This window comes from Anarhichas minor, unplaced genomic scaffold (assembly GCF_050575085.1).
Source record: "Anarhichas minor isolate MPS153535 unplaced genomic scaffold, ASM5057508v1 ptg000014l, whole genome shotgun sequence".
NCBI classification, from domain to species: domain Eukaryota; kingdom Metazoa; phylum Chordata; class Actinopteri; order Perciformes; family Anarhichadidae; genus Anarhichas; species Anarhichas minor.
Genome location: NW_027466460.1, coordinates 12,727,203 through 12,864,417, shown reverse-complemented (window position 1 = coordinate 12,864,417; position 137,215 = coordinate 12,727,203). Strand labels below are relative to the sequence as shown.

At 41.5% G+C, this 137,215-nt stretch overlaps 1 protein-coding gene and 1 long non-coding RNA gene across 3 annotated transcripts; both read left to right on the top strand.

The window, feature by feature from the left end:
* The first annotated feature begins 8,166 nt into the window (after positions 1-8,166).
* LOC142949731 (uncharacterized) lies at positions 8,167-11,772 on the top strand. Of its 2 annotated transcripts, XR_012954071.1 has the most exons (6): positions 8,167-8,827; positions 9,760-9,809; positions 10,060-10,325; positions 10,422-10,583; positions 10,667-10,753; positions 11,759-11,772. It is a non-coding gene; the product is annotated as an uncharacterized LOC142949731 (long non-coding RNA). The 2 variants fall into 2 exon arrangements; XR_012954070.1 differs by lacking the exon at positions 8,167-8,827 and having other exon boundaries at positions 9,303-9,809.
* Positions 11,773-25,080: 13,308 nt separating this feature from the next.
* Positions 25,081-115,863, top strand: grin2ab (glutamate receptor, ionotropic, N-methyl D-aspartate 2A, b). The gene is made up of 20 exons (XM_076091942.1): positions 25,081-25,098; positions 25,929-26,135; positions 48,072-48,296; positions 48,404-48,562; positions 90,002-90,168; positions 90,316-90,450; positions 90,549-90,648; positions 91,753-91,958; positions 95,764-95,878; positions 96,007-96,209; positions 101,660-101,828; positions 103,203-103,356; positions 104,836-104,961; positions 106,939-107,168; positions 107,812-107,972; positions 110,256-110,443; positions 111,572-111,810; positions 113,435-113,612; positions 113,963-114,755; positions 114,858-115,863. Exons 1-20 carry the CDS (start codon positions 25,081-25,083, stop codon positions 115,861-115,863), a joined length of 4,779 nt encoding a protein of 1,592 aa, XP_075948057.1.
* Positions 115,864-137,215: the final 21,352 nt, after the last annotated feature.

Below are 137,215 nucleotides of genomic sequence, written 5' to 3'. Positions count from 1 at the left end.
ATAGAATTTGTAGAGAAGAGACAACACAGAGAAACTGGGATATATGCCCAGGAGAGGAAAGCAGACTTATGACAGAAGTGGACTTGATGAGGCTCATCAAAAGCATTCAGGTCCTGAGGGGAGCAGTAGACCATCTTTGTCACTTTACACACACACACACACGCACACACACACACATGAAGCAATCTGCTGCTATCTAGTGGACCAGCATTACACCTGCAGCATCTCCAATAGTTTGCAGTTAGTTGGTTCAGGTAAGTTTACAGGCCTGCAGCGAGTGTAAGGCTTGCACAACACAAAGCAATTACCTAAGCTTTGTGCATTGTTTTTCCATGATTTAATATAGTCTTATAATGAGTGAAAATTAGATACATTAGGTAGTCTAACTCCAGGATAACCATTTATCTTGCAGAAGAGAAGTAGATAAACCAAAGTGTGCAGGCAAAAGGAGCAAGGGGGGAGGGAGTTGGAGTGAGTGTAGTGAAAAACCTACCTCTCCTCCGGAACACCCTCACTGGAGCTCCGTAGTCGCGTTTCCCCATCATCTTAAATGTAAAAAGGGAAGAAAATAAAAAAGGGAAGAAATAAAAAATCTTCAAATGACTGAAATTGCAACAAGTCCCGTTTATATTTTAACCACACACACGGTTCCTCCTTTACCTCTGCTGCTCCTCTGACGCGGCTCCCGGCTCAGAGCAGCAGGGGTCGGTCGGTAGAGAGGAAAAGTGTGCCACCGGGAACGGAGGATGAATATTTAACGACCGCTATTCTTCGGTGACCGGCCGGGGGCTTGAGTTCCACACACTCCGGTGAGAACTGATGAGCACCGCGGGTGGGCCGTGTCGGGCATAGACGGTGATGCACACTGGTGTTCAGTTAAGTAATCAAGGTGGGTGAATGTAAAACACTAATGTTAGTATAGCATTAGTTAGCCTTGACTTGAAAAGAGATGGCGTTTCCTCCAATACTGTTGTCCGGAGGTTTGGCGTTAGTTAGTGTATAACAAGGGTTGTGGACTTTTAACATGTCCTCTCGTGCGCACTGAACACGATGGGGGAAGTGTGCCATGACGGCTCACGGGATGAACGGCTCATTACGGTTGAAGGTGCGAGCTACAACAAGAACATGTAGTCAACGTCTCCACATGAACACTTCTTCTGTTGCCCGCCAGATGGACCCGCCAGCCAACAAACAAACAGCAGAGAGCCATAAACTGCTGCATCTCAGTCACTCCATAACCTAAACGACCTTGCCGTCTCCCCCACATGACCGGCTGGCTGCCGGTATCAAAACAGGTTTTGGCTTTGATATTGAACCAACTGTGGAGAGACACGATGCAAGACCTCGCTGTTTTTTTTGCGGTGTTTTTATTTTTTTAAACAAGCCTTTGGCAACGTTTGCGCTATTTTTAGCGCTGTGCCTGAAACAGTGATTTACATTGACTTCAACCAATAGACATATTTGCAATGTTTATGGTGAACACACTTAATATACTGTTGACATTCTGCAGCTGGCAGCCAAAGTCTTGGTCAGTGCAGGCAGCTCTCCAACCTGCCAGCTTGTTTTCTAACCAAAACCAGGTCACTGCTTCTTTCATTTTTATGTCCACTGACAGCATCATAATCAATTATGCTACTTAAACAGCTGCTTCAAAATACAGCTACCAATGTGCAATCAAATAACCCAAGCTCTCTCTTACCATATTCGACTGAATTAGTGTTTCCCAGTCTGGTGGTCAAGAATCCCTGAAGGGGTTGTGAGAAGATAAACAGGATAAGAAAGCAGAAAAAACAACATGTTTATGCTCAGAAACTCAGGACTCTCCTTTACATGGTTTTTACTTATTCACTCTGAAAAATATTTAAATGAAATAATCTTTCTTTATTGGTTGAAGTAGTGACAAGGGGCAGCACTTAGACATGATTTAATTTTAAAGGGGTGACAAGCCAAAAATGGGGAACCACTGCAGGATGAGATCAATGACAGCTGAGGCCATCATTCTTCTTCTTTCTCCGTGGTTCTGTAATTATTGTACCGAGCTACAGGGTAGAAGCCAAGCTCTCTGGAAGCAAGCCTTACCTGAATTATTTGGATTTGTTTGACGGCAGTGTTGCGAACAGGAGTTGCTGATAGAAATTGTGTGCCCCCCCCCCCCCCCCCCCCCCCCCCTGACAACAGCTTGCTTTGGGCACTGAAACATTACATATCTGTGATGCTTGGCATGTTCCATGGCCCCTTGTCCAGCTCTAGGCCCTGTGAATCATTCAAGGAAAGCAATGGCTTTATCCTGAAAGGAACAAGCTACTTTTTTTGTTGGAATAACAAAACAAAGCCTCGTCTCAGGAAGGTGGTGATGTTTCCTCAAGAAAAATGTTGCAATAGGTGTCGAGCTAGACCTGCATTGTTATTTGAGTAAAGAAATATTTGAGAAACTAAATGTTGGTGATATAATTGGAATGAAGAGTTGAAATGTAAAACGCATTTAGCTTGTAAAAAAAGTAGCTCAGGCTTACTGCTGCCGAGTTTGGAATGGATGCGAGCTTTCCCACTACCAGGCACCGTTGGCCGGATGGCAGGCAACAGATCGGTGAGCAGAGCACCAACATTATTTTTTCCTCCTGAAGGAGTCTGGAGCTGAAACAGCTGCTCCGAGACACCCGGTCTCTGCAGCAGGTCAGAGGGAAAGCTCCCTCTGGGACAGAGAGACCTGCTCATGTGTGTCTTTGTCTGTGTGTTGAAGAAGCGAGAGAGAGACAATGCAAAAGGCTTAGATAGATAGATAGATAGATAGATAGATAGATAGATAGATAGTGTTGCAAAGACAGAAAAGCAGCAGGGTACATCCATCCACATCCACTTAACAGGCTCCACCTGGATGGGCCAGATAGTGGAGGATAGCGTGGCTGCTGGACTAGCGAGAGCCCCGCTGTGTGTCCATCAGTTTAAAAAATATCCCTGCTGCTGAAGTGTCCTTGAGACACATTTTCAACCCCTTCCAGTTCAGAGACACACCTGACTGCTGTTGCACTCCAAACTACAGTGATGCATTTCTGTCAGTCACAAAAAAATGTATTTTTGTGCATCTGTCTTTTACCCACAGTCCAACCGAACCCCTCAGCAATGGTGCATGGACCCAACCTGCAGATTCTGCAGTCACCACATCCCCTCTCACACCCACGAGAGTCCAAGATGGATATAGTAAGGGCGTGTATGTGATTGTTTGTTTGTTTGCCAGTGTGTGAGGGGGATAGACGGTATGGGTTAGTTGACAATGACAAATAGCCTTAAATATGATAAGAAGCTGCATCTGTGGATCAGATGGAATGTCTAAGGAATATATAGCAGCAGATCGTATTTACTTGCATAGAAATGTTTTAGGAGCCTTGCAGGACAAAAATGTAAAATATTTGTATCAGAGAATGTCGCACAAAGCTTCAAACTGCTGTAATGAGCAACGCAGGACATTAATCCAAACATGAACAAGAGACAGCAAAACCTACGTTTATCACATGCACGACGAAAGGAAAAAATTAAACATTATCGCCATGTGTGGACCCATGGAAAACTATATTTTTTACTCTTCAATACTAGTTTTGTGTCATACACACGAACTATACATTTAGTAAATAACATACATGTCATGAACATACAGTACAATACACACAGAGTGCTACACTACCATATATAAAACAGTAAGCGTGAAGTATAGTCACCTTTCATATACAAAACTACAATAAAATTTGCGGTGGTAATTGTATGGATAGGTAATCACCAAATGCAGCAGGTTTTCAGTTTAGAAAATGACAAGCTACAATGTACAACCAGCTGATACAAAATACATTTCTTTGAAATCTATGCAAACTTTATAGGGCTTTAATGTCACACGAGGGAAGTCATTTTGTCTTCACATTGAGCATCAGTAACCTACAGTATATTCAGAGAGTACAGCAGGTGTAGGGGATGTTCAGTAGCTTATTAATGTTATTCTATGATATTTGATTGATTGATTATCATTTACAGATAAAATGCAAGTAACGTGAAGGGACAATATTTGTATTCTCTGCAGTTTTCAGAAGCTTCTATTTGTACAACATCTGTTGTATTTCATTAAATCCACCAGGCTGTGAAATCATTTCTTTAAATGACTGTTAAACATAATGATACAGCTTCAAGAATGTAACATCTCTGTTCCTCAAGGGTGTTTTGAAAACACAACAGTCGGAGTAGCTCGCTTAGTGCTGCTTTAGATCTACTCCACTCTCGAGTATATGAGAGCAAAGGGGCAACGGAGATGGAATTATCATGTTGTTTTCTGCACAGCAGGTGATTATTTGATCATTAGCAACCACTTGTTTCTGAGATCATGCTTTAATGTTGGGATGGTGCTGTGGAACAGAGATAACACCTGTCTTGGCACTCAATTACAGAAATAGAATTTCTATGAAAGCTGATGCATCTCGTAAGCCTATTAGATGAAGCCAAATTACAATTTAAGATCATTTTGTAAATAGAGGAAAGTGGGTAGGCCACTCATAGTTGATATTTTCCTATTTAGACACAAAGACGAGAAACGCAGCAGGGGGCACACCTGTGGCCTCAGACTTGCCAGACCTGCTTTTTGTGACTAATTGTGCTGCAATTTGAGACATTTATTCACATTATACATGACATGTGGAGGATATACAGCTGCAATTCATCACATTGCTTTCTCTCCCTCGCTGCATACTGATGCTGTGCGAGCTCGCAATTTCTCTAAATTTATATTCAGAACGGTGGACTTAAACAGACCTGCAGTAACCCCGACACTCCGCCATTCACACTGTGGAAACATTGAAACAAAGCACTCCCGTATGGTCTACAAAGATATTGCATTTTCTATCAAATAGATTTAAACAGAATGCGTTAAATAAACTTAGCATTTTAATGGGTGATGAATTTTGATGTGAAATTTAACATTTCGTTGAGTTTGGATTATTTTGTATTTAACAGCCTGCAGTAAAACAAGAAGGATATAATACTCTCCTCCAGTGCTCTTTATAAGCTCCTGCTTCACTGTGTAGAAGCTGCAAATACAAGACGTAGGTAGCCCAAACAATTGTGTTTGGAAAAATACCTCAAACAAACTGAACCCTTCACCCGAATTGATTTTGTGGTGTATATTTACTTAAATAATTTATCAGCCAAAAGATTTGGTTGTCCATAGGCAGTCAACTAAAGGTTAAATAAAGATTGTAAACCAATCCCCAGGAGGAAGTGTAGGACATGACTGAGGAAACAGCTGACTGGGTCACTTTGCTTACTCTCACCACAACCTGAAGCCAGTAAAGCAGTAAATGGGCAGATGGATGGATGAAAATCGCTATAACAGTACATTAGACTAAACTGGACTACATTACTCCTGCCGTTGTTGGCATGGTTTCCGTGCTCTCTGCCCCTACGTTTTGGAGCCTCAAAATTCAGGCTATCGCTGTAACTATTCTGGAGTGAGACCCAGAAGCAAGATCAGCAAGGTGGGAGTGGTAGTACAAAAGCAGGCTTTACTAGTCAGATAGAAAGATATAGGTCAGCAACAGGTAGGCAGTCAGCGGAGGCAAACAAGACCAGAAGGGATCAGGCAGGCAGCCAAAAGTCCAAAAAACTTGCTGGGTTCAAGTCACTACAATAGGCAGAAGGTAGATACAGGAAAGCAAGGCTGCAGCAGACAATCGAATAGAATTACTGCATGGGCCGGTAGTGTATATGGGGGGCTGATGGGGTAATGAGATTCAGGTTATCTGACAGGTTGAGATCAGGTGACTGGAAAAGGTGGGGGCAGCAGAATATTCTTAGACTAAACCAGAATACTCTCGCTATTGTTGGCATGGGTGTCAGCCCTATGTTCCCTCAGAACCTATCATTCAACCTTATGTTTCCTCAGCACCTAGGATTTTTTCCCCATCCAAAATAGGCTCTATGTTCCCTCAGTTCCTTTAGCACCTATGATTGTTTTCCCCATCCGAATTGGGCCCGATGTTACCTCAGCACCTATGATTCTTTCCCCATCCAAATTAGAGCCTATGTTTCCTAAGCCCTATGCTCTATCATCCTTGGCCAATGTAAAATCTGTCTATAACTGTTTGAGACAGGGGCCAACAGACAGGGGCCAAAACCTGACCTCATTGGCGATGGAGGTACTAATCTGATCATAGGGCTGAGGGAACATAGATAAACTCCCGCTGCCCCTAAGCATCCTACTTTTGGAGCCTCGAAATTTAGGTTATCACTTTAACAAATCTGGATTAAGACCCAGAGGCAAGATCAGCAGGTAGGAGTAGTTCTGCAAAAAGCAGGCTTTACTATAGTCAAAATGCAGGATATTTAGGTCAGCAACGGGTAGGCAGTCAGGGGAGGCAAACAAGACCAGAAGGGACTAGGCTGGCAGCCAATTGTCCAAAGCTGTGTACAGAGTCACTTGCAGACAAGCAGGTAGGTAAGGAAACAAGGCTGCAATAGCCAATCTGGAAAATTACTAGAAATACTGTATGTAGTGTCGCAGTCTGTGTGTAGTCTGGGGATGATGAGGTAATGAGAGACGAGAATGCAGACAGGTGGAGGACCAGGTGACTGGAAAAGGCTGGAACACACTGAGGGCGACAGGGTGGAAGAGGAATCATGGCAGTGTCTAAAATAATAGCAGAGGATGGATGAAAATCAATACACTGTACATTCCTGGACTAAACCACATTACTCTCGCTATTATGGGCAAATTTTGCAGCCTTAGAATTTAGGTACCAGTGTTTCAATTCTGGAGTGAGACCCAGAAGCAGAATCTGTAGGTAGGAGGAGTAAAAGAAAAGAAGATTTTAGCAGTCAAAAGGCAGGATACAGGTCGGAAACAGGAAGGGAGTCAGCGGAGGCAAACAGAACCAAGGGACCAGGCAGGCAGCCAAAAGTCCAAAAAACAGACTCTAAAGTCTCATGGTCCACACAAAAATTGGGATTCGTTTTGGTGTAAACTGAAGAAATATAGCTCAGTGAATGTGATGTTTGTCCACAAGACAGTAGATTTATCGGATTATGAATTTGATGACAGCATGCATAGTTTCTTTTCATGTCACATCAGGAAAAGCACAGGTGTCGCTAATGAAATGAACGATGGCTGAATTCCATTGAGCTGCTCCAGTTTCAGGGTCCTGGTATTGTGCATGTAATGACTTAATCAGACACTTGAACAGAACTTACCCATTGTTAATGTTACGAGTAACACCTGTGTTTTTACAACTGCTACTTTTGTCAAAATGTCTGTTGTGAAAAAGGATTATCGATAAAGTGAATTATTAATCGGATGGAGTAGCTCACCGGTTGCAGGCTATTAAATACATTGTTTTTATTGTCTTTCTGAAATGGCCCTTTTCCTCTGTTTATTACAGACTGACTTTGATTCCTCAGTTGGCTGTTGTATCATATTCATTAGTCATATATACTTTTCTATTTACAGCAACTAAACAATAGTTTGAAGGGGAGAAGCATGGACCTATGGTGCACTCTACACCCCCCACATCCCACACTCTCTCTCTCTCTTTCACTCTCTCTGTCTCTCTCGTCTTTATGGGAAGACTCAACGCTGGCCTTTAGGTCCCAGTTGGCCACTCCTGATGGTCAGTGCACCTACGCCTCTGAGTGTTGTTGCCGGAGGCAGAAATGTACAGGCAACAGCAATCAGGATGCAGAGAAGAGGGAGCCACCACATGTATTTCTTCATCATATTTTACATGTAGCGCACTGCATTTGGCACATGATTGATTAGCACTAACATTTTGCGAAAGGAGTTTAGACTTTCACACATTTTTCTGTCTCTTCCCCTCCCCTCTGTGGGAAGAGTAAATTATTACAGTAGGTGTGTGTAGCCAGGAGCAGCTGCAGAAAGTCAGGGATAAAGTCAAGACACAGCTGGAGTGAGTACACCTCATTTAGGCGTGACACATTCACTTGTTCATGCACTCACAAACACACAGTTCTGCACATGTTGCTGTTTCGTGTGTGAATTCAACCAGACTAATGACTTATTGCTATGTATATTTTGTGTGTGTATACACTGTAAAAAAGGATTTGAACAATAAGTCATGTTAACTTCTTTCTGTCATTTACTTCAACTTATCATGATGATTTATACAATTTGAACTCGATTGTATAGGTTTTCGGTACTCCAACTCAGGTATTTAAGCCAGTTCAATGAAATGTAAATTTCAAGAAGTTAAATGAACTGAATACTGTGAGTTATAAGTATGGCTATGTCTAACAGTCAAAAACAAGTGCCAATAACTGCAGTTCCTCAAACGGCCACTTGAGGCTTTAAAAGCGATTCAATTTCCATAGGACCCCATGTTAAATTGTCTAACTTCTAAGCAGAAATACAAATGCATACAGCTTGCTACAAAAAAACGTATCTTCTTGGTCTCTTCAGTTAATTTGCCCCTTCATGAACTGTACAGAGGTGACTTGTATATAACTAATACATTTCAATTATATTGAGGCTGAAAGTTATGCATAATCGAGAGCGTGGCCGCTTTGAGTGACAGGTGGGTGCCGCAGCAGGTCGCAAGCTGTCTGTCTGCTCAGCTGCGTCACCAACCTATGTAAATACCAGACGGCGAACTAACCTAAGCCACGCGGCGGACCAATACGTTTTGGCAGCCGGATCACGAACGTGACCTGAACCTGACCACGCAGTACGTCGGTTCAGCGAACCAAGCGGCGGATGAATATGGTTAGCCAGCGAGACGATGAACGTCAACCAACCGACCATTGACAAGCGGCGCACGGCTCGGAAGGACAAAGGCGAAGTGAGGTGAGTGGATGCGTCAGCAATATCAGTCAACCCAATTCGTAAATGTATAGAAAGTATCTGCTGTCATGTTATTATATTGTCTGTAAATGCATAACGCTTAAAGTGTAATGCAGTTGGTCCAATATGGCAAACAGTCTAGCGTATAAGTTCGTTTTTAATGGTCACATTTGAGCCGTGTAAATCCTCATAACCGGTCTAATTGGACCCGAACACGATATAATGTTAATGAACAATAGTGTACGAATCCTATCAAGAATGTTTCAGAGGGCATTTAGAAAAAAGTAATTTAAATAAGCTAATGTTTTTGGGCAGCTTCTCAATGTAACTTAGCCGACGTTTAGCAACATGGCGGTCTCCAGACAGTAGGCTACGGTAAGCTTATGGACTATTTGTTGTCTGGCTAAAATGTCAGTAGCTAAGTTAGTACATTTGAAACCTAATTAAATTGAATATTTTAATCAGCTTAAATTTCTGCTGGCTGGCTTCTTAAACTGCTTTTGGCTAAACACGGCCACTCGAAAACGGGAACTAGCTAAGTAACTCGGCGCACATGGTGTAGCTTAACCTACATGGTTGTGAAGATAATTAGCTCGCTAGCTAGTTAGCTAGTAGCGTACTTTAGCGAGCTATCTGTGTTCGCGCCACTCTAGCTTTTTTAAAAATCTCCCCCACCACAGGGCTTTCCACCACGGGTCAAGTTATTTTAATGTCATTCCTGCTCATGAATTCCCTCAGTTTCTTATGATTTTGTTAATTTAAAAAACTCACCATAGGTTATGGAAACTACCTCGGATCCTAAGATCATAAATTGATTAGAAGCTCATTGTTCTGTGGCTATTGTGTGCATTTTACTCTCTTAAATGAAGTTTGCAGTTCATATGACTAAAGGTTTTGCTATATCATGTTATATTGATTGATTTTCTGTGTTTCAGGTGCCGATGGTTCATTCATTGAGTTTGGTTGCTGTTGATGAAGTGGAGTTGTAAGTTCTGCAGTTTTGCCTCATACAATGAAAAAACAATTGTGAGTCATGACAAAGACAATCATGGACGTGGAAGACGGGGTTTCAGCTGTATATACCCAAACTGTCTAACATATCTCTAATCCCATGTGGAATTTACGCAGCATATAAAGGAGCACAAGAAAGTAACCAGTCCAGTTGCTAAAATTCGCTGTGAACTTTGTAATTTTTCAGCACCAAGCAAGATAAAACAATTTCCTTCATTTAAAAGGACATTTGCAAAGGGGAAACGTGTTAAGAAGTCAAAGAAAGGTGAGGTCAACTACTGTCCAGATCCACCAGAAGGACAGAGTTCTGAAAACATGGAGGAAAAGCGAAAGATGTTGGAGGTGGAAATGCTTAACAAAGACCCTGATCACCAGCTGGTGGAACACCTGATGACAGCTACGTTCCCAGCGCCGAAAAGAGATTATTGGAGATCAGCCACTCGTCGCAGAGGTCCTTTCCAGATGGCCAGCTCTGTTCCTTGAGAGACAGGTAGGCAGTCACACTGCTTGTCATACTGTGTAAACTGCGTGTCCTATTCAGAAATGTTGTTTGACTAGTATTTACTATCTGTTTGCGTCTCCTCAGATAAGGGCAGAATTCAAGAGAGTCGTCACCACAGACCTTCTCGAGTGTTTTCTTGACGGACTTGATGGCCTGGTCCCAAGACTGCTGGAGGTCTACAAAGCTGCAACCATGTCTGGAAAGAAGCAGGCACTCAAAGACATTTTGAACTGTCTTGAGAAAGATGTAAGGGGTTGCTGATTATTTGTAAATTGATGCTATGTGTGCTACAACATTGTCATCTCACTGCATATTTCTCGGTCTTGTAGGACACAAATGAAAGGAGGACTGCTGCTTTGCTTGGCCTGCCACATTACATATCCGAAGATCCATCAGACGTCATCAGGATGTGTGACGTAAGACATTATGTATTTCCTTAATGCAAAACTGTGGTTACGTGTATAGATTTTAACATAATTGTGTTGTCAGATATTATGTAGGCCCTCTGATGCATTGAGGAATCTGAATTTTCTTTTCTTTTTTAAATGACCTCAACGGCAAAGTCGGCATCGTTGTGTAGTCATGTGAAGATGGAATAACATGTCCTATAGGTTGTATGATGACAGTAAGAAGTTTGTTGCCTCTCTACTAGAGCAGGAAAGTCACCCTCAATTTGAGCACAGGCTGTTCATAGATAAATAGAAAGGAGTTTGCGAACATCCGAAGAACAATTTTAGTGACATGAATTAGCCTTGAAGACAGTGGTGGAAGAAATACTCTGTTACAAGTGTAAGTCCTGCATTCAAAATAATGCAGGACCTGCATAGAAAGATAAGACTGTCGAATGCGTTGATGTGGCTAGTCAATATGGGCCCAAAGTTAAGTGGTTTTTTTTAGCTCTCTTCACGCCGAAACCCCATTCAAGTGAATGGAGAAATTTTGCTCAGTTTTTCGGGAAAACCGCTGGGTGATTCTCTCTAAAAAATACTTAGCACACGACTCCCGATCAGGCCGCACGTTTTGATGTATTTTTTGCGCAGGTGTTGGCAACGCTGTGTGAGGAGAAGCGCGCCAAACTTAATGGATAAAGATTATTATTATGATAAAGCTCTATGGATTATATACTGTGCTTTGGCACAGGCAGTTTTACTGCCTTTGCGCTACAAAGCCACACTGAATAAGAATCTGTAAAGTGACTGGTAACTAAATATATGGAGTGAAAAGTACAATATTTACCTCTAAGATTTAGTGGAGTAGAAGTAGAAAGTAACATAAAATAATCAAGTACAGTATAAGTACCTCAAAATTATACTTAAGTGGAGTACTTGAGTAAATGCACTTAATTACTTTCCCTCACTGCTTGTAGAGCATATGTACTTAAAGATGTAAAAGGTCAAACACTATTATTTCTGCTTTTCAAGGCTCATGGTGAGACTCTGGATGCAGCCATGAAGGGGATGCAAGTTGGCCTTCTGATAGGCTACGAAGGTCCGGAACGGGATGCAGTTCCAGGCGAGGTCTTCAACGTCGCAGTTGTGGTCGAGGAGACAATTGTGCTCCATAACATGAAAGATGTGCCATGCAGCTTTGCCATGCTTATGGGCATTATATACTCTGTGAATCTTGAGTATCCACAAGCCATGAAGTATTCCTTCGAATTTCTCCAGCGAGTGGTGATGAAGATCAAACCAGAACAAGCCTCTGCAAGAGTACATGGATTGAGAAACAAACTCCTGAGGTACAAATTGTAAAAGACAGAAAAGGACTCAAGATTTGCTAAATCCTGTCAGTTGGTCCTGTTAAAATTGTGCTCATTGTTCTTTTTCTTTTTTTTCATACAGTTACACATTCAGTGCAGTCTCTCACTAGAACGCACACCCACTCTTTTATTCCAGAAATTGGAATATAATATGTATGTATATGTGTATATGTATATGTGTTTTCTTTAATATATAATAACCTGAAAATATGAATGTTGTGTTTTTGATACATTAGAATGAGCACGGAGTCTGCTATGTTTCTGAAGTAGCCCAGAATGGACAGTGTTTGGTTTGTGTTGTTACGTTACCTGAAGGCCGCTGTAGTTCTCAACCATGCTTGGAAAGGGACGAGTGAGTGGAGGGTTATTCAGTTCATTCCTCGTCAGTAGATACCACTAAATCCTACAACTTGGACACTCATTTGTTTACGGTTGGTCTTGGAGATTTGTATGTTAATGTTTAAATATACAGTGACTTTAAGGTTATTCTCTGCTGAGGTGGAACTTTTTGTGAATATTCTGTTTAACTACAGTATGGAAGTTGTTGGCGATCTGCATGTTTTAATGTAAACTATTTTAATGCAAGAAAATAAATTAGATTTTTGCCTCAAGACATGGTGTTTTCTTATAACTAGTCATTTGAAACGACTCATACTTTTAGGTCATTTTAACTAGGAAAGTAATGTCAAGACTTCCTTCTAACTAAAATATGTGAGTTGAAATCACTAGTTGGGACAAGTGAACAGAATGCATGATAATAAGTTATATATCTTTTTCACTCATTTTGCTAAGTTGAAACCACTTATTTGGTCAAGTGAACAGAATGCATGATGATAAGTTGTATATCTTTTTCACTCATTTTGCTAAGTTGAATAAACTCATACTATACATTCATGTGAACTTACAAAGAGCAATCCAAAGCTAAAGTAAACTCAAAGTGATGAGTTGAAACAAATTGTAAATCCAATTTGACTTGACTTGAAAGTTTAAGGCAGCAATTGTACTTACGTTTTTAAGTTGAACCACATGGATTTTTTTTACAGTGTATCAGCATGTGTGTTTACCAGCAGTGAGAGCAGGACTCCAGCGACAGCATTTCGCTGTTAAAGATCTAACATCCGCTCTGCCTTTATATAACTTTGACTGTTTTATATGACCTTCTTTACTGTGATATTCTGAAATCCAGTTGTAAACAAGCATGAAGCTCATAGGAAAACATAATAAGAGACGGATCAAACCTTGATTTTTCATCTGAACTATCAGATCTTTTTGAGGAAAGAAACAAAGCCTCGGACGAGAGCTCCAGGGATCCATCTCATTGGCTCAATTTTAGACAATTTGGGACTAATTGCACATACTCTGTGAGGACGGCAAAATTTGATTGTCAGTCGCAACCGATTCTTTGTGTGTGTCATGATGGAATATGTACCAACTGTAGAGGGAACCCCCACAGAAGCTGTTTTGAGTACTTTACAAGATGTTGCCAATCTTTCAAAATCTGTGAACAGATTTTTTTTCACAACTGCAAGATGCAGTCACAGAACTTTACAGGTGTGTAGTTTAGATCAACGTGAAGGCCGATTCTGGGTGTGGTCCGAGCAAGGGTGCCGGAAGTACGGGGGTAGGAAGTGGGGAAGGAGCCATTTTTATGCCCCCTGGCCCAATTTGGCATCACTGCTTGTGTGATACCATCGCCAGATGCTCTAGTTTTTTTTTAATCTAGATTTAATTTCTAGCTGTTGTTTTATTAACTAAAAAAAACTCAGGCACTGTCTGTCTACCCACTCATGTTACATTTGAAGAATGTTTAGTATCTGAGCAACATGAGGTTTATTTGGCCTTTGATGAGCATTTTGTTGCTGTTTGATGTTGAGAATTTGATAAAAGACATATTCCCTTCTTGCTGATGTTGACGATTACTCCATGTGCCACATTTCTCAGTTTACCTTCCAGCTTTTCTGGCCGAGTGTTGTTTTCGAGGCATAGTATTCCATTGATTCCAGGAAATCCACTGGAGAGGGTGAACTGGACCCCTTTCCTTTCTCAGGCTAGCCGCTCCATTTATTGTAGAATAAATAGCATAAACATTTCTGCTTTAACAGTAATAGTTCCCAGTGCCTGGATGATGTCTCATGATACTTCAGGTGGAGATAAAAGTGCCCTCAAAAACTTTTTTGTTCAGTGAAAATACTGGAATCTCTGGCAAATATCTAACTCAGATCATTCCTTATTATCTCTGCACCAATCTGGATTTATAACTAAGCACAGGACTATTTCAGCAAATTCTTTCGTTACAAATATTGTAGTTTCTTTTATGGATAATGAAGAAAACATTATTATGCAAACAAATTTAGAACTGCCACTGTAGACCACGATTACGCACAAATGATGAAGGCCCGGCCGGCTGTCTTAATGTAAACACACACCGTTTCACTAAATGCATCTCATATTAAAACAGCAGTTATATATTATAACGCATTTTAAACATGTTAGTTCACTAATGCATTGGCAAAAGGTATTAAATAACTATGAAATTGACACCTTTTCATCCTCATCAATTATTGCCACAATTAAAATATATTATATATTTTGAAGCTCCTATTAAAGTGTTTGAATATAGCTTTCAATGTCTGTCATCATACTTTATGAGGCCATCACACCATTTGATGTCATTGTGGTTACACAAATGTAATTCATGGTGCTGTTAGATTGCTGCTAGACAGCAGCAGTTAATACATTAAATTAAATGAGGCTTTAAACTATGCCGTAAAGCCCTAATACAATTATGAAATAAATCACCTTTGGGTGAAAGCCCTTGCTGAATATCATCACTTAACCTCATTTGTTGGACTTATGGATGTTTGTCCGATAATTGCAAGTCTCTCATCTCGGGCTGACGAATCAGTTGGTCCTCGTCCTCCTCCTCCACCTGTTTCCTTATTTTTCTTCTGGTCTGTTATTATTTTTTTCACATGACCTTTAGTAATCAAACCATTTCTTTTTTTTAAACCTGAGCCACAGTCCGTATCTCAGGGGACACAATATTCACCACCTTGCAGTCCAAGCCTCTTTTGTTTTTACATCATTGTCACTCCCATGGAAACACTTGGGCAAAGTGTGCCTTTTTCTGCCTTCCACCTCGTACACTATTGTCGCATTTCTTCTGTAGTTTTTTTCTTCTTTTCTTTAAGGGCTATGCTTCTCTCTTTTTACAACAACTTCACCACTCTCTCCATGATAAACCTCAAACATAATTCCAAAGTAAGTATATTTCTACGCACATATAAAAGCCCCTTTTCATAGACCTGTCAAAAGCATTTGATACAGTTGATCATTTTTTACTTCTGTTAGCTTAGATGGAAATGCTTGTAACTGGTTTCAGAAGTATTTGTATGAAAGACAGTGTAGGAAGTCAGGGAGTGTCCAGTCTGGGTTCTTGCAACAAAAGGTGTTCCGCAGTGGTCAATTTGGGGTCCTGTTCTTTTACCATTTATAATAATGATATAATCTTTCTTCATTGAGTGACTGTCAAGGCCATCTTTATGCTGATTACACAATTGTGTATTGCATTGCTGACTGTACAACTCTCCTTTAATGCTCTACATACAAGATGCACTTATTAGACTTCATTCATACTTAACAGAAACATAACAAAATGCATGCTGTTTCCCAGAGCCAGAGATCACACAGCTTGGTCCCACTCCCAGACAAATAACGACGCTGGAGCAGTGGGCCTCGGCGTCTTGATACCGACGCACAAGGCTCCCTTTAGAGTCTGTGTAAAACTCACCGGGTTTTCAGTTAACTCTGATGTAAACCCATCTGCGTCATTGTAGTCTCAGCGCAACGGAGGTAGTATTAAGAGCGAGAAAATCAGCTCCGACTGACACGTGGAGCTTTTGTCACTGAGTCAGATGAGGTTTCGTTCGAAACCGTGAACGTTTTTCTAACCATTAACAAGTTGTGTTGCCTAGACCTAATCGCGACAAGATACCATTTAAAAGGACTTCTGTCCAAGCAGACAAATATGAGTAGGGATGAGATCACGTTAGATTACAACAATCAGCATAAAACCGCTGTGAGTGGATCTAATATTGAGAGAGTCATGAAGTATAAATATCTTGGCATCTGGCTTGATGAGAAATTTACATTTAATTTCCATATTGCTAATCTTGTGATTGCAAACTGGGGCAGAAAATTGGCTTCTTATCAGTGCTTGAAGTAGAAAAAAATAAATGCCAGGACTGCCTTTATCCACATGTTGGCTTGTGTATTGGCCGGTAGCAGCAATCATTCTGAAGACACTAGGAGATAATGGGTTTGTGGGGTCCTCCAGCAAGAAAATGTGAAGCTTTTTGACTTCAAATTAGTCAGCCCGGGTTCGATTCCCTGGCTGCCTTCTCCCCGTGTCAGCATGGGTTCCCTTCGGATTCTCCTGCTTCCTCCCACCGTCCAAAGACATGCAGCTTAGGTTAACTGATGATTCTAAATTGCCCGTAGGTGTGGATGTGAGCGTGTCTGTCTCTTTATGTACCATGCCCCTCCGAACCTGGAAAGGATAAGCGGTTACTGATAATGGATGGATGACATTAAAATATGCTATTTTTTACCATTGCTTTTACTATAGATTTCACCCAAACAAAACTTGCTATAGTTAAATCATTATTTTAGTATTTACACTGCATTCAGTTGCTTCAATCTCAATTAACTGCTCACAGGTGAGTAAACTATTGAGTGTCTATTATATAAGGATTAGTGAATGAGTGAACAAGGATGCGATTGAAGTCACAGCACTTCAGTATATTTCACAACTCCACAACAAACAATTGCACACACATTTTTTCATACAAACAGTATCTTTAGTTTTCATTCTCAACTGTTATCCATCATAACCAGTGAACTCGCTACACTTTTTGTCAGTATTTCATAAGATGTTGGAGCGAGAATGACACTAACAATGTGACGGTCTATAATAGCCTGTTTGTGCTGTTCTCCCGAGTGTGGTGTAACGAGGATAATATTGGCAGTGGGCATCGGAGTACAAAGTGTCACAGAAGATTACACAGCAGGTGGCAAAGACGCTGCTTTTCATTAAAGACAAATAGTCCCTGTGTAACCATGTTTATGTGGCCTTTCACTGATCACATTGACCGGACCATATGGGCGAAGAAAATGCTACAGTGTCCCCTTACACTGTGTGTTTTTCTGTCAGTCTGTGTGTAACACTGCATGATGCAGCCACCCAACTCTCTCCATCGGTGGTCCTTGAGGAGATGCAGCAGATGGACAATATCCTTGCAGAGCTGGAGTTTGCCAGTCAGGAGACAAATGTCCCAAAAACCAGACTGCATGAGATTATAAAATGACCAAACATAGCCTCAGGCTATGCACACAAACAGATGCACACCAACACATTCATGAGGGCCCATTTGAGAGAATCAATCATTTAATTCATTCACTAAGAAATTAGTTGACAGATCAATGATAATTCATTAAGATAATAATGAGCAAGTCAATAGATAAAATAATCTAACAAAATATATGACTATTATTGTTAATATATAATCAAGAACAAATGGTGGCCAATTTTTTAATGAACCAAATTATAGACTTATTTTTTTATAAATATATCGTCACTGACTTGATGAATACACACTTCAATTGATAGTTTGGCATGTGTAACAAATATACATTTCTACATTATGTTTATTACATTTTAATTTCTTTTCTTTTTGCTTTTATTATCATTTTTATCAGTGTTGCTTATTATTTCTGTATAATGTTTTAGAATGAATATAATCATGTAACAGTTAACTTGAATATGCCACAGAAGCATATGGTGAAGGACAACATCGCTTCATACTTTATACACAACTGTAGATCATTTCTCTGAGCCTTCACATCACAATCTCCACTCACCCCAACCCCCCACAACCTATGGGCGAGAAAATAATAATAAACATAAAATACAGATGTGTATCTTCCCAACATCTACAGATTGATCCACACACAGACTTATCTGTATTCATGTATGCATGCGGACATACATGCATCAGCACACCCAGTTATCTACACATGGAAACATATTTCTATCATAGATTTTGTGTCTCCAGAAAAAAAACACATACTTCACAGTATTTATTATTTTATTATGTTATCTATTTTTGTGTAAACTTAACAGTTTATTGTTTTGATTGTCAAATCATTGATTCCTTATTAGCATATTTCTTAACTGATAAATTAAGGGAAATTAGTTGATTTTTAAATGCATGTTGATTAGTCAATTAATCGCTTAATCAACTTATGTGTACTGTGGCACACAATGACAGTATTTCAGAGTTAACTGAATGTACAATCCGTCCCTGTATCTTTGCCTCAAGTTCATAGTCTACTTCATTCTCCATTCTTTCTTTTTATTCTTTCAATATTTGCTCCCTTTAATATTTTACACAAGAGGCTCGTCCCTCTGGTTCTTTTCTTACCCACAGAGGAGCCAATAACGGATCATTGTGCTCTTTATTAACCCAATATGCTGATGCCAGCATCTAAAACCACAGCCTTCCCTAACCCACCACCAGGATACAGACTCAATCAGCAGTTGGCCGATTGCCAAGTTGGGACATTGCGCTATTGTCTGATTATTGGATTCACCCCCATAATCGGGCATTATCCCCCAGATAAAGTCTATTCCAGTCTAATCTATGTTTAATCAACAGCACTAAATGTTTAAGCTACTCCACTGATTGAAATCATTACATGTACTTTTTTTTTTTCAGTTTTCGATTAGTTCATGTTAATGGAAAACAAGGGAAATAAGTGTACTTGTGGCTTTTAGTAGCTCAAGGGGGGACCTAAAAATGCATCATTGGAGTGTCATAATCAGGTTCACATTTTCAATCCCACTTCCATTGAGCATCTCTCTAGTGTTGATCCTGTGCGCTCTGTCGACAAACAGCCTCATCGACACTGAAAAACAGACAGCCCAGCTCCCAGTTTTTACAGCCTGAGCAGCTAATATGTTCTGACAATCCTTTAAATGTTCCAGTAAATCTTGTAGTTAGAGGTCATACTGTGAGATCTCATCTGAAAATAAGCAATGCGTCAATCTCAGTCAGGTTTTTGTTTATTGCCAATAAGTTATTTAATGCAGCCTCCGGCTATGCTGATAATAGAAAGGCCAGGAAGAGTTACAGCCTCAAGATGAGCTATTTTAGATTGTTCTGTGGACTGGGCCAATTAGTTTGATTTGGCTACAGCCGCCAACACTGAAAAGGACTATTGCACCAACTCCGTAGCCACAGAGCCCAAAGTACCCAAAGTATCCAACGTACTGTAACCTCTGAGCACCCCAATAATTGAACACCCTGAATGTAGAAATGGGATTTCCTGTAGCACTGTGGACTTCCAAGCTGTCAAATTGGGTACCAGTGTGCCTTGGTGCTTTAAGTGCAAATTAACAGACAAAGTCTAAATGTGTGCTTCCCCACATCAACTGGATGACATGATTTTTGCATATTTTTTGTGTGTGTGTTGCAGGTTGCTACTCAAGGTGGGTCATATCGAGGAGTCGGTGTCTGCTTCTCTGTGTGCAATCCCCAGGCCTGAAAGTCTGTGACCTCCATATGACTGTTGTGGTACCCAAGTTAAGACTTCATGAAACCTGCAGGTAAGTTCTTTAGTCAATGGAATAGTTTGACCATTTGGATACGATGCTTACCCAATCTTGTGCCGAGGGTTAGACGAGAGGGTTGATACCATTTCCAGTCTTGCATCGAAAATCTTACTAAAGTAAAATTAGAAAAGTATTATCATCAAATTATACTTAAAGTACCAAAAAAAAAAAGTGCTCATACACAGCAACAAGTAACTTTTACACTTGGGTTTTTGTATGGCTTCAGCAGTGCTGGGAGGCTTCTTTTTAGCTGTTTCCACTTTTTCAGTCTTTGCTCTCAGCAAACAGGCCGCTGGCTGTAGCTTCAAAAAGCAAACAAGCGTATGTCTCGAACTTTCGAATAATTCCTTGTCTTTACATGCATGCTATTCTCATTTATTATATGATAACCACCTCAAGCTGAACCCTTTGTAAAGATAGACATGTTGCATGCATACATTTGGAATGTCAAGTAAGTCCAGTTCTTGTAATATATATTTTAAAGTTACTGAAAATATGAATTATTCAAATCTCTAAGCCTGTCTGTGCAGATGACCTAAAAGTCTTACATTATAAAAAAATTCAGAACCTTGTAGCCAAAAAAATTAAGAGATTTTCCCATTTATGCATATTTAGTTCCTCTATTTCAACCAAAAATAATTATGGTTTTTGTTTTTAAAATGAGGACGGATTATTTTCACAAAGAGAGGTCTCACTAAAGATTCAAAACTTTCAAAATCCTTTCCTGCAATTAATTATTAAAATATTGACTGACCTTTTCAAGCTAAGGATAATTGCTGGTGTGGCCAAGTGAATAAGACACAGCAGTGCATCACTCTGTACAAATTGATTTGGCGGCTGCACTCGTGAACTTTTCACTGTGATCAGCACTGTGACAGGAAGTAATCCACTATCAATTTTTAAAAGAAGCCAATACATTTGAATGGGGTGATGATATCGTTAAGGTAGACACGTAGACCCTCGAGAGTCGGTCTAAAGCTTGCCTGAGATCGAAGCACTACATACTGCCCCTATCTGGCTGTGGGAAGCATGTGCCGTCTGTAGGAGAGCTCATTCCAGGTCACCCACTCTCTGTGGGCGAGAGTGAGAGAAGGTGGAGAGTGCAATAGAGGGAGGGAGACAAAGTAAAAAGACAGACTAGATAGAAGGAACATCTATAACTCGGTAAATGCCAGCTATCACACCGTTCTGTTTCAGATAGAGAGCCTTGAATACATTTCTGTTTATTTTGTTGCCATTTATTGACGGAGTGATTCATTTCCTGAGTCTATATAAAGCCATGTACTGTAGCTACAATGCAACGTCTTCGCTGTGGCAGTGCCTCAGTCGGAGGGAAAAAAAACAACCCAAGAGTCAAGATCATTGTATAAAAGACATAAATCTATCTTGTGGGTTTATCATCAGCCCACTTACTTTCTTCACCGACCAGCTTACTTCCAGTTGCATAGAAACATTACAGTGAATCATTCTTGTGGATTTCTATTGTGTTTGCCTGTCAATCAAATTAACGGATGATTGTCAGAGAAGCCCAAGTGTGTGCTGGTATGAAGATGCCAGTGCATTTTTTTAAACTGGGCCGGTCCGTGTTGCTGCCAGAACTGCTGTGGGGCAGCCGACCATGTGAGCGTGACCGGGTAATCAGGATTAGGGACTTTGAGTAAGTGCCTCAAAATGTAACAAAAAAGCATAAAACCCACAATGCTATTCTTAAAAACACGTACAAATTGATAGTAATAATACAACCATAAAAAAGTGTGCCATCAGGCCTTGTTGTCATGGAAACAATGTGCCTCTTTACGAAGAAAAGTCGACAGTTACAGGCTTTTGTGGACTGTGCTTCAGTTAGCTATGCAGCTAATTAGCAGCGTGTGCTTTGTTGCATCAGCAGTGAGCCGGCTGCAGCAGGGCTGCGTGTGCCGTAGGTGTTTGATCGGCGGGGCCGCTTGCACATCAGCCTGTGGAACGAGCCGGCCGGCATCCCGGAGCAGTATAAGCGTGGCCAGGTGTTTATGAATGGGGACCTGCGTATAGTCCGGGAGAACTCGTAAAAAAAAAAAAAAACACCATATGTATCTGGGTTGCGCCTCTGCCAAAACAAAAGTGGTGACACTCTGAAAAAGTCAGTTACCATGGATACAAAAATTGCCCACATCATTTTTTGTCGGAGGCCTTGTGTAATAGTTTTCTCTTCCCTTCTATTTATTTATTTATTCATTAATTTGTTTATTTATTTATCAGTTTGTTTGGGAGCCTGCCTGCTGGTTTCATAGTTGGAGCTGCTTTAATTGGACTTCTTTTTCTTTCCTCTGATTCATTCGAAATATTAGAGTACTGTATGGGCTTTCACTATCAGCCAAACAACATTAGTGGAATGAGCTTTTGTCTTCAGTAATTATACAGAGTAATAACAAAATATTTAGCACATTGTTGAGGCTCCACACTTTGATAATGGGTCTAATTTGCCTTTCAAATACTTCATATTCACACACCTTGTGAATTTCAAACACTCAGCAGAAATGAAGAGATACAGTTATATGGCTCACTGGGCTGTTCGGATGCGGGGAGCCAGATTTGAACCTGAGTGTGTCCGGCATCGTCTCTGCGACATGCCTGGGTAACTTCTGTTCAATGTGTCGTTGGCCCATGAAAGATGCATGACGGCCGAGCCAAGCGATTAATAACAGGGACACATGTTGAGATAATTTCCAACACACACAACTGTCTACAAACAGAGCAGAGCTGACTCACTATTGTCCAAGTGTTGTGCTGGTGTGCAGCGGATGACAATGTGTACTAAAGGAGAGAGAGAGAGATCCTCAAGTCTATGCACCACCAGAATCAGGAAAAGGGTCATGTCCCGGAAATTACTATAGGGAGGTCTGCAGGCATGCATAACATTGAATGAGATTATATTTAATAGGACGGACTGCTTTTAAAAGCTTATTTATGGTGGCCTGGAGGAATGTATGATTTTATTTCCTTGGAAACAGCTAAATGTTTAAATATAGAATAAGACTAGCCATACTCTATCAGAACTAATTGTTGGATGAAAATTGAACTCTTAATGGCATTGCGCAACATTTTCTACAGTTCCCAGGGGGGTGTCCTGCATGGGTCCGGCCTGTCCCAGCAAGACGCCTCTAATTGGTGAATAGCAGGAGGAGGCGGTCGTGGATGGGATGGTATGAAAGAAAGGCAGTGCTCTTACATTTGGAACCCCAGGAATTTTTCCTCACAAGAAAAGTAGACCACCATCCACTCCTTGTGTGGTCTGTCTCCCTCTCTTTTATGTCCACGTTACGTAACTGTCTGTTTCTTTTATTCCAAGCCTTGGAGGCTCGGGCTCTGACGGAGGAGGATAGAGGACCTCAACAGGTGGAGATTTTTATTCTAGGGATAGAGGAGGAGGAGGAGGAAGAGGAGGGAAGTGAAGTGTTCCTTAATAATATGCCCTCCGGTGTGCTTATACGCTGCACTGTGTTTGGCCTCAAAGTGTAACTCAGCTTATTACAGTCAGCCCTGGTAGATCCCCGGCCTGCTTACATGACCCCATGCACCATCTGTCTGCAATGGGACTTCATGGGAACACTCAGAGGGAGATGCAGAGAGAGGAATGGAGGGAGATGGGGGGGAGGGCGGTTGTCAGCGCTCCCAGAGGACCCCCCTGTGCTGCAGTTTTGATCTGCTAATTATGTTTAATTGAGGCTGTGTAATTCGGCGTTGGCTCTATTTTCCCTTATCTTACCCGTAGCCTTTTACAAACCCTGGCGCTGATGAGGGGACATGACACATCATCAGCAATAAACGTTTTTGGTGCAGTAATTGTGAAGGAAGCGGTATTTTAAATTCGGGGACAGGGACCACTAGATTGAGTTAGAACACTTTAGCAGATATTGAAATGTGTTATCTGTGCGCAGTGGATGCTCCGAGGAGCGGAGGCGCTACGATGTGACTTGCTTGACGCCGAGACAATCGTCACAGCATTACACGCACACACACACACACACACACACACACACAGACACGAACGCACACAGGCGGAGAAAGAGACGCTGCACAAACGCGCGCACGCGGTTTCTTTTGGCTATAAGCGGCACCAGGTAAGGCCATAAACGACGACTGGTGTGCGCCTTACCTTTCTTGCGACTTCATTTTTGGGAGAAGGGACGACAGGAAAAGCGACGCGCAGAGAGAGAAAAACCCTGAGAGAGACAGACAATGAAGAGACATATCAGTTTTAACGAACAGTGAAGTTGGAGTCGCTTTTTTTTTTGAAGGGGCTAGACATGGCGAAATGTCCCAAGCGCGTGCCTTCTTAACTCGCCATATATCTTTTTGATATTTTATAATGGGAAGATGAAGTCACCCAAGTCGCCCCCCACCCCCACCCTCCCCCTCTCTCTCACCTTCGCCACACCATCATTCTCTCATCCAGGCCCGTTGCCCATATGTTTAATTAACTAGGCTGATGTGTAAGTACCTTCAGCCAGCGAGGCGTGGGCGGGCGGGCTGCGGGGTAAAGAGACTGCCGGAGAATATTTCCTTATTTCACTCCGCCCGGGCGCTCGGTGGGCTGCCGGAGCGTCACCTCTGTTGTGCGGCGTAGAACGCTACAAAAATAACTCGACCCGTTTGAACTTGTTCCGAATTGTTTAGGGTGTTGTTTGCTTTGGAGTGCGGTGCTCGTTCGGAGAGCGCGTGAGGGAGAAGCAGGGTGAGAAAGGGGGAGAGAGAGAGACATTGTACGAGTGTGGATATATTATATATATATAAATATATATATGTGTGTGTGTGTGTGTGCGTTTTGATGTTATTTGTGACGGAATTCCCCCTTCAGTCTTCAAGAAATCCGAGAGCGGCGCGAGGAGGAGGAGGACAGGAGAGGAGGAGGAGGAGGCGCGCGGACCTGTCCACGAGCCCTCACTGCGGAACGCGCGGGGCTGCCGCTGGAGATTCCAAACCAACGGTTAATTTGGATTCTAGAGTCTGACTGATCACCGAACGTCAAAGGCTTCTATTCTTTTCCCCTCTCCCAGCCCGTCTCCGCCGTTGAATGGACGGTGTTTGACACCTTAACCGAGAGGAATACTACCCATCTACCGGGGGTGAAGTGCTTTTGGAGGGGGAGGTCTTCACGGGCAGACAGGTGGATTTATCCGTGTGGCGGTGTGTTTTTTGGGGGGGCACTGGATGGAGGAGAAATTGATGGATTAATTTGACGGAGGAGAGTCGTATGTGATTCCCACTCCTGCCGAGGGCACCCGAATGGAGTAACAGGCTGCAATGTCATCTCCACCTGGCCGCCTGGAGAGATGTGTCACGGGAATGGGGTGAGTTCGCTTAATTAGTATGTTTTTGGGGGGTTAGGCTTAGAACGAACACTCTCCCCTCTCGGGGAGGCGACGCGGATATTGAGCGGCAATTGTCGGCGTTTCAGTGGGTTTATATATCTGCCGCACACTCACTCTCCTCTCAAAGTGGAGCAGAGGCTGGCTTGTGTCCCTCTCACCGCGCTTTCGTTCGTCCGAGTTTCTGACACACAACCTGCTGCATGCCCTACATAGACGAGCCCGGCACCGGAGAGAGGCGCGTGAGGGGAATATTCGCCAAGGAGCCACAGGCTGTTTTTAACGCTCTCTCTCACCCCCCCTCTCTCTCTCTGACACACACGCACGCACGCGCTCACACACACACACACGCGCTCACACACACACACACACACACACACACACACACACACACACACACACACACACACACATATATATATATAGAGAGAGAGTATTTTGTCTTTCTCACCGTACACCAACCTACCTTTGAATTTAACTTGTTTTCGTCACGCAAGCTTTCCATCCAATAAGCCCGTGTCTCAGCATGCCCAAAAAAGATGCTCACACACGCGCGTGCACACGTGCCCATAAACGCACAAACACACACAGGCACTTGGTCTGAGCTGTTTTTTGATCCAAACTCTTAAAATGTTTATGAGTCTCGATGAATATTATGGCATTGGGTAATACTATTAATCACTCTTATATAGGCACCGCCAGCCTGTGGGCGCGCGTCATTTTGTAAATCAAGAATCAAAATTCAACAAGTCTGCGCTTTTGAGGGATGCAATGCAACAAGCAATAGCGTGTTCTGTTTGCTTGTTTTTCAGCTCAAGTTTGAACACTTTTCCTCTGGTTTCACTGACGCTGTGAGAAGGAACCAAAATGCCAGTAAACGGACAGGTCACGGTGGCTGCCTGCACAGGCCCTCACACCCCGGCAGTAAAACTCAACATTCATCGCACGGACTCCGAAGAAGAAGGCGCAAAACCTCCGCGACCGCAAACCTGCAGCAGCGACGCTTTGTGACACCGAAGGTAAGCACCGCGGCCGGTAACGGCGATCGAGGGGGGAGAGGAGAGAAACACACTCCGACAGCGCCGCTGTGCGACGCTAAGCGGCGCTGTTGCATCACATTATCCCCGGCTACTGATGAGAGGCTGTGTAATGAATTCATATCTCAAATTACAGTTTTCAGGCTTTGAATGCAGTCACGTTGTAGAAACACATTTTCTTCCGTTTTCCTCCCGCTTCTCGTGCCAAGTCTGACACACGAAGTGTCTTTTCCTTTCTCAGGGACATGGAAGCATCGCACGCACGCGCGCGCGCACACACACACACACACACACACACACACACACACACACACACACACACACACACACACACACACAGACAGATGTTACATGGGAGTAACTATAAGAGTCTGACATATCAAAGTATAGGAGTCTGACATGACAGAATATAAGGCCCTAATTCCCATAAATCTCCATTAGCCTCATCATTACTGGCTGGCAAAGGAATGACTCTCAATTTTTATGCTAAATAGTGTGTGCGTGTGTGTAAATGTATCATGATCATTGAGGGCAAATTATCATTCACGCCATGCTAGACTCATTGTGCTGTTGTGGAGGACCGGGGGAGAGAGGCTGTGGATGTGCTCCACACAGCAGTAGCCTATTTTCTTGAATAGTGGGATGACACAAAAGGAGATCAACTCTGTAGGGCATAAACGCAGTAGAGTCGGAGCAGTGAATGTCGCGAGTTGTTGCTGTCTTCATTGCTGTCATATAAAAAAAAAAAAAACCTTGTGCAAAGCTGCAATGAATTCTGGGTGTGATGTCATAACACCTTTAAAACCCTGAACAATATTTTATAGTACAGGCCTGCTTTTCTATTCACTTTCTTTCTGTTGTCCTCCCTCCAGAGAGTGTTTCCTGCTCAGTTGAGCATCGTATTTTCATCTCTCGCACGCTGCTATTAACCAACTACTGAAACAAAGCCAAACAGGAGAAGCATGAACATGAAAATTTTCGCAGTGATGCGATGCATACCACATTCTGAGTCCCATTCTGGCTCCAGCATTACATAGTGTTGGAATTATGTCGAGATGCATCTCACTGAGCTGTTCGCTGAACCGTCCCCACTGTTGGCAAAACAGGTATTATAGTTCAGGACTCATTGTCTTGAAGGAGCTTGTCAGTGTAGTCGGAAACGGAACTGTGTTGCTCCGCAGTTATCTAATCCCTCACATTAAATGTACTGTTCTCAACATGTTATTGTATTGTCTTTAACAAGATGGCCCTCTCGAGAGTATTTCGAGCTGGTGATATTCACATAGACGTTAAGTTCTTGTGCCCTGCTACAATTTTCTTTCTTAAACCCCCCCCCCCCCCCCCCCATTCACAGGGGCTTCTTGCAGATAAAAGGCTGCAATAGGTGAGCAATCACACTGCTCTGTGTCATCCTGTTCTCAGTGTTTGGGTTTTTAATTGTGTGCAGGACATTTTTAGAGCTAGAGCCCAAAATTAGCCCAAAATCTACATATGCCTGCAAGTGGGGAAAGGTTCAGAGAGCATTTATGCAGAAATCTTTCTTTTCATGGAAGCTACATAGAGTTTTAACCTCTGTTGAACCGTTAGTTGTACTGAAATAGTCCAAATGCAATTCTTATTGTGCATTTATTGTGACACAGTCTCAAAGAATAGCTTATCAACAATATAGCTTTGTTTGACTGTAACACACATTGACTGGGAATATGGCTCTGGTATCTTCCACACTATTTTGTTGTTCTAGATATGTTGTTTTTCATAGCTCAGTCGAAACTAGAGTAAATATTAGAATAAAACCAACTGCAAATCCTCATATCCTCTCCCTTTTTTCTCCTCCTTTTTCTATAAACAGAGAGGATTTTAGGTAGGAGTACACACACACAAGATTGCAACCTAGAGCTTATAAAGAATAATTATAAAGGAGATGCTTAAAAAAGAGAAAAGCCAAAGAACCTGTGGGTGGAATATGCCCCTTCCTGCCCTGCATTGTAGCTGCATTTGTCCTGAAGGATGTATTGACACATCCAGCGCTAAGAACTGCAGCAAGTAATCTCTTTATCTGCAAAGTATTTTTGGTTGGATCTCACTATCCACAGACGTTGACAAACTGGTGATGTGGTTCTGCCTAGAACATAAACAGCCAAACCCTGTGCGACCACCAAGCCTCCGGCGTGGCCTTTAGCTTCAGCTGTCATCTGCTGAGTGAGTGCTTTCTTTAAAGTCAATTAAACCGGCCACGGTGCCCGTACTGCGTTGCGCCAGATTGTCTTGTCCCAAAAACATCACCACCGCCACCACCAAAATTTGGTTCCATTTGACATTCAGTTAAACTGATTTGACCCATTTTCTTGTCCACTGTTTGAAGAATGTAAAAAGGGATGCCCTGCGCTCACAGTTTCTGTCATGTGTACGTACAATCACGGGTTAAATTGCGCTCACATGAGGCTTTAGAGGACGATAATGAGCGTTTCCCTTTTACTGTTCCGAGCAAATAACAGTGAAAAGGGCGGAGTGACGTATGATAATGAGTCATTTGACCCCCGCTGATCTTCTGTATATTGATGTGTGATGTGTGTGAAAGTGCAGTTTTAGACACAAGTTAATAACCCAAAAGCCTCTTAAGAGTGTGCTCTGTTTAATCATTTAATCAAAACACAGTTGGTGTTCTCATTTAATGAGTTAGTGAGCCATAGTGGTATTAAGTAGGGTCTGACTAATACAGGTTTTTGAACGGATATTTTTAGAATTAAGTAGGGCAGTTGTGTTGCGATGATGCTCTATTTCTGTAAATTTGATCATTTCATGCCCCAAAAAACAAGTATTCAGTATTTTACATCATTTGAATATTGACAGTTCTTTGGTTTCAACGTTATGATCGATAAGTAGTTGTTCTTTAATTTAAACCAGATGTTGCTTATTAACAAATCACAACTAAGATCAAACACAACAAATCCCCAAAACTGGAACTGCACGCCGTTTACCGTTCGACTGAGCGACGGACACTAACACCGCCTGGGCTAGCAGGCTGACATTCAAGGGGCTTATGTCTAAATGTTTACAGCTGCTACACACCTGAATCTGTGTATCTTTAATGTTTTTATAAGTGTTCCCTTCAGTCTTAGATTCCAGATAAGACTTATCCGGTTCCAGCCGAACTTTACTGATAAGATTTAAGTAATCGCATTTAAACAGATCTGAACATTGGGGGGGGGGGGGGGGGGGGGGTTTCAAACCTGAGAAATAATAATTGTCGTTTCTCAGGCTATAGGATTTTGGAAATCAAATCCTACTTTTGATCAATCTTAACACTCGTATCTGTGTTTTTCATGACGCAAAGGCAGATAGTTTTGATGCTGAAAGTCAGGATAATCTTGATCCTGAGAGGTGGTTTTAAGGGTGGATTTAGAGGCATGACAAGCAGAATAGAGCTGTAACCAAGAAATCTCGAGTATGAATTAAAAGCAGCATTTCATGTTTATATTTTAAACAACAAATCGGTCAAAGCCGTCTCATATCCCAAATGCCTCCGTTGCAGGCGGATGGACCAGCGATGAAAATGGCTTTTTGAACTTTTATTCTTTATACGAGTGTTTGAATTAATGTTGTTATAAGGTTAGCATTGATGTTAGCCATTCAGTGACACTTGAACGTTGCCTTTAAGATGTTATTCAGTGGGCAGAAGACTCAAATAGAAACGGTCTTTTCTCTTTGTTCACACAGAATGTATTTGCTATTATTGATGACACTATTTGTTTAAGAGATAAAGGTTAACATGATGTTAAGTAATCTGTGGCCTTTATTGAGCTGTATTGGCAGTGATTCAGACCTTCAACAAAGTCTATAGGTCTTTGGCTCAGCTCGCCTCGCAGCGACTTATGCCGGTGATTTGGGGAAAGATCCAACAGAAATATCTGTGAATAGGTCAAAAATGTTGTAACATTTCTGCTTAGTCATTTCCCCTATTGCTTACACCATCTCAAACAGTGTAATACACAGGCGTGAAACACCTGTTCTCCTTACTTATAACAACTCAAATTGATTGATTAATGTTAGTGATCGGAGGATAAAGTATTCTTATACATTTGTTTGCCATTTGACAGCAGCTTAGCAAGCTGTAAACATTAATAGTGTTGATTTAGAGATGTGCCCACACAGTTGCCACCTAATAAATGTACGTCCAATATTGACTCTCCTTTTAGCTCTGTTTTGGTCTCCACCAAATTTTGAGTGAAACATTTGACTGTTTAGCAGCTAAATGCTCTGCTGTGTTTATCAGCTAGTCTCCAACTGCCGCCTGGCGCTGTGCACAGGCAGCACATACTGGGTTTAAACGAAGCCTTTTCACTTAAAACAGCTGCTTTGTGAAGCTGGAAATGAGGTTGATGAGAGTGCTGAGACTCAACCCAAACTAGACGCTGAAACACTCCACAGAGCTGAGAGGAACGGCAGAGTTGGATAATTCTCTGTGCTTTGATCACTGCCAGCAACACTTTTAATATTACATATACAGTAGTGATTTGATCCTTTACTAATGTCAAAATCTTGATTAGTGATGCTTTAAAAGGTCTATGTTCCTTTTTACGTAAATAAGAACATCATTATTGACAGTCAGTGGTCATTGTTAAAAAAGATGCACACAGATGTGCTCTCCTTTGATGTCAGTATTCATCTTTCAGTCGGAAGCTTAAGGCTTTCAAGATGGGGGATGTTTCATTTTGGATTGTAACCCCCCCACTGGGTCTATTTGAATAGTGTGCTTTTGAATGAGCTTGATTATTATCAAACACAATATGTGGCTCTGAAAGTGAGAACGTTCCCGGCTTCCTAGGAGGCTTAGTTGTTACCTTAAATGATGGCTTTTACACTTTGTCTGTCTGAGGGTTTTTCCAAGCTCCAAAAGAGGCTTAGGAGTAGCCTCGATGCAGCCAGTCTGGCCCTGTCATTCTGGCCAACTTAACACCCAAAACCCATATTCCAATTTTATGCTTTTTACGGATACCAGATTTGGGCTCAAACTGATATAAAACTGCCCTAGTTAAGACGCCCTTTAGCATTTTAAATCCAATTTGATTCAGTTTTCCACGGTTACGAGGAACAGATCAGTCGCATAAATGTATCAGTACTATTTTACCGCTTTATCTGTCTCCAGCAGGGATCATCGTGAGGGGTCTCGCTGATTTAAGGAAAGATGGTTTCCACTCAATTTTATGTTTTACATATGTTAAGGCACAATGAGCTCAATGTGTTACTAAGATGATTACTACATTTGTTTTTTACAATGAATCAGACATTATTATGCCAGAGGAGATAACACATGTAGGGTAGGACTTTCTTCAAAGAATGGTAGTATGGAGCTACACAATAATATAACTATGTAGCACCATCATTCTGTTTCTACAAGAGGCTATAGAAAGAATAGTTATTGTAATTCTCTTGATAAGCCAGCAGCTATACTTCAAAAAAGAAAGTCTGGCAATTGTGTGCTCAGCGCTAACTGTGCCAGTGATGTTAAGTCCATAAGGAATTTGATCATTCATTAAATGGCTTTATTATTTTCCTCATATTATGTTTCTTGTGAAAACAGAAGTTTCTCTAATACACAAAGAATTGAAACACAAAGAGTGGTAATAAACAGTGATTAAAACGTTTGATTCAAGAGTTACTGGCCAGAAACAATTGTTTAGTTTGTCATCACATAACATTGTTTAATAGACAGTTCAGTAAAGTAACTGTCGTTGAAACGGAGCGTGTGTTTTCAAATACAGTTTGTTATGAAACATTGATTTTAATTTGACACCATAAAACCCTCTATTTGCTGCAGTCAAACAAAAGTGACTTTTCATTTTTTTTTAAAAGAAAGAAAAACTTTGTTCTGGCTGCTGCATGTGCCATTAGACACTTCCTCTGGCTGAGCCGGCTGACTTCCTGTTGGCTCCTTCGCGCACATGAATGGGATCAAGTGATTCTATGGTATGGCTCTGATAGTCTTCTATAATGACTATAATGACAAATAGTCATTATAGGATGTTTGTAATGCTAGAAAAAAATGCATTCACCATTTAACTGCTGCTTGTTTCCTAATGAATGTATACTGGAAAATTATTTTAAGGCCACTGTGTGCATCTTGTTAAGTGTCATGTTCAATTCTCTGATCATGCAAATGGAGAAATTAATGCAAATTAAGTATGTGGAGCGTGCAGACTTGTCAACAAACATTCCTACATGCTGATCCCTTTGTAAACCCTTTGGTAACTGGCTAATAAGTCAGCTACACACCCTACCTAACTATGTTAAAGTGTACCCTTTCTTTGCTGGCCTGTTCAGCCAAGTGTTAAGACAATACATGTGTTCATGCTAGTAGACACTGTGGTTAGCAAGCTAAGGTGTGCTGCCATACGTCTGTGGCTCTTTTAAGTCGGTGTCATAGTCTGTTGCCAGGCTGTCACTCGCAATCACTGTCATGCCACTGATAGGAGAGCGATGCTGCCGGTTAATGCAAATGTGTTTTGATCGGGTAAATGCAAATATGTTCCCCACCTACATAGATAAATATCCAAGGGCGAACCTATAGGCAGATAAACGTGGGCATGTTCATGAGAAAATCATAAAATATAGATTCCCCATTTTTGGGAAGAGTTATTTGAGACTGAGACACCCATGCTTTTATGTCTTCTCACTTAGACTCGTGTAATTCAGGTCCGTCTCTCGTCTCCAATTTGGACAAACACAGCACCTAGGAGACTTCCTAGAGCACTGACTCTACTTTTATTGATTCTGCTGTTGATTTCTTTTGTGCGTTTATGTGTTATTTATCCGTTTGTGAAGCACAGTGTCTTGTGTGATTTGAAAAGTGCTATACAAACATTCTGTAAGATATTCATTTATATATTAAAGCATACTCTGCTTTATGGTCTATTTGACTCTAAATGGGACCATAATTTACAAGATGAACATCATGCTGTATTGAAGAAGACTTGAAACTAGCGATTGAGACCATAAACTCATGTTTACAATGTTTACTGAGGTAATAAATCAAGTGAGAAGTAGAGTCATTTTCTCATAGACTTCCATACAATCAGAGTTATTCGTGCCCTGGTGGCCGTTAGAAAGAATGCAAGTTGAAGGCACTTCAGCATTGGCTTCACGCTTCAGAAGCAGAGGTTGCTGCCTGAGCACAGGCCTTGATTAAGTAGCACAGTGGTGCTTGAGTAGATTTTTATACTCATACCCCTCCACACCAATTTTTTCGAGGATGTGCCGCTTACCTTGGAGAAACAAACTGATTTGATAAATATGTTAACAAAAAAACAGAAACCTGCAATATGTTTAGTTTGTTTTCCTGATGTAAAACACAATATCTGCATACCAATAAATACCCATAAAGTATAACACGATAATCCATTATTGTGAAGTATTACAAACGGGAAAACAACAAAATTACTCTATGCAATCAATTCTGTGCTTTATATATTAAAAACAAATGAACAGCAAAGCAGCTGAGATATATCATGCCATAAATGTATCACCAAATCAAATGATATGGTTATCTGCCTAGAAATCTTTAACATGTGGTAATTTAGACCAGATCTCGACATCAATAGGACCTCGTTCACTCTGTGATTTAGTGTGTCGGCGTCTAGTCACTTCACATTCTTTTTTTCCAACATGATCTTGTTCAGAGCTCTGCCAGGCAGCAAGAAGCAGAGGCCAAAACCATTCCCAAAGCATTCGCAAATCATCCAAAAATATATTACTCCAGGTATAATGCTCCATTCCACACGGGCGACAGGTGCTGTCTCGGCCAGACGGGGCATCTGGTGATGCGGGGGCATTTGAAGCCTCTGTCTCCTCCTGCCAAGTGCAGCTTTTAACAGCAATAAGCAGCACATCAAAAAAAAAACGTTAACCAGACACTGGTGCCCATAGATGTATGATCAAAGATAGATAACATGGTAGAGGCTTTTGAAAAGTTGCCATCAAACGTATGCCTTTACCATGACCGACATTGAATCTGTAAAATAGCTGGCTTCACCTGTGTGTTAAAGTCATGTTTTGGGTGGTTTTGCATTGAAAGATACAGTAGGTTTCCTTTACACGAAACGTCCCTTTTATTTAAACATGGCAGGACCGTTGTGGGAAAAGCCACAATGTTTGTGTCACTTAGAAATAATGATTGAGTGTTCTCAGGTCTCTCACAGGCTTCATCAGCGATGGATTTAAAACATGTTTTGCTGTTTAAGTCTTAATTAATGAGCATTGTGAGCAGAGGGGACGCTCGCCCCCACTTCTCAGTAGTAAATCCCCTAATATGTTTTCACATCAGTTTCACAATGTGTTAGATACAGAATTCTGCTGCGAGGGAGAAAGGTCTGATAATTATTCTGACTGTGCGCCTTTTTTTTAACATTTTACAAGGGCCCCCTTTTAATTATAACACCGATTAAGCATATACTAATTATACTCTCATGCCATTGGAACCATTTGTGTTTTAAAACTTTTCAACCTGTTTCATAGTGATAAACAGAACACACATTTCAGTTTCAATCATGTGAATACAACTTATATATTTTCAAACAGAGGGTCATTTGATTCAAATTGCATTTGAAATCAACTTGACAGCATTTATGCTGTTCAAAAAATTGATATTAAAAGCTTTCAGAAAATGAACAGTAGCAAGACTGGCATAATCATAATAAATTCAAAAATGTGACTGAACCAATCTAAAGCTGTGTTTGAAATTAAACAAAAATGAAATCATTGCTGTGTGTCACAATCATATCAGAGTGTGTGGAGGAGTAATTGGCACGAATGGTCCCCATCTGTAGACTTTTTCATGATGCAGTACAATTTTATGATTAACAGCAAACTATTTAGCGGACCCCCTGACAGACTGCCACGGCCTCCTGGTGGTCCCCAGACCCCACTTTGAGAATCACTGCTCTAGATAAAATACATTTGCCCACTGTCTACTGAGATGTCGCCCTATTGTGGGCAGCAATGAGCAGAATATTGCTATATTGGATTTTTAGTTTAAGTAGTTGTTATCAATTTGTATTACAATAAACTGTATCAATACCATGATGTAAAATTAGATAAACATAGCAAATAATTGTATTTATTGGCAAAGAAGGTGCAAACACATCTTTTTATAGACTGATCTGACATTAAAAAATATCCAGTTTAAAATTGTGTCATTCATAATATTTAGTTTATTTTTTTGTGCATAGGAGATGAAAACTAAGTGAGAGAAACTAAGAGCATGACGCGTATTTAACCTTCTGCTGCTGTCGGCTTTGTTAATAGGTTCAATTTAGTAAGATTGCTGTCGTGACTTTTACAGAAAAGAGATTCTGGCGCTTTTTCAAACACAAGACCGACATGTAAAACTGGCAGCACATTGACGAGATAATGTGCATATCTGAGTGGCTTGAGCAGAAAAACATGAAAGGGAAAAGAACATGCTATACGTGGGCAATGTTCCTTCATAAGAAGAATACATTTTGGAATACAATTCTGAATACAAGCCAAGTTGGTCCCACATCTTCCAAATATCAGATAAGAACAGGACCAGCTCAAATGTCCATTATTACTTCACACAGTTGCTGTTTGTCATTCTACATGCATCTGGCTCAAAAAAATGTCATATCAGTACTTTTATTTCCTCAATTTATTACAGCAATATGTAGTCTTTAGAAGACATTTGATGGATTAATAAATGTCTTCACTTTCATCAATAATAGATCGCTGGAGAGAGCGGTGCACTTGTCATGCATTCAAATGAGTACAAACTCAGTTTTTGGTTAAAAATTAAAAGATTAAAAGGAGAATTTATTCCGTCATTACATGCGGTCGTCTAACAAGGCTCACCAATGATCGTCTACAACCGTCATGTGTCATTTTAATGTTTCAGGTCTTTTGAATAATTGAGAGCTCGAACAATCACATCGTATATTTATAAGGATGTCCCAGTCTGAGCTCATCTCACTGTGCTGTGTTCTTGTACCCCTGGTGTTTGTACTGTTTTTGGGTCAGCTACACTTAAAACATACAGTTTTACATTAATACAAGTTTGTCACTTTATCAAACAAATCCTCCTGACTTGTGCAAATAATTCTCTGACTTGCTATCTGGTTGATTATATCCATGCACCTAACAATTAAAGCTCTTTAACTGGGAGCTTTGTTAGGTTAAATCATTATTATACATTCACACCTCCTTCACATCCTAAATAGATTTAAGTGCAATTATAGTGTAAAATCTAATGGCGCTTATCAAACTACCTCACAATATGGCCGCTCTCCATCTTTCCAAGGTCAGATGTGTCCTGCCAGGATGACTATACACGTCCTCACCTTGGCACGGCTTCATAATAACTTTATTTTCATGCCCTGTCTTCCCATTTCTTGGGCCAACCTCACCTTTTGCCTTTTAGTTTCCTCCGCAGGGGTTGTGTCTTTCTCTTGCTTCACATCCTGCTGCATTAGAAACATAAATAATACCCTCAAAATCAGCACAGACACAGCAGCGAAAGATATTCAGACAAACACAGTTACACAAACACACAGTGCAGTCCCCTGATGAATGAGGGAGTTTGTCCTTTCTGTTTGGCATTGTCCTTGTTTATTCATATTTATTACCAATGAAATATGAATGACAGAACTCTGGTGGACATTTCTTCCCCTGGTTCCACACGTACCACAAGCATGCAAAAAAAAAAAAATGATTTGGCCAGAAGTGTGTCCTCCAAACATATATACACACATTTTTCCCCCATTGCTGAAATTCTGATGTGGAAAAAGGCTGTTGGGCTGTTAAAAGACAATGTGTAGCAGGAAGGCTTGTTTTTATTGAGGACAAGCTGGGGGCACTTTGAACTTACATCAATGTTAAACAAATAAAAAATGATGTATTTCAAACAAGACCTTTCCATCATCTTCCGCTGTCGAATAAAGACAACAAACCTTTGTGTTTTACAATTCGCTCTCTGGGTGGGTGGATAATGATGCACACTGCGCGTTGATAAATGAAAAGCAATCTCTGGCAAATATAAACCCTTGCTGCTCCCAGGTCAGAAGAAAGCATATTTAAGTATATGATGTGAAAGTGCACCTGTATTAAAAATATTCACTCAAATTGCTTTGAAATGAAAACAATTTCTTTATTTTGTTTTGTTGTAGTAGAGGTAAAAGGGCACAAGTGTTAAGTTTGTGAATAATTATGGACCATGTTGCGTTTGTTTCTCTGTTTGCTTAAATTTCCATCTCTAAGTGTACTGTTGTTGCACCTTCAAATTAAACATAACAAGTGTATCTTATTCCATCTGATATTCCAAAATATGTTTGTTAAAGTGCAGGGAGTCATTTGATTCAATATCAAATGGTTTGGGGTTTGGTTCATTGACAACCTTTGTCATACATTCATGAAACGATGAAGTCCTGGACATATTTCCATTCAATGGTGCTTGCACAGTTCAGCAACCTTCATTAAGGGGAGACACTACAGGCTGCTTTCATGACTCTTCTTTCATACTAGTTGAAAGAAAACATCCAATTGTTTACTTTACTACACTTTGTCCATTTGTGTCTGTAGATTTTCCCTAAATTCACCCAAAGTTAGCATTAGAAAATGCCTCATTTGTATTTAAACATACAATTTCAGAAAACTTGTAATTCAAAAATGAACAGTCTAAGTGTAAATAATCAACTGGAGAAATTTCATGCTGCTATCTATTGGCTATTTATTTATTTATTTTTACTCACCTGTAGTGTCTTTCAAAATGTATGGAATTTTTAATACATGTAACTTTCTCAAAATTACTTTTTCTCAGACTGAGCCAGAAATCTCCACTTCAGTAGCACTTACATACACCAAGCCCATCATTCATTTCTATATTCTAAAGGTTTTCACTGGGGGTTTGTTCATATATCATTCAAAGCCTAATTTAGAGTTTTATTCCAAAAAACATGGTAACATAAAAAAAAATTCCATGGCTGTCAACAGTATTTTTTGAGTTATGTAGTAACAGTAAGATATATCTAAAATTCCCTCTGTTAAGAAAATGGAACAATCATTTTGAACCTGGCTTCATCCAATGTTCAGAATTGTTTATGCAATTTAGCACATATTTAATAAGATGATGCACAATTTGCATATTTAAACATACTGTTAAACAATTAATTCATGCAAGTAATCAACAGGGGAAGTTTCATGGTGGCATCTATTAATTAACATGTTTACCCTATTCACCGCAGGTGTCTCCCCTCAAGATGGCAACTGACATTTAATGTCTGCCATTAAGAAAAGGGACAAACTAATTACTAACGAACAAACAAATATTATACCATTGACACCAACAGTTGTATGCCATAGTACAAGATTCAAAAACATTTAATCCAAATACTATCAGGGAATACTTTCAAGTCTTTGCATTCTTTCCTAAATTAATTGCAAAAGTAGCTGGGAGCACTTCCATCTAAAATCCGATGTTTAATTACATATGACGTGCTAGGTCCTTCACTGGAAGCCTGTGAAGCTGTAATAACTGACACCTGCCATAATGACTGCAGCTCTAAGCCTCTAACCAGATGGTTTGTGCTACTTGAAGGTTGTGTTTTATGTTTTTTTGGTAAGGGATTAACAGCATAGTCGAAACACTGGATCAATAAATCCAACCGAAACAGGGCTGTCTGTTTGTTGCCGCAATGACTTGTTCTACACGTGTGGGTGTGGAGGATTTGGAGTCGTTTAAAAAGGCACAAAAGTAAAAAAAAAAAAAAAAAGTAGTAAATAATGCAACACTATACTGTACTTTTGTTGGTGAAGTAACATAAAGCACTTACGTTTTAATGTGCATTTTCAGGCAACTTGCCCAACACTGGTGGTCCCGGCAGCGTCATTTGCAGTCAACAACCATATGCTGATTTAAGAGCTATTTCTTTAAATTGACTTGTAACAACTTGTAGAGCTTCATCAATCACAGCCACACTGTCACTAGTTTTCTGTCGGCATTTTTCACGAGTGTAGCTCGGTAGCCCGCTATGTAGGAAGATGGCGCCCTCATTCTTAATCCTGCCTATAAAGCTCTCATTGGTCACTTGTGTCTCCAACTGGTGGAAACAGCCATCATTGGGCACGAACCATACCTTCTTGAATCTCTCAACAATCTAGTTGTTAAGGTCAGTATGGTGAACCCAAACGCAGGACACTGACGTAAGTGAAGTTGAAGAGGATTTATTGTGAGACCACAGAGAAGAGAAGTGGACTGGTAAGTGGCATTGACGGCTGAAGTGGCAGGCAAGTAGGCAGGGAGGCAAATGATCCTGGGACACAGGGAAACAACAGTTAATCACAGGCCCCAAAAAATAACACAGGGAATTGTACTCACAGAAAACACGGGAACTACTGAGACAATGATCTGGCAAGAACCGGGAGGAACGCCGGATTCGATATTCTGCAGAGTTGATGAGTAGATTGCTGGCAGGTGTGTGCAGGGCAGGGAGCCAGGAGAGGTGACGAGCTGATTGCAGGCAGGTGTGCATGATGAGCAGAGCTGGGAGGAAGGACAGCCAGGAAACCACGCCCACACAAAGACAAGGAGACACAGACGGGGAGGTGCTAGAAACACTAGGGAATATCTCAAGTCTCTTATTTGTCATTTCCTTGCTCCTCACTCCTTTCTTGAACCAGAAGTTGTTATGCTCCGCCATCTTGGCGGCCGTAACAAAGCTCTTATTTCAGCTCTGAGTAGCGAAGATACACGAGAGCAGCCTTCCCAGAAGTATTTCAATGACCGACACTTTTACTTTGGATATCAGTTATTGATTGGACGTTGCGGCCGATCGCACTGATTGGATGTATCTAAATATCACTAAAGTTTCATACCAGAGTGAGGACAGATCACACTCTCAGGTTTTGTATTTAATTTGTTTTCTGATACACCATCTGGTTAAAATATGTTAATTGAAGGTCTGAACAACAAAAGGACCACAAACAACTTCCTTCATTTATTAGAAAGATTTTTCTTTCCATGTTATTTCCCTGAATAGCTTTTATTTTGGATACAATTAAAGTCAGAGAGAGCAGGAGGGACGCACTTTTTACATTATCGTCATTTACATCCAGTCATTTGAGTCTGATCGTTCTTGAGCGTTGGGTTTAATAAGAGTTACATAATTTTAATTTCCCCCGAAACATCTAGCCTAATTAATTCTTTCCAGTGTTCAAAAGAAACCATGATCATATTCTGGGTTATTAAATAATGATTTTACAAACAGAATATCGTACAGATGCACATAATGAATAAATAATACAAACATATTCTGCCTGTAGAAATCGATCCTGTAGCCACTAAGCAGAATTCTGTACACAGTATAAATACATTATGCAAGTTGGTAAACGGGTGACAGGCTCTGACCCTTATGATAACTGTGTGTCTTTATTAGTATTAGTACAGTGCACTTGTGCAGACACAAACTACGTCAAGTCTCTACAGCTGTTAAAGCCGACTGACAGCTGATCCAGGTGCTATCAGAAAAAGACGTCGATTTACGTGACGTCAGAGGAAAGGATGTCTCATTTTGTCTCATTTCTCCTAAAACTAAAAAAATATTTCCTTGTTTCCTCTCTCCTCGCATGGTTTCCTTGCGTCTCACTGTATCCCTGGAGGGACTAAGTAAGGGAAACGTGGATTAAGAGACTTCGGGTGTACCCAAGGAAATAAGCAGGAGCACTGCCATTGCCGTTATAGTAGTATTGTTGAGAATGCAGTAATTGTAATTAACAGGCAAACTACATATTTTCTTCCTATCTGGATGTCCTTCCCAACCCAATCTTCAATTCAACATCCAGATACTTATTATTTTTACATCAGATCCATGATAGTGTTATCATCTGCCTATGAGAACATAGAACTTGAGCAGGTCGATTTCGTATAATTAATACTCTATAAAGCGAAAAAAGTAGGGAGCCCAGGACACTGCCTTGTGGCACTCCACAGGTAATGGGCAGAGGCTCAGGTGGATACTGCTGGTCCCTCCCTGACAGATAAGAAGCCCCCCACCTCATGATTTGTATCATCATGTTCAGTGCCTTTAGCTTGGGAATAATATGTTGCTTAAAGAAGCTTAGAGGAAACTTACACAAAAAAATAGTATTGGTCAAAATGTTATTTAGTAAATCCGGAAAAAACACACTTAAAACCAATGTATATTTTAAACCACTGCAACATACTGCAGAACATTCCACAAAAATGTTTTCTTACACATAACATAAGTCTTTGGGAAATATGTATACTTTAAATATACAAATACTTACACTGAGATTATAGATTACTCCACTGAGGTAGATGTATAGATATATACAGTAGTTGCATTTCGTGAAAGAAATAATGGGAAGTATTTGCATGCAGTGAAAAATGTAATAATCATTTGATACATATTGTCACAAGATAATTGTAACTAATGCTGATAATTCCAGCATGAGAGCGATAACTGCTCAGTACTGTAGTAAGAATATGTGAGCCCAATATTTCAAGTGACTTCTTTAATGTTGATTAAATGCTGAAAGACAGCTTGATGAATGTTAAGCTGTCAGTATCAGAGACATTTATTTAAAGCAATTAAACATAGATGTAATGTTGTGTGTGTGTGTGTGTGTGTCTATGTGTCTGTGTGTGTGCATTTCTTCAATACTTACTTGTCTACAAGACATTCTTTCCAAAACCTTTCTCTCTAAACCTCACATTTGAAAATCTGTTTGATTATAATCTGTTTGATTAAAATAATTTGTTCCAAAGTTCATTTAAATATCATAAACCCTAAACACAAATAAGCGTAGTCAGTATTTAAACTTCAACAATTCATTCAATTGTCTTCCACAGATTTTTAGCTTTGCCTCTCAGGAGTGCATCACAAATCATAAACATGTACATGTGGTTATCAAAATCCCATAATTCAATTTATTTAGTGAAGAAAAGTTACCTTTGAACCCTTATTATCAAAAAGTCCTAAATGTCCCCTCGTCTGTGGTTGAATGTACATATTCTTACCTTGATGAATGGAGATGTGGTGTTTTACCTGTTTACCTACTCCAGACCACACCTGACATGCTTACCACAGACAGCCACCACTATTGAATGCCCAAGACATTACTGACTCAGTGCAGCCTAGTGTAGTGTCATCTATGACACTATTTATTTCTGTAAATAAACAAGATGTAAGTAAACTTTGATGAACTGATTCAAGACATTTGCTGCCAATCAAACAGATTTGGGAAAACTACTGCCAACCTTTTTTAAAAAAGAAAAGAAAATACACAGAAAGCAAGCAAAATGTTTTTTTGTTTCTCCCAAGGATTCCACACCTTTTTAAAACATTTCCAATATGTGCCTGAAGACGTCACACCACCATCTGCAATGTGTTTTAATTTTTTTTTACCCAACTGAGACATAACTTAGCACAGACTGCCTGGTAATGTGACAAGCTTGGCTAGCTTCTCACAGTACTGTTGCAGCCAAATAAAACTAAGAAACAATAAAGGTGGGTGGCCCACTCTTCTTTTAACTTTTGCACATTATGTATCTTTCTCAACAAACATGATAATGAATTGCTCTCCTCTAAAAAGTGACATTAGGAGTTGAGAAAGCGAACATTTATTCCTCAACTTCCCTTTATTCCCTTTTCTTAATGCTCTCTAGACCCTAAACTCTGGCTATCTTATTGATAATCAATGAATGTATCTGAAAAACAAAACAATGTCAGATTTTTTAACGAACAATTCAAATAATCATTTAAAACATAAAATAATTTACCGTTTGTATATTTCACACATAGAATATCCCCGGCAGATCATGCATTTGCATGAGAGTCAAACATGCATTACACTCTGGCTACTAGCTACTTAGGACAAGACTGCTAAACAATGTAACTTGACAACATTGGCAAAGTCAGCAAATACAATACCGACATGTGCATGTTATTTATCAAACCGGTGCATTGGCCTGGAAGCGCAGTTTGCCTGTCATCTGAGACATAGCTTGCGTGCAATCAGTGAAGTGTGCCTCTCTTATTCATGCAAGTGCATTTAGCATTTAAAGGAGGATTGCACACATAACATGGGGAGATTTGATAAAAATGGCTGACTGCACATTCTGGTACATTTATTAAGGCTCACACACTATTCTAGGGTTGCTTTTACAAGGAAAAGTCCTTGCAATTGCCTTTGCAATACAGTAGCAGATTTGAAATTGTATATTAAAGGTGTGGTGGGAGAGATGAAAATTACTAATCCTGCATTCTGCAGAAATCACCATGACAGCAGAAACATGTGTAGGAGAGCTACAGTGAATTATTCAGAAATGAGAGTGGGAGCTTCTTAGAAAGAAAAGTATTTCAGTTATAAAGAAACATTATATTGCACCAAAGAGGGTGGAGGGTTGTGGCTTATTTACCCTGAACCTGAACTCGAACATTCTCGTAGCTAATGCATTGGGGTGATTGCACACTTCACATGTAGTTGCACTGGCATGTATTTTTTTAAAGACATTTTATATGTTATAACGAATTTCACCTCAACTACTGGGTCCAATAAACAAATTCTCAGAAGATAAGTCAGTAAAACAATACATGGACATCTTTGAAATAATGTTAGAACTGAAACTTCTTCACATTCTGGTGATGTGAGTTCATTTTTTTAATCTTTTGAGCAAAGATTCTGGCCATATTACACATTGCACCTTTAATGACTTCTACTGCATTGGTTTTAAAAACTTAAGATCATTTTATACTAATAGCTGACAACTTATTTTCTCATCTTGTTTAATCAGGGAAGTAAATGGTTTCATTTAATGGGAATTCAGCATCACTACATTTTTCTTGGCTTGATTTATTTCATGGTTTATTACCCCATCGTATCCCCATTTCACCACTGAACAACATCTTCGGAGATCTCGTTTATATGCAGAATGCACCTAAAAGACAGTCCCAGTTACTGATGATTAGCTACTGCTTTATTAAATCAGACGCTAATTTCATGTAGATTGAGAGCGCAAATATGTACATAAATCTGGCCCAGACACTAAGTTTGGAACTGGGTTTTATGGAGATTAACAAACAGAATTGAAAAAACAACAACAACATTTGATGATGGGAAAAATGCTGTTAGACCACTATGAGTAGAAATTGTGGTAGAAAATGTGGTGGCAAGTCATCGTTTTAGATTGGCAGCTGTGCCACAGCACACAAAATAAATTATCATATGACATATTATATTATTCAGCATTGAGACTGTATAGTGCGCTTACAACCAACTGTTATGTCATAATTCAATTAGCATAAGTTTGTAGGTTAATGTTAAAGTCAAAGTTTGACTCTTTTTCTTGCTCAAGAAACTTGCAGTAAAGCAAATATAAATTAACTAGATTAAGGAGGAGTGTCAACTTCTATGTGCTCTCTGAGCAAAACATTCTCAGGTTCAACAACACAACACCATCATCCTTGTTGAGGCACCACAGTGTGATCAGATGATGAAGGGCATCAAAAGATGAACATACAAAGACCTGATGTTTTTACCGACTAAATAGTTGGTCTAAAATCACATTGTCACTTCGGCTGATCCCTCTCCAGGAGCTCTTTTAATGCTGGCCAACCTTTTTGTTTTGCTGTTTTTGGATATATAACGGCTCCACCGGCATCAAAAGATCTAATTGTGTAATCCAATGTTCAGCTTGCACATTGCATGGACCACTTGTCAATTTCAATACAGAGATCATTAGTGGGGGAAATAGCAGATCATTAAATAAAATAATGAGATCAAATGTATATGAAACAGCAGTACTAAACAGCAGTATCATATTGGCCACACATGGTCGTCACAAATGAAGGCACTTTTTGGGAACGTCTCGTGAACTTAAAAGGCTTGTTATGATGGATGTAACAATTGTAGCCTTGGAGCGATACTCCACGCAAATAGATATGTGAATTGGACAGTGGAATGTAGGAGTAGAAGCAAAAGTTTGACAGGTTTCAGTGGATGTTTTGATGCGTTTTAGTCCACAGTGAAAATGAGTTCTTCATTTTGTTGTTCATGAGAAAACTACAAACTCGTACAGCCCCATTTCAAGCCCACAACGTTGGAGTGTTTGCTATTCAAAAGACAGATTTCGAGTGGAGTATCTCTTTAAGATATTTTGGGGAAACAAGGCCCACATAACCACGAGCCTAATTTGTTTTGTCATCTAGAGACACTATGTAGAGCTGCTTCACTGGCAATGAATGAAGGGATGAAATTGTGGACTGATAGATTTAAGCAATTACACCCACATGAGCTTTATTTAATAGGAGTTAGGGCTAACACTGCTGAACCAAAAAATGTGCTTATATCCAAGGAAAATCACTCAGGGTTATGTTGCACTGTGCACAAAGACGTCCTCTGATTCATTGTCACTGAAGCAGCTTGAGGGCCTCTTAATGCCAGCTCCCTTTTGAGCACAGGGTGTGTTGTTTCCATCTTTGACAGAAACATCGTTTTCACAAATCTAGATTTAACTTGAGACACGGAAATAAAAACATTTTTAGACAAGACTAATTTGCTGCTTAGAGGCAAATGCGTACAATTTAGGAAACATGTTTAGATGAGCACAAACAAAAGCCCCCTACGTTTTATTGCAGTAAATCAGCCATAGTGTACTCCTCCGCCATTAAAAGAGTGAACAGCCTTTAGTGTTGGCAGGATACTAGAGAATTATGCCACTGAATGTTACATTATTAAGATCTTGCATTTTTCTGATTTGTGGAATAATTTGCATAAATGCTAACACAGAGGGAAACAGTTACCCCTCATGACATCTCTTTTGGAAGCTTATCACAGGAGTCAGCGGATATGATTCTAAGCATCAATTTGAAGCATGATTTGAAGCCCAAAGTTTTACATCTTCTGTATGTTGGAAGATTTTGGCTCGTCGTAATGTTAGCTCTGATGCTAACTCCAGGGAAAGTTAGCGTAATCTTGTCCCATTGGTTGGAGCTGACACTAATTTCCTGGGACAGGAGTGTAGCGGTGTGTGATTTAGCGGCGTATGCTAAGTGCTGCAGGAGCTGCAGGCTAGTCTGTGGGCACCAGGGCAGAGAGAGCAAGCTGGGAAAGTACTGACTTGACTAACTGGCCTGATTAGACCGGGTGTGAGATGACATGGATCAGATATACACACTAACCCAGCCGGAAAGAGAGATTGGCAGAATTAGAGAAAGAGAGTACATTTTTTTTTTTTTACATATTTAGAGAAAATGAATAGATAAAATGATGAGCATTGATGGGTGCAATGTTAGAAAACGAGGAAAAGGCAGGATGAAGAGATATAGAGACAGTGGGTTACTTGTGTGGACGTGACGTTTCCTCCTGGGGTGTTTTTCAGCTCTGCTGGACTGTGGTGGTGTAAGAAATTGGCTGAGATGCAACGTAGCATTCGCATCATGGTTTCATTAGCTCTCATTCAGCCCAGGGCATTTCACACTGCATTTGCTCTACTCATCTGCTTCTCCTAGATCTGCTCACAGTACAGGAAAAGGTAACACAGAGTAAGCCGGAGTGGGAACAGGAGCTTAAAGTCCTCTGTATTAGACTGGAATTTGGTTAGGATATAGAGTTGAAAGAAATGTTATTTTTCATTCTCGGTAAATGTTATTGATTGATGCAGACATTTGAGTGCCTTCAGCGATTTAGAATGTTTTCCCTCATACCCCCATGACTAGGGTAAATCAGATTACATTTATTTCAGGGTTATGTTATCCATTAATAGCTGGCACTTTACTTTGAACATTGCCCACAGGCATAGATTATGTTCAAATAAAGGCAGACAGTGGAAGAGAGATTTAGGGCGTCTCATGAAGCCAGATTAGCGCTTTAGAGAAAAATAAAGTTAGGTTTAACCCTGCCCTCCTAATGGTTGCACACTTTGAAACTGAATTAAGTGATTTTTTTGAATAGTGGAGAACAGAAAGACAGTAAACTCCCAGCCCGTTTGTGCCTCTAATGTAATCTTTGATTTTGCACTTGAGACTCGCTCTAATAATTACATTCAGACCACATATTTGTGTCACACTGGTTTTATTAAAGATAAATATCAGCCACCTTTGAGAAACCCGGCGAGTCATTTTACAGCACTTACTGCGATTTTGAAGGCATGTTGAGAATACACAAGACTCTTATATCCTGATGATATGAAATATATTCTGTCCACAGTCGATTTTTAACTCGTTTCACAAGGTGTGACTCAACTTCTTTTCAAGCAGACAAAGATAGCAATAAGTGGGAGTTCTTGCTTGTCTTGTAGGACGGAAAGTACGAGCATGATGTACACACAAAAATATGAAATATTAGAAAATAAGGTGATTTTAGATAAATGAACAAGATAAGGTCTTTCAGTTTATGCAAAAAATGAAGTTTTGTCTTCTTACTTTCCTTATAGCTTAACAAAGCTCTCTTCCTATCAATATGCATGCTCTGATTTGTCATCATCCCCTCAGTGTAAACACACAGTGGGATTAGAAAGTCCTGAGAAAATACTGTCACCATATAAACACCTTCAATGCCGGTTATCCAAGATTAATTATTTTTGATAAGATTTAAGCAGCTCATGAAATAAGGACAGTATTCTTTTACCTTGACAGTTTGCTAAACATATAAACGCCTGATGACATGGCAAAAGCTAAATGATGGCAGCAATTTGGGGTTTGGTGTTTAGCTCAAGGACACTTTGACTGAACCGCCAACCCTCCTGAGCCACAGCCACCCAACATACAGTATGTATCACCTGTACCTGTGACAGGCTGCTGAGAGCAGGCAGAAAACTGTCATAGTAAAGACATATCGTTACAGAGCTTTGTGACATGAATTAATTAATTGTAGGTGTTTGTTTATGGTTTACAGGGTATGATGGGTGTAGTGGGCTGGATGTTGCTCCTACTCTCCCAGATGACGGTGCCTGTGGCGTCCCAGAAGCCTTCAGGTCTCAGTGTGGGCGTGATCATGGGCCAGACGCGTTACATTTCCGATCAGGATCTCCGCCCACCTCGGCACCCTGATGATGCCCTTGACGTATCCGTGGTAATACTGAGGATAAATGAGACAGACCCAAAGTCTGTGATTACACAGGTGAGGAAAGGTTGCGCACACTCACCAATAGTACACACACACACACATGGTCTATAAAACACACACAGTCTCTCTTGACACCCGAGTTTGTTTCCCTGTGTCCCAAGGTTTGTGAGCTTCTGTCACGCACTCGTCTCCATGGCCTGGTGTTTGCCGATGGCACTGATCAGGAGGCCATTTCCCAGATCCTTGACTTCCTCTCCGTTCAGACGCAACTTCCAGTCCTGGGAGTCCACGGAGGCTCCTCTATGATTATGGCTGACAAGGTGAGTGATATGAGACATGTAAAAGCACAAACACAAAACATACTCCTGATGTTTTTTTGGGGGGATACACAGTGTTTGTGGTTTGGAGATTAGGGGGTTGTAATCCCTTCTCTCAACCACCTAAATGTCGATAAAGCTTTTCAACCTACACTTTTTTAAGATTTACCTGGCACGTTAGAAATTAGCTCTGACACTTATTTCATTGACAAACTTGGTATTTACAAAGTCACATGACCTGAAATGCAGCTCACAGTTCAACATAAACCACAAGGCTACAGCATGAAAAATGACAAGCTCCTTAAATCACACAATATATATATTGTATATATTTTATGAAGTGCCCATTTTAGATATAGTGTGTATACTGTGTCCTCAGCTGGTGGGAATGTGAATGTAATGATGATGTAATGTAAAAACACAGCTTTTGATGAATGTTACATTTTTCTTCCCGTGAGTTACTTTTAGCTCTTTGAAATGAATGTCTAGTGGATATTTCGAGGTTGTTTGAACGGATGTGGTTCACTTATGTCATATAGAAACCGTCTGAAGATGTTGTAGTCAGCATGTTGTAGATTAGAAAATGACACACTAGGAGGTTTTGGAAGCTTGTTTGTGCTATCACTGCTGCTCCGTTGGGTTATTTTTTTGTTTAAGTATAGAGTAGAAACACAGCCAACCCACTGGATTGATGGCTGGTATCACTCTAAGCTGTTTTATGTAAATTAGCCTTAACTAAAGGTTACATAGTGCACATTTAAAAGTACAGTATTCATAAGGTCATTAGAAGTCTTTGCATAGAACATGCAGCATTCTCTGGCACATCTTTCTTTTATTTTAACAGATGATCAAGCGTTGTTTAAATATGTAATAATGCATTTTCCTGCTTGGTCTAAAACTGGGCTATGCAAAGCCCCAAAAAAACCCTGAGCTGTAGCTGTATCGCGTCTAATGCTCTGTGGGATGCCAGAAAAATAGACTTCCAGTTTTGAAAGAAAAAAGAGAAGATTTCCTTTAAGATTGATTTTTTGTTTTATTTTGGTGTGATGCTTAGTGCAAAGTTGGGGATGTACATCTCTTTCTCAGTTGAATTCTCTCTCTGGTACTGACTCTGAAGACCTTCGCTAACTGACTGACAGACAGACTGAAGAGGCTTTGATAAAAACACAACTGGTTCTTTAGCTTTTAAGTCTCTCAGGGCACGGCAGCCAAAACACAGGAACCAATAACTGCAGCAATACGGCAGCCTTTTGAAGTAGTAGTTGGTGCAGTGTGTGTGCATGTGTGTGAGAAAAGACCAACAAAGGAGACGAAAGTAAGCGAGGCAGTGAGAGTTGAATTGAAGGTTTGGGGAGTGATGTTGCAACATGAAGGTCACCGGCTTGAACCTCCCGTTGGGAATATAATGACAGGGGGAATAAATAAATTGTGTTTTTCCCGTCTTCAATCGCTGCCATTAATGTGCCGTTAAACGAGGAACTTAACCCCCTACCGCTCTAATTGAACTGCTCAGTGGCTGAAAGTACAAGAGTGCGGCCACTCTCGGCAGCTCCTAGGTGTAACTAACCGGCCCCCTGCAACGGTTCCTCAGGCTTGTCCTGTAAATAATAAAACTCTTCCTGCCTGGTTTAAATTAAGGGCAACAGCAGCCCACTGGCAGGCAAGTACAGAGGCTCAGTGAGTCAGCAAATCACTGGGAAAGCACTGTCGATAGATTGGTGTTTCCTCTCAAGTTCTGATGTGTGTGGTCGTTGTAGTTCTTATTTATCTGCACCAGAAGGACATAGTTCAGATATGTGGGGGGGGGAAAGGTGTGAGAGGATATTGATGTTTTTCCTCCTTCTGTATCGCCTGGATTCATATTTGAATAATTCCTTTGTGTTTTGCAGTTCCTGCAACTAAAGATTTTTTTCATTATCTGTTGATTATTTCTGGATTAATCAATTAATTGCTTTGTCTATAAATTGCTACAAAAGGTCGAAAGCTGCTCATGGAAGATAATACATGGGAATAAACTTCAGGAAACTCTTTTTTTTAATTATACACACCTTTTATTGAGAGAAGGTGGACTTAAACTCTCTCAATCTATTAATGTTTTAAAGAAATTGGCACATAGCCACACGATTTCCAAGATCCTAAACCTTCAAAATATTTCTTTTGTCCAACCAATGCTCCAAAACACAAATATAGTAAATGTATAATGAAATTAAACAGATGAACCCAGCAAAGAAATGACTGAAGGGATTCTTTGATTATCACATCTGTGGCAATTATTTGACTAATTGATTAATCAATGACTCGTTTCACTGTCACGATGCTGTGCTGTTCCCTGGTGACAGAGCCAAACAAGACCATCATGGAGGTGATGAGGACCCTCTGTGAGATTGACACATCTCATCACACGGCCTCTGCTCTGGTACTGCTCTAGGCTTTATTCGCTCCTCTCAGTGATTTCAGAATACGGTACACATGTGAACGGCAATGGTATGAATAGATGCTGTGCGTCTGTTGCTTACCTGCTGTCAGTGGTGTCGCGGTAATCTGGAGGATCGAAAGAAATGCCAGTGGGCTGGTAACAATTCAGCCTGATTACTGTCGGCTAACAAACAGTATTGTGCTTTCTGCAGCCTGAGCAGCCTGAGCCTCGTGCTCTCTGTCTCCACATACACACACGTCTGTTCGGTTAATGTCGCAATCACATCTATAGTATAGGAGTGGGAAAATGAGCTGCTCGTCCCCTGTTACCTTGGTTATCCTGGCTCTGTGCGGTAGCAGTCTACACATGATGTTTTAGATGGAGAGCAAAAAACAGAAAGAAGAGGATGGTGCCAAGAAAATACAGAAAAAGAACTTCGGCAGGCAGGCAAGTGCTCTAAAATAATGGATGTACGTGGAGGTGGGCAGTGCAAGTGTGAAATACTTGGTGTTAAAGCAGCATTAAGCTGCCAAGATGCAAACTTAACTGTCATGATTTGTCACATTTCATGTAAAGGCTTTCTCCACTTGTCATTTTTATCAATAGCTGTCCGCAGAGCCATCACGCTATCACATAAACAAGAGCTGGCATTGCAGGCATCCCTGAAATCTGTAATAAATAAGATTGTGGAGAGCAGTAACTCACTGCAACCACTCCTCTGTTTTTAAAAAGGACAGTATTTATTTGTCAAGATTTTCATGAGTTTACACGCAGTGTGATTTCTGAGGTCAGTTTAAAAAAAAAATTTTCCCCAGGAACTAGAATATTCTCAACTGCTTTTCAGTTGAGAATAAATGTGTTCATTTCAAGTGAGGTCGAACACGGGCTGTTGTTGTTTAGTTTCCGATTAACAGGCCTGGCTTTGGGATCCACTTCTTAACTATCTAATCATTTCTCCACCTTACTGAGTCCACCAATATCAGTGGTTTCAGAATATTGTACAAAAAAGAGCAACGTCTCTCTATATATGTAATGAATGTAAACTCTGTGTAGGAAGAGCTTTCAGGCCCGGAGGACGCTTTAGCGGTTCCCTCCTTTCACAGGCTCTCACCATCACCACTTTATGTGATCATTTATGTCCTGGGCTGCAAGTAAGTCCCACTCATCCGCCGCCTGCTGTACAACAAACTGCCGACATCATGAAGTAGACCCCAGACCCCCATATAAACAGCTTTCCCAGATGTTTAACATGAACAGTCTTGGGGGAAAACAAGAGCAGCTCGGTGTGCAAATGTCCTCAGAATACTTTACAAGTACTAAGACACATCCGCGTGAATAGTAACTGTGTTAGCAATAAACCAATGAATGAATAAAAGAAACAACAAGCGTATAAATGATAACCTACAGGCATAAGTGGGCTTTGTTTATTGTGTGTGATTTTAAATGAAACATCGATCTACTCGCCAGGGATGAACCTTGCCATTAATATTGTTTTTGCATTCCAGTGTTTGTTATTGGCGACACTCTACTTCTACTTGTACCTCAGCCAGTATCGGCAATGTCCAAAATACATTCCACCCCAGTGGGACCAGCCCGAACAAATCGAAGAATCATCCATTTGTGTTTTATTCTCCTAAATGAAAACAAAAGGATCGATGCCACAACAGGTCCAACCTCTCCCCCTGTCTCCCTCCCTCTCTTTCAATCTTCCCCGGTCTCTGCCTCCTCCTCGCCCGCTATAATGCATGTCAGTGTGCAGCAGTCAGGAATAATCTACGGGAAGTCGGATGGTGTGCTGTGAGACACATTTAGGGAACACAGACCTGACGTGGAGAGAGGGCGTGTGGAAGCCCAGGAGAAGAACGGGGTTAGTTTGGAATGTTGTACTTCCATTAAAGAGGGACCGCTTTGGGGAATAAGAAATGTTGTTGGCTTTACCTCACCCCCCCCCCCCCCAATATGCACTCACTCATTCCCCGCCAACCTTGTTCATCTCGTCTTCTGACTCATACTTCTTGGTGCACTGGGGATGGAGGTTGGGGGGTCACAGTGCGTAGCGTAAGAACACGAACATGCTGAAATGGAAGGTTGTGAATTAAACATGCGTGTTCTTTCTGCTTTGGTGGGATGCTACCCTTGGTGTCTGTGCATTTGCATCTGTGTGTGTGTGTATGTGTGACTGTGTGTGTCCCGGTCTGGGATGTCCCATATCAGTAGGGGCCATTTGCCCAGGTTCTCTGTTGAGACGCTTTAATATTTAACACATGCTCCCCTCACCTGCTGTTAGAATATACAGTAGAATATACAGTACACTGCTACGTCACTCACTAGAAGTTCTCCTCCGGCCCCGTGTCTCTGTCCTGTTTCCATCTTTCTCCCTCTCCCCCACATCTCCATCTCCACCGCCATCCCACGGTTGTTTTTCTACGGTAGCTCGGCTTGTGAGAGGAACTGTCGGCTATGTTAGAAGGCTTTGGGAGATCTTTGCTAGCCTTGAACCCCCATGACGCAAGATTAGATGATGGGTTTGTGTGTCTGTGTGCGAGAGAAAGAGAGGGCGGGAGGGAAGGAGGAAGTCGCTGGGTTAATATGGTTACTATGGTGACTAAACCAGACTACAGCATTTAGTACCGTTGTGCCTGCTGCTGAGGTTCTCTGGCTGCGTTTGCACTACAGGTACTAATGCACAGTTCCATAGCTTAGCTTTACACCACACTCAACACAACCGACTTAAATCCATTGAGAGATCGTGTCCTTGTGACTTCGTAAGCAACTCCAACTTGGGGCTGATCAATGTATCAATATTAACTCATTGTTGGGAGGTGAGACTAGATATTGTCTCTAGATATCGTTATATCGCATAAGCGCCTTTTTTCCAGGCTGCATTACAGTAAAGTAATGTAATCTGAATTTACCAGACTTTTCTATCTGTTCTATTATTATAATTAATTCATTAATAAGTTAGTCATTACATCCACATTACAGATGATTATTTATCAAAAATGTAATTGTGTAAATATTTTGTGAAAGCACTTATAAGTCAACCCTACAATATCACAATATCAATGTTGAGGTATTTGGTCAAAAATACTGTGATATTTGATTTTCTCCCTCCACACTAAGATGACTCATTTTAAAATGCTGTTTATTTTGTCAACTGTTTTTTTTAGTTACTCTTAGTCCTGTGTCAAATTTCCCTGTTAGTTTGAATGATTTTTAGTCAACCTCATCCTGTTTTTTAAAATGTTAGTTGACTCAAAGTCTGGTTGTCTTAATCTTATCTTAAAACCGTAACTATTTTATTATAGTTTTAGTCAATGAAAACTTTTGACATTTTAGTATTTTAGTCATCAGATTATATTGAACATTGCAGTCAATCTAGTCCAGCCCAAATATCACCTTGTTTCTTTCTCCCAAGCCCTGTTGTCTTCATTGACAGACAACAGGACTGCTGCTTTGAAACCAATGTCTCCTCTTTTTGTCAACGAAAAAGAGAGATTTTGATTAAGTTTTATTTTTCAACTACATTTAATCTTGTCTTTTTTTCATCAACAATATTGCATGTTGATATCACAGTTAGTGTTTAATGACGTTGGTGCCATCTCGTCATCATATCGTCTTTGTCATGGAAAAAAAGGTTGTTGACAAACACACTTAATCATAGTTTTCATTAATGAAATTATTACTGAGGGTGTGAAAGTGACTCCACACTCGTGTTTTTTTTAAGTTTGTGCTTGTTAAGGTCTTTTTCCACACTACAATAACATTAACATAAAAATTATTCTTCGTCATATTACGGTCAACAAACCACAAAAATGTGCCACGTTCACAAACGTTGCCGTTTGTTGTACAATTGAGATATAACTTACTAACATGTAAACCTTAGAGAGGCATGTCTCTTGCCAAGAAATTGAAAAAGCGTTTTGTCCAAAAAGTCAAGCAATACCTTTATCAAGGGATCAGTATTGACATTTGCGTTAATTGATCAAGCAGGCAACAGAAAGTTAACAGAAGCAAAAAGGACTACGCAGCACATGACCAGGGGCAGTATTGTTTTCCACAAGCTCTATTTTCTCTGTCCTCAAAGGTCAGCATAGTGTTGAAAGAAGGCCAAAATGTAAAACAACAGATTTGTTTTCAAACGTAGTCGACTTAGTGTGAACTTACTCACCGGTTAGTCGGAGAGCCTCTGTTGAGGAGGGTAAAATATGCTGAAAATAAATATAAAAACGCACCCATAGTGTGGGTCATATGGCGATTACCCTCAAAACAGCCTGCATTATACTGTGTACATGAATATCACATAGACTTGGTGAACAGACATTGACTTAATAACCTAAATGCACAATGAAATCTCCATCTGCAGTGGAAGCAAACATCTGCCAAGTTAGCTCTCAGCTCATCAAAGAGCATCATTTATGTAATGTTATACATCGTCCCATACAAAAAAATTGAATGAAAAAGACAAATAAATATGTAGACACTGCCAATTAATCCCTTTATAGCATTGTACTGTGTCAAACATCAACATTAATAAATAAATGGATCAAAGTGTATTTCATTTTACAGTATTTGTCAGAAATTAAACTTGACGCTAATGCAATTCTGATGGTGAGATCTTTCGCTAAAATTATCTCATGTGTATATAAAGATGAGTTGCATCGATAAATACGAATACATTTAAGAAAGGGACAGAAAAGGAATCTTAAAATATCTGATTTACATACAATTTTATTTCCATAATATACAGTATATCCAATCTGTTCCACATGTGAGCTAATAATGGGGTTACTTTTAATCAGGAAGTGTAAATGAAGCCTTCGTGGATGTCACGCAAACGAAACTCTGAAAACCCACAGAAACACACACAAGTTTTAGGATGTTAAATACTAGATTGATAATTAGATCTACAGAAGAGAAATATGTATCTTTGGATTTTGGGTGAACTGTCCCTTTAATTCTTCATCAGTTATGACTTTGGCTGTAACACTTGGCACTGTGTGGTGGTTACCATTCACAAGGAAACAAAAGATTCATCGATTCATCACTCCTAATCACGTTGTCTTGTCTTGGAGTTGTTTTCGTCTTTGGAAGGCAATTTAAATATTCGCTGGAGTTTTGGCGATGAGACAGTCACGCCTCATCATCCCCCTTTTTTAACTTGCTTTTCCGTGCTTTTAATCTTTGGACGGTGATGTTCACTCTACTTTTGGCTTGGAGACAGCCCCCACCACTTCTCAGCACACTTCGCTTCTTTCACTTTGTGTCAGTTGTCTGTTGATGAAGTTGTTTTTGAAGGTTTTCCTCTTGTCTTTCACATCAACCATGGTCGCTAACACAGCTTATCTGTTTCAGATGTTCCTTACTTTTCTAATGCTGAATTACAGTTGTACACTTGACAGCAGGAAACATTTTACTTAACCACCTCACAGATGATTGACAAGACCTAACAGGTTAATTAAAGTTCAAACTTGAGATTTTTGATTTTGTGTGCCTCCTTTGACAAGATTACTGCTCTAAAAAGGTTTTAAAAAATATCCAGTTTTTTAAGTAAATGATTCAATCATGTTTCACTGTGAGCTACTGAGGAGTAATAAAAAAAAAAGAACAATTCTGGTCTCTAGGTTTGCATTGTGGTTTCATGGCTCTGGAGAGCCCTGGCAAAGTGCACTTTATACTCGTATCTTTTAATTTGCTGCAATCGTCTTTGCTGTAATCTCTGAAGTGGTTTTCATTGTCATAGTACAGCTATTACTGAAATGTTGATGATAACAGAGAAGAAAATCTTCTTTTTTTTTTTAAAGAAGAAGAGACGTGTCTACATACCCTCCTCAAGCCTACGATAGGAAATCCAGTTTTTTGTTTCCTGAGACAATCGTAGCTGTAGACAGAATGCACAAAGTGCTTCACATCATACTTCAATGCTGCTGAACGGATCACTGTCTTGGAGGATGAGAGAGCAACGCTTCGACTTAAAAAAAATAAAAAAGGCTTCTCCAGGCAAAATCCCACCACCCAGCTCTCACTCTGCACATACCCTGTAGCACATTGTTGTTTTAAGGGAAAATAATTTGCATCAAATTATGTGGACAAGGGCCAACGCAATCCATCAGAGCTGTTACCACTGTGGTGCCTATTGTAGCACCAGACACATCACAGTTTACCTGCACAAAGAGCCTGTCCTGTCTCTGTGCCTCTGTAGCAGTTTATTGGATGCAAAATGATCAACACCGGGCCAATTTGGAAAATGATTGTATTTACCTGGCTGTCAGTGTAAGCTGGTGCTCATGTCCAATATAGAGAGCATGTATTTCTGTTTGTCTGGCGCATATGCAAACACAATTGGTTATGCATGCTTTGCAACCAAACAATGGTTGCTATTTGTGCGTTGTGGGCTATCGTGTGTCAGCGGTTTGACTAGAGCAATTAGAACAACATTAAATGACCAATTACAATGTTGGCCATACACAACTAATGTTATAGGCTATACATGCACAGCGTTACAGCACTTAGTGGTCAACTGCTTTGAAGCAGGGCCACACCAGTATTTAATATGGTGAAATTCCAAAAGTCCAACATTTTAGTTAACAAGCTTTGTTGCACCATCTACTTTTATTTAATCGTCTCTGTCGAAATATAAACTGAAGTGGATTGGTTTTAAGTTTTTATTTGTCATATGCACAGCTACAATTGAGCAGTCGTTGGTAGTGAATATTAATCAAATTTATTTATTTGTGTAGCCCAATATCACAAATCACAAATTTCCCTTGGAGGGCTTTACAATCTGTGCAGAAATGATTGTTCTCCAACAATGCTACTACAGTTAAAATATTGAAATAAAATATAATAGATTTAAAATAGGATAACATAAAATAAATACAATATAAAATGCAATAAGAAAAACTGTGTTGTGTGCAGGTATAAACTGTTTGAAGAGAGTTATGAGACAGGAGTCAATGGTACAAATAGGTCCTTTGAATAAAGTGTGTCAACATATTGTCCTGTTAGCGACTAAGCTAATGAGTTTGCTAAAGTTTGCTAGCTCGGAGAGATTTTATTCCATTTCAATAATTCTTTATTGCATTAGTGTACAACCCGGAGAACAAAAGCTAGAGCTATTGTGACTGACTAGAGTTAGTATATTCTCAGCTGGGTACAAATTGGCAGTCAGCTCGCTAGCTACAGAGGATAACCAACAAGCCCTGCGAGTAGTCCCTACTTCACTAACTTCTAGAACATGTTTCGTAAAGACTTCTTTTCAGGCCCCTCTGGTTCTTGTTTTTATTGGGTTGTTTTACGTAAGCCACCCATTGTGACACAAAACCACTCTCCCTATGCACTGCTGTTGGATTCACAATCCAAAAACCAAAACAGCCTATGGTGAAACTCCTAGTGAGTTGGTTTTCTGTTGACAACTGGAGCCAAAACAGTCAGTCACAGCTGATGTCCGACAGCTCAGTCTTCACGGTCCTGGCTAGCGGTGCTGCCGCCCAATCACAACAGCCTAAGCCTCTGCTTTATTCCATCAGTGGTGATGCTGGCTCAAACAAGTCAGCTTTGACACTGACAACCAGTGGCGTTCATGGGGGCAGGAATGGGTTGCCCTTTTTCCTCTTGGGTGCAAATTGCCCTTTTCAACCTGGCAATCAAAACTATGCAGGCCCTGCCCTGGCCCTTTCATAGGGCATGACCTTCTCTGGCTCAGCGTTAGAGTTAGGGCTTTTATATCTTTTTTTTTTGCCCATTCCCCTGAAAACTGCCTGTGCATAACACTGCTGACAACATGTAATTAAATGTGAAATAATCCACAGAGTCATCCTTGTGTGCCTGTAGTGGGAAGCCATTTTGGCTGTCAGAAATGCCGACGTCAACTCGAGTGCCCTTAGTTCATCAGAGTTTCAGGGTGGGAATCAAATGTTATCTCAAACACACTTCCCCCGCAGTTCTGTCACCATCCACTGAAGTCAAAGTGTGTCTCCGGATTTGAACTGCTCTGCTGCATCTGGCCCCAGTGATAACAGTCAAAAAGACACGTCACCTCTTCAACTTGTATATGCAGCTGAAAATCAGCAAAATGTTAAAGAGTGCAGGAAGCTTGCTTCTGATATATTTACTGTCACTATAAAGTCGAGCACATCTTCAGTATAGGTATGCTAAGTGTTGTGACTTTTATTTATTAGTTTGAACCTGCGCATCACTGTTAAATTAGTGTGAATATAAATCAGAGACAGACCAAAGGCCAAGAACAAAGCAGAAAGGTTAATACTGAATACTGCTTTTGGATTATCAATTCAATGACACTTATGGGAGGAACCAGAGGATTATTCATTTTGTTGACATACACCCATCCTGACAGTTAGAAGCCTTGACTGGGAAGCAAAAGTGTCTGGAAGAGATGTCCAGATTTAAAATGAGATTTGATCAGATTCATGATGAGATGAGTCACCTTGATGTAACAAACACCAAATTAAATAAAACTTCACTGAAGTAAAACTCATTTCACACATCAAGACAGTTATTAACACTTGAGACCATGTCGAACTTTTTTGTGTGGCTTATTGTCCGAGTGTGTTTTGTCAAAACATTTTAATTGGAAGGTAAAGCAACAAATGCCTCTGTCGAGAATGGAAAACATTCTCGACAGTGTAATGGCAGTTGTGCAAAAGTCTGTTTATGTGTCTCCACGTTCTGTTTAACTGCCGGTGTTGGCAGCGAGACTCACTTATTGTTGTTTGCTTGTTGGGAACGGCTGCTGGAGATGTCAATCTCTCCTCGGCAGAGCTGCTGCAGCTGTTCGGCACACATCACGGCCGGTGTTGGTGCGTCGTGTTGTCAGTCTGTGCCGTGCGATAGAGCAGCAGGATGTCGCTATCAGCCAACAGGTCCCTCTGTCTCTCGCACAATGAGAAAATTACCTTCGCTGGACCTGCTGTCTTTGCACCTGCGTTTGCGAGTGTGGTTGCGAGAAAGTGCGTGAGTACGCGCGAGTGTTCAAGAATCACTCAGCAATCTAGTTCAGTCAACCTCAAACACGGCACACTTCGGTAGTGGTCCTACACAAACCAGCCTTCTATGTTATTATATCTTTCTTCATTTTGCTTCTCCTCCCCTGCATCACTCTCTTTTATCCTTTTATTTTCCAGTCATCCTCCATGTCTTTTCTTTGCTCCCTATTCTTCTCGTCACCTCTTGCCAACCTATCCCCTTTCCTTTTTTCTTGTCATCCCCCTGCTCTCCTCCTTCTCTCACGCCCCAGTTGGGGAGCACAATGAGATGGCAATGGCATGGCTATAGTGTGTGTGTGTGTGTGTGTGTGTGTGTGTGTGTGTGTGTGTGTGTTTTGTCTGTGTGATGCCACACTACAGCAGCTCTATAGTAGCTCTCTCTTTTTTAATCCCTGTGCTCACGGACCACACTGCTATTTTAAGATTCTATAAACCTTTTCAAAGAAGCTTCAAGGGGAAAGCTCCGCCATGTACTGTGTACTGAGTTTGTGTTTGTGTGTTTGGGAAGAAAGAGAGTGTGTGTGAGGGAGTGCGTTGGTAAGTTTGCATGTGTGTGTTTCAGACCAGCTGATAATTCTTATCAGCTATATGGTTCAGGTTAGAAATATTCCCAGAAGAACATGCATGCATTTAAATCCTATTTTGCTATAGAAAAATTGTATAGCTGGCAAACAAAAGTCCCCTTTGACTTCACTGGTTTAAATTTAAATCTATTTGTGGATTTCCTCTGTATAATCATTTTTTTTCCAGAGACTATTCTCAGCTTTCACCTGTATATTTGCCTTTCTGCCAGGTTCAGTGACATACATTTTATAATCTCAAGGAAAAACTCAAGTCAAATATTTAGAGGCACAGCTGATGTCATGTTAATAAAACAGGCAGGATCTCCAGACAATAAACCTGGCAGTAAACCTGGCGCAAAGTTTATTGCATGCTCATTATTGAGACTGCAATATCTCCAGTGCTGAACTGTCTGATCTCCCGTCTTTCATCATATATTAATCTGTTACTTGCACAGAGGAGCTACACTGTATTCTGTCTATGCTGTAGCACTTGGTCTTCCATTTCTGAGTCAATTGTCCCTTTTAGACTATTAACACATGAGTAGAGAAGCCTGGACTCCTTGGAGGGAAAGGTGTGATACAGGGAAAAATACTTAATGGACTGCTGGAGAACATCAGGAGAGATTTCTGACTTCATTTCCGAGTAAAAACCCAAGGGCTTCAACAAGTCCTCAGGCCTCAAACTATGTTGTTGGATGATCTGCTGCCTCTCTGTTAACTGCTTAGTTACGGCTAGGGATGACGGCAAATTAATTATTCTTTAAGTAGCATTAATTGAGTCCACTTTTGGGCTTTAGAGCAAGCTGTAAACACAACCCTGGCATTTGATCACCTAATAAAGTTGCTATAGCAAATGTGTTAGCAAACAGCTGCCTATTTTAACATCCAGCAGGCACTGAACTACATCAGCATTCATTTTGATTTATGTTTGTTGCAACCCGACAAATATAAATCCAATATTTACTCTCCTTTTATCTCTGTTTTGATCTCCCCTACCAACTCTCGAGGGAAACACCTGGCTCTTGAGCTTGCTAGGTCTTCGGCTGTGCTCCGGACCGATACGTGCGTTATCTCTCGGTGGCTTTAGCAGAACGTTTTGTTTTTTTGCTGAAAACAGCTGCCGGCTTCAGCTGGAAATGAGGTTGATGAGAGCAGTGAGAGTGAACCAAAAGTTGCGGGGCGTAGAACCAAAACAAGGAGCTAAAACATTCCCTCGTGCGGAAGGAAAGTGCAGAGTGAGGGGTAGTTCTCTGTGGGTTTGTCATTTGACTCATTGTTATAAAATATTGATCAGTGCAGCATTACGGTTAAAGGTATTCTAAATCACTTAGTTAAAAAGATTGCTTCAAGGAAATCAATGTTCACTGTTGACCTTTAATTAAAAGGAACAACACCACAATGATAACATAGTAAATGTCCTGTGTTCTGAATGTAACCTAAGTAAATACAGAAGTATTATCAGCTAAATGTACAGTATCAAAAGTGAAAGCACTAATTATGCAACCTTCTCCTCTTAGTGTTACACAGTATATATTGTAATCTTGGATTATTAAAACTCATTTACATGTGCACATCATTTTAATGTTGTAGCTGGTTAAGGTTTTACATACAGCTTCTTTAATCTATAATATTGTCATATTTAATTATATTTCGTGAGAAAATAATACAGTGTATATTTTCTGTATATTACATTACATTCATTTACCGGACATCACAATCACCATGGGTTGACCAAACGTTTTGGATTTTGGGCCATATGCAGGAAAATGTATGTCGTCACAGGACAAACAATAGTAAATGCTTAGTTTTCAGCCAGTTACAAAAGTTACATAAAGCTGTGTTTCTAAACCAGCAAACCTTATGTGCCATAGAAAAGTTAAATTGTATTAAAATAATTATGCTAAACAGTTTAACGTTTGGCATTACAGTCTACTGGTGTGCCCACGTATTACAAAAAGTATTTCTGTTGCTTCTCATTAATTCAATTTAAATTAATTAAATACTTTTAAACAAAAAAATATAAAAGCCAAATAATGGTTATTAAAAATATGCTCAATCAATATTCTATTTTTTTTCCTAGCCCCTGTCCACCATTTAAAAATGGGCAGTCGGCTGTGGTTGGCCCGTTACTGTAGTCTGGCCACTCCAGACAGTTGGGGAGCAATTTGGGGTTCAGTGTCTCGCTCAAAGATACTTTAACTTAGGCGGAGCAGGGAATCGAACCAACCCTACGATTGGTTGCTCTGCCGCCTTATACAGCTGTGATATATAAATGTGTAATGTCACCTGTAATTCTAGCAGTTATATATATGAACAGTATGATGTTTGCCTCTAAAGAGTAGTAGCATACTGTAGCAGAAAAAGGAAAAACGTCAGTAAAAGCATGTGAATACTTTAGCACTGAACATGAACACGGTCTGTTTTAAGCTGTTTAAACAAATAACCAGTGCTGTTTTCAGGACTGGACGGTCTCGTGGGTCCTGTTCCACACTGATAAATGCGTCTTGCCCTTCTTCCTCAGACTGGCACCAATGTTTGCTGTACCAATGGCCCCTACATTTTTATTTCACTGGAAGATTCTGCTGTCCCGAGCCGCTTTGAGCTCTTTCTTTCTAATAGAGACTGTCTCCTAGATCAAATCTACAACCTGCCTCTTGACATTATCCCCACAAGCCTCCTTCAGGGGTTTCTTGATATTGTCGGTCCAAGTGTCATCTCCACTGCAAATAGCTCCACGGCCATCGGGGCTGTTTCACCCTGCTTCGTGCACGCAATGGTCCTGCCTCTTGTCGAAATTATACAATTTTCAGCAGTTTCAGACCCATTTCCATTATTGCTGTTTTTTTTAATCTGTCTAGTTTTCAGGAGTTGGCTCATTTGAGACGACCTCTTTTTGACTCGGTTCTGTCTGTGCTGTTCTTTTCCTCATAGTCTTCAAGGCTGCCTTCAATATGGTAAATAATGCCAGTATAATTGACTGTCTGGAGCATAGAGTTGGTGTAAACAGCACTGTCCTGGCTTAGCTCATGTCATAGCTGAGCAGAAGAACCATTTAGGCCATATTTCATCTGCAGTGTCTAGGATCTCTCATCGAGTCCCCCAGGGTTCAATTCCAAATGAATTTCTCTTCTGCCTTAGTTTGTTGCACCACTGAGTCATATTATTGAGACTTACATTTCCTCTCATTGTTCTGCAGACAACACACAGCCGCATGTCCTGCTAAAGCCCACTGATCTGTAAGATTAAAAAAACCTTCTTTATGACAATATGCAAATGTGAACTGACCCAAAACGTTTTTCCAGAAGATTAAGAGTGAACATCAAGGTTTTTGAATCCCTCATGTCTACCTTAGTTCTTCATCTAAAAATACCTTTGCCCATGTAGCCAGCTGTGCCAAAACTTAAAACTATAGAGCCCTAAAGCTGAAATCTGTAACTTTCCACATGTTGTCATCGTCTCCAGTGTCAAGAGGGAATTGAAATGATGTTTAAACTACAACAAAGACGGTTGAATTGTTATGGACGGTGCTGCGGAAGGCTTTTATTTAATCAGCCAATGAACCAGGAAAATACACCAGCTCTTCATACTCAATTTAACAGCAGAGTCGGGAGATAATGTCCGACTAAGTTAATTAAAGTCAAACTTCAGTAATCCCAGTGGGGAGATTTGTCCTTTGCATTTGACCTGAATGTTGAAGAGGAGCCGGCAGCTACTGAACAGCGGCCAACTCCAAACAGAAAGACCTTCCTCCTGTGAGGAGACAAATGATCCCCTGTGCTGTGTTTGGTAAATACTGCACAGACCATATTTAATAACAATAAATTAATTTACAAATTGTATGGATGACTACTTTATATTTAAAAAAAATGTTGATTGAGGAATGGAAGCTGCTGTTTTAGCTTATTCTTATTAGCTGCTAGATCTAATTAGATTTCCACATCTACTAATATTGACATTGATCCCCTCCAGGCATGTTTTACAACTTGCATATAAATACTCTTGTTTGAGTAATTAAGAGAGATTAGAGTCTGAAATTGGTTTTCCACAAAAAAGTTAAACATTCTTAGTAGATGTCTACTCCTTCTCCCTCATTGAAAAATCTATGCATATGCTAATGTTGTTCGTTTTTCATTGTCAGTGTATGTGCACTGGAGGCTTCAAGTTTCCACATCACACTTCTGTATGTTGCACATCTTCCAAGTTGTGATGTTACACAATCCGTAACACATCTTAAACTCAAGTTCACGGTGAGCACAGAGAAACTTTCCCTCTTCAGGAGATGAATGTGACAACAGCCTTCTAGTGTCAAACTTTGCACATACATCATTCTGCACATTGAAGGTCAGACATCCAAGTGAGGTAATTATACGCAGAACACGTTTTTTTAAGTGGAGGGGGACTTTCATTTTCACTTTATTGATCCTCTTGAGGAAATTTGCCCTCTGCATTTGACCCATTGAACCTTTTTAAGAGCGGTTAGGATCTTAAGCGCAACGTCTGCACTCCCGTCTTTAGTTATTGACATTGCATTTTATACATTTCCCCGCAGGATTAGTGTAAATCCTTGCGCATTTGGAACAGTCTGTCCTCCATGGCCACCACTCTGCTAATAGAACATTGCTGTCAAATTTACAAATGTATCCAGAGAGGTGGACCACATTTGCCGCATATGCCATAGTACAGATGGGGTGCGAAAGACATTCTGTTGTTTGTAAATGGGTTTCCCCTCCTTTAGACGTTGGTGCCTCTGCAGATAGAGCCCTTAGTTCTGTCAGAAGTAGCCTTTTAAACTGTCCAAACTCAAGGAGGAGGCATCTTTACTGTTGCTCTCTCTAGATTATTGAAATATTCTGTTATATTGGGATCAACCCTTTCATCTATATAAAAAATAGCGTTTTTGCTCTGTTTAATGTGTAGATGTGTAAATGAATGTGTGCTTGTGTGTTCTCAGCACCAACAGAAAACCAGCATTGCTGATTGCATACCACTCACACATCAGAATAAAGAATTTAATAGCCTTTTAACATTAGACCAACCCTTCGACATATGGAGCATCTATTATTCCTAAGCCTCAGTTGTGGATTGTTATGATAATGATAGTAATAAAGGCTGATGATGACTATGATGACAGTGACAATGATAACTATGACAATCATGCGTATGATGATGAGTAGTGGAGTTCCTGTGAAGACCAGGGAGCCCGGGTGTATTATTTTAATCTCTGCTGTGATGTCATAGTCATCACAGCAGCATGGAGGTTGTTTTCTGTAATTAGATTTTTTTATTAAAAAAGATTTTATGTATCTCTATGCAATATTCATATTATATGGGAACATACTAATAAACAGTAAACACAGGTACAGAAAAACATCATCAACATTAATAATGTAAACATCTGCTGTATAATTAAAGTGTCTCGTCTCTGAAAAACAACCCGGCTGTTCACTGCAGTGTTTGTCTGCATTGTCTGATTCACATCCAAAATGTTACCAATAATGTAGAATTCATTTTATTTCCGTGTTATTGTTTGAATATATTCTCTGTGATTCGGTTCAAGAAACATTTGTTTTTGTGTTTTATGCTCAGTATCGCAGATGAAAAACATCATTCCCCAAAGCATCAGTGTTGGGTAATGCTGTTCATCCCAAGTAAGTTGTTAGACGGTGATTTGGGGAAATAAATCAAGGCAAACCATTAACACAAATATATGATAAACAAGTAACCGAATAGTAATTCATAGTACCTTCTGTCCTTTATTCTAACAGCGTAATTTTAGAGTTAACACAGATGCGCACGGTCATAGGATGCAGTTTTGATTGCTATCCACATGACCTTTGGCATAAAAACATTGGCTATTTCTATATAGTTATTCTTAATGCCTGTCATCGGTGCCACCATTCATGCAGGTTCACCAGAACCTCGACCAGCCCGCCGCGGACAGTCCCAGAGCACTACCACATTTGTCCACAGGGACCACCAAAATCAACACAAAATGAAAGTTCCTTGTAGTAACCTTAACACAGTGCATAAATACTAGTAAACATGAACAACTCTTTCCCAAATCCAAAAACTAAAGTGGTAAAAATCTAATTTGTGATGTCATCAGGTATAAAGTGTGGAACTGCTCCATTGTCAATAACTTTGGGAAAATGTTATGGATGACACTGAGGGCTCCCAGGGGAATGTTCTGGGTATTAAGGGTACATTTCCTGCTTCACAACTGAGAACACTACAGTAGAAAAAAGCTCAAGAAAACAAACGTTCAGTGGTCCCACAAAATCAGTCGCCCAATCATTGTCTATGCAGCTCTAGACTTTACACCTGATGACATTATCTGGTTTCAGGCTTTGAAAAAAGAGTAGCTTTAGTTTACAAATATGAATTGACCTTTCCTCTGCGATGAAAACAACATATTGGAATTCTTAATTTAGGTGGTGTTTCCCTGTAATGTACCTTGTGGAGTTTTTGACCACTAGTTAAGCTTTGGAGCGGTTTATTTATGAGTGGGGCCCGGTTGTGTTCATATCGTGTACGCACACAAGGATGCACATGCAGGCGGTTTGACAAACACACACTCGTGCCACTTGTTTTACGCTATGCTGTTTAGCAGCAGTTGGTGGCGGGTACGTGCAAAAAAACATAGCAATGCAATGAAGAAGAAGACGGCTCGCAGGCGAACACTAATAAAAACAATGGCCGATTTAAAATTAGCTTGGTGAATGTTTTATGAGGAAGGAAATGCACTCAACATGTTTGTTAGTCCTCAAAGACACAATGTTTGCTTTGGTGAGGAACACCGAATGGAAACATAACTTTTGTTATACCTCCAAGCCTGTGAAAAAGGTTTATCTCCGTTTAAGTGCTGGCTTTATGTTGTGTAAGACTGAAACATGTGTTGGCTGTGGGCTCAGGCATCAATAAGTCAGGCTGGGACAGTCTTGGAATATCACAAACCCTGCAGTACTTTCACCCCAATAAAAAGAATCATATTGATTATACATTTAGCAAGCAAGCAACTCTGACAAGAAGTAATAAACCTGTGCATGTATCGCCTTTTACAGCTTTCACTGTCTGCAGGGAGATCGAAGTATTGACTGCCTGACTGTCATGTAGCTGCCTGAAAGAAATATAGGTGGCAGGCTAAAAGTAAAGTCTGTGATTCTTGATACTTCTGCAGAGCTACTGTTGATACACTAACTCACTGTAATTGGCGCATGAACAAAGGGACGCATTCTCCAGATCACATACTACCTATAGGTACACGACTACCTCCTAACTTTTCAACTGATAAGCCAATTACTGCAACAGGCATTCAACCCCAATCAATCATAGTTAGGGACGTGTTCGACAAAGTTGCAGGACTTGAGGGACCAGCTGCTATCGCCGCTTCGCTGTCTGACATCAATCATCTCTCAAGTGCAAACAATACCGAGGAAGTATGGGATTTTTGAGACGCTTATTTTCTAGTTGCAGATGAAATAACAGATTTCATCAATTTCTCCTGACAGTTTGGAATAACCATCCATCATGTGCCTGTATATGCATTCATAGAGTCTATTATTCTCTGCTTTTTTAATCTGTCTTTCCTTATTGTTGTTTTTTTAATCCGTGGAAATGTTAACTGGGCATGTACGCTCAGCTGCAGCACCGGAACAAACGAAGGCTAAATTTGAAGACATTTTCTTTTTTAAATCATGAAAAGTAAAAGTACGTTAAGATGTTAAAAGTTTGTATCGAGGCATATTTAGAATCAATTCACTGTTAAATCAGCTGGATCAGCATACATAATATTGCCGAAAGTAGTTGCACAGATTAGCTGTTATGCCACTCTACGTAAAATAGACATCTACAATAAGTCATTCCACTTGCATACATGCATAATAGTGTTTCTCACCCCCATCTACCGTACAGGCAGGCCATATGTGCTAAGAGCGTAGGCACATGCCTCGAGGCATCCACTATCCATGTGCTTTACATGTTCTACCGGGAGAGAGGCGCAGAGGGGAGGAAGGTGGGAGAGGGAAAAATACGGAGAAAAGGGAGATTTGAGTGAAGCTTGTGTCAGCGGCATACTATGCTGGTGTCAGTTCCACTCCTCTTCCTCCATGTTAAGATGTTTCTCTCTCCCTCAGAGGGCCCAGCTGGTCCTGAGAGAGAGAGAGAGAGAGAGAGAGAGAGAAGGAGGAAGACGTAACAGTAATAGAAATAATAGAGAGGCAAGTGCAGATATAAGATGAGATAGAAAAACAGAGGCAAAGTGATAAATTTGCTAACATAGCATTTCATGCAGCGGTGATGTTCAATTACATGCCACGGAGAGCCGGGTTCTGTGCGTGCAGCGTTTCCATTCAACCAAACAACAGAGCTCTTTCTCAATATTTACTCTTTGTCCCCTGTGACATTTTATTTAGTCTGCAGCTTACAGTGCGGAGAGAGTTGAAATGGCAAGTCATTGATCATGCTCGATACCGAGCTTAGAGCCCATCTCAAAGTATCCTGGTGCTTGTTTATTTGAAGATCTTCGTCTCCCGGATCATTTACAGATATCTCTTCCCAACAAAGTAGGTAGATTTGCATTTGGGGATTTTATAGTCACCCTACAGCGGCTGAGATCACTGATTAGCTACCTTCAAGCTGAGAGTGTGTGGCTAATTAGCGGAATCACTTGATGTATTCATTAGATCCTCTATCCGGAGCAGTAAGCAAATCTTCTTTTCATTGCAAATAATTGGACATCACTAATAATTACGTGACACACACACACACATGTGAGAGTGGGGCTCAGTTTTCAGCCACTGCCTCTTCAGTTGTGTATACTTCAATAAATTAGTCTTTTCCATATTGTGTTGCTGGAATTTGATATTCAGTAATTGTGACAGTTAGTGCATATTAATGGAGAGGCTGGCGCCCACTCTTGGAGCCAGGTTGGGGAGTGCAGCTCGTAGTCAAGCTGTACTCCTGGCACCTGTTGTTCAAATAACCCCCATAACCGGTCTGATCACAGCCTGAAGAAGCAACAGGAGGCCTCTGTCTTGTGGCCTCACCACCTGGGATATTGGACAGAGGCACCAAGAGCAATACTGGATGTCTTCTAGGTGGAGATACAAGAGTATTGGACACTGTAGCCTACATTCCAAGTCTTTTGGTATACCGAAGTGAAAGTTGTTTTCTCATCTGGCATTAAGTCAATCCTGTTCAAGACAGATCAAGGATTTCCTTTGTCCCCTCTGCCCTCTTGACTTCTATGGGAAGAGAAGAGAATTGCAGCTGTCGTGTGAAAAATATCCAGCTTGGGGACATCATTATGTCTTTGCTGCAAAGCGCAGATGGTGCTGTCCCTCTGGCTTCATCAGCCTGTGACCTCTCATGTGCAGTTGAGCTTTGTACTGCCAAGTGCCAAGCGGCTGGGGGAAAAGGGTTAGCACCTTCAAATCTGAGGTTGTGGTTCTTTCACTAAACAAGGTGGCTTGCTGTGTTTAGATAAGGGGGGAGCAGCTGTATCAGGTGGAGGGATCAGACTACCTTGGGGCGGGGTGTGGGGGGGGTCATATTCACGTATGAGGGCCAGGTGATTGACAGGTTCTGTTAGCTGCAGTATAACAATGGAGCTACACCAGAGAGTGTGGTGGTAAAGAAGCAGCAAATCCATGAACGCCTCAGTCCTCACTGGTGTTCATGATGAGTTGGTGGTTGGGTCCAAAAGAAAAGAACCGTGTACATTCTATAGAAATGCGGGTTCTCCGGAGGTTTGCTGGTCTTGTTCTTTGCGAGATCAGCCAACATGGTTTTTGTCTCCAGTCAGGATGCGCCCATTGTTGGCATCCCCTTGGAGGAGACCCTGAGTCAGACGAAGGAAAGTTAGGTGATTATATTTTTACAACTGGCCTGAAAAACCCACGAGATACCTAAAAAGATACTGTAGGAAGTTATCCGGGAAAAGTCTCTCTTGTTCGTCATGTTCCCACAAATATAGCTGCAGCCCTGAATAGAACCATCAGCGATAGAAAATAAATGGATGTTATCAGTTTATGCTAAAGCAGTAATTGTTGTATGTGCAAATAAGCAATAAGCTTCCCTAACTACCCAAACTAGAGCTGAAATGGTTTGTTAATTAACTGATTATTGGTCATTGTAAATTGAATATCTCCTGATTTTAGACATTGAAATATCACTTCGAGCTTTCTTAAGTTGTGTAGATCACATGATTAATTGTTTAACCAAATTAATGAAGGGAATATAAAAAGGAACAACCAGGAAACATCCAGAGTTCGACTGGAATAAGACTTCAGATGAGAGTGTGGAAGACAGTCAAGGTAGGCGGAGGGATTTATTTTCTACTTTTATCCAGATGAAGTTGAGTGAGTATGCATGTTATTTTTCATGAGATTTTCCCAGCCAGTCAATAATTCACACCGGCAACCTTTGAGTCATAGTCCCACTTCTCTGACCTCCATACAGAGCTCTGACTCACTTCACATCATATTTAATATCCAAATCAGGAAAATGTGCTACAGAAAATGACAAAATCTACAAAAGCTTTTTTTTTTTTTTTTTTGACAAATGCTTTCAAAAGCAACCGTACTGTTAATCCCTTATGATATTAAAAAAAGAATATTGTGAAATAAAATTATACTTTATGAGTCATACATCATGAGTCAGTCCTATTTTTATAGGATGCTTAACACTCCTTGTTGAATCAAGTATGTTTGATATTCTCCTTTTTCATCCCCTGCTGTCGTGAATGTGCAACTGAAGCGCAATTCTCCATTCGAGCTGCTGCCATTGAACTATTAAATATTTTGTGCAAAGCCTCAATAAGAAAGTATGAAGAGCAAAGTTATGATGAGATGAAGAGACAGAAACAGACTGGTGAAAGGATAGATGGAGCAAAGGAGAGAAGAGGGGTTTTTTTTGTGTTTCTGTGGTGATGCCCACTTTGGCAAGTCAAACTCCCTTCACTGCTCTGCTCTGCTCTGCTCTACTCTGCGTGGGTTGTTGCTGTATAAATAACACTCTCAGAGCAGATCTGAGAGAGAGAAAGAGAAAGAGAGGATGAGGGAGGCAATAACAGCAGAGAGAGAGAGAGAGATGGTGAGGGAGGCGGGGGGGGGGGGCGCATGGGAGAAGATGGAGAGAGAAAGAGAAGGATGGAGGAACACAGTTGATCAGAGTTGCATTAGATGTTCAAGAGGAAGAGTGAGCGAAGAGAAAATGAGTGGGGGGAGGGGTGATTGAGAGGGCTTGTGGAATAATTGAACCATATATGGTAACAGTTAAGTATGAGGTGATTTGAGAGGATGGGAGAGAGAACGAACAAGTGCGAGAGAGAAATGGATGTGAAGATGTACAGTATGAACCCTGTGTGTGTGTGTGTGTGTGTGTGTGTGTGTGTGTGTGTGTGTGTGTGTGTGTGTGTGTGTGTGTGTGTGTGTGTGTGTGTGTGCATGCGGTGTCATGAGATGGACCGTCTTAGGCGGTGCTTGTATGACACCATCAGCGTTAGTCATGGGAAAGATGATTAATCGTGTAAAGATACTGCAGCAGCTCGTCACTGCCAAACAGCAGATCCCAGATCATTTTGCTTACATGCACAACAGCTAATTCTAACAGACTTTTTGTCATTTGAATTCAACCTCAACATATTGAACGTCCATATTTACAGTGAGACACGCACTTCACCCTCACTTTGTTCAAATAGCAGTGTGTAATAGGGCTTGACATCAAGCTAACATGGCCCTTTGAGCAAGTAGCTGAGATGTTTTATTGACTCACTTGTCCAAAAATATAGGGCTATTAATAAATGAATAAAATCAACAGGGATTTGAACAATTATTAAAATGTGTTAACGTAAAAAACACACAATTAATATGCTCTCCTCAAAGCCACTCCATTGACAGTAATTTTACCTACTAATCATTGTAAAATAAACAACACAAAACTCATCAAAACTGTCTTCGTTAGTATTTTCACTGCTCCAACAATCATCAACTTTGGTTTCTTTCTACAGAAGCAGTGCATCAGTGGTGTTGATAATGTATTATCAGCCGTTTAGAGCTAGTCTTGTAGTGAAGTTAAACAGGTTATAATTCCCTCTCTAATATTGATTCCATTTTGTCGTGAAAACATCTCGCTCAAACAACTGTAGCCTCAATTTTCTCACCAAAAACTGAATCTTACAAGATTACATTTAAACACATCCTGATAACTCAATGTAAGGATTTCTCAAGGATTAACTCAAGGATTTCCACTTGCCCGAACACAGAGCTGACTGGCCCCAGGCAAGTAAATACAGAGAGAACCATGCACATTTTCAGATAGTCTCTTAAAACATAAAGGTTCAATTTGGTTCATCTGATTAAAAGTGACACATTATAGATATTATATACCATTATTTAAAATGGTATATAATACCCCCATAAAATAAAAGCACTACTATGCAACGTATTGAAATTAAAAAAGACACTTAATTTAGATTACCAGGCTATCAAGGTCATAATGCAGCTCTTATCTTTCCTTTTGACATTACTCTCTAGGAGGTATTTCCATGTTCTTCCACAACAGTCCAGTTATCCAGCCAAAAGCAATGATTGCTGCAAGGCAACAACATAGTCCTCTGGGTAGATTACAGGAAAGCCGTTTGGCCTGATCAATTAAATGGCTTACGTTATAGTGGCTAAGCCTAGATTTAAAGCAAAGCACAAGACAGGATAGTAATTAAGGTCTCTAGAGTAACACAGTAAGTGTCTAGTGAAATAAGCACAGTCCAAACTTTCCTTCCTCAGCTTTATGTGGTATTGTTCACTGTGCAAGGATATTCAATTATTAATGCAAGAATCTATTACAGCGGTCCATACATTTCTCCATAAAACCGACATTTTTACCAGCAGCGATACCCACGCTGGTATTGTTTTCACCTTGTGAGTCTGTGTGTGTGTATGTGTGTGTGTCTTCATGGCAACATGTGGTCCTGTAGATGGAGCCAGGTGTTTATCTATCTGTTTGTCTGTGGACAGATCTTCTCACAGCAATAGCGTCGCAACCGTGTTAGATGCAGTCACGGAACTTCAAAGGTGTTGAGATCAAAATGTAAGAAGATGGATTTGGTCTGAGCAAGGGCGCAGGAAGAAGGGAGTTAGGAAGTGGGAAAGGTGCCATTGCTTATTTACATTTTACAACATTGTTCCAAAATGACCATCGCTTCAATCTTGGAACCCGTCGGATATCGGTCTGACGACGGATAAGCCTCGGGGGATTCTGGGGTTCTGGTGTAGCCGGCGGATATCCAGGCCAAGACTTTGTTTTCTTTGCGCTGCTCATTGTTTACACTCTGATCAGCAACTTGAGATGCAAGACATGTGTTGCAGTTGAGAGACAACATGTGCGACCGGATTGTAGCCAGTTTACAAGAAAGTTTTAAACCAATAAAAAGCTAAGTCATCGTCAGATGATAGCTGGTGGGTTTCAAGATTGCCTTTCGGCCAATGCATTCTGCCTTGTTTTGCTCTCCACACGTTCTGTTTACCAGCATTCAACCAAAGCCTGGAACGTGACTGGTTAATACTACACATTAAGTACAAATGGAAACTAGAGCGCTTCCAAAACCAAAATCCTGTTCCCTACTGTTTATGCATATGAATGCAGAATCTGTAATAGAGATTACTCTAGCTATGGACACAACAGTTTACTCTACATTAATGTGCCTTTTCCCCACGTATATATTCAACACAAACATCTGGAATGTATGATTTAGTCTGACAAGTGTGTGATAAGTTGCCATTAACAGTGTGTATTGTAATAACTTTAATTGTCTCTGCCTTAAAACTTGAAAATTCCCCATCAGCTTCATGTTCATCCGCCATCATGTTTTTTTTCTTTGCATGTAATTTAAAGGTGGGTCCGTTGAATTTGAACAGCTGACTTTTCTCACTCACACTGGGTGAATGTTATTTATTCAGTTTTGGACAAAAGAGGTTAGTAGTTACTGCACTTGCGAGTGGGTAATCTAGATCATTTAAATTCTAACAGACCTAATTGATGAATTGTAAACCACATTTGTTTATATAAACTTGTTTGGAGGACAGAATTAATCATAACTATGTGAACATGCGATGTCGTAAACAGAAATGAAACCATTATTAATTGCACCCTGGCAATGTGTGATTGTGTGTACGTAGCAAATGAGCAATATGGACCAAAATGGCCCACCTCACTGCAGCAGTTTAATGATGGCCAGAGGTGTTGCTGGGCTCGCTGATGGTGATGCATCCTAGAACATTGTTCTCCAGACCAGTACTAATCAGCTGTTATTGGTCCGAGGCTAGCTAGCAGAAGATTTGGATTGGAGTAATCTGAGAGAGGCCTACATCACTGCAGCCAGTTAATGATGGCCAGCGGGGCTACAAGCCTGACACATCCTAAAAGATTGCATTACAGATCAGCACACTGCAGATGCTTACATCACATGTCTAACTAGCTTCATATAGATTATCTCCACGCCTGATTAGTTTTACCGCTGCAGTTTCTGAAATTGTAATTATTCGAATATTCTATAGTTTCACTTCTTTACAAATGTGTCTTGTCTGTTGGAAAATTCGCTCTTGACCTTTGGGAACTGTATGTGTTACAAAGTAATCTAAGCTTTAGAAAAGTCTATTTTCTTGCTTTGGTGGCGCGAATGTTTTTTTCAGAATGGAAAATAACATAATAAATATGGAACAACCAACTCAAATGTCATCTGATAATAGAAATCCAGATCAAAGTGACACCACTACAATCTCAATAATAGCTTTCCTGTGTGGCAGCCAGCAGATTGCTATTATACATGTGCCGGAGGCGGTAAGATTGTTGACCTCAACGACAAGCATCGCCTCTGTTAGGTGTAAAGTGTCTCCTCTCCGGTTGCAGTGTTGAATTTTCTGGGTTTTCTTTGTGGCAGTCCAGAGATGATCTGGACATTTCACATCGCGGCTCTGAGCAGAGATTCTTTATCCCGTATGAATGATTCGTGAATTCACGCACAGGGTTAGACTAATCCATTTTGAATTGTGTTTTTGTTTGAGCAGCGGGGCTCGGTTCTTCTGCAGGGGCAAATTCAGTGCTAGTACAAGTAAATGCTTGCCTAGCGCCAATACTGGCAGATTGGCGCTACGCAGGGCTAATGCAGGTGCCAAGTGGAGTGTTAAGTGCTAGCCGTGTGATGCGGGCCTATGGCTCCTGTTGCTGTAATGAGAGCGGCTCGTTCTCAGGCTCGCCTGGCTGCTGCTAATTGCCTTAATTGAGAGAGTGACCTACATCTGTGAGAGGCTTCGGTGGATCAGCAGAACAGCTGGCAAACCTGAATAAGGAAGGGGATGGAGGGAGGATTGAGAAAAAAAAAGGATTGGATGTAACGAATGAGGGAGAAATTAGGAGAGACAGAAGTGGAAGAAAGAGCAGAAAGAAAAGCGTGGCTAATCCGATTCTGCAAAGATTGTTGAAATAAACGTTTTAAGGCATTACAACTCTTAATACTGTTCAAACTTTCTTTTATTTTTCCGCACACATGTTTGGTTGGATGGTTGTTTGACTCAATTAAGCATTAAATGTTCCGTCAAAGCCAGACTGAACCAGTGAATGATAGCGAAGGGGGGAGAGGGTGGAAAACGCAGCGGATAAAAAGGAGTGAGGAAAGGGACAGGAGGAGAAGGCTGGCGGTGACATCATGCTTTTAGTGCACAGGCCGGCCCTCAGGCCAGCGCTGAATACACTCCTAACAGTCTTGTGTACTTCCCTTAGACTGAATTATTCAACACACTCCTGATGGAGAGACTGACTGTGACTGTGTGTCTCTAAATGTCTGGGTGCTGCGGTGCATGTGTGCATGTACATGCATGCATGAATGCATTTGTCTAGAGAGTGAGAGAGATGAATATAACTTCTGCATGCATGTGTGTGTGTGTGTGTGTGTGTGAGAATACAACTTTTTCTTCATTTGTGTGCTAGAAAGAGTGTAGGAGAGAAAGGCTGCTTGGAGTCATTGAATGGGGCTTGTGATGTGTGGGTGGCTGCTCAGTTTGTGTGCAAGTGGGTGTGCACATACACACACACACACATACGTCTGTCAAGTCTGTTGAAGTAAAAGTGTATTTTCTGTGTTTCAGATCAGGTGGTTTGGCTAGTTTTGGTCCCTCTTCAAAAAAGAAATAGAGCTCAATCAATCCTCTTTCTCCCCCAAATCTCACCAGAGTGCTTGTCGATGCCTCTCCACCATTCACATACACACACACGGTAACACAACAGTTTTCGATTTTAAGCTGCAGTGCTCTTCTGTGTGCCCCCGGTTTCTTGTTTTTGTGTGGGTGTGCGTGGATGTGTGGTCTGTGTACTCCTACTCTACGTGTGTGTGCGCACACTGTGTGTTTTTGCCCAGTGCGTGCGCGTGTTTCCGTTCGCGCGTGGACAGTGAGTGTTGGGGTTTGATCCTGTGCTAATGATCTCCCAGTGGCTCAAACTTCCGTAAAGTGCGTTGAGCAGGAAGGGAGAGAGAGGGAGGCAGAGAGAAGAGTGGGGGAGAGGAGGATATGGAAGTGAACAGAAAAACGGTGCCTGATCATCATCATCGTCCTCGTCATCACTAAACCCATACGCTGCTCTTGTAGAGTAACCCCCACCCCAGTCACCAGCACCAGAGCCTCCACCTATCGTGATCTGCACAGCTCTCTTCCACTCGAGCGGGTGCATCCGCTTTGGCAAAGTCTGCGTCGAGAGCTGCAGCATCAAACCGGCTGGTGACAGAAGGATGGAAGGAGGGGTGGATGGGGATGGATAGACAGATGGATATAGAGAGTCGGCATGTGATGTGTGTCATACTCACACTCTCCTCAGCACATGCATGCACACTAGGAAACGTCAGCCGCAGATATTGGAACTATGGGCTTTTTCCCCTCTTGTTTCCTTTTATTGAATGTCACACGGAGGGGTTTTCTCGCATATCTCCCTCTCTTTTCTCCCTTCTTCTTTCTCTCTGTCTATCTCTCTCTGTCACTCTCTCCCGCCTCCCCCCCTCCCCTCCCCTCCCGCTCTCCCTGTCAACTCCCAGCTCATCTTCTTGCTTACATGGACTGTAATGCACTTTTGTTTTTGTGAATGTGTTAGCACTTCCTCCACTTCCTCCCCGTTCTCCGAGTCTTGCCTTACATCTCCTCCCCTCCCTCACCCATCTGGAAAATATCTGTCTCACTAATAGGAGGGCCTGGTAAATTAGCCCTTCTATCCTTCCTCTCTATCGCTCCTGTCCCCTCCCTTCCTCTCTCATCTATCTCTCCAAGCATGCGCTACCCAATAGAGCGCACTCATGCACACCCACAGATACAGACATAAAAATACATACGCGCAACTACAGATTCTCCCCGTTTCTGTGTCTCTCTGTTTGTCTCCAGGTTGGGTACAGGCTAATAGGGCGTAGTAGGTAATGGCAGCCGTAGCCTATTATCTCTGCTCTGCTGTCTAATAGCCACTGGCTTTAAGCATCTGCCATGTAGCTGCTCTAACTCCACCCAATGGACACTTAGCAACTTTGTGCATACACTGATAGACACACACAGAAAAACATGCACGACCCACCCCCACAGATGCAGAGCAGAGATATAATACACACTGCCAAAAGTAATTTGTGCATATGTGAGTGTGTGTGTGTGTGCACAGAAGTATGGTGTGTGTGTGTGCGGTTATCACTTCTAACACACCGTGCCCTGGCATTCTGTATGCTCTCTCCTCCTCGGGGAGCACTGCCTTCCTTTAATTAGTCAAGGAAAAAGATTTACTTATCTGATCTTTGACACATTGGCCATACACACACACACGCACACACACACACACACACATCGGCCCGCGTGCACATCGACACCTATCCATTACCAGTGCGGTGGAATGCCAGAGCAGGGAAGCAAACACATTGTGTGTTCAAGCATGCGTGTGTGTGTGTGTGTGTGTGTGTGTGTGTGTGTGTGCTAGGGAGAAATGAATCTCCGCCCATCTGTAGACTGACCATTGATTTGTCATGGTAACCGTGGATGGTGACTGTCTTGTGAACAAAAGCGATGGGAACAAGTGGCTGCATTGGAGAGGGAAGGAGAAAGGGGGACATGGGGAAAAGAGAGAGCAGAGGTGGCATTAAACTGGAAAAACATAGCGGTAAACTCAGCGGAGGCTGGAAGAGAGAGGATTAACGTGCGTTAGCCTGTTGCTGGTTTAACTAAATGTAGCAACAAGATTTTCATGCGTGTATTCCAGAAAGCGAGAGCTTCTGCACAATAGTGTTGTGGGAGTGTTTTGGGTATAAAAAGGCTTACACAGACCTGAGTAAGGCTTATATATAATGAATGAATCCCCCTCCAGCTACCGTTTTTCTTTCCTCTGCAGAATTAGTGATTTGTCTAACCCCCCCCCCTCTTTCCCCCAGCAAACAATCTCTGCAAAACTCCTTCACCACATCCTCCCAGAATCCACCCTGCACCCAACCGACATGCCCTCTGGAAGCCTATGTCATTGTATAAACATATTCTGTGGCATTTAATAAACATTATGCCTCTGCTGTCAACTCACTTAAGAAACACTGGGCTAATGTAATTTTAACCAAAACGGGGATAAACCAATGTTTTAGTATTCAGCAGGGCTTGCAGCTCTTCTCTAAAAAAGCTGAAAGACTAACACACTGATTAATTGTAATTAATCATCTGGCTTGTGGTATTCCTGCGCCAGCCAGATCCTTTTGTTCCGCAGTGGCGCTGGACAAGTGCCCTGACCCCCAACCACGACTGGCTGTCCTGTTCTCATACCTGCGGCACTTGGCCTGTTTAGCATGGTCCAGCAATCAACAAAACTGAGGTAGCCAACTGGGATGGGCTGACTCACCCCTCGCTGACATTTTTACACCAGGCCTAACGTTTCCAAAGTCCAACACAGTCGAGAGAGACAGAGAGAGAGTAAGTGAGAGAGAGAGTGGGATCTTTTTTTTTTGTTTTTACCCAAAGGCACTTCAGCTATAAATATCATACCGGCAATTCTCTGATTTGCCAATGAAGGCTGACAGAGGAGGGAGAAGGATGCAGGGTCTTGCTCAGTTCTTGAGCTGTTTTAAATTCATTCACAGATGGGGGGGAGAGAGACACTGAGGGAGGAATAGGGTTGGCTGTGTCATTAATTTTCCATGTAGGGGGATGAAATAACATTAACATCTCTTTCTCTCTGAACTTCTATAAGTCAAACGGTTATTATTACTCAAAAAAAGCAGCAGCAGCAGCACACAGACACACACACACACACACACACACACACACACACACACACACACCATAGATAGACGCACATCCTATTATTTTTCTGCCACACAGATGCTTGTGTTTGTGTCTGTTTGTGTCTGTCTGTGTGTGTGTGTGTGCGGATGTCACAGCCTGGACAGACACTTCAGTTTTAATAAAGCAGAGGCCTTTCAGCACTCTGGCGGATCCTGCTGTAATCTCTTCTAAACAGGTGTTGTGATTAGCCTCTGCCGTGAGCAGCATTCTGACACTTGGATAGGCAGGGCCAACCATGCACACAACCATCGGCTACCACTCAGGAGACAGATTTAACTGCCGGGGCTTGGCAAACGCACTCCTGCCACCAAATACAATGTGCTTCGTCGAAGTTCTGCAAGAAATGTATTTTTTTTTCTGTCCTCAGCCAAATAATTGTGTCTTTTCTTTACAATATTCTAGTTGATTCTTTGCACGCTGATGCAGCACCATATGTGAAAGAGTCAGCCCTGCAGAGTATGGCTCCTGATTTAAAGGGCATAGTCGGTGTATTGTTTATTTAAATGAAGGTAAAAAGCATGGCTGTTTGTGTATGGGGTATTCATCAACAAATTACAATAGCAAAATAATATTGAAAACCTAAAGTTTACATTTCATTCGTCGTTTTATAAGGAAAACAACCACTTAGCTTGCAGTGCTGTCAAATTAGGAATAATCCTCTCCCCAAGAACATCTGCATTGGAGAGTTTTGCTAATTAAAATCACAATGATTCCAGTTTCAACCTAAAAATGAGGCTGTTTTACTTGCATATATTTTCTTCTTGCTTGTCTGTCTGACAACAGCTTTCTTTTTACTCCACAGTAATTATTGTATATTCACCCTTCTACCCTTTTCATGAAATACCTTGTGAAATATATTGACTAAATAAAAAAATATATGATTTGTATCCACATTTTACTAGAATAGATTAAATTGAACAAATTGCAAGAATTTGGAAAGAAATTAGCGGAACATCAGGGTTCCTTTTATTCCCTTTTTGGGAATACTCAATCATTATTAAATCATGGATTTATTTAAAAGAAACTCCTTTTGATCCAACTGAACATGATGTTTCAGGTTTCAGATGAAAAACTAAAACATGAGCAGCCGCAGTGGATGCAGTATTGCGTAAAACAAACTCCCAGATAGAAAAATAAAAGTGAATGTTGATGGTTTTCTGGGGAAGAGATATCTCACCTGCATGGTTCAATCATCTCTGGCACATTACCAGGAGTGTGACACCGGATTAAAATATCACTAATCTCCTGATAATCTCATCACGAATTAGTATCTGATAAGTATTTTTTGCAGCACTAAAAATCACGATGAAACTGTAAAGAATCTCGACTGACACGGTGACAGGAAATAAATAAATTACATGGGTATGACGGATGACTGTACGCTCTTGAAGGCAGCAATATGTCTGCAAGCTGTTTTTAATGGATTTTCAAAAACAAATGTGAGTTTATGACTTCCCTGAGATAATTAAGGCAAACCTGCACTATAACAGAGTTTGTTAGTTTCTGACTCTGGCAAATACAGTGGTGGGTTTAGAGTTTTTTTATGGCCTTGGGGAAAATTACACTAGTTTTGCACACAAATGCTCAAGGCAGCATATCCCAGACACAAATTAAGTATCTCAATGAGAGGAGAATTACTTCTTTATGGAGAAAAAACAATGGCATAAGGACTAACTAAACAATTTTGATTTAAATAATTTAACCATCGATTTAATACTTTATGCTGAAATGTTGATAGTAATGAATTTAAAGCATTGCAATATTTCACTTTCAAAACTATTTATCTGAATGTATGTGGTTTGAATTTCTCTCTATAATTTTCAATAGGTTATTTCGATTTTTCACCAACATGCAACCGGCCCTAAATAGAATTGATCGGACCTCTGTCCTATGAATTTTGTTCTGTATGGAAGACCAGCAAGAGACGCTCAGATGAACGATAACCTGCACACTTGAATTTCATATCTTGGAAAAGCACATGAACAACATGAAATTACCTTTTCGAAAGAGAGGAATTCAAACCAGATAAATTAAGATAGATTGTTTTCAAAGTAAATTATTTTAGTTTAGTTGACCTCTCATCCAGACACTCAACTTGTGTCTGGGATGTGCTTCTTTAAGCAATTTTTGTGCAAAACTTTTAGCGTTAAAGAAGTCGGAGTTTACTTTTTCCCATTACCATTAATGGCCAAATAAAAATATGGAACACGGTCTGTTCTACTCCCTTCCTTTTCATACATACAGTCCTCCCAAAATACCAGCCTCTACAGCAGGTCCGCTTTGACTCGGTAGCAAAATAACTTAAGACTCTTTAAACTTTTGTGTGGGGGGGAAAAAAGTAAGTGTTTGGTCTGAGCAGGAAAATGTGTTTTCAAGTGTCAGGAGACATGCTGCATTCCCGTCCCAAATTACATTCTGAGGTTAGGCCGTAATGCTGGTCGCGTTGTCAGTCCGTGGCTGCGCTGCTGTCCATTACATGCTTGTCTGAGTTAGTGGTGAGAGCTAATGCATCACCAGTCCAAGGCTATGCTAGCTTGGGGGCTCTGCGCCGTGTTAAACGCTATTCTGTGTTTGCTTGGGGAGCGCGAGGCTGTTAAATACTAAAGTAGACTTAAGCATTGGGACTTTCGTCTTGTTAAATACTAAAGTAGTCTTTGTTAGCATTGAGAGTCAGTGTGTGCAAGCTAGATGCTAGTTCCCTGTCAATCCTGGGAATGGAGAGAGTTGATGTTCAGTTCGTGGATGTGGGCTTTGGGACATGTCTCTGTGTTCTAAAACTGAAGAGCTTTCAGTGCTCATGGGGCCGCTGCTTGTTAGCGATTGAGGGACCTGCCTTTACATTCTGTTAGTGTAAAGAGAATTTTTAATGCTGTGTCTCTGCTATAGAGGTTGCCGACTATGCTGTCCCTGTTCACAGCTTTCAGCGATGTTTAAAGAATAATGTTTGATGTTACATGTTTGAGTATTATGCTCAGTGAACTGTTATTTCTGAAGTTCAAACTCCAAGAAATGAGTGTGTAGATTTATTTTCGTGCCATTTTACTGTCAATACTTTAAAAGGCGTAACTTCAACAGCTCTCTCTTTCTCTCTGGGTGTTCTTTGGCTGTGTTACTTCTGCTGGTCAGCTGGTCAAGTGACAACGGCTTCCTCTCCCAGGCCATAGGTGTTTGTTTGTAAGTGGCTTTCCTGAGCTAATTCTTTGTTAGCGGATGGATTTAGAGCCGTGTTTGTTAGCACTGGGGTTTGCAGAACATCTGCTGAGCATTTACACAGCCTGCAGCCTGACTGCAACAGAAAATGTGTGCTGTGTACCAGCGGAGCATTTTAGTGCAGTTTTAGTGTTTCACAGGCCCTTGTTTAGTGTGCCTACCTTTCATCCCTCTAACATACTAACCTGCAGTGTTTAATTTTTAATAATTACGCTGATAAGGTCCAACATTGCCAGGTGGGATTTAGTTTACAAAAACATCCACTGTAATACCCGAGTTGACCTTCCTTTGCTGGATTGTATGAATTTTTTAAAACACTAGAGAGGCAGTCTATCACCCCATGTGCCCTTTTTATTCAGGGCATGTATTAAACATAATATCACATGCTGGACTACTATAACTGGTATTCAGATACTCTGGTATGTTGTACTACATTGGTTTTAATTAACACCCTTTTTGTACACCATACCAGCCTTTTTCACAGCAGACGTTGTTTAACTTGTTCTAGCAGGACATTTGTATTAATGATGGTAAGGATGGCTCTTTTGCATTTAATTGCTAGTTCACACTACATGACTTAAGCCCTGATTTCGTTATCGTAATTTAAAATGATTCAAAGTCACCTAAAACATCGAAAGTGATTTTTGTGTATTTGTAATCTATTGAAAACATTGTTCTTGTTTTTTATTTTTTTATTTTAAGTAATTTTATTGGTTTGTTATTGATAATTAGCATGTTTGTTTTCATTTTATTGTCAACAATGAAGCAAAGATAAATACGTTTAAGATTTTCTTTTTAAAGTCAAAGTCAAGCCTCTCAGGTCAAAAAACAAGATTTTGCATCGGGCCCCCAAAAAGCTAGAACCGGCCCTGCTAGCCGGCGAATCTTAATGTTGGAGGAGCTGCTGGACAAGATGCACTTGTCATGGGGAGAAGCGCAGCATGTTGCCAAGGACAAAATGCAATGAAGAGATCTCATTCCAGTCGTATTACCCATAGGGGATGAAAAGGAGTAAGTAATTAAATAAGACGTAACATAGCACAGTATTTCTCAAACTCAATCCCTGGGACCAAAGTTCTTGTTGCACCTTATGGAAGTTTGGATGAATAAACATAAAACATAACTGATCTGCATGGGGGGAAATAGTCAAGACGTGTGCAAACAGGCTACTAGGTGATAATATGTGCCAATGACAACATCAATACGACTTCGACCACGTCCCTTCTCGCTTGTGTTGACCGTGTGTGACCCCCCCGTCGCCGATCAGTCGTGTAGTGTGAAAACCGAACACTGTGTGAACAGTACAGCGATCTGACGACTATGAAAGTCATGTTGTGTGAAGTTGGCTTTAGTGTCCCAGTAGGCAACGACACTTTGATATCTGAAACTTTATTCCCAAACTGAATGCAATCATCAGTGTTTTTTAATGCTTTAATAACACTTTCCTATAATGCTTTTACTGTTAGGACATGCCAAAATGTCTAAAGATATTGTAAAATGTAGTGCACTGTGTATGTCACCTTTTATGTGAGAAATTCTCAGTCTAATTATTTGGACAGCAGCAAATTATTATGTTTTTCACATACATCCTCCTCAAAATGCCCCGTGAAAGTGTTCCCTTGGATTCCTGCATGTCATGAACTGAAGTTCAAGTATTTACCAAATTAGTTTTAGGTGTTTCCAGTGCCTGAACCCTCAGGTACTTGGAAGAGACTTGAGCTGCACTGTGTAGCCGGTGATGTTTAATATTCCACTCACCAGAATAATGTGTGGATCTATTTCAATCTCTCGACCATATTATTCTGCATTTGTAGTACTGACGCTGTAACTCTGCTTTTTTTGGGGACTTCACTTTGTTGACACACAACTTATTTTGCTTTGCTAGTTTTCTTGCACTTTTGTGCAGACTTAAGTGAGATGGTACTTAGCAGCATCTGGGGGCCGTACTTTGTCAGGCCGACTTAATGTAGCTGCGCCATTCAAACTGACCTACTGCATTAAATATTAATATAGCACATTGCTGGCCTCATCATCATCGTCCTCCTTACCGCCATCCCTTTCTCATTATTCTGCATACTAGCTCCATCCTCTTCTTTTGTGCTGTCATGTACTGTACTACCAGCCTTTCAATTATTGCTCCTTAGACCGGCTGGCTGCGTATTTCTCTCTTCGGACCTTCACTTCTCGTAGGACTCAGCTCCTCCCCCTGTTGCCCATGACTCCTGATTTCTAGAAATGTGTCACTTCCTCTCATTAGCCTGGATCACTACAGCTTTCTCCACACTTTCATACTTTCTTCACTTGATTGCTGTAAACAAAAATTTAATTTGACATAAAGTAGCATGTGTCTGTGTGTGTGTGAGGGGGAGAGAGTGAGATGCTGTCTTACTATATGTGGTGTATTATTTAATGGTATGCTGGCTCATGAGTTAAGCTATATTTTGAGGGGCCTATGTGCATGTACATATGTGTGTGTGTGTGTGTGTGGCTGCTGTGTGCATGCACGTGGGTGGATGTGAAACTACATGAAGTTCACTGTATTTGTATAATTGATGCACAATGTCATCAGTAAATCTCTAGGTAGAGTATGTGGGTTATAATGTGGACATACATTTGTGTGTATGTGAGTGTGTGTGTGTGTGTGTTATAGTTGTGCATTATTCATACGTGAGCTCCTTGGTGGACTTGTGTGATTTGATGAGAAGATGCAGGTCTTTGTCAATGTCTCTTTTTAGCCTTTATAATTCAGTAACCACCAGAAACTATCATCTTCCCCTTTCACCTGTCTTCTAAAAAAGATTCATTTTCAATTCTCCTCCATCCTCGTCCTTTCCTCATCCTCATCCTTTCCTCGTTCTTTCCTCCTCACATTGTGACGGTATTTAAAAGGAAACGTGTGGATCATACAACGATGACAGGTGTAAATATTAAACATGTTAAAAGCATGTTATGAACATGTATGGCATGTAGCAGCACTTCTGCAATATCTTCAGCCTGTCACCACATAAGAGCGACTGTGTGTGTGTGTGTGTGTGTGTGTGTGTGTGTGTGTGCATATATGATTCCACACAATTTGACATCAGCTGTGTTTTTGTTGCATGTTGGGTGCAGTAGTAGCTGTTTTGAAGTATTTTGAATCCTCTTGTCATCAGTGGGCTCAGACTACAGGAGTTTTGGGATGATTTATCCCAGATTCACCCCTCCTGACAATCGGAGGACAAATCTGTTCTGGGACCTCGGTTGGTACCGATGTTCGGCCCAGATTATCTGGTAATGTTAGGGGTTTGCATATCCAGTCATAAACCTCGCTTCGGTGAAGGTAACACAATGTCTGTATTTGTATTAAGGCTGGAACCAATCATTATTTTCATTATCGATTTCAGTATAAATGTATTTTTTCCTTCATAACATCCACGCAGCTCAAGGTAACATATTGAAAAAAACTTGATATGTCTAACGAGCAGCAAAAAAGAGCAACAAATCATCACATCGAGTTTGTAATGTTTGCTTGATAAATGACTCAAAGGATGATTCTGGACTCTGGTTTATTATATTATATTATAGCTGGAGAATCATACAGGTTTCAAACCTTCAGGTTAGCCAAACATGTTTGGAAGAGAAAACAAAAGATGAATGGCCAAATTATCAACCAAATGGCTGTAAGTTAACTGTCACAGTTAAGGACCAACATTCTGGTTCACCTACTACACTTGACGTTGTAGTTGTGTGAGTATTCCGACTGTACGGAAAACCATATTTGTGCTAAATGATGCTTAGACCGATCATTAGGCCCTGCAGTGAGTATCCGGCTGTACAGTCATACATCTTGTTGGCTTGGCCTTCTATCTACATTGTAATTGTGATGCTAACCAGGATTGGCTGGCCCAACCGGCTTGATAGACAGTTTCATCTGAATGCCACGATCCGCCCGGTAGTCTAGCGGTTATCCCTGCTTATCTAGCCAGTAGTCTTACATATAGTTATTACTTATATCAGAAAACCTTTCCACACCATTCTCTGACCAAATGCACATATTAAATGATAATAGTAACTACCGTGACAAAGAAGCAAAAAATAACTGACGAAAGTACACAAAAAGAACAAACTAAATAAGTAACATTTAAGATAATTTTAAAAAAAGCCTAAGAGTAAAAGTTTTAAGAGCTGATTTAAAAGAGGGCAGAGAGTTTTCTAGTCTAGTTCCTCAGTTAATCTATTCCAAAGGATTGGAGCTCTAACACTAATACCCTGTCACCCTTGATCTTCAGCCTTGACCGGGGAATAGCTAACAGCGCCTTATCAGAGGACTTCAGGCTACGGGTCGGTACCTAAGGAATTACAAGCTCAGCCAGGTAGCTCGGTGCCGTACCATGCAGTGCCTTGCCTACAAAGTCAAGATTGCGAATTTTAAGATGAATTCTTACACAAACAGGCAGCCAGTAAAGGGAGGCTAAAATAAGAGGGATCCGACCATGCTTTCGTGATGCGGTTAAACATCTGGCGGCTGCGTTGTGGATACCCAGAAGCTGTGTTATCACGTACTGGCCAAGCCATGGAAACACATCATTACAGTAATCCAGACGGGAAGTGATGAAGACATGAATAACTCTTTGAAGATCATTAAACTTAATAAAAAATCTCATTCATGCGGAATTTCTCAAGTGGAAAAAAACACGACTGCGATAGCTTTTTAACATGAGACTGGAGATTGAGGTTAACATAACACCAAGGCTCTTAACAGGTAAAACATGTTATACTGTCCTTGAATCCTTCCCTCACCAAAGGAAAGAGCAGATACTCTGTGGCTTGAGCCTCCCATACATCTACATTGTATCTGTTTTGGCTTACCCACAGCGGCTGGACCCCACCGGTTTGGAAGGCAGCTTCATCTGAATGCCAGGGCCCCTTCAATAGTCCGGCCACCATCGCTGTATTTCTGCACACTTAGATAATCGTGGCTAAACTGTTGTCTTGTTTACAACCGAACTGCTCCTCCGACTGCTCATATGATCTCGTTGGATCTTTGTTGCTATGTGGTGATTAAAAGAGTACATAATATAATGACAACCAGTAATTCTCAAAACCACATAAATATGACTCATGTTATTGTAAGAGACGGGACTTGTCCTTTAAACAATTACCAGGTTGTTTTGGCGACTGATCCATTGTTAAATCGATTGTTTCGGCGCTGATTTATATGCAACTGTCGGTTGTAGTCGTGTGAGGGAGTGGGCGGCTGCATGTTAGTATCTGTGCGTGTGTGTCCGTGTTATCTGGGTAAAACTGTGGATGTGCCTGTTGCCGCACAAGGAGAGATTTTTGTCTTTTTTTTCTAAACCTGAGTAAAGTATAAAGCCGCACACACACACACACACACAGATGGAAACAGTGAGATAAATCTTTTTGAAGTACAATTTCATCCTCTCTCCTTCCCACTTTTCTCTCTTTTTGTGTAGCAGTGAAGGAAGGGGAGTTAAATCTCTGCAGGGCTTGCTTTATGTGTGAGATGGCCTGAGCTGTGAGCTTTTTGTTAAACTGAGGGACAACACTAGAGGCACAATATATGTTTTACACACACACACACACACACACACACACCTATACACACATGAAGGGGAAGGTGGTGGGGGCAGAGAGACGGGAGCTGACAGCTGATTCTCCATGTGTGTTTATGAGGGCTTTGATGTTTAATGTGTCACGTTCTTTGATGCCCTGTGTGTGTGCGTGTGTGTGTGTGTGTGTGTGTGTGTGTGTGTGTGTGTGTGTGTGTGTGTGTGTGTGTGTGTGTGTGTGTGTGTGTGTGTGTGTGTGTGTGTGTGTGTGTGTGTGTGTGTGTGTGAGAAAAAGAGGGACCTTGCGAGGAGGTTTGTTGTTTGTGTCAGTCTTAGTTTTTTCTCCCAAGAATCTCACTCCTTTTCCACCTCTTCCTGCGGCAGGTATCTCAATCTCACTCACAGGACTGGAACATTTTTCTTCTCCTTCTTCTTCTCCCCTTCAGCCTTTTCTTTTTCTGCCTGTCTGCTCCTCCTCGCTCCTCTCTGGTGGATGGGCTGTGTCGCTGTCTATTTGTTGTGTCTCCCAGGGGGAAACTCAGCTTACACTTTATGCAAACATGCATTCAGCAATCATTAGCAAATCATTTCACACTCACTTTGGGTTTCATTCTGTTTGCTTTTGCATTTGGTAATGTTTGCCGCTGCCTCTCGCTCTCACGCTGACCCCCAGTTTCCCTCCGATGCTGAGACACAATGATTTAACTGTACATAGCATTGGGAATCAATGCTGGAAAATTTGGAGGCAAAGTTTATATAGAGGATATCCTCTCACTTCCAATGAGACCGCTAAGAAATGACACCATATCTTTTATAGTTAGTGTACCACAGAAGAATTATGTTCAGCATTAAAGACTGTGATATTTCTTTCTGTGGTACATTTAATACATTAAGCCAGTTCAATAATACAGCCTCAGACACAATGAGCAACCAGGAAGAGCGTTGTTATTTGCCTCAATTAGGTTTTGAGACAATGTATGGCCGTTGTTTTATTGGCTATTAAGCGTCGAAGTGAATCAAACCTGTGAGTTATGAGGCCGTTAACAGTCACTCTCTCTTGCAGTGCAGTCCGACCTGTTGACTCAATCTCTCAGTATCTCGTCCCCGCTGTCCCATTTCCCCTCATTCGTTCTTCCAACGCTTACACTCTCTCTTATCTCAGTCGTACTCCGCGTCTGACTCACTGATTACAAAATTGAAAATGGTTTTAATTCCACCAGGTTTTTGAGTCTGATTTGCACTCACGCACTCACTCATTCCAGCTCTTGTTTTTTTTTTTCCTTTCTTTCTTCTCTGCAATTAATTCAGTTCCTAAGACAAATCTGCTGACTGTCTCTGCTGCTGGCCTGTTTGTCATTGCAGGATGAGAAGTCCACGTTCTTCCAGTTCGGCGCCGCTCTGCAGCAGGAGGCTCTGCTCATGCTCTCCATCATGGAGGAGTATGACTGGCATGTTTTTTCTATCGTCACTTCCAAGTTCCCCGGGTACCAGGATTTCATCAGCACACTAAAGACAACTGTGGACCACAGGTAATTAATACCCCCCCCACACACACACACACACACATACACACACAGATGTGCACACGCTCACTCTCTGTTTTCATCCCAAACCTTTATTTACGGCAGCTGACATGATTAAGTACTTTGTATTTCTTTAATGGTGTATTGTTACAGCTTTGTGCGCTGGGACCTCCAGAGCGTGGTGACTCTAGATGCTGTAGATGGCGACCCAAACTCAAAATCACACATTGCACTCAAGAGGATCCAGAGTCCTGTTATACTGCTGTACTGCTCCAAGGATGAGGCTGTGTGAGTGTATTTTCTGTTACTGTTCCTGTCTCTCTGTCACACACTGCCAAATTTCTGCAGTGGATTTGTATTCACTCTCCGATTCTACTCCTTCACAGGTACATACTCGAGGAATCTCGTTCTTTGGGCCTGATAGGAGCTGGTTACATCTGGATTGTGTCCAGTCTCACCACTGGCAACCCGGACTTTACCCCCGAGGTATAGTGAGGCCCCATATATAGTAACAGGTGGTCACTTCTGAGTGGTTTGACAAGACGTGCAGTGTTTTTAATTCCAGGTTTTTTGCCGGTCATCTGCTACCTCTCCTGTATATACCTACAGGTTATTACTGCTCCCCGTTTTCACATAGTTTTGTTCTGAGTAAACTAGATATAACATTCTAATGAGTGAGCTTTAGAGGTGCTGGAAAGCAGGTTTTGTTTCCTGCGTATTGAGCTACACTAGCTGTTTCCACATGTTTGCAGTCTTTGTGCTAAGCTAAGCGAACTCTCTGCATATTAACAGACAAATATTGTGGTATCAATTTTTTCCATCTATCCAGAAAGCAAATAAGCATATTTCCCGAAATGTGGAACTATTCCCTTAAGCCATATTACCATATCATATTTTTAGTTTACTGCTTTGTTTACATTCGTCTCTCTCTGAAAACATTTGCTTAGCCCCTAAATAGGATGTTTGACAGCATTACATACACATTCACTCTCAAAAAGAAGAACAGCAAGGTAGCTCTTATCCAAATAGGATATGAATATGTGCATAAATAATTCAAAGTATAATACTCGAAGTATATCCAATGTTTGCTTACCTTTTCTCAAAAGCCTCTCAAATGTTTATCCTCCTCCTTTCCTTGTCCATCATCCTCAAGTCCCTTTTATGTTGGGTTTTTATGTCTCTTTTTCAAAGATCTGATTCCACATTTTGTGGCAAATTAAAAAGTAAAAAACAAAATATTGTAGGCTAGATTGACAGACTAGTGTGCTGGCTTTTTTTTTTTAAATGTTTCCTCAGTCTGGTTTATAGAGACAAACTTAGTGAGCTATTTGGTTTTTCAATTCTTTTATTTTGACAGTTTCAAGATGTAGGCGTTACCTGAATGAGCAGTTCAGTTTGTGGACAGTCTGCTCACACTTATGTGATATCCAGATATGAATTATTTCAGGAAGGCACATGGAACCATTAAATCATCTGATTGACACCTTTGAGAGACATGGATGTTTAAAACTGGGGCAAAAAAAAAAAAGTCAAATTGAATCCTTCACACCATATGTGCCACCTCTCAGATCTTCTCTCCTTCCCTCTCAGGTGTTTCCCCTGGGTATGATCTCTGTATCCTATGACGACTGGGACTACCCGCTGGACACGCGGGTGCGTGATGGGGTGGGCATCATTTCCTCCGCAGCCACCGCCATGCTGCGGGAGAAGGGGGAGCTGCCAGAAGCCCAGAGCAGCTGCTACAGCACACCGTCAGACAGGAGCCCCGGGAAGCTCCCACCTAGCGCCCTGCGCAGGTCTGTGCATGTGTGTGAAAGTGTGAGAGTGTGAGGAGATCAAGGTCTAGGGACTTGCATAACTCTGCTCGTCTTTGTAGCTGGGTGTTGAGCCGTGTTACATAAGTCTTTTTAATGCTCTAATGAGAGGGCTAGAAAAGAGAGAAGAAGTAGAGATGACAGAAGTGTTAAACACTGTGATGTCTAATGACATTTAACACTATTAGCCGTTGTGTACATGGCTACTCTGTGTTTGAGCTCACTCTGCTGCCTTAACCGAGCGACAATGAACTGCACTTCAGGCAGACCTCTGTGTTGTTGCTGCCTTGTGTTAACTAGACCCTACCGTGTGTGTGTGTGTGTGTGTGTGCGTACCTTACTTCACATGACTGGGTGTCATTAAGTCAGGATTAAAGCAGCTTTTACTAGCTTTGTTCTCTCTCTTCTTGTTACGGGGCTCTGTGGCAGTATGTGTTGGTAGGTGTGTGTGTGTGTGTGTGTCTACATGCACATATGCATACTAGTATGAGTGTATGTACTCCTCTCTGAAGTCTCTGTGACGAGTCAAATCTTTCAAACCAGAAGGGGGGACAAATGTGCCCGCACAGAGACACATTCATACTGAACACCCACAATCGTAAAGGCACAGATGCAGAATCTGGTAGCAGCTTTGCTTCCTTTCAGGGTTTTTCTGGTGTGATATTGTGACTACATCTTGAATATGAGGTATTCAGTGGCTAAAATATGATTATTAATTCAGACACTGATACAAAACTGACTGAATACATGGAGGTCAGGTTGCTAGGCTCTGCACATCTATGATGACTTATGAGTTGCCTCATTAGAATGAGAGCCACAGTGTGATTTTCACCAGCATGGCTTTATTATCCCATTCCTCTCTATTAGCCCATTACAGTATATATCAAAGCATATACAATACCGGCGTTGTTGACAGGTTGATCCAATATAACTCAGACCTCAATAGGAGCACAAACCTTTTTTTTCGGAATAATCTTTTCCTCATTCTGTCAGAGGTACCTCATTTAAACTTATTGAATGTAATTTGCATATTTGTCAAAACAACTGCAGCCAATTTTTGTGATAATATACTGACAGGTTGGATTTCCCCCCTACCCCGACTTGCAAGTGGCGAGGCTGTGATCAGAAGTCTGCATACATTAGTCTAGATACAATCTTGCCGCAGTGTGTATAAACAACGTGAGGTGGAGAGGAATAGGACAAAATAATCTGGCACTTAAAAGTCATTATCAGCCCCGTTGGATTCCCCGCCATTCTTGCCTGACAGGCATTAATATCCTCTCTAGTTCAGCTTATGTGGTCTACACAGTGGCACAGGGTTTTATTCAGGTTTGTCCTGGTAGTACATTTCGAAAGGTTATTCTATTTGATGGAACCACTGTACCATGCAAACCCCTAAGCTGTCACTGTTTTCTGAAAAGATGGTCTCTGCCACAATACAGAAGTTGGGAAGAGCCTCCCCTCGTTCTTTATTCATACCTTTAGAAAGTGCTTACACAATGGCTACCCAAGCACTTCAAAAAGAGGAACATGTCCTGCACATACAGTAAGTGGACCCACGTTTGAAAGATGCTATTTGCAAACGCAGGTCTTTTTTTTTTTTTCGGTCATGTGGCTGATGCTGCTATTAAAATGGACATTGAATTTCTGGGCAATGCAAATCATTTTGCACTCAGTAATTTAAAAGCCGCTGAACCCCTCTTTAATGTAGCTAGACATCTTGTTTTATTGACATCACACAGGATCACAAAATGACAGGAATACACACATAAATATGAATGTATGAAGAATAATCTGCCTGTTTCACATGCTTCAAAAACACACCAGCCTCATCCGTTTAAATCAAAATCTTCTCCCAAAAATTGTAACAAACCTGAAATAGGAGGAGACAGCAGTTTCCCAGAATAGACTGCAACAGTGTTTCCGCTATACAGTATGTATTCAGCTGTGGCAATGCACTGTGACAAGGGCATCACCTGCTGAACCACGAAGGCTTTTCAAACACAAAAACCTGACATGCCACTGATAGCATTTCAACCTATAATGACAAAGGCAGGTTCATCTATGCAGCACAGAAAAGTCTCTTATGTGTAACTTTGTAGGTTTATGTTTAATTATTTGTGTTTGCTGAGAGAGGGTCTACCCTCCGGCAGAGCTGTTTGGGATTTGTGCAGTGCCTGTATGCGAGGGAGACAGGGACCTTTTATTTACTCTTTACTCCGTGTGAGTGGAGCCTGCTTCAAAACAGCACAGGCCTGTCTCCAAGTCTTTGTGAAAACAGATGATTAATGTACCTCTCTCTCTAATCCACTCTCCAAACAACAATATTTATGTGTGTCGGAGTACAATTATTATAGTTTTCACCTGCAGGGCACATGTCAAACAGCACTCAAAAGATTCTCTTCATGCTCTGACCTGCTCACACAATCTTAGTCTGCTTCTTTAACTCCTGTTTTTATTGGCTTGTAGGATCAAATTTCATAATACTTTATAATAGCTGGTTACTCACTGACATTTTAGATTTATGGATCATTCTTCACTCTACTAAAAGCAAACAATGACCACTTAAAGTGATTTGTAACCAGTTTGTAATGAATCATATTTGCTCGTGCTTCAAGACTTAAAGCACCAAATGACTACTTAGAGTAAAGTATGATCACATTATTATGCATTATGACAGTGAAGGAAAAAAACTATGGCAATTATAGTAATACACTCTGATCTTTGCCAAACAAATATGTCAGTGAATGACAATTATAAGGTATTGTGATACTCTGACCTTGTAAGTCATTATAAAATGCTTTATAATGTGTTATGATTGCTATTGTAGAGCATTGTGAATAGTAATATTATTTATTACGAGTGCTTATAACTATAATAATACAGTGCTATAAGAACACATTATAGTATGTTTATAATGCATTGCCGACATGGGCGTCATAGAAAGTGCTACCAAACAATATATACATATAAAAGTGGACTCATGCGCCAAATTCAAAAATATTTGTAAAGCAGATAAAAAGCTGCAGATCTTTGACTTTTGAAATATTCTATTTTAGTCAGTTGATATTTCGGTCATACAGGATCACTCGTGGAAACCGTGTTTGACACTGTGTCAAAATGAATCAAGCTATTTGTAATAAGACAGAACACAAGGCATCCACAAAAAAGTGTGGTCTGTTTTGGGCAGCTGCTGTCCCTCGTGGTATTTGGCCTTTTTAGTAAACTTCCCTAGACAGGCCTCTTTTCCCCCCCTCTCATCCCAGTCTTACCACTCAGAACATCCTCGCCTTCTGAAAATGGTTTTACTGGAGCAAGTGTATTCTTAATCCTATATCACTGTGAGTGATACTGGTTCATTTACTCCTCTCTACTGCTTCACTTTAGCGAATGTGTAAATGTTTCAGCAAAGGATCTGTTTGCGTATATGCAAGATAACTGTTGTGAGTAAGAGAGTGAGGGCAGCCTTGTTGCACCAGTGACTTGTCTTTCAGGCGTATTATCTGTGGAGAAATCAATGCAGAATGCTGATTGGAGAGATATGTGGCCTCTGACTCTTCCCACTCCTACACACAAAGAGATGCTCACACACACATAAACACTCAGGACCGCATGCACACAGTGGGTGAAGACGGCATTGATTTGAAGTGGATACTCTTGCCGTGATTATAGACTGCTTTACTTGTTATTTCAAATGTATCTGCTCTTGTGCACACAGACTCACAAACACTCAAACAGATGCAAACCCAAAGCAAATAACAGCTTCCTACTCTCCCATTTGTTTCAGACACATGATGCATGTTTGGAATGAAGGGCGCGACTTATCCTTTACTCCAGATGGTTACCAGGCCAACCCCAAATTGGTTGTCATCGTCCTGAATAGTGAAAGGAAGTGGGAGAAGGTAACAAATGAACACAGTGGTTTTGCAAAAGAGCACGGAAATTAAAAAGTCTAACCACTTTAATGAAGATGGTATCCCTGATTTTGTTTTTGTGTGTTTTGCACACACACACACACACACACACACAGATGGGCCGTTGGGAGAACGGGACGTTGTCACTGATGTTCCCAGTGTGGCCGAGGTATAACTCCCACGGGGATGAGGATGCAGATGAAAACCATCTCTCCATCGTCACCCTGGAGGAGAAACCTTTCGTCATTGTCGACAATGTGGACATCCTCACCGGCACCTGCGTGAGAAACTCTGTGCCCTGCCGCAAGCATCTCAGAGAGTAAGTAGACAAACACGCCATGTGAACAAATACACAGCACCAACCCACTGCTCATACAGGCTCAATGTTGCTAAGAAAACGCTCAAATCCCTCAACTGGAGGTGGTTCAGGAGGTCAGACAGGTATGGAAGTCCTTGATATCAGATGTCAGTTTCCTCCACTAGTTGAACTAAACCAAAATGCTCACTGCTTAACTAGTTGTAGTGTCTTTTGACTCTACTAGTTTACTAGTGAGGCCTTAAGTGTTTATTAGTTGAACTATTGAAAGACAAAATGCTCACTAGTTGCACGAATGACTTACTAATTAACTGGTGAGGCTCAAAATGTTTACTGACTGACTAGCTGTCATTTTGACCTGACTAGTTAACTAGTTACACACACTTTCTCTTACTCGTTTACTAGTCAAGGCGAAAATGCTGACTAGTTGACTTGTTGGGGGTCTATTTTGACCTAACTAGTTTGACTAGTGATGTATGACAGATGCAGAACTTCACTAGTTAACTAGTAAGGTCAAAATAGACTACTAGTCAGCCTTTACATTCTGTTACGTTACATTTTTTATTTTGAACTGGAGCCTCATTACACGCTTCTTCCCCACCGCCAACTTGTGTAACTAGTGAGCATTTTTGATTTCACTAGTTTAACTAGTGGAGGAAACTGACGTCTGATATCAAGGACATGGAATAAATGATCAAATAGCGTTCCATAGACAGGTACTTATTTGTTCTTCGTATTTGAATAAATAAGGTGGAATCAGCAAAGTTGTTTGTTGATCTCAGGAAAGCATTCGACACTCAATTAGTTCCCCTGTAATCTTCCCACTAGTCGTTTCTACTTTGAATAGAATGATAGCTCTCAAACCGGTCTCAATTTGTCTCAGAACATCCTCGTCAATCAGCTGACCTTTACTTGTCCACTTTTGTTCTACAAGGCTTCATACTGGGCCCACTCATTTCTACTTTATATAATAATGACTCATCATCTGTTTGTCCTCGAGACTGAAATCCAAATGTATGTGGCTGACAATCTAATACAATCACATGGTGGTGCTGAAACACAAGTTAATACTAAACTCACAATCTCAATGGTCCATGTTAAAACTTGGTTGTCACTATATGTTCTTTTCCGAGACAAATCGGTCTTGTGTAGCCCCAGGTGTGTTTTGTCAGGAGAAGAGATAAAGGCGTTGCATTGTATACAAATCAAATTAACTGCAGCTAATTTCAGATTCATATATAACGAGTCAGCTGAGGCAGCAAAGATGTACATCAGTGATTTTCCCTGACGTTACTCACTATTTTGTGTTCTTCGTCAGTGTTGTACAGGAGTAAAACTCTTTTCCAACTTCTGTCAGAGAGTTTAACACATGCCGGCACAGTACTTCCCATTTGGTTCATGGATAATCAGTTCTGTCAGCGTTAATAATTAATTGCTCTCTGTTGCTGTCAGCTCGCTAATACCAATCTGTCGGTGTACTTGATTTTTGTTTCTGCTATCACTGTAATTGCATGTGTTGCCCATTGTGCTCTTTGTTTTAATTGTTCCATTAATTCAGTGTGATTTTCTTTGTGCTGTTTTTGATGATACAATTACTAATTAATAATTAGTAATGCTGCTGTTTCCCTTTGTGGTAAATAGAGACACATTCAAATTCTCATCTCATTGATGTTCTGCAAGGTTGCATGATATTTCAATTTTGTTTATATTTGTACTCTTTATTTTTATCTAATTTTAGACTCCTACATTATTTAAGATGTGGCCAGATGGAGGCAAATAAAGTAATGATTTGATTCTTATCAGCAGCTGAACACTTAATTGTGAAATGTAACCACTATGAAAAACTTAATATTGACATTTGAATATGACTGAACCAGAAGAATTGAAGTAATTCACATTGAAAACCATTTATCTGATTGTCTGTGGTTTGAAGTTCCCTTTGTCCTCCCATTTGGCGCTAAGAAATTGTAACAGGCACTTTGAATTATTTTTTGACATTCTATCGATTCTATTGTTTTAGTGTTCAGTAGTGATTGAGGTTAAAAAATGAGTTGTTTAGTTGCTCATGAGATTCAAATCTTTATGCCCAACTTTGGCTTCCATTCTAGGGATGAAAAGCAGCCTTTTGGTTAACACACGTACAGTTATGTCTATGGATGTGCAGTGTCCCTGTTACAAAAAACGGTAAATAAACACATAAATCCCAGCGTGAGCTGTACCTTGAGACAGAAAATGAAAAGATGTTTCATGTGGGGACGCAGCCCAACCTTTTGTCGTCTCCCATCTGGACTACTGCAACTCCCACCAAGCCAGGCTCGTAAAGTATTCTGTTCAGCAGCTACAAACCATCTGCTGCAGCCTGCCCTGTCTGCAACCTCCCCAAGTTCTCCTTTGTTGCCTCCCCACATATATACCCTCCCCTCCCTCCCCGCAGGCTGCCTGTGGCTGTTCACATCAAATTCTAAATGCTGGTCCTGGCATTCAAGGCTCCTTAGGGAGTCGCACGGGTATATCTGCAGGCAATGGTCTTACCGTATTCGCCAGCCTGTGGTCTGTGCTCTGCTACAACCGGCCACTTAGCTCTCCACTCCCTGCGGCAGCTACGTCATCGTTTCACCTGGCCTTGACTCTTCTCTCTGCGGCTCCCCAATAGTGGCATGTCCTTCCCACTTCAGGCGGGACAGCACAATTAGGCTACTCCAGATTTTCTATTGTTAAAAAAAAAAAGCCCTTAATCCCCTGAATATCCCCATTTTCCATATCCTTATTCTGCACCTACTGAACACTTCTGTTTACTTCGACGATTCCATAGTCATTAGCATATCTTTATCAGACGCGATCACTTCAGCATCACAGGAATATTTCATTATCTGTCTTGTGTACTAAGTCGCTCGCAATAACAGCATCAGCTAATGGAATGGAAATGTTTCACAAATTATGTATTGACTCTGTTGTGCTACCTCGTCAAATGTGGCTATTTCTTAATGTATGTATACAGTTTAATACTTCACCACTCACCACCTCAATGCATATTATAACACTTTCTCCACTGAAACAATAGCAGTGGGCTGAACGGCTTAAATCCTCCTTTGTTACAAATAATATAAGTTCCTACAGATTGAAATTCTTATCACGGTGAAAATAGATATCATACGTATAAAACATACATTTTTTTAAAACCATTTTTCGATTCATTTGGGCATTAAATTTAAAATGTCACTTTTCCCTTGTCATTTTTTTCACATCTACAGTGTAGCTGTGTTACATATTCTACATGTATGTCTTACGCTTTTAGAGCTTAAAGCCCTCTTATAATATCAATATAATTGCACTCTCCTTTTTGAAAATCACTTGAAAGCCGGTTTATAGTGGCTGAAATGTTTTGCAGGCTTTCTTGAAAGTGTAAGCAACACAGAGATATTTCTCAAATAGTCTGGAAAAGCTAAACTTTCTCAAAGAAGCTTCCCTTGAGTTCTTCGACATGTTAGGTTTTGCTCCAATTATCTGCACTATGTGGACACCTCAATAAGAGCCTCTGCATGACAAGAGCATTGTTTCTCTCTGCTAATTTCTACAATTTAGCTCACATCTGAGCGTATCTGTATACAGCCAGTTCAGAGTACATAAGCATTAATCATAATTGCTGCGTGTTTATTTGCCACTTGCTCAGCATCTGCATCTGCATCTTCTGGTTGATAACTTGGCCACAACGCAGTCCAAATACTCAACTAAAATCCATCTTTTCTCCAGTATTCTACTCATCTCCAACAGCATTATTGTCATGACTTCAATGAATGTCAACATTTCTACCAGACGATAGAAAATAGTTCCATTGTTCAGGATAGCAATTAGGATAGGATAAAACAGGATGACATAAGGACCACAGGGAAAGTGCAAAAAACAACTCAACTCTAATTACTCTCTTGCAATATTTATTTACTTTTCTTTTAATTAAACAAACAGAATCCACCATATTAAAGCCTTTGTGTCAGATGGACCCGAGACGACAGACAGAAGACGCAACACAACAACTATTGAGTTTCTGACCCATGTAGTCACGACACTGTAGGCACGGACAATTAGACGACTGAATCACCGGGCACGGAAAGTTTAACTTGTGACCCGATTTCTCAACCTTCCTCCGAAGCGATCGCCGTAGAAGTCTCAGCGGTCACGGGCCAAGATGACTAGTCTCTTCGGGGGCCTTCGCTTAGGTTACATTTGCTTTTTTTCCGTGTCCAGCCATCCGTGCGTCCATCCATGCGTACATTCATCCAACCATCCATAAGTGCCACACTTTACTCAGTCACTACTTCCATTTTATTTGTGTGTTTGTTATTACAAAAGTATGGCATGAATCAAACAGATGTACTGTATGGGTATCTCGGGGAGTCTGTGTGTTTACACAGTGACATAAGGACACAGAGAGGACTCAGCTGGGAGAGCTAATGTATACATTATACGTGCATTAGAACACCTGGGGCACACTCTGTACATAGAAAGACTCACACACAAAGATGTTTGTTTAAATACTATACCATCTTTCTCACACACACACACACACACACACTATGCTGTGCCGCAGATACAGTCGACTGCTGCTAAAAGACGTTTTAATCCTTTGATGATTCAGTTCTTTGACAGTCGTTCTCTGCGTGTGAATTCCTCAGTTCTTTATGAACTTTCTCTTGAATCAGCTAACATGGCAAGTGAAAAGGTCACAGAGTTACGCTTCCAGTTCATACATGCTACAGTACATCAGAGATGCTTGACACGGGAGCGGAAAAAAGGTTTTCATGGAAATACTTTTAAAAAATGCTGGTGGAGTTTAATAGATTATGAGTATCATTTGATCCTACAATTCAGTTTAGTTCACCGCTCCGAGGTCCTCGGAGAGGGCTGTCACAAAAGTTTACTGTAGCATCAGTCTCCATTGTCTGCATCCTGTCTGTTTGGCTGTTGTATGTAGTGTATGTACAGTAGGTAGGCTGTGAGTTTCAGAGAAGTACCCCCTTACGGACGTAATCAGTGAAACACTTAAGAGGAGGGGAGAAAAGGACAGCGTAAAGGAACGAAGAGAGAGACGCTGGGAAGGACAGCTGATATTTTAATCATGTAGGTTGGTTGTTCTGCAGAGCCCAGCTCTATTTTAAGCCCAGCAGCATCTGCTCAGTACCCCTGTGTTTTCAAGGACTGAGGGAAACACATACACACACACACACTCACAAACTCCATATAAGCTCGCTCTGCCCTTCAGCAGTATTCATGGTTACTCTGCACTGTCATAATTCTAGTTTTACAGTTTGATGGAACCACCAGATGTGGAGCGAGCAGGCGGCAGGAGTACAGTTACACTCACAATCCACACAATCGCCTGAGCAACTCTAAAGTGTCGTCTAATGTAAAAAAAATATGACCTAATTGTTGATTGTGTGTGTGTCCGTGTGTTGCAGTAACAGCACATCAGGAGGTTCCTACATTAAGCAGTGCTGCAAAGGTTTCTGCATTGACATTCTGAAGAAGATAGCCAGGAACGTCAAGTTCACTTATGACCTCTACCTGGTCTCAAACGGAAAACACGGCAAGAAGATCAACAATATGTGGAACGGCATGGTTGGAGAGGTACGTACGTCCTACATGTCTCTCTCTTAGTACCGTACCATATCGGTCTGACTCTATGTAATTATTGGGAAATATCAATATGCTTACTTGCCTTCTTGCAAGATGAGAAGATCGATACATGCATTATGTATTGTCTTCAACGGCTCTCAACATGGAGATAGCTGCTAACGGTGCTAACAGTGCAAACAACGGCAACAGTGCTGGCGGGGAACCATAGGGTGGATGCTACGCTTCCGTGATGACGCAGAGGGTCGGGACTACGTTATCAGCGGTCCCACCGTATGAGCGCAGTGCATAGCGGCAGCGATTATCTAGTCAATTGGGCACAACAGGGCGGCTCAGATGCACTACAACACACACAGAGGGAGAGCAACCGCATTCTCTGCTCAGGTAGACTGTGACAATCTGTGATACAATTGTAAAACAAAAATGTCAAATCACCTTAAGACACAGGATTGGAAGCTTCTATCGCTCTTTAGTTGACTCACAAATATTTTAATATACATTGTGACATGAGGCAAAAAGATATAGGATGTAATAATTGTTACAAAAAGCTAATTTGTCATCACTAAGTCACACTCTAACTGTAATTTATATAGTCAATATTATTTCTCATTGGGGCTTTAAATTCCATACAATCAATTATTTAAGAGCACAGATTACACTTGGTCAATATCGTTTATCTTTTCTGGAAATGATTTACTCAAACCCCAGATTAAACTAGGAGGGCGCGCGGAGAGCAAATGGGTTCTTTCTTGGCCTTGGCTTCACCCTTCCACCAAATTTCATAAAAATCGGGCCGGTAGTTTTTCCATTACTCTGCTGTCAAACAGACAAACAAACCGAACCGAAAACATAACCTCGTTGGCGGAGGTAATTAAAGCTAAGTGCTGTCACAGTAAAATCCCTAAAGGTTGAAAGTGAAACATAACACGTCGGATAATGGAAGCTGACAATATGATCCATAGATTGTGTTAATGTTTATGTGAGCAGACCGCTGGGAGCCTTTAGACAATTAAATAAAAATAAAAAAACATAACATTTTACTGCATACTAAAAACAACATCTTTATGTGCAGAGTCTCCGTCTGTCAGAATACATTCAGACAACCAGAAGTGGTGGAACAGTGAAAAAGACAGCTGTATTTTTACTTTTCATCTGATATGGCTGAAAATGCCCTCCAACTATAGCTGACATTCTGAGCTCATACCCTCAGTCACTGTGATATTTCACATCCAAAATAAAAAGTAGGAAACGTATCAAAGACAAATTGTTTGATGTTGTCCAAATTTTAACAGAGCTGACTATATTTATATGTCAGTGTAGGTGGTGAGTCACGCACTCGCTGTAACTATTCTATTCTCCGTCCACCAGGTGGTGTATAAAAAGGCGGCGATGGCAGTCGGTTCATTGACGATCAACGAGGAGAGGTCACTGGCCATTGACTTCTCTGTGCCCTTTGTAGAGACTGGCATCAGCGTCATGGTGTCACGTAGCAATGGGACCGTCTCGCCGTCTGCCTTCCTCGGTAAATCTATCTTTCATTTTGTTCTTACTTAACCATAGGTTTTTTCTTTTGTCTTTTTCTCTGACTCTCCCACAGTGAGCCGACTACGGGGAGCCGAAAACAAAGGGAGATGTTCACATGTTGGCAAAATCCCATACATAAAATGGAATATTTTAATCAGACAGTATATGCTGGACAAATTCCACTTGTACTCTGGCTTTATCTAGGCCTCAACACCCTAAGCACATTAATATTTCTAGCGGAGCGGAGGAAGCGGAGTGTGCAAGCTGTTTTTCGAAAAGTCAGCTCAGACAAAGCTTCCTTGATAATATCCTCTCCTCCTCCTCTCTCATCTTCTCTCCTCTTCCTCCTCTTCCTCCTCCTCCTCCAGTGGTTCAGATGACTAGAAACTGAAGCGCTCCTCTGTGCTTGCCTAATGTCTTGTATTGTCATTGGAGCGAGACAGGGAGCGAGGGGATGTATTGGACCATGCGTGTGTTGGTCCATGTGTATCAAGCCATGTGTCAGTATGTGTGTGTGTGTGTGTGTGTGTGTGTGTGTGTGTGTGTGTGTGTGTGTGTGTGTGAAAATGGGGGGGAGTGTGTCTAATACTGCACGAATATATTAGGATAGGTTTGCGTCAATGAATCAAGGGTGTGTGGAGAATAAATGTACTTTGGCCGTATGTATGTTTAAGCGGTGAATGCTTTGTGTGTGTATTTATATGAAAGCACATTGTATGCATGTGTGTGTGTGTTAGTGTGTGTTGAGCCTGAGCCAGGGTATCAGTGACGGTTCAGTATCCCTCGCACTCATATTAGAGGCACCTCAGTGCACAATCTCTCTGGGTTGGCTAACCCTGGCAGTCACATACTTAGACATACAGTGACACACACGCACGCACACACGCACTTACATACAATTTGTCCGGGTTCAGCATCTCTGGCACTCATCCCACTCTCTGAACTCCTGCCCTGCTACACACCAAACACATGCAGACTCACACTCTCACAGATCACATACAAATAGATCACATACACATGCCCACAACAGGGCACATCAGACCAGTCGTGGGTTTGATTCTCCTCTCTCCCCCTCTGTATTTCTCTCTCCTTTTCTCTCTCCCCCTTTTCCTCTGCCGTCTCCCCCCGCCCCAGGCCTCTCCCTCTCTCAGCTCTCATCCAAGGGAATAATGAGAAATATGGAAATGTGCTCCGTCAAACTCTGTGACTAACTCTCCCTCTCCCTCCCCCCTCTCTCACTCCGTCTGCCTCCCTTTTCTCCCCTCTCTGTGTCTTCCCTATCATCTTTTCCTCGCTTTGTCTGCCCCTATCCTGCCTGTTCTCTTTTTTTTGACGTCTCCTCCTTTATTTCTCCGGGTCTGTCTCCCCTTTCTCTCCGTCCCTCACTTTTGTATGCATCTCCTGCTCCTCCACTCTGTCTCATGAACTCAATTTCTCTTTAACTCTCTCCCCTCCCTTCCTCTCTCCCCCCTCTCAGAGCCCTTCAGTGCATCAGTTTGGGTGATGATGTTTGTGATGCTGCTCCTGTTCACAGCCATCGCCGTCTTCCTATTTGAGTTTGTCAGTCCGCTGGGCTTCAACCGCAACTTGGCCCAAGGCAAAGGTAGGCTTACACGTACACAATCAGGAATATCACACCAATCGTTGCTCCCAGGCGCAAGAAGCAAAGATCCAAGCTTCCCCTGGAGCAAAGGAAGTGACCTATTATTACCCTGACTTGAGACATTACAGTCATTTAGTAGACGCTTTTATCCAAAGCGACTTACAATTCAGATGCTATCACACCGTAGGCACAGCTACGGGAGCAATTTTTGGGGTAAAGTGTCTTGCTCAAGGACACATCGACATGTGCCTACCAGAGCCGGAGCCGGGGATCAAACCGCCGACCCTCTGATTGAAGGACGGCCACTTAGCCACAGTCGCCCCCAGTCAATGTAACAGAGCATTAACTATTCTCGCCTGAGTCACGTCATCAAAACTCAGCACCTGGAGCTGCCCTGCTGGCTGTGAATTGAAGATTAATGTTGTGATCCGCAAAATTTGACATAAATTCTATGTCTAAATGAACTAAAGGCCAATGCAGGTGTTGCAAGTACATTTTTTTTATATGATTTTGTCTTTTTTTTAGCGCACTGAACACGTGTTTAGTTTGCAAATCTTTCATCTTACACTGAACAACAAATGTAAAACTGTTTTTAAACTATATTTTCATTCACAAATTATTTGTTTCACCTCCAGGAGACCGCTGTCTTTAAAAGAAAAGTTCAATATTGTCGGGAAATACATTTACTGGCTTTTTTTGATAAGAGTTAGATGAGAAGATTGATACCACTCTCGTGGCTGTACAATAAATATGAAGCTGGAGCTTCGCAGCTTAGCACAAAGACTGAAAACCGGTGGAACAAGCTAGCGTGGCTCTGTCCAAAGATAACAAAATCCATCTACCAGCATCTCTAAAGCTCACTAATTAACAAGTTATATCTGATTTGTTTAATCTGTACAAAAGCTGAAGAGTAAAAACAACATGTTGGGGAATGTGCCAGACATTATCCTAGCTGGGAGCAGAAACTTCCTGGAGTCCTATTGTCACTGTGAGTTTGCCAACCTTTCCCAACTGCTAAGCTAAGCCAACCGGCTGCTGGCTTTTGCTCAATATTTACTGTACAGATTAGAGAGTGGCATGAGATCGAATAGTGGTTTTTAAAATTGATTTATTCTTTTAAATCTCTTTGCTGTGTCACAGTAGTGCATATCACCCATCAGGGCCCACTTTGAAATAAACTGTCATGTTGATTTTTAAGTTCAACTCAATATTAATGAAGAGTGAATGTCTTGTTTGTGGTTTGTTTCAGATGCAAATCACTGCATGCATCATCACAGCAGCAGGTCTAAATCTCACTAGAGGTTTTCGTTCCTTTTCTCTGTAAGATATCAGTCTGAAAAACATCCTTTTAGATTCACCTGTACAGAGGGTTTACTCACTGCATCATAGTCGTTGGTGGCTTTGACTTGCTAGAATAAAGGTCAATCTAGTTGGCCAAAATATGTTTCGGTCTGCACCCATTAATCACGCTCGTAAAACCCAAGAAAATGCCTGTCGTCCACAATTACTGAAGCAAAATTTGTGAGCTGTAGGCATTAATAAAAGCCAATAATACTGTCACATTATATTTGATATTTACAATGTCACCCCTCTGAAGTAAGCATGATGCCCTCAAACTAGATCATAAAACGCTTTCTTTTAGAATATCTTTTGTTGTTAAAAAGATGGTGGCATTTATTCAAGAATTAGAACCTCTGCAATGATACTTTTCACATTTTTTTCCCCACGGCCGGTAGGCAACAGTAAGGCAGGAATTTCAAGGGAAAACATTATAGTTTATATTGAAATGTACATTGTTACGTTGACATGATGCTGTTTTTTAATCCAAACATCAGCCTCATACATTCAGCTGGATAACTGAAAGCTTTCATACTCGTTTACCTGCATTCTTGGTTCTTCAGCACACACAGCGCCAGTCTTTTTTTTACACTTTCTCATTTGTATTCCTCCCTCTCCTCCTCTGCCTGTCTCCCTTAGACCCACATGGTCCATCATTCACCATCGGTAAGGCCATATGGCTGCTGTGGGGTCTGGTGTTCAACAACTCTGTTCCGGTGCAGAACCCAAAAGGCACCACGAGTAAGTTCATTGTATCAGTGTGGGCCTTCTTCGCTGTCATCTTCCTGGCCTCCTACACTGCCAACCTGGCTGCCTTCATGATCCAGGAAGAGTTTGTGGACCAAGTCACTGGACTGTCTGACAAGAAGGTGCGTTTACATACATATGGAAACATACACACACACACAGAAGAAGCTAAACACATTCACCAACAGGGTTGCTCTTGTAATGGATGCCAGCCCTGCGGCCAGACAGGGTTCTCCAGGGAGCGCCCTTGGGCTTCAACATCCCAAACCCTCTGGCCGTAGCTGTCACTAAGCTAACACTGCCAGCACAACAGACCCAGTGGCGCGCACACACACACACACACACACACACACACACACACGGGCTGTATAGATCAAAGACTTGTGTGTGTGTTTGGATGTGTGTGTAGTTTGCAGAGGCTGGCAGTGTCAGCAGAACCCCAGCCAGGCTTACGCTAGACTGGACACACAATGATGATGACTGATGAGTCCACTCCACTGTCCCTCCTTTCTCCTCTGTCTCTTCTTGTCACTCTCCTTCCTTCTCTCTCCTCCTATCTGACTCTCCTTCACCTTAACGCTTTCTCTCCCTCCCTCCCTCCCTTTCTTCCCCTCCGCTTTCTCAAACTTCTTACTGTCTCTCCGTTCTGCTCTTTGTCTTTTAGCTTCTTTGTTTTTTCTTCTTTTGTGCTCCTGTCTCCTCCTGTCAATTCCATCTAAAAAAAAATATCTCTCTCTTTTGCTCTCCTTATTTCTCTCACTGCAGTTCCAGAGTCCATACTCCTATTCCCCTCCATTTCGCTTTGGGACGGTTCCTAACGGCAGCACCGAGCGCAACATCCGGAAGAACTATCCAGACATGCATCAGTACATGACCAAATACCATCAGACTGGCGTCGTGGATGCGCTTGTCACCCTCAAGACCGGGTACTGTAAACTTGTCATGTCAACTCATGTCATGTTGACATTTTTTTTATACCTGGGAGGCTAATTTTGTCTGCAGACAGCTCATATGCATAAGAACATGTGAGAACAATCCGAAAAAGACATTGCATCACACCGAAAAACTCGGCCCTGTGGGGCTCAGCACTAGCTTATGCTAAAATGCTGCAGAATGTGCTCAGTGTTTGTGTCACTGACGGTAAAAAAGCAGACGCTGCATGCAAGTGCTCATTATTGAGTCTTGTTGCTGCTGGAGAGATGGAGCTGCCAAAACAGGGAGTGTGTAATTTGTTCTGTAGTTTGCTGCCTTTATTCTCCCTCCTAAACACACTAATGGAAGGATGGCTGCAATGCTTTTATTTGTTCATTAGTTACGTGTGCTTTGATGTTTTGGGTATTTTTTTCCAAATATGATTTTACTTGTAGCATCTCTGCAATAACTTCATTGATGCTGAATATCAAATATAGGATTGTTTCTCATACTCCATACATTAGGCTTTGTTTATACAACTGTATATATAATGTGTCTTTAATTCAATTCAGCAAGATTTGTTGTTAAAATCAAAGAAAATGTTCACACTTTGGAGTTCCTGTCAAAGTCATCCAACACGTTTAAAATATTCTATTCTTTAATGAATCTACAGTGTATCGTTTTCAAACGCTGTATGGACTTAAATGAATGAACTTTCTGTGCGGTTTTGCAACAACAGATACTCAATGACTGCGTTTAACATATGCCCTTTGGTGAACAGCTTAATTCAAAGTGTTTAATATTTATCCATCTCTAACATGCAGAACCCCAGGGGGGATTGATGAGCACCAGGGTGTATTCATAGGGTTATATAACATGGTTTTTTTTGCTCATAAAGAAGTTATAAAAAGGGTTCTGCTGCTATATAGGGTGGTGATATTGGCCCCTTTCGTATCGAGCCCACATAGGGGGAATGATTTGTCAGATACAAACTGTGGCCCCTTAGTTTGAATCCAGCTTGTCATGTCAGAATAATGACAAAACCTGCGAATAAAAGATTATAGCTCAGTACGAACAAAGACATCCTCATGTGCGTGAAGATTCACTGCTCCAGCGTGCACACAGGACAGTACTCTCAGTCACAGTCATAATCTGACCAGCGTGAGAATTTCAGCTCTCAAAAAAAAACAGTGTTGTGAGTAATCTCGTAAACTGGTCTGTTTATGGATCTGAGTAAAATTGTTACTGGCACACAACACACTATGTACATTAGGCTCAGTAGAGTGGTGTGGTCTTGAAGATTTAGGCGCCTGGTGGATCACATTTCACATTATCTTCTTTTACCATGAAGATAAACCTCAAATACATTGTAGTTGTTGTTAATTTTACATGGAATTAATACTGTTTTGTTAACATGCTAAATTCGAAATTAAGAGCATTAATATAGCAGCAAACACATACATTTTTGATGTAAAGATATAATGGAGTAACGGTGTCCTGAGCAGAGAAGTTACTCTCCCTCTGTGTGTGTTGTAATCAGAGCCGCTTGTGCGTGTCAGTGCATGTGAGTTAATCGCCGTCGCTCTGCGCTGCGCCATGACCGCTGATAGCGCCGTACCGTCCCACGGCGTCGTCACATAAACATTGCGTAAATGCCCACCGCCATGTTGAGAGCCGTGTGGAGGCAATCCCTCAATCATAGATTATGCTCAGATTTTGGAATTTAGCACCTTTAAAATGTTTTATCTAATTTGTTTAATCCGTTTAAAAAACAAAGTGTAAAAAGGGCTCAATGTGGTTTGAATGCTAAGCGAACTGTCTCCTGCCTTTAGTTTCACATTTAACAGACAGACATGAGAATGGTATCAATCCTCTCATCTAACAAGAATGCAAATAAGCATATTTCCCAAAACTATTTCTTCATGTGAGACAGTCCTTGTGCAGGACTATTTCTTGGCTTCATATTTAAATGAGTACTCCCGTATCCCAAAATGTCAAACTAGTCCTTTAAAGCATACCAATGGCACAGGGTCTGTTTATGAGTTGCAAGCAGTTCTTTCAAAAGTAATGTCCCTTTGCTTTAACTGAATAACTTTGAGAGGCCTGAATACTGTAGGTAAAATATTCAGTACATCAGTGAAAGTGAAATAAATCTAAATTTGTGTTGCAGAAATATGTTATTTTAATGTTCTATCGTTTATGTTAATGATGTCATAACCCCTGAGATTTATCATGTACAGGCTGGAAACCCCCGCCCCCCCCAGATAATAAATCCAGAATGTGTGGTTGTCTTACAGAAAGCTGGATGCTTTCATTTACGACGCTGCGGTGCTGAACTACATGGCGGGCAGAGACGACGGCTGTAAGCTGGTCACCATCGGCAGCGGTTACATCTTTGCCACCACAGGCTATGGTATCGCCTTGCAGAAAGGATCCTACTGGAAGCGCCTGGTTGATTTGGCCATCCTGGGCATCATAGGAGATGGTGAGGCGCTCGCGCGCATCAACATTCTGCAGCATCTCAGTCACACGGTCACAGTCACACATTTAAGTTTAAGTTTCTCAGATGATCCAGGCTTTTATTGTTATTACAGTTGTGCCATTACTCAGCTTTCCCTCCCCCTCCCCTAACACTCTCCCTCTCTCCTCCTATCAGGGGCGAGTCTTAACACACCATTTCATCATCATTATACTGTGTGTGTGTGTGTGTGTGTCCACCATGTCCTGTTATGTTTACTCCTCCAGATTGTTCTGTATAATAAGCTGTGAGATGGTGTGAATGGAGGAAAGAGAATGAGCCAGACAGAAATCAAACTGCTGAAATCACTAAAGCGCTTCGCTTCAAACCCGGCCTTTTTATTCGGGGCAAACACCCGTGTGCGCATGCGACACACAAACACACTCGGCCTGATAATAATTCCTCCCATCTTTCCTTATCACTCCATCACTATCAATTCTTCTCCCTCCTCCCACAACCCTTTTTTTCCCTCCACCTCCTGTATCCTTTTCATTACGATCCATTTACCAACTCACTTCTCGCCCCTTCTCCCCTCCATCTTTCCTTGTCATGATATGGCCTTTTTCCCACCACACCTCTCTTATTCCCTCTACCGCCCATTACCTCCCTCTCTCTCGACCTCGTTTTATTCCTTCTTCTTCATTCCTCGCCCCTACCTGCAGCCATCTTACATTTTCACTTCACCTACATTTCCACAGAGCTACTGGGCAGGACTGAACATCTCCTTCATCCCCAGAAATGTCCATTTGAAACAGCTGTTAAAGAAAGCAGAAGCCATTATATCTGACAGTAACCACCCCTGCACCCCTGTTTAATTTGAAGATATAAATTCTCTTTCATACCCTCTGCCGTTTTACTGCTGAACTCTGTAGTACAGGTAGTATCAGCAAATCTCCAACCATTCCTGTTCTTTTCACTGATATTGTAACTTCGTACCTCATGTGTTACTCCTGTATTTATAGGTGTTTATAATGTAGTTATGTAAGTGTGTTTTTTTATCTTGTGTGTCTAGCCCTGTGTTGTTATTGCTACTGCTGCAAAACCGATTGCCCCCTCGGGGACAAATAAAGGTCTTGAACTTGAACTCTTCAACAGGTGAGATGGAGGAGCTGGAGGCCCAGTGGCTGACTGGGATCTGCCACAGCGAGAAGAACGAGGTGATGTCCAGCCAGCTGGACGTCGACAACATGGCGGGTGTCTTCTACATGCTGGCCACAGCCATGGGCCTCTCCATCCTCACCTTCATCTCTGAACACCTTTTCTACTGGAGGCTGAGATACTGCTTCACTGGTGTCTGCACTGGGAGGCCTGGTCTGCTCTTCACAATCAGCAGGGTGAGGATAAGGAAATTTATCTTTTCCACTGCAGGAACATGGTCCATTTTTTTGCTCCTTCTGCTTCTGAGGTTGTATTTAAGATGTTGCCGTTACAATCTGCAGTGCTGAACACCACTTACTGATCAAACACCATCCTCGAGAGTGCAACAACTCATGTACAGCATTGATTGGGACTGCAACAAAGCACTTATTGCAATATCAATATCATGACTCGGGATGGGAATTTCTTGTAATGTCATTGACGTTTAAACTGTGAAGGCGACTTGCAGACTCCTCCTAGAGAGTATGAAATACAGAGAGAGCAGGCTATACACACAGAGACACAGCTAGTAAAACAAAGCTTTACTGCATTTGCAAATTGTCTTAATTCGGTTTCATACTGAAGCTGAAAAAGAACAAGAAAAAAGCCAGCAAGATATTGCGACTTTGAAGACAGCCGTGGAGCCTTTGTGGTGTTTAACAAAAGCAGTTCAAACATCACACATTAAATTACAAAAACGATTTTTCTGTTGTCTGTTGCAACTCAGACAAAGCAGTCCAATTTGCCTAATCTTCATGGTCCTTCAGATGCAGTGAAAATGCAAACAGGAATGCACAAAATGGACTTGAAGCCTGAAACATGATTGTTTCAGTAAAAGGAAAAAACAAATATGTGGACAATCGCAAGTCTGAGACACACAATAGTTACTGTTAACATATAGAAGGAGTCTGGGCATGTACTGTATGCGTGTGATAAAAGATTATATAGTCCAGCTGAGGTAGAGATGAACTAACGGCATGGACGGCAGGATGGAGGAATCAAACCGCTAAGAGGATGATGTGAACACACACTCATATAGACACACACTACACAAAGCTCTGTATCTCTCTCGCTCACCCACACACACGTACATGAGTCTGGTCTAACAAAGTTATAAATGGTAACACATATACAGGAGGAGCGAGGGGATGGACAGACTTGACCACATGGGCAGACAGATAGACAGACGCACACACACACACACACACAGACCCACACAAAACAGAAATGGGCACATCCAGACAGACCATTCTTTCATTATTCATATGTTATGTCTCTGTGTGAGGAAGGGCTTTTATTCCAGACGAGCAGCATTTCACACATTAAATGTTTTACAAAAAGAGTGCGATGTCTGTCTGTGTGTAAGAGTGTGTGTGTGTGTGTGTGTGTGTGTGTGTGTGTGTGTGTGTGTCTGTCTTTCTCTCGGTGTGCGCATGCCGTTCGAGCAGCGATGCAGGAGGTTAAGTGGCTTCAGGAAGAACATCTCCTTGCACTCAAAGGCCCCCCTCCAGTGACATCATCACCTAAATTAAATTTTCTAGGCGCCTCTGAAAGCCGTTCATCTAAAAAAGTGGCGATTATCTCTTCTTGCCACATTACAAAACAAAATGAGGTTAAGGTTTGCAGTGATCGCATTGGAGAAAAGGAAACAGAGGTCTCCCTTAATTTACCGTGCATGGAAATTAGTCTTGTGCATGTTTGAACTTTTTTCTAGTGAAGTCATTGGGTTGGGAACTCTTCTATTATCTTCCTTATCTCTCTCCCCTCTGCCTCTCTTCTCCTCTTGTCTTGTTTCATCCTTTTTGTTTCCTCTCCTCTCAGGGTATCTGGAGCTGTATCCATGGCGTTCATATAGATATGAAGAAAAAGAATCCTGAGCTGGACTTCAGTCCTCAAGCCAACATGCTGCATCTGCTCAAGTCTGCCAAGTCCATGGCTTTGTCTTCTCCCAAACGCAACACTGTCCTCTTGCAGCCCAACATCTTAGATGTGATGAAAGGTACTATAACTCACACACACAGTACACCTCACAGTGTATATTGTACACTGTATTTATATTGTATATTTTACTTCGCACAGAGCAGGCAAACATACCACCTGTGATACCATTGCTTACACGTACATACGTCTCCCTGCCTTTTCTATACAGTCTACGTATGCCGATCTAAAGGTGACTCCTGTCCCCTTGTTGGTGACTCTGGACTATAATCGTATTGACTGTCATGTATAAGCTCGCCTCATGATTAGGAGTGCGTGCCAGGGCAGTAGATAATAGATCAGGCTGAGCATCCATCCCAACATCCGTGTATTGTATCTGCTGTCTGAGGTGCATCTCTCCTTGTCTCCTAGGTAACTCACTCCACAGTCTGCCCCCGAAGGGTCCTGGTCTCTATGGCAACGCTGCTGGTCCGCACAGTTTCTTGTCATTGTCCGGGCGACACAAAAACCTCCTTAACAATGCTGCGCCATTCCCGGTTCAACAGAAAGCCCCCCCTCTTCAGACCAGCCCCAACAAGCCCCAGCTGTCAATCACGAACGACAACGGCAAGACCCGCCTCACTGGGTCGGCCCTCGCCGCTGTGCCACAGGGCTCGAAACCTCGAGCCCTGTGGAAGAAAAGTGTTGAGACGTTGAAGACTCAGCCCACTGTCGTATCTCCAGGCCCAAGCCCCGTCCCCTCATCTGGACCTGGACCTGCAACGATGAAGAGCCAGCGCTATCTGCCTGAAGAGACGCCACATTCTGACATCTCAGAGTGCTCCAGCCGGCCGCCATCACACAAAGATTCTGATTCCATTGCGGCGGCGAGGGGAGGATTCAAGCCTATCAATCAGCTGAGGAAGAGGGGAGGAGGAGGAGGTGGGGGCGGAGGATCCAAGATCTACTCCATTGACTCAGACCAGGCCAGTCTCCAGTCCGCTTCGCCCTACCAGCGAGACAGCCAGGGGGGAGGTGACGACCACAGTTACCCCCCTGACCTGTTTCCACCTGACAGCACATACTCACACACTCACACACTCTCCCACCAGGTGGACGCACCCATTTTGCAGCTGAGTGCCAGCCTGCTGCACCACAGTCACAGCGCAGAGGCCGACCTGCACTCCCTGAAGGACAAGAAATACAGCACCTACACACACAGCAGGTATCATGCTCAGCAGAAAATGAACACCGTCACCATGTTTCAAGGGCTTTTATAGTTTTTTTTTCTTGTTTGTATAATCGATGTTATCCTCTCTCCCTGCAGCTCAAAGGACAAGACTGGAGGTTCATTCGATGCTCCGGGTGCAGGACAGGGGACACAAAGCGTCAGGCCCGGCCACTGTCGCTCCTGCTTGACCAAGCTGAGCGGTTACTCCGGCCTTTACACTGTCCGCTCGCCACAGGCCCGCTGTGACGCCTGCGCCCACCTGGGAAACCTGTACGACATCAGCGAGGATCACCTGCACTCGCACTACTCCCACACACACACTCACCCACACAGCGGGGACATGTTTACACACTACCTTCCCCAGAGCGAGCTGGGCCTGGTGGGCGAAGGGGACGGGCTGGTCAGCCACTTCGAGCCCTCCCCTTCCTCCCCGTCGCCTCTCCCCACCTCCTCGTCGGCCCAGCACCTTCAGCTGAGTCGTCAGCACTCCTATGAGAACGTGCTTCCGGACGGCGTTCCCGAGCGGCTGTCGCAGCTGCATACCCACCTGCGGGGCCTGAGCCTGCCTGACAGAGATAGGGAGAGGGAGCTGACCCTGGACGAGGGAGCCTATGCTAATGTTCTCACAATGCGCTCTGATCGTCCGTTCAGCAGCCGCAGCCCCCCATCTCCGTCACCCTCACACCACCACAGTCTGGACGCCGCCCCTATGCCCCTCCCCCGGCGCTCGAAGAGTCTCTTCCCCGATCGACCCTCTCACAACCCTTTCCTCCAGTCAGCTCCTGGCACGACACAACGAGATCCCTCCCCCCAGGCTGTCACACGGCTGCCACAGAGAAGTTCCGCCCACGAGCTCTATAAGCAGCGAATGCCGATGTCGCTTACCCTCGGTAACCATGGCAGCCATCACAACAACCAGCATGGCGGCCTTGTCGACCAACAGGTGTTCTACCCCCAGCAGGAGCCCCCTGTGGTGGCCTACATGGTCCCACCCGCCGCCTCTCAGCCAATGAGCTATGTGACAGCGCCGCGAGCCTCGAGCGCAGGCGGCAACAGGCCCCGGCTCTACCGCCGCATGCCCAGCATCGAGTCTGACGTCTGAGAGTCGCACGCTACACGCGCACTCTCACTGAAACACACTAACACACACACGCATGCAAGACAGAGGTGTGTGTGACTGGAACCAGGCTGCTCTGATTCTAAGCACATACACAGACGCACACACACGGACACACACACACACACACACACACACAGGTGAACGACGGGGAGGTCTGCTCTGGACTTAAAGGTTAATGGGGATGCTGAGTAAATAAATTGTTCTTTATCACACCCTCTACAGGACAGGGTTGGTGCCACAGGGACACCTGGAGGCACAATGCTAGATGAAGAGTGTGTGTGTGTGAGTGTCAGTGTGTGTACTCGCCTCAAGCTGTGGGCAACGAGGCACAAACTGACAATCCGTCTGACAAGACAGATCGAATCCCTGGTGGAATAAGAGGGACACTGTACACGGAGTCTAACGCCAACAGTGGGATCTGACGGGAGATACAACAGTGTGTTTGGAAGACGAGCCGACTTGTCCCGCCCTCTCACCAGCCTCTTGGAGATGAAGGGGTCTCACAGAAAGCCCCTTTCTTTCTGAGATTACACACACACACACACACGCACACATATATTTTAGCTAAGCACACCCGCCCCTCTCCAGAACTCTCCTGTTGCACTATGATTTCTACAGTCAACCCGTATGTTGTCTGAGACCCAAACTGCACTGCCAGCATGGCTTAAAGAGTAGTAAACTACACTAGAGTAACTCTTGACTGGAACGGAAATTACTATCTTAGTAATAGACTAGACTGGGAGGCGGGCAGCTGGTCGGGACGCAGGTCTGAGAAGCGATGTAAAAACACTCGAACACACATGCACACACTGTGTCTGTTTCTACAGGGGGGGAAGTAAATACTACCGACTGTTTGTTATTGTTGATGTCAGTTGATTGAACATTCCAAAAAGTGGACCAAACATGGCCGCCAGTAAAAAGCCTATCAGGACGAGAGTGTGTGTTCTAGTGTTTCTAGATCTAGAGACATACAGTATAGCATCCTTGCTTCCTCTCTTAGCTAGCCTTCAGGTCATACTGCATGCTTCCTACTGCCCTGTGTTACAGTTAAACTCCTATACAGGGTCATATATGCACACACACACTCACACACATATATATAGATATTGATATCTATATATATATAAAAATGCACATACACACACATGCACATACGCAGTAGTCTAGGATAGTAGTTTAGGGTGGGTGTGTGTGTCGAAGCTATGAGATAGCTTCTCTCTGTGCACTTTGTAGATTTTATACCCTGCCACCTAACACAGACGTTTGACCAAAAACACTTTTGTACTGAAAAATATGAATATTCTCAATCATTCGCTGGATAGATGTTTTCTTTTCTCTTATTTCTCTATAACATTGGGTTTTAGGGCACCGTTGATTTTCCATTGTGAGGTCAGAAGAGTGTTAGATAATGGGTACAGCATCGTACAGTATACACAGCAACAACTCTTAATCTTTCTCTTATTTTCTTAACTTCTACAGTGCTCATCCGTCCTTCATCCAGCCTTCCCTTCTTCCTTCATCAGCTTTGGTTTATTCTCTTAATTACTCCTTTGTCTTTTTGCTCCTTCCCTGCTTCCTTCTATTATAGAGTAGATTGAGTATCAGAAGAATAACGTTCAGTCATGGTGTTTTTAAAGCTCAACATATTGTTGGAAATCACTTTATATGAGTAGTAATAAGAATTCCTCAAATTCAACGCCGCCTCTCGTAGGATACAGTGCTTTTTTCGAATAAGTTTTTAAGTTGAACAAAAGACCTCGAGGCCCGTTTTAATGTTTCCGTAGTGAATTTAGAGGCTGATTGCATCACTGTTGCAGATTTACTCATCAAATTAATACTCCTGGACGAGCGTCAAAGTAGCTGGTACTTGTGTGGCTCTCTGTTGGCGAGAACACAGCGCTGTGTTTCAGCAGAGAGAGAGTCACATGGCAAAGCAGAGAGTTTGCAAAGTGACTCGTTACAGAAGCAACACTCACACACACATGCACACACACTCGACGAGCTGGCAATGTGTGTATGAGTGTTCTAGAAATCCATAATCTACTGAGTAAGGGCATTGATTTTTGAGCACAAGGATTTTGATGGAAAAAAGACTTGATATCCCATTAGCTGAGCGTCTGTCTCTATTCTCTCTCTCTCTCTCTCTCTCTCGCACGCACACACACACACAGCTCTATATATATATTGGTCGCAAAGAATGCAAGACAGTTTGAACAAAAAAACGCACCTTTTTGAACGGTGAACGCTGCCCCTCTTTTGGTAATCTTACCAGGTTTGGTGTGTGAGTTATATGCACAATATCAGGTTGCAATATTATACTTCTGTACAGAGAAATCTTTGTTTTAAATGTTAGAAACGGATATCATTTGTTTGATTTGAATGGTATTAAGTGTTGAATTCATTTCAATAACAACGTGGCTTTTTATTCTGCTTTTTTAAAAGAACAAAAAAAAAAAGACTGGCATGTTTTTAGATTCTTGTGTGATTTATTTTTTTCCTCTGGTGTGTTGTTGGTTGGGACCTCACTGTACAGTCCTCACTGCCTGGTTAACAGACTAGTTAACCATCCTGGTCAGCTCACCAGTTAACTAGCGACACGTAGCTGGGTCTCTCATCTGAATCACACTCAATGAATAATGATAGTCCAGCCTGTGTGGTTAATACGAGCCCCCTCCCACCCACATAGTTCTCTTCCACTACGAGTCTGTGCTGTTTCACCTCTGAGTGTGAGTGTGTGTGTGTGTGTGTGTGCGAGAGTGTGTATGTGTGTTTTACACCGTGCAGGCATTTATATAAGTCAGTGGATATGTGTAACAAGAGGTTGTTTGTGGTGTGTGTGTGTGTGTGTGTGTGTGTGTGTGTGTATACACTTTTCTGTACTCTCTTCGGTTCGTCCCACACATAACATTTGACCCGGCTCTTACTCATATAACACAAATACAGCTACACACACAAACACATGTTGCGTCTGTACTGTCGTTGGTTAAGAGAACATGTAGAATGAGTTTTGTGCGTCCACCATCACACCGATTTTTACACCAACCTTTTGTTTGATTTTTTGATTCTTTTTTTAAAATTGCATGACGTGCTTGTGTTTCTGGTGGTACCTATTTTGCTGCAACACCTGAGTTCTCCCTGAGTTGACCTACTGAGGCTACGTGCACCAACGTCTCCCTCCACCCTGGTTAGTGCACCACATCTGACTGGAGCACCGGATGCATAAACACCCCCGACTCCCGGCCTGCGATGTCACCAAGGCGCCAAGCTGGCTCCTGCACAACGCCAGCCGTCGTCAAGGAACATGTGGTGAACGTTTCTCAGTTTGGTCCAGATAAACACATCTTATACACAGTACTGGGTGGAAGGAGTGCGTTGGTGTGTAGTCCTCCGGGTCTCCCTGCCGTGTATCTCACTTGTGTATAAGTTCAGGGGTTTCTAAGCTACTAGTTGTGTTGTAAATACTACCTTGTCACTCAGTACCTCTGTACAATCTGTAAATAAGTAAAGGTTACATTTTTCTACTTGTTTGGGTCTTGTTGATTAATCTGTTTATCTATCTTTCCATCCATCTATCAATTTATCCATCATCTATCTATCAGTCCGTCATGTAACTAAACTATTCATTGTGAATAAAACAATTATTAATGCTTCATCAATCAGTAATAAGCCATTAGAGGATAGAATATGAAGCTCAAAGGGGAACGCCACCTAAATTAAGAATTCCGATATGTTATTTCCCTGGCCAAGGAAAGCTCAATACATATTTGTGAGCATGAGCTTCTCTCTCACAAAGCCAGAAACCACAGCAGTAACTCTCAAACCTGTGATGTCAACGGGTATCATCAGGAGTCCGGAGCTACTCCATAGACAATGAATGGAAGATTCATTTTGTGAACACAGAATGTTTGTTTTCTTTATTATACTAAAATGAGCTTTATTCTATTGTAGAGTTCTCAGTCCTGAAATAGGGTCTGAGGGAGAGTTCATGTTCAAAAATGTTTTTGGACCGTCTTAGACCATAGGAATAACATTTTTAAAATCAGTGTTCCCTTTTAAAAGAGGAGTTCACACCACAAACCAGAAATTGCATTTTTCGGTCAATTGTGTTACCTTTGGCTAGCTGTTTCCCCCCCGTTTCTAGTCGTAATGCTAAGCTAAGCTAACCGTCTGTTAGTGGAAGCTTCATATTTACCATAGACTCGCTGCAAAAAAAAGTGTATTTACCAAAATGTTGACCTACACCTTTAATGACTTACTAACATGTGTAACTGTAGACCTGACGGCTCGTTAGAAAGTGGGTACACTCTGGGTTTCTCACCCTCTGATGAGTTGTCAAGGGTGCTCTGCAGCTCTTCTTTAAAGAAATGACTACCCTGTCAAAGCTGTAATTAAAGATGATTAACTTGTTTAAAAAAAGAAGAAGAAGTAAGTCACTTACTATACACACCAGACCGTGACTCAAGATCATTTGGTCAGACGGCTATTTCTAAAGTCCAGGGAAATTAACTTTCAACTTTTTGGTTGCCTTAATTAATGATAACATTACTGTAAACTTAATGGCTAATTAGAAAATCTGTAAGTCAGAGGTTTCTCACTTTCTAATAAGCCATCATGTCTGCAGTTAATAAGTTGAGTTAATAAATTGTTAATGAATGAACTTTTTGTCTGCTAGCAGCATGGCTCTTTGGGTCTGTTGGTCGGACCACTGCTTTGGTCCGCACTGAAATATCTCAAGAACTATTAGATGGATTACCATGAAACTTTCATTCTTGATCCTCAGAGGATGAATCCAAATTACTTTTCCTCTTGCATCAGCATTGGTTTGCAATTTTGAGTGAAATGTCTCAACAATAATTAGATTGAAAATTTGATACTATTTATGCTTCCCTCAGGATGAATTGCAATAACTCTGGCAATTCTTTAATTTCATCATCTTCATGAAAACTCTATGTGTGTATGACCAAATATCATCACCAATCAGCCTCAGCTGCACTTTGAGTTAAGTGCTAATTAGTAAATGTTAGCAATGCTAACAGACGAAACTAATGGTGACGATTGTGGACATTATACCTACTAAATATCAGCATGTGTCTGTTGTTTGCAATGCTTTGAGATAAATACAGCACAGGCGGCAACTTCCGCGTCTTAAAAGTGAAGCCAATGCTGAAGTGTCTTAAACTTGAATTATCTCTAATGGCCATCAGGGGGCGACTCCTCTGGTTGTATAGATGTCTATGAGAAAATGACTCTACTTCTCACTTGATTTATCTAAACATGAGTTTATGGTCTCAATAGTATTCTCAATCAAGTATTCTTCAATACAGCATGATGTTCATTTCGTAAATTATTGTTCCATTTAGAGTAAAATAGAGGGTATGCTTTAGGGCAGGGCTACCTTGTGATTGACGGGTCACTTTCACAGCGCTGTGCAGTCTGAGAGTTGCCCGTGTTTTCACCTGACAACTTTAAACCTTTCACACCGTGTTTTCAGTTTGTAAAGAGTATATTATAACATATGGTTTGGTCACCTAAAGATGTGTTACTCAGCTTTTCGGTTGTACTTATCTCCACCCTCTCGTGTCACTTCTGATTGCAAAAAAGATGGCGACAGCCAAAAACCAAGATGGCGACGACCAAAATTAGGCTTCAAAACAGCATTCCACAAACCAATTGGTGACATCACTGTGACTACATCCACTTCTTAAATACAGTCTATGTTATAGCCTCACACAGCTGGCTGAAGACTCCAGAAGGTAAATGGTGAAACTGAAGGTGTTCTCATTAAAGTACTAGCTAAAGAAATAAAGCTGGTTGTGCTGGAGGAGGTTAAACAACCTATCTATCTATATATATATATATGCCTATATATATATATCTATATATCTATACATCTATCTATCTCTGCAGTGTGCTGACTACTAGCTTTTTAGGATCCTGCTGCAAAAGCTCTCTCTGCCCCACTCCCCAAATGCTTTCATAATGCATGCTAAGCATGAGTGTGTGTGCGTGCTCGTGTGTGTGCAATATATGTGTGTGTGTGTGTTGAGATCAGTGTTCTGGTAAAAAGCTTTATTTTTATATTTTTGTCTCCCTCAGGAGACGGACGTTCTAATCTGGGCTGAAGTGGGATAGGAGAGGGGAGCAGAGAGGAGCACATAGACACAAAAACACACACTCAGACGTACACACACACACACTTTTGCATGGTGCAAATCAGCACACACCGAGGCTCTCAGATCTGTCACAAGCCATAGACCAGCTGCAGCTAGTAGAGAAGGAGGAATGAGGAGAGAGAGCCGTCCAGACTTTATTGAAATGACTTGCATGGTGAAAACATCACTCTCCACTACAATGTCCACACAGACCTATACGTCTGTGCTCACAAGAGTGTGTCCTCATCTGTTTGCCGCTTCCTCTGAGACGGGGTGTGAGGACCACAGCAACCTAATTCTTTCTGACGTGATCCATATGCTCGTATCAATTGGACAGAGTAACAACACACACTCAGACACAAGCCTCTTATTTAATTAACAGAGTTGAGCCCCATGTGTCAAGCTGGTAATGTAATTACTCTAACAAACAGGAGAAGAATGCTCCTTGTACCCCTGAAGTAACGCTCGTACATACATGTGCGTATAGATATATATCACGCTGTATGTAGTGTGAGATTAAGCAGATAAATCAAAATGATTAGTTTCCTGAAAGAGCGTCTGCATCTGAGCAAACCCCGCGGCTGGAGAAGAGTCAGTAAAACAAGAGGCATAAGTCAGAAAGAAGAAGAGACCGAGCAGAGGATGATGGGGGATGATGAGGGTGATAGCGCTGACTTTGACAGGCCCGCTGTAGGCTGTTGGCTCTTCCAGAGACTTCAAACATCCTCATTAACCAGCAGTCAGCCTACACACTTAACACGTGTGTGTGTGTGTGTGTTTGCATGTACGCTTGTGTTCTTAAACTGCTGTGATTGTATGTGTGAGAGAGCTAGATAGATAGAAGAAGAGGGGGAGAGAGAGAGAGAGAGAGAGAGAGAAGGAGAGAGCAGCGTGTCAGCCTACACACTAAACAAACCCATGAAAATTCATAAGGACCTGGCGACGCCTACTCACAAATACTAAAAATACTGGAGTGAGTTGAGCCTAGTCAGAGGAGAGGAAAGGGGAGGAAGAAGAGCGCGAGAGAGAGATAGAGGAGATGAATAGAGAGCAGCAGCAGAGGAGGATGGAGAAGAAAACGAGATAGGTGTAACATGAACCAGGGGAGAGTAGAGCAGAAAGAGAGGAGAAATAATAGTTACATCAACTGCATCCAACTTAGAACATCTATTCTCAGCCTCCAGCGGTCAGCACTCACTTTGTGTAAAAGAGAGAGTGTGTCTGTGTGTGTGTGTGTGTGTGTGTGTGTGTGTGTGTGTCTGTCTGTGTGTGTGTGTGTGTGTGTGTGTGTTTCTGCGTGAAAACGTTTTCCCTGGGTATCTTGAGCTTGAAGAAAAAGAAAATAAAAACAGTTTACATTTTTCTCAGCATGTTGGCGTTCAAGCCTCTCCGTGTTGCAGAAGTCCATGTTCACACTGATTTGATGGCAATTGACAGCATTTTACTGTCAAAGTCATCCATCCAGCAGGGGAAGGAAGGTGGGCGGGACGGGCAGTTTTGATTGGGATTTTGCCTTCAGTGCTGTTATGTATAGTCATAGCTTACAGACGTTTTGTTCTGGGCGTCTGAATCGGGAGGAAGCGGCTCCTTTCACAGCTCTGATGGTGGACTTTCTGCAGGCTTTAGTAAATGTTGACAGATGATGCTCGATTGACAGCCCAGACTCATACCAAGTGTTTTCAGTTTAGGATTTTTATCTATCTACCTACTCTACTTTTGATCACAAAACAGCAAAAGTAACAAATGATTTGTGGTTATGGCTGTGTAAAATTAATTTTTTCTCTTCTTCGGCTGCTGGTTCATTGAATTAAAGGATAGCATTAGTCAACCAGCAAACTATGATTCATTCCATCGTCCATCAAAATATTAAATAGCAACAAGTAGTATTATATATGATTCTGCATGACAATAAAGTATATCTTATCTATGAATACACAACATATAAACAAAACAACATTGGAATTGCCGGGAGTCACATTCATCCTCTATTGTAGAGGCTCTTGAAAAAAATTATCACATTACTGCCTGCATGTCTGCTCTTTTAAATGTGTATACATGGCCCTCCACCAATTTTACAAAAGGGAGTTTGCTTTGTCATGAGTAGTTCTACTCGGCTTGTGAAAACATGTATACTGTCTTGAGCTGATATGAGCAGGGTTGTCTTGTCTTGGGCCTAAAACACAAAGCCTCTGTTAAGACAGCGGGGTGTTGAGTTTGAAAGACATTAACCAGCCAGGGAGGGCCCACTGAGTCACATGTGTGGACCACTTCTCAGTCTCTGCTGCTTTCACTCTTAACCCTCTTTACTTTAATCTGTGCCTTGCGAGTATTCAGACTTTATGGAGGTGCTGTACCAAATCACTGGAGTACCCCTTTAATATCCAGGATAAACAGCTCCTTTTGCAGCTCTGATGGTGGACTTTCCGCTGGTCGACAGATGATGTTTGGTTGACGCCACAGTCTCTGTCAGTCAGCTCAGTTTAAGCAACAAAAGCAACATGGTGTCCCTGGTAGAAAGCTATACATCTCAAACAGTGGAGAGACATCATGCGTGACTGATGACACCTAGTCGCTGCCTCACGTTTCTCTCCATCTCTCTCACACACACACACACACACACACATAAATAGTGCTGCCAGGCTATGTTTATGTTAATAGCTCTATGCTAATTAGGGTACTTCCAGGTGCAGAAATAGACACAGAACATTTAGAGTAAATTTAGCTTTAATAAACTGGCTAATCGCACCATTAATGTTACATCCAGCCCGACGCACACATGCACAGTGTACAGCATTGTTGTTATTCTAATAGCAGGTTTCCACCTGACTGCTGCTTGCTGAGGGATGCTGAGAGGCAGGAACAAGGAGTTGGACAAACTCTGCTCCGTGTGCATCTCCAGCTACCCCTCTCCATGTGTGAGAGCTTGTAAATGTGAGAGCCGCAGCTCTCAGACTTCACGCCGTTTTGTTGTGTTTGTTTTATTTTGTCTCGTCTATAAATGATGAAGCTCCAGGCGGGAGAGAGGGAGAGGCACTCAGCCCTCCCCGGGGGGGGGGAGTGCTCGCCGCTGGGCATCGTCCCCTTAGCGGCACCCACCTCCCCACAACCACCACGCCCTATGACGGATGAACGAGGACAGCTTGTGCATGTGTGTGACTAAATTAACAATCATATGAAACCATGTTCCAATGTGCAGAGCGTCACTGCATCATTGACAGTATTAAGTTTGGCATCCATAAAAAGGTAATATCTTCGTAATTACTCACTATAATGAAAGCATTCATTTTGTTGTTTTACTCATTACTTCCTAGAAACAGTCATTTGTCAGAGCTGTGCCTATAAATTACCAGCAGTTTCATCTCTTCAGAGACTCCTGTTTACAACATCACTGACCTTGTGGGTGAGCGTGACCATCAACAACAATGTTTAGTGTTCTTGTCATCTGCCGGCAGAGTAGAAAAAACAAAAAGTTGGAGGAATAATTTGCAGCTCAGAGAACATAAATCTTTCTGTCAATTTATGTTTGTGAGTTGAGAGAGGAACGTTTCAGTTTAGCTCAGTTTATTTGACAGTAAATCACAGAACGTGTCGAGGATGACACAGCAAGTACGAGACAATTTGTCTTTGTTGTGTCTTGTGTAAATATAACACAAACCAACACATACTTATATCATTATCAATGAAATCAAACATAAAAAAACAAGAATAATACAAATGAGTAAAAATTATTTTAAAAAATCACATTATATCTTGGATAAAGGTATGTCAAAGACCTTTTAAAATTGTGTTTGTTACTTGTCTATACAGTGTAACTATTGCATTCTGGAGGAACTTCTTTTGACCTTAAGAAACAACAGCTGACAAAATAATCAACACAAGCTCCACTAGCAGCTGTTCTGGAGCTTTCTATTGTATGCCATGATCTTCCTAAACAGATGGAGTCAACTGTTAAGCCAGCATGAACAAGAAGTCCTTAACATACTCAGCAAATTCTAATTTGAACATCTGCAATTTCATGACAGCTGAGCAAACATCTGCTGAAATGTGATCAAAGCTTCAGAAACAGCTACTAAAGGACACTTTCCTCGAGCCTGTTTTTGTTTAAGTACTGTTGTTTTGGATAACTGGTATTTATGATGATTTTTAAGTCACAGAACAAACTTCATATAAATAACCTCAGATACCGCCTTGTTGAAGGCAAGACACTAACCAGACACCTTTGGAAATGACGGATGGTATATTGGAAAATAATTCTTAGTTTTGATGGACTTGTAGTGAAACTCACACTGAACCTCACTGTGTGTTTTTCTAAAGTTAGAAACTAACATTAAGTAAGCAATTTGTTAAAGTACTTGTCAATGTCAAACATGTCTTTCAGTGGAGTACGCCGCCCTTTCAGCGCCGTTGGCTGAGGCCATAAATGATGTACTTGTAACCGCATAGATGTTTAAAAATGAAGTCATCTATGCAGTCGAGGTGAACCCTGCTGCTTTCAAACTCCATTCACTTACTTCATCAGATGGACAGGGGAAAAAAAGCTTGTAAGTCCACAAAATACAAGAGGAATCCTTGTATGAGTTTGTATTGAATTGTGTTCTCGCCAGGAGTAAAAGCCAAACAGACAGGAGGCAAAGAGCACAATGCATTTACTCTTTGTTAGACTGAAACGTACCACTGGGCCTGATGCATGTTCCCCACTAGCTCCATGCACTAAATATTAATTTACACTTTAATTCCTACAACTGTGGCAACTACAACAATATCCATCAATTTACTTTTTTCACCCATTATTTCCTGAGTGTTTTCTGCTGTTAACACATGAAAAAGATCCAAGTTCAGATTAATGTTGCTGATGAGACACAAAGTCAACAGATCTTTGACTTTTCTTCACTCTGCAGAGTGACACAAGTGTCTCTGTCCGCGGTGCTGATTGTGGATCTGTCAGCGGTGCAGGAGCTGTCCAAGGTGTTTGAAGAGCTTCATGCTGACTGTAATGTCTGCTGCCGGTGGGAGGCACTCAGCCTGTGTCAGATCTCTTTTACTTAATCACTGAGACATTATCCATGCGTGTCTGCCGGGACATAGAAGCTATGGGAGCTTTGTTCTTTGCTGAGACTTAGAACATGGTTCCCTGACATCTTACTTTTAGCAAAAGTAGCAGTGTGTTGTTTTGTGCCACTGCTTTAGTGGTTCCCTGGTTAAGTTTATTATTTTTGACGTTGCCAGCGAGGCTGTATGTCAGGTTGACTCTTAGTCAGAGGGTCGTAATCCTCCTGTCTACATCTCAAAGAAATCTTTGAGTAAGAAACTGAAATCCAAATAGTACTTAACGTATGGGTGTGAGAAACACGACTTCGAGTCTACACCCATGTTAGTGGCTATCTGAGGCTATAAGCGTTGAGGTAAATGCTTATGTCAGCATGCTAACATGTTCACAGCGACAACGTTATCATGCTGATGTTAAGCAGTTATAATGTTTACCTTGGTCACCATCTTAGTTGCGTTATTCACACAGTAGTACGAGCCAGTACTAGCCAATCACAGCACAGTAGGGTGGAGAACTCTTGGGGAAAAGATAACGCATCTCAGTTTAGGATGCTTAATACACAAAGCAACTGAGGCTGATGGGAATTTGTTAGTTTTGCGTGTATTTAGTCATCATCCAAAGTATTGGAGAAATAAAATTATTAACCTGATGATGGCGCTACAATCATTAGGGTTCGTCCTATGGGTACCATGAATGTGTGTACCAAATTTCTTGGCAATCCATCCAACTGTTGGCACCAAAAGAAAATTCATGGGATCACCAAAGTCAGATACTGCGCCTCATTGACCACCATTACCATCCTAAATTTAAGTCACCTTTTGACAAAAGTTATTGGAGGAAATGATATCTGTGCTGCACAATCCTAGTTTGAAGAGCAGGTCACCACATATCGTCATCCAGCTACTCCTTTTCCTTCAACTGCAGCCACTCGCAAGTCAGTTGGCTCAAGAGCTGGAGGCCATTCTCCTAATCCCCATAGGACTCAAAGAGATTGCAAATTTCTGTCTGGCGTTCTTGGTACAAGTACAATGTGGCCCAGCAGTCAGGGCCCAGCCATCCAAATCCTTCCCAAGACATGCAATGTTTTGTTTGCTATCTCTGTGTGGTCGGCTTTAGTGTGAGAACAGTAGTCAAGGAACACAAATCCAATGACTGGATGCATGAATGGTGCATGATTTAAAGCTGTTTGCTAACAAAAAGGGGACCGTAGTCGTGAAAATAACTGAGCACTGCACCCTGGCAGTAGAGACTTGTTGAATATTCTTGTTGAATACATTTTTACAGGGGTCGGCTAAAAGCATGTGACATATGAGTTGGAAGACCACCTAGGATCTGATTATGTTTTCCATTCACCTGGCTGAGTGGGACACATGTGGCGGTGAGAGAAATGAGGAACCCAGGCCAGTGGAGAGGCCAATGCAAATCAGAGCCCTCTCAGCAAGCAGCACAGGCTTCATCGCATGAGATTGTGTTATTGACGTCCTGTATTTTCATTTTAATGGTTTGAATTCGCTTCCAGTGACTGCAGCCACAGAGGAGCACATTAGCAGGGTCATTATCATGTGTTCTTGTGAAAGCAAAAATCAACCTTTTCATGTTTTAGAGCTCCCCTAAATTAGCTTAATTGTCACTGGGAAAATACAGAAAATCATTAACCAAAGTACATTTCAAGTTATTCCACTTTGACAAAACAGATTAATTGATTATGAAACAGTCTCAATTTAATACTGATTCCTTTATATGACGCACATAAGTAATGAGACCATCAGCGAGAACATTTAGGTCATAGGTGCCACTGGGTCGGATTAGCAAAATTAAACAAAATCATGCAGGTTGGCGAGAAACTCTACTACCTCAGACTCCAGCGGGGCCTTCGGCAGCGACCAGCCCACCGTGGACAGACCCAGATCTTCTGCCACCTTCAACCTGCAGTCATAGCTGCGCCGGAGGGGGCGCAACAGTTACAAACTGCTAAATAACTGGCGGACACTCAACATTGTACTGTTATGTCACCCTGGGTCCAGAAATGTGACTTCCGTTAGTTCGACACTTTGGGACAGTCTGCTTAGCTGGAACTTTTGAATCTTGCTTCAAAACTTAACTGTTATGCCTGTTTGTGCAATGATTGTGAAATAATCTCATGCTTTTGTAATGGAGACCGTCCTCTCTGTTGGCAACACATCCAGGCGCTTCTGCAATCTGAGCACCAGCTGATCTGGTGCTCCACCATGCTCAGTGATAACTGATTATCATCATCTCATCTGACCTCAGACCTTATAACTACTTAACGCCACCTCAGAACTATGATTACTCGTTGTTTTCTGAAAGGTTAGTTTATCAATAAAGTTAGCGCATATAGCATAACTAAGACAGGGTTTGCTAAGTTTAACGTTTTAGCCACTACTTTTACTCTTGTGTCCCTAATCCGCTCCGTCTTGTCCTTCACTTGAAATATTCCTATGTTTAGTAATAAGGTAAATATGAGGCCAGGTCAAGGTTATGACTGTTTATTCTTTTTGAATTGTCCTCACACATGATTTAAAAAATTTGCACTCTCGGGATGTTTACAGGATTAACTGATCAGCAGGTCAGTTGTCACCTTTCTGCTCTGCACAGTGAGCGCTCAAACAAGCAAAACTGTCACTCAGGCCGAAAACCAGGGCATACATCTGCTGTGAATAATGTGAGCAGCCAGTCAGTGACAGGCCAAGCAGACGTCTCACAGCCGAGTATTTTCTGCGGTCATAGGAAATCTTTTAAAGCACCAGAATCCTTAACTTGCACGGCAACTGGATTCCTGGGAGAATCGCTGGATCACACATCACACGGAAATCCATTTCGTCAGACTTCAAGTGATGGCTTTGTGTCCGGGCACGTCAGAGCGTGGTTCAATCAGTGTCCAGCAATGGCAGCTCCTGAAGAGGTTAGCGTAGATGCTGCAATGGCAACAGTTATATCAGAACTGGAGAGTATTTTTTTAATTGAAAGAAGAGATAACAACGGCACTGAAGGCATTTCTCAATGGGATGAATGTTTTTCGATCTTCTCCAGACTCGCTTTGGTTACAGTTTGATTGACGGATGGTTCATCCAATCACCTGCCTGGAAAGTGCCTGCCCTCTTCCAAACCGTTTCCAATGACGGTTTTCTCAAATGGTTCTGTGTAACAAACCATCTGGCACGTCAGGTTACAAGTTTCCCTTCCCTAAATAAAACCTGCCTAAAAAAAAGATCAATTTACTTTTGGTTTACAGTTACAGCACATTCCCTCTGTGTCTTTACACGTCAGTAACACTCTCGCAATTCTTGCCTATTGTCTTCTCACTTTATCTTTCACTCACTTTATGGCCTTGGTGTCTAACAATACCACTCGCAACACATTGCACTGCCCCACAAAGGCTTCCTGCCCACGGCCATCTAGAGCCAGCTGAACTCTGGAGACCTCATCTGTGTGTGTGTGTGTGTGTGTGTGTGTGTGTGTGTGTGTGTGTGTGTGTGTGTGTGTGTGTGTGTGTGTGTGTCAGGGAAAGGATACACTGCTATCCTCTGCCGCTCTTCTGCTTTTATCGTGAGTTGTTCAACTGCACACTCTCTCTCTCTCTCTCTCTCTCCCTCTCCCTCTCTCTCTCTCTCTCTCTCTCTCTCACAAACACACACACAGCACACACAGACAGTCATGCATGAAACATAGTTTGCATTAAATACTTGATGAGGTGTGTGAGGCTGTCAGGCGTCTTTCTGCAGCTCACTGAGAATAGTTGTCACATCCAATGAACAATTTTGTCTTGTGTAACGTCTCCTGAGCCTCAATGTGGCCCCTGAGAAACAAATTCTCAACAACCTGCTTATATACAATACTGTACTGTACATATACATCCTACAGCCCACCACAAAGTACAACAAAACAACTTTCAATGCTTACAAAAGTTTTTTTTAAATGTGAACACATAACGTAAATAGGTTTGACACTGTTTCTTGTTCTTTAAAGTCACTTCTTCCACTTTGTCTGACTGTATCTTACAGTATACTTTGTACCAACTTCCTGCTCTCCACTGAAGCTGCTGCACATACAGTATGTACGCATTTTCACAACATTGAACGATGTTTGTTTAGAGATTAAGGCCTTCAGATGGGAGAAAACAGAAAACCCTTTGCAATGCATGTTATTAAAGGTTTTAGTCAGTATTTAGATCCAACAGGTCCTCCTAATTAAATGACAAAATACATAGTTTGTCCGCTTAGACATGCGCTCGTGTCCAGATTTATCACAATCTTTTTATCTATGTTAAGTCATTTTGTTTTTTAAATATTGGATGTTTTTTTGTGTTCGCAGCTGCAGCTCTGTACTGAATTTGATGTTCATTCATGAATTCTTTAACAATTTTATTGTTTTGGTTTGGTTTTGTCGAAATAAAGGACGTGTAAAGAACAACAGGCCACAAATAACAGTAATTTAAAGCGTAGAAATAACAACTATAATTTCAAAGTAAAATACACGCTGCTTTGTGGTTGCCTTGTGATGTTGTGTGACCAAAACTCTAGCTGCTTGGGGGAAGCACACGCAGTGCTCTTGTACTGTTTGCGTGTGTAGGTGGGGGTATGTGGCGAGTTTGTGTCCAGGACCCATGGTCATGATAATCCATTTATGTTTGTCTGCGCCCTGTAGAACGACAAAGATTTGCTTTCTTACAGCCAGAATTTGGTGTGAATGTCAGATTAGCGGTTTCAGAAAGTTACAGAAATGGTTTGGAAAAGTGAGGTGGAAGAGGGTCCAACATCAGCTCTGACAGTGTACACTGGAACCTTTAGTCTCTGGGTACTTACCACTCCAGCTCCTGTACCCAGACAGGGATTCTCAGCTCCAAGCCCATTGATTCCTACTGAAAAAAATAAGTCTCACAGTTGAATTTCCTTGACCAGCTTGGCACTGTAGTTTTTAACCAACATCAATCAAACAGGAGTAAATAGTACATTTCTCCGGCGGATGAATACACATCTGGTGCTCTAGTGAGTTCCAGTCAGTATTTGCTGCAGCAGGATGGTATATGAGGAACTGACTCAAAATAAACAACTATTCACAGATAACACGTCATCCAGTGCGACATTCTGGCTCATTTTTCTTGTTTTGATGTCGTTTTTTGGACAGAAACTAAGGTATATATCACAGAGGAATAGAATATAAACAGGCTTGCATTGAGAAATCAAGTCTGTCGGTTTTAGTCTTTTAATGGGATTAGTTGACACAGAGAAAAATAAAGAATACGCCAGCTGTACCCTTTAAATATGAAGCTACTGTTCCAATTCTGTGAGTAACATTTCCTGTTTGTTTGTTTTGTTTTTTAATTCGTTGAATACCATGAAATGATGAGAAAATAACAATAACGAATAATAGCTATATATTTACTTTTAGCTCCCCCTTCAAATGGACACACAAATTCACTCACTGCTAAAGTCACACACACACACACACACACACACACACACACACACACACACACACACACACACACACACACACACACATTGCAGGTCTCTGGAGCTGCACCTTCAGGCCAGATTAGTTTGAGTGACTCAGAGGCAACTCTCCTGCTGTGTAATTGAACACAACTACTGTAGCCTCTCTGTTCACATACTTAAAGAAACACACACACACACACACACACATAGACATACATTGCGGTTTCTGTGTTGAGACCCACATTGTGAAGAAAATGTGTGTGGAAGAGAAGTGAAATAGGATTATTAAAGTGAGAGTAAAACTGGGGAGAGGAGCAAACGAGAGCACAGAGAGATGTAAGACGGAGGGGTAAGACAGAGAGAATAAAAGCAGGGGCGCCTTGTCTTTCCTTAAATACTGCTGAGATGCTGCTCCGCTGATCAAACGGTGAGAGAGGAGAGGTGAGGGGGCGCGTGTAGGAGGAGAGAGAGAGAGAGAGAAAAAAGAGATATAGAGAACAGAAGAAAGGGATAGAGAAGCTGCTGAACAGAGAGAGAAAAAAGAAGGACGGTAATAAGAGGGATAGCGAATGGCGGCAGCCTTCAAATTAGAATTATAAGAGGTGTGACGGCACGGACAAAGATTTGACTTCTACAAGATATTAGTGCCCCGTTGGTTCTCTAGCTGTCAGGTCCCATCTCATCACATTGGAGTCACTCACATACCTGTAGCAGCAGCAGAAACACTGTCACCAGCCCACCGGCGCTGTGCTGACGTCATTGACAGTGATGGCCGCCATCTTAGGGATCTACAGCAGGGAGACAGGGAGGGAGACACTGTTTAAGAGTGCTCTGTACCTGCAGAAAGTGTACTCACTCTGTGTGTATCTGTGTGTATATGTGTGCATATGACAGCTCTTAAAAAAGCCTAATAGAGTTTGTACCTCAGTGGACTCAGCACCCTAGCGCCTCCACACACACACACACACATGCATACCGGCAGACTGGCCTGAAGTTCAGGCTTTAACTTAAGTTGACAGTCAGGACACACTTGTCACACTCTGAAAGTAACATTAGGTGATATCACTGGGAAACACACACACACACACATGTTTTAACATTTTGTCATGAAAGCAGATCTTTGTCGAGAAGGAACCTGACGAGGGAGAGAAAACTAGAAAAAGGCGTAACTAAAACAATTTTTGAAACATATTATTAAAGTATACTTATCATCAGTAATCAAGGCATTTATAAATGCATGACTCTACATGAATTAAAGCTTTTTTTTCGAATACTGACTTCCCTTTTAGCACCAGTAAGCCCAGTCTAAATAGTTTGAAGTGTGACATATTTTTGATTTGACACATAAATTGTTCTGTGAACAGATGTTTTAAAATTCATGAAATCTTTTAAAAAAACAAAACTCACCAAATTCAACTGCAGTTTTCTACACACTTTTTTCCCCACTACATAGTTTCACTTGGTCGGTACTTTAACAAAAAGGGAGAAATGTTCCAAACACAAATTTAATTTGAAGAACTATTTTAGATAGATAGATGTTGGACAGAAGAAGACTGAGTATGTGACTGGGTCGTGGATGATGAATGAGATGAGGAAGAGATTCAGGCTGCTGTAATTGATCTACATGTCTGTATCATCAATCAGTCCATGTAGTTAAGTCAGCGTTAAATAAGACTTGAGACAAACTCGAGCCATCATCAAGTAAATCTTAAGGCTCATTTGACCCAACAGGATAATTAATCTGTCACTTACTTTATGTTAGGTAATGATCTCAAGTCAGATTTTTATGTGCCAACCATAAAGTCGACTCCTTACAGGTATTAAATAGCTTGGACCCTCATGAGTTCATACGTCACGCATTTATTCATGCATAATTCATGCTGAGTCTTGCACTAATATTAATGTATGAATTGCAGATAAGTCACGTACATACATATATTAAAGTGCGACATTACTTTATGGATCGTTCTCTTGAGAATGAAAGTCAAGGAGCAGCTGTCCTCCTTCAGTGAGGTCTGACTTTGAAAGGTGGACAGCTTTTGAAGTCAGCTAAAAATAATGAGATAATAACTATAATACCACATTGTGATACCCACTTATGTATTCTGAATTCATAATTCAAACAGCAGCACATAAGCCTTTTGTTTAGCCATTAAAGACGAACCCCGCTGAGGTGGACTCCCACCAACAACACACGGAGCACGAGTTCAGACAGTTTTAGAGCTGATCTTAAGGTTTTCAGCCAAGAAGTTAGTGTTTTATATCTATAGGTATTTTACTGTGTAAAGAGTTAATAAACAGTATTGTATTTTGAATAACTGCAAATCCAAGAAGTCAGACTTAGCCGAGTATAGCTGAGAGTTAAATAATTGAGAATACCTAATTTCGTGGTTATAAAATTCATTTTACATCCGTGTCAGAGCAGAATAGATCACTTACTCCTAGCCATGGATTACTGAACGGGCCTACCAGGCACAGGCTTAGGGGCCCAAAATGTCAGGGGCCCCCTTGCCTTCACCTGCAAGATGTCACTAGAAAGACAGGCACTGACCAGGATGCAAAATGAGCACAAAGAAACACAAAACAACTACAAGGAGACACAAGGAAACTCACAACAAATAAGGAAAGTTGTAAGATAACCACTATGAGAAACAAAATGACTGTAGAGACCCAAGCAACAAAGATACTCATAATGACTACAAAGAGACACAAAACAACAAACAAACAGATGTAAATTGACAACAAATGAGGGCAAAATAACCACGGACAAAATTAATTACAAAAAGACACAAACTGACCACAAAGAGATTCCACAAAAACCCCAACAACAAAACGAGGCAAAACAACTATAAAGTCTGTGTGTCTTGGTGCTATGTAGGAGATGTGGTGGGGCCTTTTGCATGTCTGTGCCCAGGAGCACATAATAATGTCTCATAATCCGCCCGTGCTCCGAACAACTTCCCCTGGAAACTATCTCCAACTTCTCTCAGATGCCCCTGTGGGATTCTTGGGTTTAGGGTTGACTTGATGTCAGATGAGTGAACACAGCTTTCCCCCTCTGAGGGTATAAGGACGGACGGCTCATAGCACTGACCCTGGCACCTCACTCTCTCAGACAGGAAACCTCAGGGACAACAGGGATAAGCCATTTCTAAATCCACAAAACACATTTACAAAGGATTATAAAATTCTCCAGATATCTCTGTTGTCTCTGTGAGGAAAAACTGTTGGTTCACTGCTCTATGTCAGAACAGATTCAACGCATAGTTCCTCCTCAGTCTGGACATCAACAGTTGAATGTATAGTCTTCTTTACAGGCTATTCCAAGGAGGCTGAAGGCCAAGACAGATTAGTAATGCCCTTGAGGAAAGTCATATGAATGAATAAATATATGGAGTGTGCCAATAAATGAAATGTAAAAAGTACCACATAGTCCTTGAAGGATTATTGCACATGCAGTCCAGGGGGTTAGGGTCGTGGGTGTTGGGGGAGAGACAGAGAACCGTCCACAGCCGCTGCTTCCTCTCGCCTTCCAGGATGTTGTGGAGGGGATGACTGACATTGTCGAGGACGGCCAGCACCTTATTCTATATGCATCTTCTCACCACAGTCCCCAGTGAGTCCAGCCTCCAGCCAAGCACTGAGCCAGCCCTTTTCACCAGCTTGTCTAGCCGCCTATGTCCTTGTCTGTCAAGCTGCCTCACCAGCAGACAAAAGAGTACATTTTCCACCGCCGACTGATAAAACATTAAACATTTTGCTGTAGATGTCAAAGGACTGAAGCCTCCATAGGAAAAAGAAAAAAGAGCCAGCTCGGTCCCCGATGGGCATCTGTGTTCAAGGACCAGTCCAGCTTGTCGTTCAGCTGCACACTTAAGTATTTATAAGTCTGCACCACCTCGATGTCTACCGCCGTTGACTGGCTGAATAAGGGCCTGAGACCTGCAAAAACTATGTCCTTGGTCTTGGAGGTGTTCAGCGGGAGGCCACTCATATTGCTTCAGTCGCTGAAGGCCTTCGTCAGAACCCTGTACTCCTCTTCCGGACCCATTCCTGATACAATAGCAGTGTCATCAGAGTGTTTCTGTATTCAGAGTTGTACTTAAAGTCCGCTGTGTACAGTATAAACAGGAAGGGAGCCAAAACAGTGCCCTGTGGAGCCCCAGTGCTGCTCACCGCCGTCCCAGGGACACAGTTACCCATCTTGACGAACTGTGGTCGTCCTGTCGGGTAATTAAGGAAGCAAACGAGGGATCCACCCACATCCCCTCAAGCTTGTCTCTAAGTATGGGGCATTGGATGGTCGTAGATGCACTTGAAAAATCAAAGAGCATAATCGTCACATAACCACTTGGCTCATCCAAGCGAGAGTAGGCCCTTTGGAGCATGTAGAGGTTAGCATCGTCCACTCCAGTGTCTTCCTAGTACGCAAAGTGCAGAGAGTCTAGTGTGTGTTTGAGATACTAGAAAAAAAAGAGTGTTTGAATGAGGTGCAAAGCTCTTCTCAGACGTTCAGCGATTTGAACCCTTCACTAAGCCCCGCCCCCTGGTGCTACTCCGTCAAACTGTAAGAGCTTCATTACCATGGAGCCCACACTGTCACTAACTGCACGCCCTGAATAAATATTATTTGGCTTTTGGATCATTACTGATCACAGTGTAAGAGTGAACCACCACAT

Coding starts and splice junctions, on each gene's coding strand:
- grin2ab (XM_076091942.1), top strand. Junction 26,136..48,071: donor GACGCTTTGTGACACCGAAG/GTAAGCACCGCG, acceptor TATGGTTTACAG/GGTATGATGGGTGTAGTGGG. Junction 103,357..104,835: donor CTCGCCGTCTGCCTTCCTCG/GTAAATCTATCT, acceptor CCCCCCTCTCAG/AGCCCTTCAGTGCATCAGTT.